Genomic DNA, 113,038 nt, shown 5'->3' on the forward strand with positions numbered 1-113,038 from the left:
AAGAATACATTCTTGGCAAGTGATTGGGACAAAATATATATATATTTTTTTTATGAGTAAATATTTTTCAAGTAAAATAACATTAACCTTACTTTTTTGAACACATCTCGTATGTACACTTCCAAAATTTTATGATTTATTATTGAATCACTGAGTGAGTTGCAATCTACAATATTTGTACTGTTAAGATGTTACTGTTCAAGACTTCTGTGTGTTACTTACCCGTATAAATTTTAGGTAAAATTAGAATCTTATCTTTGTGATATCCTCGATATCCTCGCTCAATGAATAATTTAATTTGATTCAAGTCGATTTGAAAAACTTGGCGGCAAAAAGTCATCTAAAATCATTTCCAGTGTTCACCACCAGGGTGCAAAAATGTGCCAACTCGGCTGACCAAAATTCCATACCGTATCGATACTCTATCATTTGTTGCTAAAATTAATGAAACGCGAAAATGCAGCTTTTGGCTCATAAATTGAATTTTCTTTTTAGTCATTTTTCCGAGTATATTTCCGTGGAATTTTTCTACATAATTCTAGAGTTTTATTTATTAGAAAAATTGAGTTTTTACCTTGATTTTAAATTAAAAATTCTTTGGAGAAGTGCTTACGCATGTTATGTCGCAGTAGCAGTTTGCTTAGCATGACACGAAGTCAGCTGGGATTTTCCTCAGTCGCCATATTTGAAAGAGTGTGGATAAATCATACAAGGTAATATCATCAAATTTCTCTGATTTCACCTACTATTTCCTTGAATTAAGAGTTAAAATATTCCTCAATCCCTTCCCATTGAGTCAATTGATGGTTTTGCGTAGGAATCTGGTGGGTGGAGGTGTTTTCTGGAGGGTTTTTTGGGTGAAAACTTGTGGGTTCATGGGGTGCGTTCGGTCTTTCATTTCTCACGGAAATTCTGGGAAAGTCGTCACGGAGGGCTGTTTAGGGGCTTCTGGGGGATGCTTTCCTGTGGGTTTTTGCACTTCCGGACAGGGAAATGTTGATGCTTTGTCTGGTTGGTCACTTTGTTGGGAAATTGGGGTTCCACGGGGGCACAAAAAGAGGCACCACAATGCACAATTTGCATCTCTTTCGGCAGCCATTGATGGCGTGTGAGTGCAAGTGAGAGGCATATCTGTCAGCAGTGGCGTAGGCAAAGTTCGAAGCTTCAATTTGAAGTGGTGAAATATTTGAAAAAAAAAAATTGGGATTCATTAACCGTTACTCGAGTCACATTTTTCCGCTTCTTGCAAAGTGATTTTTTTTAAGAAAAAGCTTGCGAAAATTTATTTTAGAGATATTTTTGGGAAGAAAGGAAAGATACTAATATTTTTCCTTTATTTGCAGGTTAAAAAAATAAATGAGAATTGAAAAGTGATTAAGAAAAATCTGCGCTAATTTGAAAGACAAAAGCCAGAGGATTGCAAAAAGTAATTTACAATTTTTTAGGAGAGAACACATGAGCGAAAATTTGTGAAGAAGAAAAACTTTTACATACTAAAGAAAAAAGAGAAAAAATGTGTAGAATTTTTGGGTGAAAATCACTGAAAAAACAAAAAAAAAATTGCACAGTAATCACAGAAAAAAAGGTATTAAAAGTGATTTTATCTCCCTTTAAAAAGAATTATTAAAAATAAAGAAAGTAGGACTTAGGATAAACTCTTTAGTAAAAAAAAAGAAAAAAAAAACGGTGCAAGAGAAAGGACGCTAGAGAAAATTGTGTCTCCCATAAAATAAGTTTTACAGAAAATATTTTATAAGAGACAAGTGCTTAAAAGAGACTTGATTAAAAGAAAAAAAAAGAAATAAATCTTAAAAGATTACCAAAGACAAAGTGAAAAAAAAAATTACGAGTTTAAGAGACAATTTGCAAGTTTTCATTATTTCTCTCAAAACAAAGAAAAAGAAAAAAAGTTAAAAGTGAAAAAAGTGAATGAGATTTTGTGAAGGTTTAAAAAACAATTTAGAATTTATTTTTAAGTATACAGAAAACCAACCCAGAAGACACTAAAAAATTGCAAAAAAAAAGTGTAAAGAAAGCTGAAAGAAGTATTGTGATTTTTTAAAAGAAAGAAAAAACAAAAAAGGAAATTAAGGAAGAAGCAGTAATCAGGAGGTATCCTGAATTGTTTTTTTGGAGAGAAAAAATGATGACTGAAAACTTGAGTATGGCCAACAATCATCTCAACAATCATGGCTCTCAAAAGAGGTAGTTGTGTTATTACAGTAGACTCTCACTCAATCGGCTCTTTCTCAATCGGGCGACAAATTTTGTTGACAATTTTCACGTTCAATTATGAAGCTAATTCGTTCAAATTCGCTGTAGTTCTTCCTATTTGATCGTGATTCTTTATAATTGAGCTCCTTTTCTGGAATTTACAAAGGTTTTGACGCTCAATTCTATCGCTAAACCGGATGACATTTTGCCCCATATTCCCGATTGAGAGAGAGTCTACTGTATAGGCAAAAATTTTCTTTTTACAGCTTTGTTGTTTTTCTCTGTCCAGCCAAATATTTTTAGGAGAGTTCTCTTCAGTCGCTTTTGTTTCTGTGTCTTTTTTAAATTACATGCAAAATAACTCAAGACCTACTTTAATTTTTTTTCTTTCATGATTTGCAAAATCAGCGCTTACGGCAGTGAAAAAGCAACTGACGACTTGGGGTGGAAATCAAAGTTGAAAATTCCTCCAAAAGATAATCGAATTAAAACGAGTGTAAGTACTTTTATAATATCATTTTTTTTAATTAACATTTTCAGGTAGTGGCACTTCGTCGGTTCCGAAGAAGACTATTTTAAGTCTACTTACAGTAGTATAAAAAGGTGGTATCATTGGATGCAGAAACCTTAGATCTACATCCCCACAAAATTTTATGTTGATTAATTTCTTCCTGCAAAAGTTACTAAAAAAAAACTAAAAATAGTTCGGAGCATTTTTCGAACATATTCCAAACAATATTATTATAAAATGAGTAACAATTGTATTCACCGGAAAATATTTAATCATTAATTATGGTAAAATAACTTACAATACTCTAATCTGTAAAAAAAAATCAGTTGAGAAATTTTAGGTATTGTAACGCGTTTTACAATAGGAAAAATTAGGAAAATTTGCGACTTATAATAATTCTGCGCGGAAATTTTGATAAGTTTCATATTACAAAACGACTTACAATACTATAACTTGGAGTTTTATAGAGTAAAATCCGAACGTTTGCATGGTAATACTATTGTAAGTCATAATTTCATGTAAACAAGAGGTTATAAATTTAACGCGAAGTCAATAGTCAAAGTGGCTTCAAATTTCAGGAAACTTGAGGGGCTAGGTTTTAAACCATAGTTAACAAGAAATTTATCAATCATTCGTATTGCTGCTACAAGATTTAAACTAAATTGTTGAAACTACACTCTATTTATATTTTTAAAAAATCGGTATATCAAATTCAATATAAATAATATTTCTATTGTAAATCCGTTTTAAATTACCGAGTTCTGGGGTGAAATGATAACTCTGTCTAATTGTCCCATCGCTAGTGTCGAGTGATCGAGATGATAACTTGCAACTTTTGTCGCTAGTGTCGATAATTCTCGACACTAATTTATCGACACCTCTAGAGCTGTCGATTTGTATAGTCGAAGTGAAATTTAAGGAACATTTTACATTTTTTTTATAAGTAAATACCCTTTTTTACTCATTTAATTTATCTTTATTAAATTTTTTAATAATAAGTATAATTCTTGTGAAATTTTATTTCCGGGCCCATTTTAAAATGCAAAATTTCACGGAATAATAGTTTCTTCTGGTAGTCCGGGAAAGGCTTATCAGAGAGTGATCTTATACTCGGTGATTAAGTTTGAGACACTGGCCAGGAAGTTGATGGTGATGTTTCTCATGGATTAGTTCTCGTGAAAATTTCATAGAGTAGAAAGTGGTCACTCATGCGTCTGTTTCGTTCAGATCTTTTGTTTCTCCTTGCCAAATGTAAAACACACTACAAGCCACCAAAAATCACCGCACTGATGAGATGAAAAATAATTCCTGAATTTTCTGGAGCCATTCACTCAGCGACTGACGTGCAGCAAGTTTTTGAGGGTCAATTATTTTGTGAGAATCTAAGACAAAGTAAAGAGATCTGCGTAAATAGGCAGAAATTATATCTAATATAGATGATTTTTTTACTTACATTTCTTCCGGAAGCTCCAGAATTGTTTTTATACTGCAAATTTCTCATCTTGGCTCCAAATGAAAAAGGGGCTTCCGGGGCTTCCTCAATAGCCCAATTTCCATAAAAATATCATTAATGGGTTGACTACTTTAACTTAAAATCACTGAAACGACGGAAACGACCATAATATCTCAGATTGCAAATTCAAAACAAGCGTTTTTGAGGTTATGTTTCACTGTCCCAAAGTGTCAAATTAACGAGTCGACAATGCGTGAAGAGCCGACACTCATTTCATCTCATCATTTGGATCTAACGATACTAGAGATTCGATGGTGTCGAATCGATACTAGCGAGAGTCAAAGTTATCATTTCACCCCTGATTTTTTTTTCCAAATTATAATATTGTATGTCGACTTATCACATGCATCTTGTTACAAATTCCGAGCTAGATTATGATAAGTCGAGATACATTACAGATTTTTCTTTGTTAAATTTTCCAAAAAACTCTAATAAATGCACATTTTTTTATATTTTCCACTAAAACTACAATCGTGGACCATGTTTCATGGGGAAAAACTTACATTTTTCTACGATATATTGCAAAAAGTATATGTAAACTAATTGCAGCAAAATTTTTATAGCTTAATATTGTATCTCAAACTTTAAACTTCTCTCCTGAAAAGTTGCATTTTAGACTTACAATAGTCTTCTTCGGAACCGACGACTTATAATTGGAATCACAACCTTTGGGATATTCTTAGTAACAAAAAGTAATGACTATATCAGTGTTATAATGCTCTTGATAAATTTACTCATAAGGCCTCTACACATTGGGAGCAGTTTTCGTCAAAAATTGATTTTTTGAAGAAAATCGTCTGCAATGTCAAAATTTTGTGAAAAATACAATGTTTGACGAAAATTGCTCCCAATGTGTAGAGATCTTTAGGAAAAACGTAAAGCAATTTCGTCAGTTGAATAAGCAACTGTGCTAACTGCATTTGCTTTGTGTCTGCATTCGTTGTAAATGATATATCGCTGGACGGCTTTAAAGTCTGTCAAAAAGATGAGCAACTGACGAGCGTTTGCTACTCTGAAAAAAATGTCTTGTCAAATTAACAAGAAAAGTTTGTCAAAAGGGTGTTTTTCCATATAAAATTTAAGGAAAAAAAATTGTCAAAAGATCTTTTAACAAAATTTGAACAAAATCCATTTGTCCATTTCACAAGATATTTTTTCAGAATACATTTGGCTCGACGCTATGCTTTATCCCCAAAATTTAACTCACAATCCAATTTGAACGTATTCACATCGAACAGACTTGGCTTTTTTACATGGTCATTGCATTTTTACACGTGGAAAAAATATTCAAAAAATTGCGGCATCAAACCAATTTTTGCATCAATTTGATCTTTTTCCGTCTCTTACAAAAAAATTCAATTTCTATTAAAAATATTACATTTCAAACTTGAGACTTTGGCGGTTGCATGCAACTATGCCGAAATTTGGCACACTTACCCTATATTCAATTTTTAAGTAATATCAAATAAATTTCAAAGAGAAATCATTTTAATTCCGGTGTCTTGTTTTCCTTGTTTTCTTTTGGCTGAAAAAAAAACAATAGGATGTCACAGACACACGAGGGAATGAATTTGAGGAATTTTGCCTTAAGCGTGAGCTGCTGATGGGGATCTTTGAGAAGGGATGGGAAAAGCCATCGCCAATTCAGGAGGCTGCCATTCCTATTGCTCTCGGCGGCAAAGATATCTTGGCACGTGCCAAGAATGGAACAGGAAAGACTGGAGCATACTCCATTCCTGTTCTCGAGCAAGTTGACACCAGTAAGGAGTGCATCCAAGCACTGATAATTGTGCCAACGCGCGAATTGGCCCTCCAGACCTCGCAGATCTGCATTGAGTTGGCCAAACACATGGACATCCGCGTTATGGTCACGACCGGCGGCACCAATCTCAAAGATGATATTATGCGAATTTACCAGAAAGGTAAGCTATTTTTCTTTGTCTTCTTTTTTTATTTTAATTTTTATTTAGCAATGTGCAAAAAAAGAAAATACTTTTGCACAAAGAGAGAGAGAGAGAGAGAGATGGAGAGAGAGAAATGTAGGAGAAACTTTCAATTTTTGGCTGAAATGTGATGTGAATTATTTTCAGTTTTTTATTATTTCTCTCGGTGTTAGAAAGTATTTCCTTGTTTTTGCTTACAAGAGAGACAGAGAGAGAAGGGTATATTTATTTCAGGGAGATTTCTCGAGAAATAAATCCCCCAAAGAGTAAAATGATCCCATAGGAAGCTTATCTTGTGTCACAAGTGTTGGCTGTTGAAAAGATATCGAAATATTTTAGTACCAAAAAAAATAATCAGCGGTTTGTGCAAAAATCATTGCGGTTTTTGTGAAAAAATAAAAAAAAGTGATTAATTTTTATTTAAAACTTCCTGTTCTCATAACAATAACTATCCCAAGGAGCATTTAACGCTCTAAATGAGTAGAGATGTCTGATATCTAAACGAAAATTTTGGCGGAGACTTTACAAATTTCTTCTATATAACCGCATAAAAGAGGTCCATATTTGAGTGAATGGGGGAATTTTTACATCCAAAATATAATGATTATTTATTTAAGATATAATCACGTCATCTTGTACGGTAAAATGTATCGATTATGACTAAATAAAATATAATCACTATACAAGATCAATTTTATGACTACTGATCGTAGAATTGTTATTTCTTTTCTATTTTCATTTAAGACTTGTTTAAACATTTTCCTTAAATGAATAATTATATCCTCAACGATTCAATCAGATTTCAACGACTGTTTTGCGTTAGGGGGCTCAATATTAGTGAACAAAATTTTCTTCCCGACCTGAAATTCTTAAGGGAAAGCTGGGAAATTAAAGAAAATAAAATTGAATAAATTTATTGCATTTTCCATCGTGTCATTGAAAAAACTTATGGATGTCAGATTTTTACTGCGTGTATTCATAGAACATCACTTTAAACACAATTGTGAACAAAAAAAGGAACACACTAATGTTTTTTGCATAATTTCTTCATTAAATTTGGTTTCGTGTCGCCAATTTTCTACGTCTATAATTTTCCACGCCATAATTTTCATTTTATTCCGATAAAATAAATTCAAGATATTATAACCTGAATAAATAAGAAATATAGAAGAAAACACGTTTTTACATATTTTTGTGATTACATTTACATTATGTCGTACAATATGTTTACATTACAGACTCCTTATATCAATAATACCACTTCACAATAAACAATGTCAAAACACTGAAATTTTATGCACCTGATAAACTTTTTCTGCACTCTGGACACTCCTTCTGCAATTTAGTTTCACGACAGAAGATCAGGAATCTGTTTTAATTCTTGTTCTTTCGCTATAATGCAATTAAAGAAACAAAATGTTAGCTTTCACGAATACAGTATTAATTCACTATTTTTCTATAAATTATCCTTACTTTGTCAAATTTGATCTCTTCGATGTGTGTACTCGACTTTACTGTATACGCTAGTGCACTTCAAGACTTTAATTTATAATAAATATCACTTTTTATCACTCAGAAATGAACCTCTGCTTAATAAACAAAGCAGAATTTGACAATCTGGGAGCGTCATACGAAAAGAAGACAAGTTGTATATAACTTGTGTCTTTTATGGAACAAATGTAACTAAAATATATCAGAACATAAATGATGTTCATACAATTTCACGACATTATGTGAACATAATGACATGAAAATGTAAGATAAATATACTTTAGAAATTTTTGACATAGTTTTATACATTTTCACTCAAAAATAGATTATATTATGACTTGTTTATAGATCTAAAAATGTTTAGTCGTAATTTTAAGGGAAAATAACAATATTTTAACTGGAATTTATCAAATGACATGTATTATTCATATTAATAGAAAATAATTGATATTTTCGACACATAATTTTCAGATAATATACCTCCATTATGTTCATACATTATATTTTGCAGAAATAGCTTGATTATGTTTAAAATATGTTGTATAAAGACTCTATAGAGAACACATTTATCAGGCTAATGGGATCATATTTGGGTGCGTTGCAAAGGTTTTGGAATTTTTAATAAAATTGAACCGGTTCCAATTGGTTATGGACCGGTAATAAACCGATTCATTAGAAAATCAATTGTATTACTCCTAAGGAATTATGGGCGATCTTTTGAGTTATTCAATCGGTACAATAAATCGGTTGAGAACCGGTAAACGGGGTAAATTGTGAGAAAGTTCTTCTGCGGTATAGCATCTAACACCGTCTTCAGACTAGAGGTTTAGCCCAGATTCCAAAGGTCTCACAGAATCCTAAATAGCAACCAATTTAATTAGTTTTTCAGATTCAAATAAATTATTTCCCCTTTATAAACCACTTCTATGTTAAAATTTTCCAAAAAAATTTCGACTGATTAGAAATTAGAAGCTAATTAGAGATTAGAAGCTTTTTGGCTAAGTCTTTATGGCTAGGTCTGAAGCCCGTATAAGTCACGTGTTCGAGTATTAAAAAAAATTCCTCAAAATGCCACTGAAATCGCGAAAGTGTGATAAATTCTTCATTGGTTTCATTTTACTCTACCTTACAAAATTTCAATCAGCAATTGCTTAATTTTATTCTTCTCAAACTCCCTCTATAAATGCATCGTATCTCTCTTTGGTAGCTTGAAATTTCAAAATGATGATAACTTGGATTCCCCTTCATTAGAATAAAAATTAATGAGAATCACAAAGTTCTGATTATTTATTGTCAAAGATGAAAAATATATTAATGTTTTAAAATTTGAGTTAATTGACAAAATCACATTTTTTGTGGTTTTTTTTTCGGAAAAAATCTTGCAGTACAAGTGATTATTGCAACGCCTGGTCGTATATTGGATTTGATGGACAAAGAAGTGGCAAATATGTCAAATTGCAAGATGTTAGTATTAGATGAAGCTGATAAGCTTCTATCGCAAGATTTTAAGGGCATGCTGGATCATGTCATAATGAAATTGCCGAAGGAACGTCAGATATTGCTATTTTCTGCAACATTCCCAGTCAGTGTGATGAATTTCATGGAGAGACATTTGCGTGAGCCATATGAGATCAATTTGATGGAAGAATTGACACTGAAGGGTGTTACGCAGTACTATGCATTTGTGCAGGAACGCCAGAAAGTTCACTGTCTCAATACACTCTTCTCCAAATTGCAAATAAATCAATCCATCATCTTCTGCAATTCCACTCAACGTGTGGAATTGCTGGCGAAGAAAATCACAGAATTGGGCTACTGTTGCTACTACATCCATGCTAAAATGGCTCAAGCGCACCGCAATCGGGTGTTTCATGACTTCAGGCAGGGTTTGTGCAGAAATTTGGTGTGCTCTGACCTCTTTACACGTGGTATCGATGTACAGGCTGTGAACGTTGTTATCAATTTTGATTTTCCCAAAATGGCCGAAACCTATCTCCACAGAATTGGACGATCTGGACGCTTTGGACATTTAGGTGAGTATCCTTTTGATTTTTTTTATTCCTTTTTCTCATTTTAATTTTACAGCAAATTTCTTTTAAGACCTCTATACATTGGGAGCAATTTTTGACAATCATCTTTTTGATGAAATTGTCGTCAAAAGAATGAAAGTCCTATTGGAACTTTCACAAAATCAGTTTTTTAACAGATTTTTTGTCAGAGTAACACTTTTGGCGGAATTCTCACCAAAAATGTCTTTCTAATGGAATTTTTGTCAAAAAACGTCTTTTGACAGTTCTTTTTTTTCTATAAAAACGGATTTTTAACAGACTTTTGGTCAAAATCTATCCTCAATGAAATTTTGCGTAAAAGAAAGGTCTGACGGAATTTTCGTCACAAAAAAACGTCTTTTTGACGGGATTCTTCGTCAAAAAACGTATTTTTATCGGAATTTTGATCTAAATTTCTTAATGGAATTTTCGTCAAAAAATGTCTGACGAAATTTTCGTCAAAAAACGTCTTTGACGGAATTTTCGTCATAAAATGTATTTTCGATGGCTTTTTCAACAGATTTTTCGTTAAAAAAATATCTGGCGGAATTTTCTTTAAAGACCTTTTAAAGAGAATTAATATTAAAAACGCATTTTTATTGGAGTTTTTGTAAAAAAAAGACGTCTGACGGAATTTTTGTCAAAAAAACGTCTTTGATGGAATTTTCGTCAAAAAACGTCTGACGGAATTTTCGTCATAAAATGTATTTTCGACGGCTTTTTCAACAGATTTTTCGTTAAAAAAATATCTGGCGGAATTTTCTTTAAAGACCTTTTAAAGAGAATTAATATTAAAAACGCATTTTTATTGGAGTTTTTGTAAAAAAAAGACGTCTGACGGAATTTTTGTCAAAAAAACGTCTTTGATGGAATTTTCGTCAAAAAACGTCTGACGGAATTTTCGTCAAAAAACGTCTGAAGGAATTTTCGTCAGAAAACATCTTTTCGATGGCTTTTTCAATAGAGTTTTCGTTAAAAAAAAATATCTGGCGGGATTTTCGTTAGACTTTTTGAAGGGCATTTTTATTAAAAACGCTTTTTTTTGGAGTTTTTGTAGAAAAAAACGCCTTCGACGGAATTTTCGTCAAAAAAACGTCTTTGATGGAATTTTCGTTAAAATCGTCTGACGGAATTTTTGTCAAAAAAACGTGATGGATTTTCTTCGGAAAACGTCTTTTCGATGGCTTTTTCAATAGTTTTCGTTAAAAAAATATCTGGCCGGATTTTCGTTAAAGACCCTTTGAAGGGAATTTTTATTAAAAACACCTTTTCATTGGAGTGTTTTGTAAAACAAAACGTCTGACGGAATTTTCGTCAAAAAATGTCTTTGACGGAATTTTTGTCAAAAAATGTCTGACGGAATTTTTGTCAAAACACGTCTGATGGGATTTTGATCCAAAAAAGTCTTTCATGGAATTTTCGTCAAAAAACGTCTGATTGGATTTTCATCCAAAAACGTCTTTTCAATGGCTTTTTTTCGTTAAAACAGATTTTCGTTAAAAAATATCTGGTGGAATTTTCGTCAAAGACCTTTTCAACGGAATTTCTTCAAAAGAAAAAGTCTTTTTGAAGGAATGTCCGTAAAGAAAAACCTCTTTACTTGTTCGACAAAAAACATAATTTCGCCTGAATTTTCCTCAAAGCAATTTTTGGCGAAAATTGCTCCCAATATCTAGTTATTTAAACTTGATTTTAATCATTGTAAATTTCAAATGCAAAGTGCAAAGTTAATTTTGAAAGTAGGATGCTTCATAGTGCCTGCAGTGCTGTGATTATTTTTCTTATCTTCAATTCCTTTTTATTAATCTTCAGATATATTTTCTGAGTTATTGACCTAAAAGCGAAATTCAATTTTGCAAATTGCAAAGTCAATTTACAAAGTGAGATGATTTGTAATTTGAATCTGTTATTATTTTTTAACTGCTCGAACTCCACGAGATTGTCAGAAAATGCGATCGGTATTGAAAATATCTCGTCAAAAACAAGCAACATCCACAATTTCAGTCCATAAACTGTAATTGAGACTAGTATCACAATTATTTTATATAAGGAATCATAAGATACACCAACTTTTATTTTTCGGTTTCATATATCGATCTCTACTTTTTATACACATACCATTCCTTCATAGTATTGCGAAATTCTATTAAAAAAAATGATTTTATGCGCTCCAGGGACTTATTTTGTGATATTCTTCTCAAATTTTATTAATAATGAAATAATATATTGAATATCACATGAAAATAATTTAAAACAGCTAAAAATAATATTTTGTATCACAGTTTGATCAACTTCATTGAAAATCAACTGCAATAATGCTAAATATGGCAAAAGGTTATCTCACTCGAGATAGCTTTTTGCTTCCGGAAGATTCCGAAAATTTAATTTGGAGTGTTTTTAAGCAAATAATATATGAAAAAAAACATGTAAGATCTCCTGTACATAGTGATTAAAACATTGATTTTAAAAGCAAATTTGAAATCGAATAATAATACTATAATAATTTTGAAAGGATGTGTTTCTGGTTTGAATTAAATATTGATAAAATATTCATCAATAACATTTCAGAAGAGGTTTAATAAATGATTGGAAAGGCAGATTCAAAATTTATCTTTAGATTTAGAAATTTAGATAAGGAAATACAAAGAATAGTAAGAACTCTCGAAGTTAACTGATGAAAATTACAGCCAGAAACCATATAAACTTCCTTTTCGGATATAAAATTATTACTTCAATATTTTTTTATTGTTTGCTTTTTTTGGAAATAAAATTTTAAAATATTTTACAGTCTTCTTGTTTCTTTAAACAATTTGTATTCAATTATTATACAATTAACTAATCCTTGTAAACATTTCTGTTCAGAATAGATTGACTACTTGGTCTGCCAGGGATATTTTATACATTTTCTTTTCACATGTGTTATGAAAGTTGTATTTTCAACTGTGGCGCCCCTAGCGTTGGCCGTATGAAGTTCAAATGTTCCAGAAAGTTGTTCGGCTTTACGAAACCTTTAATTTGCGCCCTCACTCGTCAAAATCGGTCGAATATAATCGGAGATATGGCGATTTAAATTTCGGGAACTTTGACCCTTTATATTTCCGGTGCTATTGTAACCACAGCGAGCCTACGCCACTTTTTGGAAACTTCATAGCCTAGGCTACAACACTCTAAAATTTGATCAAAATGCCCAATGGCGTTTTTGAGAAAAATGAGTTTAAATTTTGACGCTATCGCAGCGCCACCTGTGGTCACTTTTTTAAGAATCTCAACTACCATAAGCTTGTACTTTGCACTTTGCATTTTGAATTTGAAAAGCCAACTTTTGATGAAATTTAGCAAACTTTGCAATTGGTAGCACTGCTTACAGTTTGATGCACAGTCTTTTTTTGTGAATTGGCGCAAGGAAAAAAGTGATTGAGGGTATTTTGTTCGACAGGCATTGCAATCAATCTTATCACGTACGATGATCGCTACGATCTGCATCGCATTGAGAAGGAACTGGGAACGGAGATAAAGCCGATTCCCAAGGTGATTGATCCATCTCTGTATGTGGCTACATCGCTCAATGATGCAAATATGAGCCTAAACAACGACGAGAGCAATGTGAGCAAGTGAAAACAGTGATTAAGTTAACTCCCCAAAAAAAATATCAGACGAGAGAATCAATATCTCTCTAAGTTTCTATCTCATTCGAGTGGCAAATTATCTGGGTGAATTTGCGTGATAGTCGCTTTAAATTTTAAAAAGTTTTTTTTGTTTTTTTTTTTTTTGAGGGAGGGGAGAGAAATTCGTTTTTTTTTTTCAAAGACCCAGAAGAAAACATCAACAACAACTCAAGGAATTTCTTTTACAATTGCTGGTAATTTTTTTTTAAATTTGTTGTTGAAATTTGAGAAGATTATTATTTTTTGCATCAGATTTTTTTTGGAAAAGATAAAAGAGCAAATTATTGAAAGAACAGGGATCGAGGATAATAAAAAGAAAGTCGTGAAATTGATTGCATTGGAGGAAAATCAAAAGATATTTTTTTTTCAAAAAAAAAACCGGTTAATTTATCACATTTTTTTGTATTGATTACATTTTTTTGTGTCAAGCGATTTTTTTTATAAAGAAAAACAAGGGAAAATTTTGAAGTAACGTGAAGAACTTTTTTTGCAAAGGGAAATAATAGTGAATTTATTAGGAAAAAAAAACAGTGAAGGGGGAAGGGGAGAAATTTTGAAAAAAAGAGGGATCACAGGGGAACGAAAGAAAAATGAGAATTTGAATGGAATAATTTGTGAAGTAGAGGAAAATTTTGTGTGAAAGGTATTTAGCAGAAATCAAGCAAAAAGGAAAGATTGAAACCGAACGCAAAAGCATGTTAATGCGTGACAAAAAATTGTATTTAAAAAAAGAGAGTCATGTAAAAATATTTTTTTCTTTTTTGAGAAAATTTGTAATATTTCACTGATTTTTCCTCCAGTTTTTTTTTATTGGAACATGAAAAAAAAATATAAAATATTTGCAGAGAAAACATTAAATGTGAAATAGAGCTGAAAACATGATTAATTGGATTTTTTTTGTTGCAATTTTTTCGTTACTTTTTTTGTGTGAGTGCAAAAAAACATGGGAAAAATAAAAAGAGGGATCTATCCATCCAAGAAATGATTCATAAAAAAATAAATAAAACAAAGAAGAAAAAGAGAAAATAAATCAAGAAATCAAAGGAAGAGAAAAAAAACATATTAAGCAAATTTTAGTAAAATATTACTTGCGGGAAAAGAGAGGGATAGATGAAACAGGAAGAAAAAAAAGTGATGGAAAAGTTAGGAAAACGAAAAAAGCAAAAAAGTAATACTAGTGAATGATTCAAAGGAAAAACAAAAGAGAGAAATACGTTTCTTCAACTCAGTAAAATATTGAGGAAAGAAAACGTGAGATAAAAAATTGTGGCATAACTTTACGTGCCAATACAGCCTTGGATTATCTTTTACAGAATTTGACTAGAAAATGCTTCAGATTTTCAGTAAGCTCCGCCCAGAAATTTAATTCAATCACTGTGTCCTTCAGGAGCTATAAGTTAAATCGCTTTTTTGTTTTTCTTCTGTTTAATGAAGAAATTTGCAGGCGGAAAAATAGGCCACGCCCCTTTTTCAAAGTGATCTACATGGTACTTACGTCAAACATTGAATTTGAAAGGAAATTATGCTTGAAATATTTTTGTTCAATAGTTTTCTCTGAAAAATTCAAGCTCGAAAGGATTTAGGACGGAAAACAAATAGGCCACGCCCCCTTTTCAAAGTGACCTACGTGGTACTTCCGTCAAAAATTGAATTTGAAAGGAAATTATGCTCCAAAATATTTTTATTCAGTAGTTTTCTCCGATAGGTTCAAGTTCGAAAGGATTTAGGACGGAAAACAAATAGGTCACGCCCCTTTTTCAAAGTGATCTACGTGGTATTTCCGTGAAATACTGAATTTGAAAGGAAATTACGCTCCGAAATATTTTTGTTAAATAGTTGTCTCTAATAGGTTCAAGCTCGAAAGGATTTGGAACAATCATTTCCTCATGTAAAGTACTTCATAGCAAGAAAAATAGGCCACGCCTATTGCATCACTTATAGATTTGAACAATTCTACTCGGGAAATTTTAATTCTGCTTCGTATTTTGATGAACACTTGATAAAAATTCGAAGTTTAATTTTTTTGGCGAAAATAATAAAATTTGTCAATGTAAACGTGGGAAGAACTTCAGTAAAAAAATAGGCCACGCCCATTACATTACAAGTTTGTTTTTTAACGATTCTATTCAGAATACTTTACCTGTGCAGACAGTCGATAAAAATTCAGACAGTCTTTGGTCGAAATAATCAATTTTTGTTTGCAAAGTATTTCAGTAAATGAAAAGAGGACACGCCCATTAGATCACTTAGAGGTTTAAACAATTAAGTGAGGATATTTTAACTGCGCTCAGAGTATTTATGGACACAGCTGATAAAAATTCTGAGAATGTGGTCGAAATAATCAATTTATCAAGTAGCAGAATGTAAAGTACTTCATCGAAAGAAAGATAGACCACGCCCATTTTATCATTTTCAGTTGGAATAAAATACTTTAGCTGAACTCAGATATGAAGATTATCGCAGTGTCCAGTGGATACAAATTATTTTTTACCAATTTTGATTAAAGATGAGTAATGGCCTCTACACATTGGGAGCAATTTTTGTCAAAAATTGCTTTTTTGAAGGAAATTCCCTGCAGCGTTGTAGGGGGAAACGTCAAATTTCTGTCAAAAACGCAATTTTTGACGAAAATTGCTCCCAATATGTAGACACCTTAACTGAAAAATAGGCCCCTCCCCTTTCAAAATTTCTAAGTAAAATGATAAAAATTCAGTGGCTGGAGCGTTTAATGCGAGAGTAAACAGTTATCCAACATCTAAAAAGGGGACAAAAATTTCCGCAAGGGGGCGTTACTGAGCGCATGGGCGGGGCTTATTTAAAAGATTAGCTCTGCCCTGTCAAATCTGACAAGAATAGTCCAAGGACGTAGCGGCAAGTGAAGGAATACCCAAAAAACTTTGTACATTTTAAAGTAAAAAAAAATCACACAGACTATAAAATAAAAAATAAAATAATTATATAAGACTTGTAAATAACAAAAAAAAATATACAAAAGTAAATTTTAAGTGAAGAAAAATCTATGTAATAAGAAAAGTGACAGAGAAGAAAAAAGTCAGCAGATTGATTATGATCAAGAAGAACACAATTCCCATGAAAAGTTTGGAAACAAGAAAATGAGTAAGAGAAGATTTAATGGGAGTGACTGAGACTGAAGAAGGGGAATATCGGAAGTAGATCAAGGGAAAAAAGAGGATCAATGGGAAAGTAAATTGCGGATATCATAAAATGGTAATTTTTAGCAGAAGAAAAAAAATAGAAAGACTTAGAAAACAATTTATAATTCCGTATGAAAATTTTAAACTGATTTTTAGAAGCTGAGAAATTCCTCTTTTTCAGTTTTTCTGTGTCGCGAAGATGAAAGAAATTGATGAAATGGGTGAAAAGGGAAAAAAAACTGTACAGGTATTAGCGAAAAGATCCTTGCAAAAGGATTTTAAGAAAATGGGTGGGAAATAGACGGGAAAGGTGAAAATACACTTGTGTAAAACAGAGCAAAATAACAACCAGATTTACATTGCCAAGAAAAGTGTGAAGTGAATGAATGTGGAAGGTAAGAATGAGAGAACGTTTTTTTATTCTTAAGTTTCCTTTTATTTCAGTGTAAAATCCTCCCTTCCTCTTATCACTGTCCTCTCCACTGAGTTTTTTCCCTGTAAAAAAAATCTCCATGTTCTTTTTGTCCTAAGGTTATTGATAAATGAAATTCCTATAATTTAATGCTCGATTGTCAGTTGAAAAAATTCAAAACAAAATCGTATAGAGAAAAAAATAATTTATCCTATCAATAGTTCAACAGGTTTTCAGCAAAAAAAGATTTCAATTTTTGTTTATGATTTTTTTTCAAAAAGAAAACAGAAGAAATATTGAGTTGGTGCATTTAAAATGACGCGAAATGGACGCCATCTTTGCCGCCATCTTGAATTTTTGGGACATTTTTTGATGTCCCAAGATAGTGAAAATAGTCAGACTAAAATTGTATTCCCAATTTCACAAAATTTTTCCACTAGAAACCTATGAATTAAAAATTGAGAACAGTTGCCAGCGCCCCTTGCGGAAGAAAACAGTGCCCTCGAGCAGAGGAAAAAATAGCAAGTTTCAATTTTTTCAATTCGCAGTGAAAATATTTTACTGTGAAAATAATGCCCAACGCAGAATAACTTTTATTTTGTAAACATATTTTTGAAATTTCAGTGAGAGTGAGTGAGATCTACATATAGTCGTCTCGCTCACTCTCATAGGCAGTTCCGAAAACATGTTTACAAAACAAAAGTTAATGTGCACCGAGAAAAATGTGGATGGTAAAATTTACCATCCTCCATACAAAATTCTAATGGCCGGATAGTAAAAAAGTCACCCAGCAAACGCAATATTAAATCGGACTGTCAAAAATTGTAGAATCTATTGCATGGATAGTAAATTCTAATAGCCGGATGGTAAATTCTAATATCCCCGGATATTAGATTTTACTATCCGGATGGTAAATTTTACTGGCAGGATAGTAAATTTTACTAGCCGGATATTAGAATGAAAAATGTCGGAAAAATTTATTTTTCCTTATTTTCATTAATTTTTGGCCATTGTTTGAGGGCTTGGGGCCCTTCCTGGATGACATTCTCTGTATTTCAAGCCATTTTGATGCGTGAAAATCTTTTTCCAACATTGACGACTCAGCCGAGATTTGAACACGCGACCTTTGTGATGACAGTCCAGCATCTTCCAGCTGCGCCACGAATTGCTATAATGTATTCAAAGCATATCGGGAACCGTTGCATCAGCACCCACGATATTCCAAAATGACATTCTAACAGCAGGATGGCAAATTTTATTGGCTTGGATAGTAATTTCAATCCAAATTACTATCCTCCGTTAAAATTTACTGTCTTCCAGTTAAATTTTAACATAAAATATGCGGCCAGTAAAATTTACTTCCCGGATATTAGAATCTAAGAGAGGTCAATGTAAAATCTAAAGGAGGATAGTAGATTTTACCATCCGGCTGTTAGAATTTACTATCCATAGGATAGTAAATTTTAAAATGTCAAGATGGTAGATTCTAAAGGAAAGTATCTATGGAGGATGGTATTTTCTACTATCTTTTGAGGCAGTAGAATTTAAAGACACGATTTGTAGAAAATACCATCCAAATTTTTCTCGGTGTGCGTTGGGTATAAAGCAATTAAGTTTTTCAAGATAAAAATAGTGGAATTTACGGCGCGGTTTCTATCAATTGTTTTCCAATTACGGCTTCAGAAGAACATCAGTGAAATAAGGGTAAAATGGAGTCATTTGGAATCACTTTCAATTTAGAATTTAATAATAATATTAATAATAATTATGGTGGCACAACTAGGACTTCCCACAAGGGGAGTTCGTGACATCCATTATTATTATTTTTTTCTTATAAAAGGATGGGGTTGTCAGTCCCATGCCCGTGGAATCAAGTGCACTAAAGCTCACTGGATGCAATCCGAACACCTTTAACGCCAGAAAAATTTCTGGTGACCTAAAGGGATTCGAACCCGGGACACTTGCATCATAGAGCGAGTGTTCTATGGCGGAGAGAAAAAGAAGACCACGAAATTGGTCAGGAGATACTAGGATGGGTCAGTAGTAACCTTTCGAAGAAACAAAGCCACTCCAAAGTGGAGGAATTTTATTAATGGGGGTCTAGAAATCGTCTGAAGTGGAAAATTAGCATTGTAGCATTTTCCCTGAGTGATTTTCCAATTCCTACGATTTCAGGACCGCTATTGATAAAATTAGTTTCACATCGGTTTTTCTTTTTGAAGTACTACCGAAAGCCGAAAGTGCAAGTTCACGTATTCGCCGCTTTCGTGAGTATTCGGTATTCGTGAGACTTTAATCGTCAAGAACGTAAACGTTTGATGCAAAGTGATTTTTTGCGTAATTATGGAATTTTAGGACAGCAGAACGTTTGAATTGCAATTTCAGTAAAATAAAATGTACTTTTGATACTTACTTTTGTGTAACTCATCGGTTTAAACTTTCGAACTTCCAACGGGTTTTTAGGTAAATTCTCTCTGATATACCTTCGAATCGGTACAGAAAAGGCCTCAACCGGAGAGATCTCTCAAATCGGGAAGGTTATTACTGAACGAGAAGATTCTTACCAAGCACAGTTTGAAAAATTCGAAGATCATTTTGAAAAGCCAAAAAAGGGACATTCTTGATAATTCCGCAAGGTAGCTGAAGTGGTTAGTGCTTGAATTTAAAAGTGCTCAAGTGATAAAATGGTTCCGTTCAGTAATAACCTTTCGAAGAGCCAAAGCCAAGCCGAACCTATTCGAAAATCTACTGAAAGCCTAAAGTGTAAGTTCAAGTACTCGCCGCTTTAGCGCTGATTGTGTTCCACCATTTAGAATTTCGAGCTCGGACAGAGCTTCTTAAATTGGGACGGTTATTACTGAAAGAGGTGTCGGTCTTCACTTTTTTTTGTGAGTAAAATAACAAAGCAACGAAACTTTCTATATCTGTCCCGAAATTTTTCGTATATCATTCGAAGGTCTAAAATGAAGAACGATTGTGGCTAATCCTGCGTCAAGGTTGCATCAAAAGAGAAATTAATCAGTCTTAGAGAATATTGCATTTTTTCAGATTCCTTAAAAATAAAATTTCCAGAACATCATTTTTTGTTCGAAAGTAGACCACCTGTTCCTAAAATCGTCTTCAGACTAGAGGTTTAGCCCAGTTCCTGAGGGTCTCAAAACCTTAAACAGCAACCGATTTTATTGATTTTTCAAAATGTAATAGGCCATTTGCCCGTAATAATCCAATCCTAAGTCCAAATTTTCCAAAAAATCTTGACTGATAAGATATTAGAGAAGTTAACCCATATGGCTAAGCCTTAGGTTTGAAGACCGTATAATAGTTGATAGAAAAGAGTTTTGGCTTTGTGGAAAAGGAAAAAAAATGTAATATCCGGAGGCTGGATCATTCGCAGGTTGACCATTTTTCCCTATCGAAAAAAAAGAATAGATTTTCGAAACTTCGAACGTTTTGAACCAACAGGAAATAAAAATATTAAGCGGAGTAATGTTTCTTTTTTTTTAAAGGAATGTCAAAAATTTTTAGAAAGAACCAAGAAAATATGAAGAATCAGAAGTAAGCACACTTTATTGTTTTTCAGACATTTAGAAAGTTCGAATAGAAAGTACTGAGATTCGAATATGCGAACGATTTTCATTGGAATTTCGGTAAACAGCTGGAGTTTGATTCTCCTATAGTGTCTTGGATAAAAAGTAAATGGGACTCTATGTGCAAAAAACGTTATTGATGTTCGAAGGATTGAAACTTAATTTCGAATTTTCAAACTACATATTTCACAAAGTTGAGAAAATTTGTGAAATATCACACTAAGAAGCTGTTAAAAGTAATGACTCAGTAATTATGAGGGAAATTAAAATGCAACAAGAATACTACGAGCGTTATACCGGCTTCAGTCTGTGTCTATTTTCGGCATAAGGCTTAGCTATATGGCTTAATTGCTCTAATTTCCTATCAATCACAATTTTTTGAAAAAAACTAACTTAGTATTGGATTATTATAGATAAATGGCCTATTAGGCTCTCAAAAACCAATAAAATTGCTCGCTTTTTAGGATTGTGAGACGTTCGGGAACTAGGCTAAACCTCTAGTCTGAAGCCTGTATCATTGCTTTGTGTTTTCGCACAACAAAGTGAAGATTGACACACGATACGTTTCGAAATTCGAACAGGAAGCATCTTCAGTCACCACGCGGATGAAACGAGAAGTAAAATTGTCATTTCTTTGGCTTTCGAAATCGAACTTCGAATTTTTAGAACTCCATTCCGTTGGGTCGCCATCTTGATTATCTTTAAAACAAACTCATGTTTTCGTATTAAATTGAATGAAGTGATGTAGAATTTCATGATATCGGTGCAAATTACCAACATTTTCAGAGACAAATCATTGGAAAATTCAGTATTTCTCCAATTACCCAATAATTTTGATTGGAAATGGTTCAAAATTGAGATGGAATGATCAAGGATCTTACGTCCATTTTGTGGCAATTTAACTGCAGCAATGCTAAAGATGAAAATTTTCCATACTTTCAAACAGTGATTAAGTGAAAATGGCAAATGTGAAGAGCAAAGAGAATTTTAAGAAGAATATCCGCGAGAAATTTAAAAAAAATTATAGGAGAAATTTTTGGTCTCTTTCTGCGAGACTTTTAAATCGCCTTCTTTCCGTGCGTGTGAATGTTTTGAGAAAATATCTTTGTTTTTTTTTTTTCTTAATAAAATGAGAAAAATTCTAGTTATGTAAATTGTGAGAAGGAAGAATTTTTATGTGGTGTGAGAAATGATGAAAAAAAGTGTGTAAATTCTCTATTATATAAAATTCTTAAGACAAGGGATTAACTAAAAGAATTTCTTTTTTTCTTTGGATGTTCAAATCTATTTTCTGTGTGATTATTGTGTGTCAGGGATTTTTTTCGGGGATGGGAATGGGCTGAATGTGAGAGTGAATGGGTGATATTTTTGTTTATTTTTTTTAATGTATGCCGAAAGAAAGAAATTCTTATTTAAAGTGAAAGAAAACGATGATAAAACAACAAAATGACACATTGTAAGCAATGTTAAAGTGTAAAAAGCACTTTTTTTATTTTTTAAGAAGAAAGAATTGAAAAGACAACATCCAGAAATTATTTTCAAACTTTTTGTTTTTTACTCACAAAATTCAGAAGTTGGATTTAGCCAAACTTCCCCACTTTAGGCTAAAGGGAAAACTCACCAAGTTCTTATAGAAGTATTTTTGCTATTTGGGAAAGAAACAAGAACATGCAATGACTTTTTAAAAAGAAAAGCAGAAATCTCATTTCAGCCTCAAGCAAAGTACAAATTTTTCAGTTAAATTTCCTTCGTGAAAATCTCAATTATTCGTCGTTGAGATGAAATCCAAAAAAAAACACCAAGAAAAAGTAGAAAAATCTCCGTGAACTGAAATATTTGCAAATTGCTCATTTAGGGGATGAATAAAGAGTTCTTCTGCCTTCTAAAAATTCAATTCTAAAGTTTAAAAAAAAAGAAGTATTCCTTGAATTCCTTTTTGAAAAATATCTCTTGAAAAGTAAAATCAAAAATACGAAACATTTCAATGTATAACGTACTTAGACAAAAATGGAAAAAAAGAACAAAAATTGAATATTTTTAGCGAAAAGAGAGAAAGGGGAAAGCAGAAGAGGTTTGGTGTTATCTACAGTTACTGCAAAATTAATAAAATATCTTCAAAAAACTAAAGTTTAATAGGAAAAATCACGGATTGTGAATGAAAAGGACATATTGGAAGGTGCTAGAGGCACAAAATCAAGTACCTGTTTATTATTAATCCATAAGGAAGGGATAAAAGATAGAGAGAAAAAAGAGAAAATCATTAAACTGTGAAAAAAAACAGCACCAAACCTTAAAGAAAATAACAAAAAACCACGGAGATTCTCACATTTTAGAGTTTTTAGTTTTTCAAAATTTCACGCCATCTTGAAATTTTGGATTTCCAAAGAGCAAATTTCTCTCTAAAATTGTGAGTAAAAAAGACGACGAAAATTTGCTCACAGAAAGAACAATCAAAACTAACATCGATTGGTTGTAAAATTAAGTTTATTTATCAATTGCAAAAAAAAAACAGTCAAAAAAATTAAATTTCGGTGGAATTTTTAATTAAAAAAAAATGTCTCTGAAGGTGAAAAAAACAAAAATCTGTGACCAATTCAGAAACAAGAAAAAATAGTCCAACTGGAAAATGAAGACATCACTTTTGGAAGACTTTGGTTGAGAGGAAATCTCTCAATTTCTCTAAACTTTCAAGGTCACAGGAAAAAGGTCAAAAAAAAGATAAGAAAAAAATGCCGGACCATCATTTGGTTATAACCTCAATTTTAGTCAATAGAAATATTTGTCAGCAGGATTTTTTGTTCAATAGAACATTCAGAAACTTTGAAGAGAAACACAATTGAGATTTATGTTCAAACAATTTATTTGTAAAATTTCAAACATGTCAAACAAAAAGAATGAAAAAATAAATTAACATGGAATGGCAACAGTTTTTTTTTTTAAATTCTTGTCAGCGGATTTTATTGGAATCTTTTGGAATCAACTACACAGAACTCTCTGATATTCGGGTGACAGCTGTCAAACACATGTCTACTGTATTTCAGAAAAAAGGAAGGATTAAGTATGTCGCACAAGAGTCACTTGAGCTGCAATCTTGCGATTTATGTATAAAAATTGCTTAATCTGAAGATTTATTTTCTTGAAATCATGCGACTTTGCGATCAATCTCGAGGTTTTGCTGCTTTTTGCTGAGATAACGCGATTTTACCGATTTTTATACAAAAATTTCAATTTGACAATTGCGAATAAATTGCGCGATTTTGCAATTTTTCATTTTCCCTCAGAAGGTTTATAAAAATACCCATTCGATTATTCTTCATTTAAAAATTTTAAACCATCAACAAAAATTTAAAATAAAACTCTAAAAAGCATTACCAGAATATGTCATATTGTTTACTTAGGTTAGAAAGTTAGATATTAAAAAATAATATTTGAAAGAATTATGGCGTCAGTTTTCATTTTTAAGATGTCTACACGTTTTGAGAAGTCTCTGTCAAAAGAGACCTTCACGAAGTGTGCATCATAAAATTTTCCTGCACATTCGTAATGCATTTTTGACAAAACGTTGGGTTTTCTGAGAAAATTCGTCTTTCGAACATTTGTCAAAAATCATATGATTTTGCTATTTCTTTGCTGAGAAATCGCTATTTCGCGATCTCTGTGCAAAAATCGCTAAATCCAGCGATTTGTGTGCAATAAATTGTGCGACTTGGAGATTTTGCCACTCAACCTACTTGATCCTTCCTTAAGTAAAATTTGCAATTTTTAGTTTAAACTTAGACATTGAAAAAAATTATATGAAAAGATGATATTTTTCTTCCTTTGCGATGGTTATTACTAAATGACAAGAAAAAATGAAGATTGATGCTTCTGGGACACTTCTTAGATCGGGAAATCATGAAATCAAAATTCACGTCGATTTTCGTTTTCTCACCTCAAATTAGATTGAACTAAATTGAATTTGTTGTGATAATCAAAAGAGGAAGAATAGCAAATCAATGTGATAGACATATTCAAAAGAAGAAAGTTACGTGAATTTTGATTTCAAGAAATTTTATCAATCTAAAAGGTGTGGTAAGGGCTGAAGCCATGAAGAATTCAATTTCATCTATATGTAAAATTCGTTTATCAGATCTAAGTCAATTTCAAACAGTCAGACGTTATGGCTAATGATTTCGAAACACCTTTTAGATCAGGAAAATTTCATGAAATCAAAATTCGCATTTCTTTCTTTATGGCTTCGGCACACCTTTTAGATCGAGAAAATTTCATGGAATCAAAATTCGCATCCTTTTCTGTGATGTTTAAAGGAGAAGAATAGTGAGAAAAAATGAGATAGACATATGCGAGGCGTGTGAGAAAGAAAGGGATGTGAATTTCGACTTCATCAAATTTTCCTAATCTAATAGGTGTGCCGGAATCATTATCAAAGGTTTTGCATTACGTCTATCTCATTCTTTTGCACTTCAAATTCGAATGAGCTCAATTGAATTTAAAAAAGAAAGGTATTCGAATTTCGACTTCATGAAATTTTCCTGATCTCAAAGGAGTGTCGGAGTCATATGAAATTCGTTTAAAACCAGCCTGAAATTAAATTTTCTACACAAAATCGGTAAATTAGTCATTAAGGACCAGGAATTTGTATAATTTTTTTTCTCTTTTGCCTTCACTGTCTCACAATTTTTTGAATTTTTATTGCTTCCAGCATACTTTTCACATTAGGAAAATTTCGTGAAGTCCAATGGCTCCGACACAGCTTTTATTTTTTGATAATACCTTATTCTTTCTTCTCGAATTAAATTGTCAAATTCATTGTATTAAATTGCGCAAAGTAAATTGTCTAATTCCGTGAAATTAGTGATGATTTATGCTAAATTTCTTATGGGAATTTAGATTATGAGAGTTATGCATTCGGTACACCTTTTAGCTCGGTATAATTTCATGATATCAAAATTTTCGTCCCTTTCTCTCTCAAACAATTTGCATTAGTCTACCTCACTCTTACGGTCTCAAAATTCGACTGAACTAAATTCAATTTTGTGTAATGTTCAAAAGAAGAAGAAGAGTGTCAAAGAGTAGAATAGACACATGTAAAATTTTTGAAGAAGAAAAGGATGTGATTATAGATATCGTGAATTTTTTCTAATCTAAAAGACGTGCTTGAGCAAACACTTCAAATTTAATTTCTATTTGATCAAATTTAAACTTTTACCGCTCAATTTTTTTGTGAAATCATTCAAATCTAAATTTCTAATCCGGATTTAGATTATTACGACTCAAGCACACCTTTTAGATTAGAAAAATTTCGTGAAATCAAAATTCACATACCTTTCTTTGTCAAATGTATGGCATATGTCTTTCTAATTCTATCCCACTTGAAATTCAATTGAACTAAATTAATTTTGATCTGATGTTTAAAAGAAGAAGAAGAGTTCAGAAGAGTAGGATAGACATACAGTAGAGTCTCGCTATAGTCCATATTTGGTTTCAAATTTGACGATTTTTAGTATTGAAATTGCTCGACGGCTTCCACTTTCTTTGCGATTGTGATACTTGTCCTTGCTCTCTTCATTGTGGATCACAATTATCTCAACTACTTAATAAAGTTTGCCAAAAATATTAAAGTAATTGTGCATGTCGCATACTAAAAAACATAACCTAACTTAAAATCAGTGTTTTGAAATCAACGGTCGATAAATTGTGGACTATAGAGCGATGGCCTATAGCGAGACTCTACTGTATGCAAAACGTTTTAAAAAAGAACGAGGTATGATTTTCGATTACATGAAATTTTCCTGATCTAAAGGTGTACCTGATGGGCCTGATGTATTAAACTTACTGGATCTGGCACATCTTTTAGATCGGTAAAATTTCATAAAATCAAAATTCAAGTCCCCTTCTTTCTCAAAAGATTTGCATAAGTCCATCTGACTTTCGGTGTCAAATTTAGACTGGGCTAAATTGAATTTTGATGTGATGTCCAAACGAAGAAGAAGAGTTCGAAAGAGTAGGACAGACAAATGGCACATTTTTTCATTATGAAATTTTCCTGATCTAAAATGTGTGCCGGAGCCATAAAACTGAAATTTTCCTGTCAATTTTCATTTTTAGCATTTGACACACTGGAAATTAAGAAATTTTCTTGTAATCAAAATTCACATCCCTTCTCAAATGTGTTGCATATATCTATCTCAGTCTTTCGCAATCAAAATTGAATGAAAATTAAATCCGTTGTGACTTTTGAAAAGTGAGGAAGAGCACGAAAGCGTAAGATTGACGTGCAAAACGTTTTTGAGAAAGGGATGTGAATTTTGATTTCGTGAAATTTTCTTGATCTGAAAGGTAATGCAGACAATGCAGAGTAATTTTCCGAAATTCAGAAATTCCGAAAACTACATCTTTTAATTAAAAGATTTTTTTTAAGAATAAAATCAATTTTAAAAAATTAAAAAAGATTAAATTTATTTAGAATTGAAGCCAATCAATGAGAAAAACAATGTTTAACAAATGGTTAACGCAGAATAGTTTACTATTCCTCAGTCCAAAATCTCCTGTCCATCTTCCTCCTGAACTAGCCTCCGGTATTTCGCGGGAGGTCATTGGCATTGATACCACGATTCCTGAGATCCTCTGAAAATGGCTTAGAATGCAAAATAATCCAGGGAAGGAGATGGGAAGAAACGGAAGAAACTTACCAACGTCCCGAAACATTTCCGGAAGAGTCCGGATTCTCGGGGCTGATGGCACTGGAGCACTTGGAGCTGGCATAGTCTCATCTGTTGCTTGGGAACTAAGAAGGGGAGATCCAGAATCTGCTGACAGGGAAGAAAGCTGGGACAGAATATTTTCCCTTTCCAACTGAGACGCCGTCCGGACGTGCCTCATTTGTGCTGGTGTCTGTTGGTTGACAATTCTGTCCAGTGTATCATCCACCGAGGTGCGATTCCTCGCAGTCAGGACGCATTCTAAGCAAATGGGGCCATCCTGGAAGAAAATAGATCAATTTGTTATTGTTTTTCTTTTTTGGCGCCAAATTCTGAAACCTAACCTTATATCCAGGTACATTGTTTTTTAGTTGATTTCTCAGTGCTTCTCGTGGAGTCGACTGGACATCTTGGTTGCTGTCACAGACACTGCATCGAAGTTGTGCAGGACGACGACGAGGAGTTTTTGGCATTATTGAATTTCTCAGATACTTTTTTTTAAATAAAAACAGCGATACGGCTTCAAAAAGTGACACTTTTAGCTTTTAGTACAAAAATAAAAACAGAAATTTTTAGTACTCCGAACCAATTCCGAAAACTCCGGAGAAAAACGAAGAGTACCGATGAAAAAACATGGGAGGGGAAGTTGATCCCTCTCTATCGCAACAAAAATTCACGATCGCAGTTGTTTTCCGGACTCCACAGTGTAAAGGTGCATGTGCTCGAAGTTTCCAAAAGTTGTTTATTGTATTTTCCCATCAAAAAAGGAGTTAATTGAGTGATTAAACTCGCTAACACGGATCATGTGAGAGAATTTAGCGTTATCAGCTTAGTGTGAAATCTGTGGAAGTGAGAAGATCTTGAGAAAAAGTTGCCGGATTCAGTTCTTGGGAGACATTCCAGAAGCCCGGAGAAGTGAAATCATTACTGAGGAATTTATCACAGGTATTTTGGGGCATTCCTACAGTTTTCTTGCATTTTTACGTATCGGCAAATTCCTTCAAGTTTAGCATTAAAAAAAAATCAAGCAAAATCTTTGCAAATCTTGATTAAAATCTCCTAAAAGATCGGAAGATTCAAAATAGACGGAAGGCATTTACTTTGCTGATTGCTGGAATTACGCCTTTTGTGACATATTTATTAAAAATTAATGTAGAAAAATTTAAAGGAATCAAAAGTATAAACATATTCCGTTCCCGTGCACTATTTTGTTGAATTCAAAGGGGCTACGTTTACATGCGCAGATTGGATTAATCTAAACTGAACTAATTCCATACCCGGCTAAATTGTTAAGTACAGTAGAGCCTCGCTATAGTCCATATTTGGTTCCAGATTTGACACTTGGGTCGCACTAGTCCATGTAATTTTCTAAAATTATCAACAACTTTTAGTATTGAAATTGCTCGACGGTTTCAATTTTCTTTGCGATTGTGGTACTTGTCCTCGCTCTCTTCATTATGGATCACAATTATCACAACTATACTCAATAAAGTTTGCCAAAAATATTAAAATAATTATGAAAATGCATGTTGCGTACTAAAAAACGCGACGAAATCAACGATCGATAAATTGTGGACTATAGAGCGATAGCCTATAGCGGGGTTCTACTGTAATTATTAAGTAACTAATTCGTTCTTAATTCAATGATTTAGTCTTGAGGAGTGGTTCAGCCCAGCCTTAACAATAAGTAGAGGAGACTGGGGCAAAAAGTCACAAAATGGATATATTATTTTTTTACAAGCCACCCAAGTGGCCAGGAAATTTCTAATTAGGGTAAATGTCCTAATTCAAAACCATTTCCAGACGCTTTAACTTTGACAGAAGATTCAACACATTAAGTTCATATTTTTTATGAAGAGAATTGCATAAATTTACTCCTTGACTCTTCTAGAATCTTATTGTTTAGTGTAAATGCTTTAGGTATAATTTGAAAACTTCTTAAATACAAGAAAAATACGCGAGTGCAAAATGCTTCTATTGGAAACAAATTAATCCAAATGGAGACAAGGAAATTTTCTAATTGGAGACAAACAGTGTAAGTGAATTAAAATTTGTGAATATGAATGGATTTTCGCTTTATTTGGAGCAAAATTAACTAAATAATGAAACTGTGGTATAGAGAATATATAAATATAAAAGTTTAGTGCTGTATTTATCATGAAAACAGTGACGTTTCCATTTGGAGTAGTTAAAAATTTCCATTTGGAGCAGGTTTTGAATTAGCTTAATTTACCCTAGCGCAGTTTTATAGGAAATTTATCGCTCTACAACTTTGTGAAAGTTAAGTTTCAAGCTATTTTAGAAAAAAAAACAAGAGACTGCAAATCGTTTGATCAATGCAAACAACAAGCGGTGACACATGGCATTTACGTTTCTTTTCCGCATGAGACTTCAGAAACTGCTTCGGTTTATGATATTTTTTGCTTCATACCTTATGTTACTTTTTACCCCAAGTGGTCGTTTTTAATAAAAGGTTTTCTGGAGAAAAGAACCTTTATAAAATGCTAATACGGATAGCGACTTCGTATTCAAAAAATCCAAATTATTTAGAAAATATTCATCAGTGCATAAATTTTGGAAAATAAGTAGGTAATAATTGATATCTTCTGCAAGGAAAATATTTCAAATATAGGGCTAAAAATTTCTTTATTTTATTTTCTAAATTCCTTGTTCGAATTCTATTAAGGGAGGTCATCGATTCATCAAATTCAGATTGGTTTCATATTAAGAACATAGACTCGGATAGGCATCATAAGCTACGTATCATACGCAAAAAGCGCTATTTTTTTTCCCTTTACAATAAAGCACTTTTAATGATTTCATAAACGTCACAAGATAAAGGAGATGGTACAGTAGACTCTCGCTAATCCGTGGACTCTTTTTCCGGGTGACATAAAAAAAAATCCGTGAGACAGTTGAATTTTAAACATTTTGTTGACATATTGTTTCTGTTTTGGACTTTTTTGTTAAAGCAAATGTGCTCTATCTATTGAAATTCTTTCTCACTGTAACTTTTTTGGACAGTACGCACTTTTAGAGACAATGTCGATTCAGTCATGTCAGGATTCACTCCTCAAATTTTCAATGTAAACAAAAAATCGTTAGATTTCAAACAATTTGATGTGTATCAATCGCAAAATTCGTATGACATTTTGGTCTCACTATCACGGATAAGCGAGAGTCTACTGTACATAGCAGAAGCAGTGGTGACGCAGTGGGCTAGCGGGCGGTGTTTATAATGCAAACACTGAGAGAAATCCGAAAAAGTTAAAATAACATTCCGGAAATGTTTATTTTACCCTGCAGTATTGATCCAAAATCGGTGTAAATATTTCCCTTTTTAGGTGTATTGGGAGTTAAAGTTACCCTTTTTCATAGTTATTTTACCCTTAAAAACGTGTAAAATTAACATTAAAAAATGTTGATATATTTTTACACTAACGGCCAAACATTAAATACACCCTTCGTAAGCTTAAATACACGTGATTAGGACCGGGAAGACGCTGTAATATCCAGTTCTATTGACTGAAATAGTTTCATATATAAACTTAAGAACAGTTTTAAACAAGATTTGAGAAAATACATGAGCTACAAAATTTATAATTTGTGGATCAGTCAAAAATTAGCTTTTTGGAAAAAATGCAAAAGTATCCCCACATTCTAAAACTGATCTAATCTTTTAATAATCATTTAATATAAGCTAAATACTATTAGTAAATATTATTAAAAGTTAGAAAAACTGAAAATAATACCGAGGGAATATTTTTGGTACGGATTGTGGTCGGTTTCCGGTGTGATGTGTTCTGAAAGGGGTTTCTTCTTTGAATATTGAAATTTTCAGCCCAAATTCTACTTTTTCATATATTTTTTATTATTTTTCAAATTTCTTCTTATTATTGTTGCAATTTCATTTCTTTTACTTCATTATTTTATTTAAAAAAAAAATGAATAAAATCATCAAATTCAGTTTTCCTCGAAGAATTTTTCTTTAGCTTTGATAAGCGCCTCACAAATTTGGGGCATCCTGTTGATCAATTTCTATAAAATGTCTGAAGGAACTTTGGCCACACACCCTGAAGTGTTTCCACCAAGATTGGAACTGATGTCGCGCCTAATCTCAAACCTTGTGGTCGAGAAAATCCAAGAGAATTACAATGAGGCTACAATCGGGTGATTGGGGTGGTTAATGCATGCAGTTTAGGACCCTGCGTTTCTCTTTCTCAAGAAGGAAACCTCAACAAAGCTTTGAGGAATGCTTGGGATCGTTATCCTCTTGAAAAAAAAAAACCCACGCCCAATAAACCGAATGCATTGGCCACGCCAATCACCCGATTGTAGCCTCATTGTAATTCTCTTGGATTTTCTCGACCACAAGGTTTGAGATTAGGCGTGACATCAGTTCCAATCTTGGTGGAAACACTTCAGGGTGTGTGGCCAAAGTTCCTTCAGACATTTTATAGAAATTGATCAACAGGATGCCCCAAATTTGTGAGGCGCTTATCAAAGCTAAAGAAAAATTCTTCGAGGAAAACTGAATTTGATGATTTTATTCATTTTTTTTTAAATAAAATAATGAAGTAAAAGAAATGAAATTGCAACCATAATAAGAAGAAATTTGAAAAATAATAAAAAATATATGAAAAAGTAGAATTTGGGCTGAAAATTTCAATATTCAAAGAAGAAACCCCTTTCAGAACACATCACACCGGAAACCGACCACAATCCGTACCAAAAATATTCCCTCGGTATTATTTTCAGTTTTTCTGACTCTTAATAATATTTACTAATAGTATTTAGCTTATATTAAATGATTATTAAAAGATTAGATCAGTTTTAGAATGTGGGGATACTTTTGCATTTTTTTTTCCAAAAAGCTAATTTTTGACTGATCCTCAAATTATAAATTTTGTAGCTCATGTATTTTCTCAAATCTTGTTTAAAACTGTTCTTAAGTTTATATATGAAACTATTTCAGTCAATAGAACTGGATATTACAGCGTTTTCCCGGTCCAAATCACGTGTATTTAAGCTTACGAAGGGTGTATTTAATGTTTTGGCCGTTAGTGTACACCTAAAAAGTGTTAAAGTTATGAGGAAAAAAAGTTAATCGCACCCTCTTTTTTTCTCAGTGAAGGTCTCGGGTTCGATTCTTAATTTGGTCTTTTATTGTTTATTTTTTTAATCATGTCTTTTTTTAATTACTTTTTTTTTATCACGCTTTAATTTATCAGTGATCGTAACTATTCATCAATAAAACAATATTTGCTTTGTACTTTGTTTTTTTTTTCCAAAAATCGTTTTATCCGCTTTTTGGATACCTCTATTTCCTCTACGTTCCATGAACTGAGAAAAAAAGAGGGTGCGATTAAATTTTCTTCCTCATAACTTTAACACTTTTTAGGTGTAAAAATATATCAACATTTTTTAATGTTAATTTTACTCCTTTTTAAGGGTAAAATAACCATGGAAAAGGGTAACTTTAACCCCCAATACACCTAAAAAGCATAATATTTACACCCATTTCAGATCAATACTGCAGGGTAAAATAAACATTTCCGGAATATTATTTTAACTTTTTCGGATTTCTCTCAGTGTGTGAATATTAAATTTGATAGATAATTATTTTCAAGGTTATAGAAATTTTCAATCTCAAAAATCTTATATTTTACATGTAAACTCACAGCTTCAAATATCTCCAGTAATATTTGCCTACTGCGAGTTATTCGTTTCTTATTCTGAGTGGTCGATATCTATAGGGGAGACTGGGGCACATGTAAACATTTTCGATAGATGCGAATTTGAGGTGATTTTCCAAGGACACCGTGATTTTTTGGAAAATCTTTTTTAGCTCATGTTTTACCGTTGGGTATAGGCAATACATCGAGGGTAATGCGGATGCTGGAAAACAATTGAGTTTTCCATGAAAATAAAATTTGTGTCACTGTGCATTTTTCTCTTTTCACAAAATACCTGGGGTAGAAGTAAACACTTTCTGGGGAGGATGTAAACACCCTTTTTTCTACCCTTGAAATTAACTTTGCACCACTTTCGATTATTTTAATTACTTAAGAGATATATAAAGGCTGTATATTTTTCAAAAAATCACTACACTTTTTACAAAGAATAATTCCCCAAATGCTGTTTTCTCACCAATTATTAATTCTTTTAAAATAATGAGAATCTCAATTTCTCTAATAAATGCATTAATATAACCCTAAAGGTTGTAGGAAAGAACTGGTATTGCTACATTTCGATTATTTTACACAGTTCTCAATTTCTAGGTGGACATCCAAATGACCAAAATAATCGAAATATTAACATTTTCGAGAAAAATGATTTTTATTTTTAAAGAACTAGGATTTTATTGACCAATTAATCTGTGTGCATACATCCCCATGGTATCTATGAATGCTTATGGGTTTTATCCTCTGGAGTCTTAAAATTAATGAAAAAAAATCAGTGTTTACAACTACCCCTGTTTACTACTACCCCAGTTCCCCCTAACCGCTTGGCCTTTATTTCGGTAAAAGATTACAGGGTTTTTGCTTCACATTCGCAAAGTTATGCGGCTAAAATAACTGACTCCCCGGGGGTGGGTGACAGTAGTTGCTTATGGTATTAACAGTACAGGGTTATGTGTATTGCTTTCTCTTAAGATTTCGAGCAATCAATAAAAAAAAAGTTGAATAGGAAAAAATCAATCGTGCAATTGGAAGATTGGGTCTTTAAGATAACAAACGCGTCAGCAAGAGGATGAACGAAAGAAAAATAAATGGTTAAAGGTGAGACGGTGAGGTAAAAGGCAACAAAAAACCTGTTGAGACCATTTAGGTATTTAATAATAAGAGCAAGAAGAAATTATGGATGGGATTGATATAGAATTTCTGGGTGCACACAAGTGTGAAATTCATAATGCTTCCTAATGATTGAGGCCGTTAGAATTGCACATTAGAAATGGCATCAGCATCAAGGGAATACTCGAAATATTAAAAAAATGATCATCAAACACGCGGAAAGAACCAAAGAAGCAAAATAAGAAGAGTCTTTCACGTTGCCATGTGATGCTTTTTGCTCCATCGCCCGTGGCAGTCTCCATCAGAACATTACCATTAAATCGATTAAATCCATTGAGAGAGGCTTAACAGTTAACCCAATTAATTTTCCGTCTCTAAACTCCAGCCAATCTCTTCCTCCAGCATTCACCAGAAGAAATCTCACACAATTTTTACGAGACACAACATACGAAAAATTTCCGCTAATTCTTTAAACAACTGAGCACACAGAAGAAAAATATCACAGATTCTTTAACTTAGTTCTCGCAGCTACTGTTCTCACCTCAATTTCCCTCATTATATTTCTATTTTAAAAATTACCAATGCCACATGGAATTTCTCTGGATATTCCCTGACTCTATTGCGTGCTTCAAACTTAATTGAAACCAAGAAATGTCTTACTGAATTACTCAAAATTCAAAAGATTTTGCCACAAAATGCCAAAGTGCGATTTTTATCAGGTGCACTCAATGGTTTTTGTGCAAAAGATGCCAAAAACATAAATATTCAAGCAAGTGATCAGTGTTTCAAAATTATCATTAAACAATCATTATTGTGCAATGATCGGGTGAGTTATTGCATAATGTGCAGAAACTGGCAAGACAAGATTTAAGAGGGTTGACGATATTTGGACTCTGACACATCGTACAGTAACAAAAATTTAATTAAGAACACCTGCAATGATTCTCCTTTTTTTTAAATTTACAATTGAAGTTGCTCAGGTACGTTGGATCAAATGAAAATGTTAATATTCATGTACTTTGCAGAGGTCCAATTGAATAAACTTGCACTGCAGAATGTGCATTTGTGCAAATATTGCAATACGTGATGGAAAAAAGCATAATGTTGACGTGTGGCTGTATTTTTCGCATCGCAAACAATCTGAATTTTATTTAAAGTTTCTGTTTCTGTGGTAAACTTTTAGCTATTGTATTATCCTAATTTCAGGGATTATAAATTTTTCGCTTATTTTGCCATTTTTCTATACTAAGAAAGCAATTGGGTTAAGATTTTGAGGTAACGATTATCAAACAGATAAAAGATTTTTAATAATTGTAACATCAAAAGCAATCGGGGAATTACTTTTTTAATTTTTATAAATAATAGCCTTATGCCCTAGACACATTTACGACTTAAGCTGAAAGGCCCGTCTAACACAGGGCAAGGTGGAGATGGAGGCATTATTTTAGGCCTTATCGGTAAGATCTGAATGGTAGGCCTAAGTAAGGACTGAACTTTGCTACGTACATTAATGGCGGACGAATGAAACTTCCGATTCTAGCCACTACGAGCATCGGAACATTACTGCATATGATCTTATAATTTAATCTAAATGCTACATATTTCTAGATGTACCATATCTAGCAATAAGCATTTCAGTTCAGGGACTATTTCAGGTCATAAATTTTTGTTTGCGTTTCCTATACTCACGATTACGGCCTAATCCTATTTTATATGGCGAAAATTTGAAAAAAAATCATCAGAAAAATAAAGATATTGGTCAAAACTGACGTCTGTGGAAAATTTTGAAATCTTAGTTCTTAGCTGAGATATTAGATTCCGTAAATTGCACCGAATCAGAATTTGAAATGAAGATCTTGGAAATATTTGACAGCTTGAAATTTTGATTTTGATCTTGGTCTCAGGGGTCTCGGTAGCTAATAGACAATCCTTCGGTTCGATCCGTGATCGAAGAGCGCCCGGTAAATAATTGGAAAATATTATAGTTTTTCATCGTCCTTAAAAGCTACAAGATAAGGGAGTAAAAAAGGATTTGTGATGGAGCGAAGAGAAAAAGAAATACAGGGAGAAATGAAGGGATCAAACATATGGGAATAAAGAAAAGAGATGGAACTCGTATGTGAATAAGAGTGAGCGAAACGGCTATATGTACCTGATTGAGCCCGACAGTCAAAACGTTAAAACGAAGAACAAGAAGAAGAAGATCTTACGTGGTGAGGGGATCACCGAAAATTGGAAGTGGTTGTCTCTTACCGTTTGTGCTTCAGGCCGGTGACAAGTTCGAGTTCGTGCGAAGTAAAATAGTATAGTACTATGAGTAAAATAGTATAGATGTACTGGGCTCTTGTCATTTTTTACATAATTCAGTTTATAGTTTTATTATTCAATTAACAATCTTGGCAAATGTCTCTTCAAACGCTTTAGTCTTTTGCACCGCGCAAAACTCGAACTCAACTGTGACACACGACCCAGAGCTCTCGTAGTCCAAGAACCGAACGCTTTTACCAGTTGCACCAGTAACCAGTCACAACTAGTTACTGTCTATTTCGTTGGTTGATTGCCTGGTTAATCGGAAATTTAGCCATAGCCAAAATCAATTATCTCATGCAACACTCCATTTTAATCCGAGACACTTTCCAAACAGTGAGGCAAAAGTCTTTACAAAATAAATTAAACAGTAACCAGTCAAAAACTATTTGGTTACGCTTGAAAATTACCTCTCAAATAAGTTTTTGACTGGTTTTCCTCCTTGCTTAAAAGAACGGAAAGTGTCTCGGATGAATACAAAATGGAGTGTTGCACAAGATATTTGGTTTTGGTTATGGCTACATTTACGACCAACCAGGCAATCGTCCTACGAAATAGAGTAATCAGTTATCAGAGATTTTGTTGTCAGGTTTATACGAAAATTCTATACAATGTATTTTTTTTTTTAATTATAACGACGAATAAGTTTTAAGTTTTAAGACGCAAAAGTTTTAAGGGTCTTTTTGTAACTATTTACTGTTTTTTTTTTAAATTATGATTTTTTAGTTTTAAAATTGAAAATTGAGACTGATCCTCTTTAAACTTCAGTGGTCTTCAGACTAGAGGTTTAGTCCAGTTCACGAATGTCTCAAAATCTTAAATACCGAACAATTTTATTGCTTTTTGACAGCCTAATAGATAATTTATCTTTAATAATCCAGTTCTAAGTAAAATGTTTCAAAGACTCGTGATTGATTGATAAGAAATTAGAGGAGTTAAGCCATATGGCTAAGTCCGTATTAGGACTGTTTAGACTTAGACTAATTTAGAGTTCGGATAACTCGGATTGGTTTTTTTTCCGGAAATCGGAGAACATTCGGACAGTAACTGACGGATGCGTCAGTGGTGCTTTTCTTTTCAGGGAGAAGTATAAACACGAGATTCTTTGCCAAGGCTTTCGGTGCTTCAGAGCGCCTTCCTTAGTGGTCAAATTGTCCTCTATAGCCTCTCACCAATCAATGTCCAGTGCAATACTCCCGCAAAAAAATCCCAAAATTCTTTTTGTACCCTTACTAGGAATAGTGGATGTAATTGAGACATTTTTCACAGGCAGTATCACAATTTGACCACGGAAGAAGGTGCACTGCGGGTCCCGGTCAAAATCCCGAAAGCCAAAATCCTGAATTCTTAAAAGTATCATAGCTATTCCCACGATTGCACTAGCGCTTGCTGGAGGCAAAGGGAAATTATTCTAAACATTTTCCCCCATATAATTTCATCCCTTCCAGGATTTTAAAAATTCGGGATTTTGGCTTTCGGAATTTTGGCTTTCGGGATTTTAGCGTTCGGGATTTTGGCGTTCGGGATTTTGGCTATCGGGATTTTGGCTTTCGGGATTTTGGCTGCCACCGATGCACTGCAGTGCCGAAAGCTTCGGCAAAGAATCTTTGTGTTTGAACTTGTCTCTGAAAAGAGAAACACCACTGACTGACGCATTTGAAAGGAGGTCTTTTCCCTGATTTGTAATTCAGATTGGTTTACCTTTAAACTTTTTAAATGTATTATCTAAAGATAATCCATATGATGACGTCGGAGAAGTTAGGACAGTAAGTAAATATCGGGTAGTTTCTTAATGATTAAACTTTATGGGGCGATCTCATTTAGGGTAGAGTATTGAAAGCAAGTTTAGGATTTTGAAGCATTCCGGAAGTTGACTAATCCTCTAGTCTGAAGACCGCTTCAAAGCGCTTTTAAATATTAGCGGTCTTTAATGATTTGATGCTTTATAGTGGCCTAAGCTTGTCATAATTGAAGATTATTTAAAAAACAATTTACTGGAATTAATAAATTCATCTTAAGGTTTTCAAAAGTTTACTTTAGCCCCACTAAAAATACTTAAAAGCTAGAAAAAATTGTTTTCTTGTTTTGTTTCTATTTTAAAAAAATCCAACAGGTGTTCTTGGTCAAATTTGAGTCACTGTCTGTTCCAAATATTCAATCGGGTTTTTTTTTCACATTTTACGTGAAGATTCAGACCTGATTACCAATCTACAGGTGATTGCTAATTGGACGTACTTTTTAACTTGCAATGAATGCGTCATCTACTTAATCAGTTCCCCAATCTTTCTGACTCATGTGACTTCGCACGAAAAAAAATGCAATAACAGAAATTTTGAAATTATTTCAAGTGTTAAATGCATTTTTTTTTCTGCTGAATAAAGCATATCAGTCGTTTTGTAATCCACGCAGTTTCTAAGCCAAGTTTAAAGAATTTAATATTCTTTTGATCTTGAATTGTTGTAACTCGTGGGATTATTTTTTCTAAAAGCCCTTCTGTTTCAGGTTGTTCAATCTTTTTTTTTGCTTTAAATTTCAAATAACTTGTTCAAAAGCTAAAATAAAAGCACTTCTGGGTAAAATAGTAAATCGAGAGACTAAATGGAGATTTTGCTCAATGAACAAATATTATTTACAATAGTCGTGGTTGTATTTCCTAAGAGTTTCATGCATTATTTATCATTCTCACGAATTGCGGCAGATTTTTTCCCAATGAAACGCCCCTCATCATTAGAGGTACTTTTTTTTTGAAGAGAGGTAGAATATTTTTTGATAAATATTCATAAACGTCTTTTACCATTTTGTCAGAGATATTGAAAAGATAATTGCTCACAGAGAACTTTTCATTTTTTTTTCTTATTTGTTCTTTAAGATATTCACTGATTTGACGTTCTTTTTTGCGTGAATAATTAACAAATGGTGTTAATTAAAAGAAAAGAAGTCTCCGAAAGTCGCATAAACAAATATTGGAAGTTCCAAAATATCATTATTAATGGATATTTGAAATGAGCAAGTATTTTTTAAGTACACTTCAATCGAATTGGAGACAAATAGAGGATTATTTGCAGATTTTTTTTTAAATTCTTTTAACTGATAAATTCTTCTTCCCACTTAATGTCAGAAATCTTTTGGCGCATGTTTATGCCTTATTCAGGGGACAAATTTATTAATATCTGTCAAAGGCGGATACAAAACAATGCTGCGCCTTGTGAATCATCTTCTAAGTATGTCTTTCTTGACGCTTTTTTTTCTTTAAAGAGTTTTATCTTCTTGCAAATGTTTCCAAGAGAGTGTCACAGAGAGATTTCTAATGAAAATCGCGTCATAGAAATTGTGCGAGAGTCTTGTGGTCGAGATTGTCTGAGAAATTGCAGAGAGTTTCTTATGGGGTTTAAAATGGAATGTTTATTAATTTAATGGCTAGGAGGTTCGGAAACGGAATTCCGCGGTTTTTTTTGCCCTGGCTTCCACAAAGGGTATTTCACCTATGAAAAGTCATGAAAGAATATTAGAAATTCCATAAACAGGAAAAGGGAATTTCTTATCTAAAGAGGTTTCCTTGAACCTGCAATTGGGGCTTAACCCTTAAGCTGCCTACACTTTGGATAAGTTTTCGAAAGTAAAATATTGAAAAGAATCGATTTGTCGGATTTGTCATTCCAAATATGTCTAGTTGTCAAAATCAAATAGGGTTTCACAGTTTGGAGCTCTTTAAAGCTAATTTAACATTCACAGATTTTATAGAAAACCATGTTTGAGTATACCGTCCACCGCCGTCTTAGAGTTAGTGACTCACTTCTAGAGTAAAATCAGTTCAGTCTCCATGAAAAAATAAAAAAGAGAAAAGTCAAACTTACGTAGATATGTCAAATATCAAATACTCCCAATATTTAGACGCCTTTAAACATAAAATTATGGGGGACAAAACGTAAAATTCTAAAATCAAAGTTTAAGTGAAGAACAGGGGACTCAGTGGATTAGTGGATCGATAGAATAGTGTCTCAATATGAGGCTATTTATCGTTGTTTTAGAATGAGATTTATTCTAATTGTTTTGATGTAAACGGAAAGTTCAGTACGACCACTCGTATCGAATTGAATTGAATTTAACTATAGTCAAAGTCGTCCAAAAAATTTTCGGAACGCGCGAAAACTAATTCGGCGTAACATTTGACGTTCAATCTAACCTCATTTCATGGTTTTAAGTGGCAAAGTGACAGAAATAAATTATTTTTGTTAGTGTTTACAGCGTTCTTCAAGCTGAAAAGATAAAAAAATAGCAAGGAAGAAGCCTTTGCCCTTTTTTTTAATTTTAAAAGAAAATGAGATAATTTAGATGACTGATTAAGACTGATTGAGGTAATAAGAAACAGTCAGAAAGCATGTTTTTTTTAACGATAACGACCAATATTTTTATCATTTCTAACCTCAAAAAAAACGTCATCCCGCTAAAAATCTGCTCAAATTTCCACTTTATGATGTAAAATAAGATTAGATTTGGCTTTTAGGACGATTCAATCTCAGTCTAATACGACGGTGTAAATCGTCTCTATGAGTGAGTCGAAAGCCTTTAGACCAGAGGCGTGCAAGAAGCGTATGAAACCGAATTAACGTCAAATGAAACATGTGCAACAACAAAAATGCTTTAAATGTTCAACAAAAATGCATCATATTTGATACTTTGAAAGGTTCACTTGAATATTTTGAAATTTTGTATGCATATTTATCACGATAGATTATGTTTTATCGTAAATTTATTACTCTTATCATATTTCTCTCAGCGAACAACAAAGATGACTTTTTCATTGTTTTTATTCGTTTATTCCGGAGATAAATAGGTGTCAAAACAGCAACCCTTTCAAAGGATCAGCGTTGACCCTTTCATTTTTACCAGTGCACAGTTTTCACAATCCAATTTTTTTAATCAAATTCTTACCATTTTGTCTGCTAAACGGTAAGAGATATTGACTTCCAGTCTTCGGTGACCCCCCACAAGTCAATATTCTCTAGCGAACTAACTTACCCGAATCTCCCCCACTCCTTTCATTTTTGTTTTTAGCATTTTACTGCTCACAAGTGCACCTATTTTATCAACTTTTTTGTGTTGGTTCCTGCCTCGACTGTTTTCTCCAGTTCTCACCGTGTTCTAAAGTCACCATTAGTCGTAACCGAAATCAATACAAAAAAGTTGATTATTTACAAGCACTTAAGAACAGTAAAATGCTAAAACACATGGTCGGTGATTTTTTATTGGAATATCACAATAAATCGGGCAGATAAGCGATTTCCAATTGATTGATTTATTTTTATTTGTGTTTTCCCCATCACTGTGCGGCAATCGCCGTCTTAGCGTTGATTCCAACCCCCGGGAGGAAACTATGGAAAATCCTTTCATTGGTTGTATGTTTAATCATGCTAAAGGCTCCGAATTTTGAGTGTGAAAGAAATAGCCATATGCAAAACGTGTGAGAAAGAAAGTGATGTGAATTTTGATTTCGTGAAATTTTCTTGATCTAAAAGGTGTGCCAGGGCCATAATTACTGGCCTGATTATTAAAATAGATTGCACTTTTGTTTCTAAAGTTTGGAAGCTTCAGCCTACGTTTTAGATCGGGAAAAATTGGGAAAATTTCGAACTAAAATCCAGATTGAATGTTGTGATTCTCATAAGAAGAAGAAGACTGCGTAAGAGTGACATAGAGATATACAATACATTTGAGAAAGAAAGGGATTATTGCAGATTCGAATTTGAATTTAGTACTAAATGTGTGGGTCAGCCATTTTTCTAGTTTAGTGTTGCCATAGAAGAAATGTAATGTGATTTTGTGAAAAAGATTCCGAAATCTAGCAAAATAGGGATTATGAGAAACTTAAAGATTGTTCTATTTATAGGGAAATTTATATTGAAAGGGAAGCGAGAATTTACTGAGATTTAAAGAGGGTAAGTTGACTGCTCAGGTATATAAGGTTAGGCTTAGATAAAATAGACAATCATGGCTGACTTTGTTTTTTTAGATCTTTAATCACAAAAATTTGACAAGAACCAGGGATGTTTATTTTGTATATCACATGAAATTTTCCAGATGTGAAAAGTATAACACAGGAGCCGGCGGTAAAAAGTTAAAATTGGGAACAGTTAACAGCGCCACTAGTGTGAGAATGAAACTTCATTCAAATATAATAGTATTAGCTTTCTTAAATGTTTTAAAAATTGAGAAATATGAACATTAGAATTTTGTCTCCTCATGAAAATACACGAATTATTCTTTTGAAAAAAATTAATTTATTTTACTAAAGATGTCATGCTTGACCGCTTGAGGGTTAAGAAGAAAATACACTGCAATGTGACTCAAATTGGATTAACAAGAGAAAAACAGGAAAGAGATTATTTCTTTTATATTTAAAGTGCGATTTATCACAGAAATAATATAAAAAAGAATTCACTGAAATTGATATAAACTTTAGTTTTTTGGAATTTGTCCTTCTTGGAATTTTGCGTGGATGGGATTTTGATACAAAATTTCACAATTTATGGTGATTTTTATTGCTATTGCAATTCACAAAGTCGTACAAATTCTGTCTGCGTATTTTTTTTTTTTCAAGTTTAATGGTATAGAGTCGATAAAATATTGATAACACTGCTGACCTCGAAAAAATCCGCTTTGCGCTTTATTATTGAGAAGAGAAAGAGGATTTTTGCAAGAAAGAGTCTAAAGCTCAGCTCAAAGATGTTTCAACAAGGCATTTTAAATAACATTTGATTGACAATTTTATGATAGTCGCTTGTCAATTATTTTCCCATAAAATTATGATAAAAATTGATGGTTCTTGCTTGAGTGAATTTTCTCTGGCATAGCTTCTCTTTCTTATTTTATTTTTTTTACTAATTTGACATAAAAGAAAATATTCTTTTCTAGTACATTGACATTTGCACACTAACGGGGATTTAAATATGTAATTATTGTAATTGAAAAGAAGTTGGACTCTTAAAGCCAATTTGGTAGAAGTTTCTCGTTGAATGCCTAACTTAAGTTATTAGTATTTTATTGTTTAGTTTATTCTTTTTTTTCATTCTCGTTTCTTGTAACAACACAAGAAAGAAGAAAAAACTATTCAAGGTATTTCTCATTTTATATTGGAAGGCACCAAAAGAATTCAGGTACAGTCAACCATACTTTTATGATGGCAAAACATTCGCGCAATTTTATCACTTTATTTTTGCTTAAAGTCAATGCAAGACAACTGTGCTTATTAATCGTCTTCTTTTTTAAGTTTTCTTTTGGTTTCTTGTGTGATGGAATGTTATATGGGGATTATCCATTTTTTTGTATTTATTTTGAGTAATTCATTTGTTTTTTTTTTGAACCACCAGTGTTTATTTTATTTTAGCCAAAGCAAGTCATAGTGTACTCGTTTATACGCTTAAGTAAATAATCTGAATTCCAGATTAAAAGTAGATCAATTATTCATGAATAAAAAACTGCCATCCAAACTTGAAAGTATATGAAAGAATTAAACATTTATTTATTTTTTGAATAGTTTTATTGACAGAAATTTGTACATTAAAATAAACATAATGAGGTTAGAAACAGTTTGAAGGTAAATCGTTATACTGCCATTGTCAAAGCTCCTCGCCGTACTTCCTAAATTTTCGCATTTTTGCGGAAATAAAAAGAAAATTGCAAATAATGAACTTAACTATTACATGTTTTGATATAAAAGAGGTGTAAATATAGCATAAAAAAGGGTGGCAAAGTATCTCAGGCTTTGCGAAATGCTCAAACCCGTAACTTAGGAGCAATACTTGTCAAAATGGAAATTACAATTTTGCACCAGTTTTACAAATCAGAAGATCACTTTCCTGTATCTCTAAAGGAAATTTGCTTTTCGATTTATTTTCTAAAAGTCGATTTTCCGGAAATTCACAAAACTATTGGGGCAAATTTTGTCAGGCTTGGGGTAATTTGTGACGTCTTGCTTACATAAATGAAAAAAAAATATCATTTTGACATATTTTTATAGGAGATCTCTTCCCCTATAATTTTGTCGAAGATCATTTTTCACTGTCTTAATGAGAAATGCGCTTTAATTAAGCTGGTCAATATTGATACTTCCTGTAAAGCCCAAAATAGACACAGGGATCGGCTTAAGGATCAGCCAGAAAAATGAGATCAAGCTGATCTAAATTCACGAGGTCTAGTGTAATTTACAAGGATTAGCGACATCAGCGCCAGTGGCCGGAATATAAAACTTCACTTTGGGTGTTTTTGGGTAGGTACTTTTCGATATGTCAATTGGGTGAAAAAACATGGAGCGCTATGGTACGCAACGCAATGTCGCAAAATTTTAAAATGCATTCAAATTGGAGTAATGAGAAGGTCAGAGTACTTATATCTGTATGAAAAAATGAATTGATATTGCACTTAAGAAGTCTTTCAGCAATAAAAGTGTACACATTTAATAAAACTGCGCAAGAAACGCTAATCATTGATCCTAAATCCTCAGTGTATGATAGTTTGGGCTAATTCTTTCGTCAAATTTTTCAAGCTGAGTATTCTCCTGGATCAGCCTGTGTCTATTTTCGACATGAGGCATATATTCTAAAAACAGGATCGAATATACTAAAACTGTACGACTGACTAAACTAAACAATTAAACATGAAAACTGTCTTTTGTAAAAATTTGATGCCTCGGTTTCTTTTATATCGCAAGATATCGATTTTGAAGTTTTCGCTTTGTTAAATTGTGTCCCAGTCTCCCCTATATACCTTGAACCGATTTGATTGAACCGATTTATAAATCACTCAGAAAAGGCCGAAAATAGTTTGGGTGTAATATAATTAAACTTCTGATAAAAAATAGTTATCGGATATGAACCGGTTTATAATGGATTGGCATTATTGGTTTAAGCTGGTCCGGAATTCCAAGGCTTTTCCAACAATTACAACAAAGCAAAATTGCGGTGATGACAGAATTACCTGCGTGGCCTGGTCGCAATTTTTGATTTCTAAATGATTCCGGAAACCAAAAAAATGTCAATTATTTCCAATTTTGAGGCTTTTAGAAATTATTTTATGACAAAAAGTGAAGTTTTGTGCAAGGAGGCCATATGAACAAATGTTAGTACAGGAAGAACAGCTGAAAATGATGTTCATTTGAGTTTTTTTGCTTAGGTTAATCATAAAATAGTATTTTCTAAAACCCTATCGTATTAGGCGAAAATTTTAGAAGATGTAGAATACACCCTTTTCTCAGATTTATACGAAATACTTAAGTACATTAGTAGCGGAAAGTACTCTCCCTTCGCACGTTCATGCCTTCGAATAATGTCAATTTTCTTTTAGTTTTTTTTTAAGAGACTTACTGTGTTATCACACTTGCACATTAAAATTTTAATATGATTCACATTAATTGCCGCTGGTGAGAGCCCAAATGTGTAATTTGTGTGTTTGAATCATTTTATATTCAAAATTTGATCTATTTGTTGATAAAAAGGTAGACTTGGCCCGCAAAATTTAATATAAATTGATTTATAGGAATAATGCGAAAAATTAATGCGATTTTCTCTTTAATTTTTTAATGTGAAAAATATTTATGCTTTAGGTAAATTTAAACTTATTTTTGCAGGCCAAGTCCACTTCTTTATCAATAAATAGAAAAACCTCAAATATTAAGTTACTCAAAGACACAAATAACATATTTGGACGCTTACAAGCGACAATTAATGTGAATCACATTAAAATTTTAATGTGAAAGTGTGATAACGCCGTTACACATTTTTATTAAATATTAGTTAGCTTATCATCAATTGTTGATAATTCCGTGATAATTTTGTGTAAATCTCTAAGAAAAACAAAAGAAATTCACAATATTCGAAGGCATGAATAACCTGGCATGAATAACTACAGGTCTTTGCTAACCTGTAGTTAGCAAAGACCTGTATCCAAGGGCTTCTCGACATTCGTTTTTCCATACGTTTAAGCATATAGACACTGAAACCTAATGGCCAGTTTTTTTCCTAAAGAGAATTGACTTATCAGTCTGATATATTTCGAAATTGTGTGTTAAAAACCATATAAAAACGTATATTTCAAATTGTTCGCCGGAATAATACAAGAACTATGAAAAAATTTGTTGAAGTCGCGGTGCAATATCTGCAAAATTTTTTACAAGGAAAAGTGAAAAGTAGCTTCATTTTTTATTAAGCTTGATGGAACCCTGCTTGTATTAGGATTAGAATGTAGTGATAAGTATAAGTGTATAAGGGACATTTTTCAGATCGCCGTGTTACCGCCCTGTGTTTTTTTAACAGAACACTTATTTGAGTACAGTCTCTGCGAAATTGGGAACAGTCGCGGCGAAATTGGAAACACTTGCGGCGAAAATGAGAACAGTGTCAGCGAGTAAGGAAAAGTTAGATAAATCTTCAATTCTTAGTAATTTGGATAGGACTTTCTTATTTTCGTCTGTCCTTTGAAAATTATCTAAAATCTTTAACCCGTATAAACGAATTCATTGGGACTTCTTTTATCCATAAGCTGAAGAATAAACATTTTTAATTGTACGACTTGAAGAGCATGAGAATGCCTTTTTTGGTGGATTTCTAACAAAATAATTAATCTCTGTTGAACTTGGTTCTTTTCTTTCTTAAATTAAGTGATTAATGTTGTCTAAAAAAGAGCTGTGAGAAAAATAAAAATCAATTTGTAAATCTAATATTTACAATAAACATATTTTAGATGAGAATTAACGCCATTAACGCACTTTATGAAATGAAATTTGGTATGAAAAAAAATAACCACGGGAATGTGCAATTTTTATTTGACTTCATCCATGAAAATACCCCACAATTTCTTTTCAATGAAAATTTTCTTTTTCACCTACAAAAGAGACAATTATAAGGGGTTACATAAGCCACGAAAAAAGAAGTCTTTTGTTGAGAGTGAAAATGCAGTATTATGATTTTTATTGTTGGGTTTATGGGTGTTTGTGTGCAATGAATGAAATAATTAATTAATTAAAAAGTAAAGAAAAAAGACACTGTTAAATAATTCCGCCATGAGAGATGCTGACGAAATATCTTGAAGTGGCTGGGAATTTTTAGGGAGCTCCCTGACAAAAAGGCAATGCTGGCAAATTAATGTCGCGGTGTTTTTTTCGCTCAAAAAAGTATCGACTGAAGCAGAAAAAAAGAGCTTAACAAGTGTCGTATTAAAATATGCTTGAGGGGAATTTTACCTTGGGATATCATTTGCTAAGAAAGTGCGAAGAAAAATGGAAAGTAGTAGCAATTGTGGTTTAAGTCGCCAAACACCTCAAATCACCTATATATAAAATTTATGTATGGATAGAGAATCACGTAAGATCGTAGCAAAATTGAAAGTCTATGCGGTTTTTTGTGATGAAGCAAAATTAATGCAGTTGCAGGATTAATGTGATGGTAGAGACATAAAAAAATATGCAGATCTTGCAGAAAATGGTCTTTTCTCATGGAGATCGTAAAATATCCGTTATCTATGTAATTTTTATCGAGTAATAAAATATAATAAAGTGTAATTAAGCAATGATTGGATAATCAGATAGTTGTAGAATTTAAAAATGTTCTTAATTCATCCCAGAATAAAACAAAAGAATCGTGAAATAATGAAAATTGACGAATAAGAATTTTGAGGTTATGTTCAAAGTACTTTAGCAAGCAATAGTTTGGGTATTTGGAGCACTAGAAATTTGTTGAAATTCAAGGTATTGAAACTAGCAAACTAGTAGTACTCTATTCCGATGCAAAATCACGGAAAAGAATAAAAGAGTACGGAAGTTCCTTAAGTTTAAAAGCTTTAAGGTTATGTTCCAAACAAAGTAACAACGTCAGAGCCCTCTTGGAGTGCTTCGATAAAGCCTAAAGCCTACAAGCTAAATTTAAGAAGTATTTCAGAACAATCTCAAGATTTTTTAGGTTAAAACACTCAACGTAACATAACACTTAAGGGGATGAATTTTAATTTCTTATCAAGTTCTGTTTTTATACAAGTTAGATTTACATTTTATAAAGAGAATTCACTGGGCTTTATTTTTCTATTAAAAAAAGATAAAATAACTCTTTATTTAAACGTGAAATAGTGAAATAATAAAAAGAAAACGATATTTCTGTCAGTCCTAAAACTGATTATAAGTTATATAAAGATAAAAGGTCTTTTGTGATTTTTTTAGGTTATGTTCAAAATATTGTAGCAACTGTGGCAAAACTCCACTACCAGCTCCAGATCTACTTTTCATAAATTTAACATTAATTAGGAGTTACAAAATTTAACGTGAGAATGCATTTGGGTACTAAATGAGCGAGATTTTACAGAGGAAATTGTATTTCTACATTTTAAGAATTTTGAGGTTATAGAAGACTTTCGGTCTGATAGAATGTAACAGGAAATAAACGGAAAAACTGAACCTTGAGATCGTTTCGAAGATGGATATCTTCTTCATCAGGTTATATTGTAGACCGGATTAAGAGAATTGCTTGAATACTTTGAACATAACCTCAAGGATTCTCTTGAATCTATGTAAGTAAATAAATTTACCAATATCTTCCCGATTTATCAGAAAAACTTAGTAACATTCCTTTATTCTACAAATCAGTCAATAGTACAATCTTCAATAGTAATAGGAACGCAGAATTCACTAAAATATTTTAACTATAACCTCAAACAGGAAATGGATGGAAAGTTCCGATGATGGATGTCCTTTTCATTAGGTCTACCATACAACCTGATGGAGAGAGTATACATCCTCGGAACATCGTAGAAAATAAAATTGTGAATATTAAAAGAAGTTCAGTGTTTCCGTCCATTTCCTGTTTGAGGTTATAGTGAAAATATTTTAGTGACTTCAGCGTTCTACTATTAAAGTCCCTGAATTGTAGATTAAGAGAACGTTGCTCAGTCTTTCTAGCAAATCGGGAAGACAATCGTAAATTTATTTAAAAACATAGCTTCACCAGGAAAGAGGTTATGTTCAAAATATTCAAGCAACGTTATATCCTCTAGAATTACTGTGATAAAGTTCAAAATTGATAGACTGCGCAGAATAATTGCTTGAAGATAAAATAGACTTATAAAAGATCTGGAGCTAGCAGTAAGAATAAATTCGTGATTGATGTTTTTAGGTTATGTTCAAGACAATACGGCAATACTGGCAATCAATAGCCATAGAAAGGTAAAGTTGATATAGTTTCGATCTTATAAAAAATATCAGAAATTTATGTGGAACTTTATTAGACAATGCAAGTAATACGTATATGAAAATACAAAATTCGAGGTTATCTTTTAAATATTTTTGCGATGCAAGGTTACAACCTGTTGAATTATTTTGATGAAATTTTAAGGAAACAGATTGACAGAATTTAATACATGTTTTTATTTGAAACAAAACTGGAATAAGATTATCTCTTATAGCAAAATAAGATCTCAATAACGATCAAAGAGGTTATGTTCTAAGGCAGAGGCGTGCAAGAACCGTTCCGATTTTTTGGTGGACTCTATGCAATTGGACATCAATTTGATAACGAGCTATTGTTTAAAAAAAAAGCGTGAAGTGATTCTATTCGTTATAAAAGTACGTGATCATCCGAGAATCCAGTGTCAATTACACTTTATTCGAATTCAAGAAAATTATTTCAAACGAAAAGTCATACTGATTGTTCGAACGTCCTCTCCGTTGTATTACTCTAGGGTAATAATCCGGATCTAATCGGTTATGAACCGGTAATGAATGGGTTCATAACAGATAACCAATTTTTATCTGAAATTCAATTATATACTACTCGTAATGTGTTTTATTGCATATTTTGAGTGATTTATAAATCGGTTATGTTCCGGTAATGAACGGATTGTGAACCGATAAATAATTTTTGTCCGAAAATCAATTTTATTACTCTTACTTTGGGAAATCTTTTGTGTGATTTATGAATCGGTTCAAATCGGTTTTCATGTCATTTCATTTTATTAACTCTTCAAAGACGAGAGGGTCAAAAATTGGAGGTCAGACAAAAAATCACTTTTTCTAACCGCTTAGGGTTTAACGAAACTTTAGATGCTCGTATGAAAAATTTTGTTTTTGGGGCACCGGTAACGTGGTGACCAAATCGTCCTTGAAGTGTAAAGCGTTTTTTTCGTCATTACGATTCTCCTTATTCAAATCGGTTAAGAACCGGTGAACGGTAAAATTATGCGAAAATATTTTTAAGGTATAGCATCTCAATAACAATTTCGAACATTTCACAAAGTTTTCATGATATGAATACTTGTGGTTAGATTCAAGATAAAATCCTCTAGCGCCACGTAGCGGTATGATACGAAGTTTCAAAATTCTATGACTATTGTTAGATAAATCTAGGGTAAGTGTACCAAATTTCGGCATAGTTGCATGCAAGCGCCAAAGTCTTATGTTTGAAATGTAATATTTTTAATACAAATTGAATTTATTTGTTACTTTTTTATAAGGAGTGTTCCTTGGAACCTTGTAGGCAGTCTATCGTCTTTATTTTCTCTAAATTCACTCTTAATACATTCTAAAATACATAAAAATGTAGACATTACATTTGTGGCCTATTTCGGCCACCTTCATTTTCATAGTTCCTTGCTTTTCTGGAATTCTTCCAATGCCTTTTTCATGTCATCTCGTTTGTCGAAGCTACATTTTTGTCATTCTTTTGCATTGTATAATCTCTAGAGTATGTAAAAACTAAAAAATCGTGGAAATTCGAGGAACAAAAAAGGTGGCCGAAATTACAAGCTGGCCGGAATTTGGCACACTTACCCTATCACATTTTAATTAGTATTACGCACTCTAAATTTTACAAATATAAGCTGAATTATTAAATAACAGTTCACATTTATAACCACAGATAATTTATTAATTCACGTGACTAATGCATTAATTTAAAAATGCGATAATTCGCTATCGGTGTATAGAAATGATATTGGCAAAAACATGATGAAACATCGTCACTTTTAGTTGCAGGATCAATTAAAAAGTGGAATAATTTAGAAAATGTCTCAAGTTGACATTTACGACGAAATACAGATTGTGCTTAGTGCATGAGAAATTAACATCATTAAAATTATTTGCAGATCACTTAATGCTTGACACACGCGGTGAATGTATTTCATGTCCCAGATTTCAATTTTTAAACTATCTACATATCTATTTTTCAATTGGAATTTTATATGAAGTTTACTGTGGAACGTGTTGACGGTTTTTTTTGTTGTTGTCCACAAGCCTCCTCAAAAAACAATTATAAATACGAAATTGAATGATCGACTTTTGAGACAGATTGAAAATGAAAGTTAACGTTTTTTTCGCAGATCAATGACTCTCTTATTAATTGAATATTCAATTTGAAAAGTAGTTTGCAATGTTAGTTGAAGAGCAAGAAGAAAAAAAAACTAAAGTAGCACAACAATCATTCCTTTTTTCGATCTTCATTTCTTCAATGCACTAATTTTCTGCCTCTTGTGCAAAAAGAAGTGAGAAAATTATTGATCGTGTGTTGTTTAAAAAAAAAAAAGAATTTGCGTGAAAAAAAGTGGAGAGAGATCGTGTTACTAAAGACAGACGGATTAAAAGCAGTTGACCACTCTGTCGATCATGTCACTCTATCCTGACCAAATGGAAGTAATTTTGCTGAAAAAAGGCTCTCAATTGCCAACTGTTGAAGCAGTTTTTTTTTGTTCCTTGTTCTTTGGAAGAAGATCGCATGATCTGTTGGAGGTTGAAGGAGAGATGAAAGAAGAAATTTCAAGACCGGAAATTCTGACTTGTTTTAGCGTTCTTTTCTTTTGCTACATGCTTTTATGTTTCTTTTTATGCTACTAAAATGTGATAGTTAAGAAAATATATTCAGAGGTTTTTACGACAATTATTTCTGGTTAGGAATATGTTCTACTTCTTTTTTTATTTTTTGCTGAAAAGAATTTAAATTAAATTGGCACAAGGCTTAGAAATATTTTGACAGTGAATACTTCCATGATTTGGGTAAAATAATCGTGTAGAAAATTCAAGATGGATTAAATCAAATTGCGAAAAGTTGATTTATTGCCAAGTTTCGGTAATTTTGTGATCAAGTTTCAATTCCTAATTTAATACTGAAAGTCTGTCGAAGATAAATCATTCTAATTTCATTATTTTTCGTTCATGTGAAAGAGTTTACTTAATTTTGATACTTTATAAAGCTGTTAATTATTGTCGAGGAAGGGGCGGATAAATCCGATAATTTGACATTTAATAAATTGAACTTCAGCTAACTTCAGTCCATAGTCGGAACTTTAATAAAGGATTATAAAGGATTACGGTAGATGGCGGTATAAGAGTTTAAACTTAAACTAAAAATAATATAGTTTCGAAGTTGTCTGTCTATATGGTCCGTTCGTATCTCTATCATTATAATCCCTTCTGAAGTGAAAACGGTGAGAGATGTCAACTTTAGGTTTCGGGAAAAGGTGAAATGTCGATGGACAACTAAAATTGCATTAAAATTTTCCTGTTTTTGGAAAAGAATTCGTTTTGAAGGAAGTATAAAGTGAAATTTTGCAATCAGGACAACGCAGAATTCTGGCGTTAAAACAATTTAGAATACGACCTACTCTTTTAGAATTAAAAAAAAGCGTAATAAAATTGATTTGCACGGAAATCCATGTTTAGAATTCCAAATTTTACCCAATAATATTATCGGTCGGTTTAGCGAAAATCCCGAATGCTAGAATACTGAAAAGGCCTAAATCTAAAAGGCTTTTAAATCTTGAAAAACCAAACTCCCGAATGGGCCAAAATCCAGAATGGTTCGAAATCCTGAATGGGTGAGAATTCTAAAAAACTAAAGTCCTGAAAATTTAAAATTCCGAACGCCAAAATCCTCAAAGAGAATCCAAAGAGCCAAAGTTCTGGAAGAACCCAAATCCCGAAAGACCAAGATACCAGAAGCTAAAATTCCAAACAATAAAATCTAGAAAGGAACAAAATTTAGCTTTATTGTGATATAATTTATAGCTGCAGAAAGAGATTGAGAAGCTAAATTACATTATTGGATTATATGATATGATTATTATATGATTCGAAGGTATATCAGAGAGAATTTACCTAAATCCCCGTTGGAAGTTCGAACGTTTAAATCGATGAGTTACAAAAAAGTGAGCAAGTTCATGAAAAGGAAAATTAGAATGCAAACGTTCTGCCATCCTGGAATTCCACGAAATGTCAAGATAAATTCAAAAATTCGAAATGGCAGAACAATCAGCGCTAAATCGGCAAGTACGTGAACTTGCACTTTAGGCTTCCGGTGATTTTCGAATGGATTTGGCTCGACTTTGAAGTGGCTTTGTCTTTTCGAAAACTTATTACTGAACAGAACCAATCTCTCCGTACAGAAGTAGATCTTGAAAAATTCGAAAATCTATTTGAAGATCCAAAAAAGAGATTTTCTTACTTCTTAATACTTCTGCAAGGTGGCGAAAGTTACATTCTGTTCGAATTTCGAAGTGCTCAAGTGTCAAAATGTGGTGGTCTTCACATTGTTGTAAGGAAAACAACAGAACAACGACGTTTACTGTTCTTGCCCCAGTATTTAATCACTCCATAATCACTGAGTAACTCTTTTGCCAGCTTTTTAGTGTGATATTTGATAAATTTTCCCCACCTTGTTCGAAAATTTAGTACAAAAATTCGAAATTGAATTTGAATTATTCGAACTTTAACGACTTTTTGTGCAAATAGAGTTCCATTTACCTTTTATCCAAGACACTATTGGAGAATCAAAATCTACTTCTGTTTGGGCTCAGTCCGTTTTTGGACAAATCTTTTTTAATTTTTACACCTCGATACAATTAAATAATTTATTAAATACAATTTGAGTTTTTTGTTCTTTTTTTAAGGAGTGTATCTTGGAACCTGAAGTATGAAATGTAGTATTTTTAATACAAATCGAATTTTTTATTCCTTCTTCTTTAAAATTAATAAAAATGTAGACATAGCTTTGATGGTACATTTCGGCCACCTTCATTTTCATAGTTCCTTGTCCTTTGGGAATTCTTCAAATGTCTTTTTCACAGCATCTCGTATGTCGAAGCTGATTTTTTTTGGTTATTTTTTGCATTGTATAATCTCTATAGTATTCATATACTAGAAATTCATGGAAATTCGAGGAACAAAAAAGGTGGCCGGAATTACAAGCTGGCCGAAATTTGGTACACTTACCTTGTTTATCAATAAATTGAATTGAATTAATGCTTTTAAAAATAAGTAAAATATATAGAAAATGTTTTGTGTGCTGTTCTGGACTCTGCTTAAATTTTTGGAACATTCTTAAGATTCTTAGATTCAAAGTCTTAATTATTTTAGTACTTATTATGCTTCCTGTCACACAAATTAGATCAGAAAAATTTAATGAAATTTCGTTCAATCCTTTTTGTTGCACTCAAATCCAAGTTGAATTTATTATGATGCTCAGAAGAAGAAGAAGAGTGATAAAGAAAATGTGTTTACCCTTTCCTTTGGAGCTCAAATCTAAATTGAATTTGGTCTGACGCTAACAAGAGGAATAAGAGTGCTAAAGAAAACATATTCGATCTTTTCTTTCACATTTAATTCAAAATTGATTTTTTATGATATTTCCAGAAATAAAAATGTTATAAAGAAGACGTAGTCATCCCTTATTAACCTATTTAAATCTAGATTGAATTTGTTATGACATTCAGAAGAAGAAGAGTGCTAAATTAACATGTTCATTCCTTTACTTCGTATCTTTTTTTCGGCTCTTTTTCAATCGGGCGAAAAATTTTGTTGACAATTCCCACGTTTAATTATGAAGCTAATTTGCTCAAATTCGCTGTAGTTCTTCCAATTTTATCGTGATTCTTTATAATTGAGCGTTTTTGTGAAATTTACAGAGGTTTTGACGGCCAAATTTATCGATATACCGGATGACATTTTGCCCCAAATGCCCAATACAGAGAGAGTCTACTATAAATCTAAATTGAATTTGCCTTGATGCTCACAAGAAAAATAAGAATGCTAAAGAAAACATGTTCCTCTCTTTCTTTCGCACTTAAATCTAAATTGAATTTGCTGTGACAATCATAATAAGGACAATAAGAAAAGTGCAAAAGAAAATATGTTCAACCCTTTTTGTCTCATTTAAATCCAAATTGAATTTGCATTTCCAACTCAAACCTAAATTGAATTTGTTGTGGCGTTCACAAGTTCACAAAAGGAAGAACAGTGTCAAAGAAAACATCTTCATCTCTTTCTTACGCATTTAAATCCAAACTGAATTTGTTATGACGCCCAGAAGAAGAACAAGAAGACTGCAAAAGAAGAAAAAGATGAATTTTGATTTGATCTCTTTCTTTTAAATTAAAAGCTAATTTTTAAGTTAAAAGGTAACGACTGGAAGGGTTAATTTCTGTTGATGTTGGTTGATCTTGAGATATATCTATCTGAATATAGCACGTTTTCTCGGAAAAAAAATTTAGGTGTGATCGTGTGAGTCAGAATTTGGCAAAAAGAGGTGCGAGGAAAAAAAAAACCATCGCATAGTTCAATGGATTTTAGCGTAAATTACAACTCCCTGTGGCTATTGTAGAGTCTGCAAAAGTTGCTAATGTGAGCAATAGTTACAAGTTAATAAAAGTGAGATTACCAGGGAAAAAGAAGATGCGGTATAAAAATATAATAGAAAATACACTTTCGCTTTTTTTTCCTCATACAATTTTTTTTCTCATTTTTATTACAAAAAAAAAAAATGCCAAAGAGATGATCATTTTAATGTTGCGCACGAAAGAGAAAGAAATTGAATTAAATGTTATGCTCATGTGAGTCATAATTCGCATAATTCTTGATGTGAAGTGACCCTGAAAAAAGATTATTCCCAAAATTGCACGAGAGATCATTGTTACTTACGCGGAGTTTTTTTTTTGTACACTTTTGCTTCCAGGGAAGGTGTCTGGGAGAATTTGTACTTCTTCTTTTTTTTATGTTGATCTTAAGAGACAATGAGATGGTTTAAGAAATCCACAAGTGAATCCCCACGTTTGTTGAGTTTGTCACCATTGAGGAATAGAGATCATGCAGGAAGTTCAGTTGCAAATGAAAGTGAGGGAATTGAGACGACAAAAATCAAACGACTAACCTCATCAACTGAATGTTGTCCAGCAACAAATGATCATCATCCAGTGATTGGTGATGGCACAAGGAAGTCACGAATCGGTGAGTCTTCTTAACTAATAAGTCTCATATTTATCATTTTATTGGTGATGGTGCGCAAAAGCCTGAAGATCAAGTTTTTTTTTCTTGCTGGTGCTCTGGTGCTTCAATAACAAGAAATCTTTTGTTGATCTCTCAACCTGGAAGATGATGGTGTTTTTCCATCAGTATTTTCACTCTTTAAAAAGCTAACAGCAACTTTCCTTGCTTACTAAATACCTCCGCATATTTATTGTCTCATGATCCTCATCTCTGATCACGTACTTTGGTGGCTTTTTTTTTGCTTCTTCTTTTTTTCTGTATTTAATGCGATGTATTGAGTGGTATGTGACTTACTAATTCCTGTTTCACTATAATTGGCACAATTACAAACTCCCCATATTCGTTGATGGCGCGAGAGGGAAAAGTTGCGTTTTGAGGTGTAATTGCAGTGAAGAAACCATCCTTCGATTTCACCTAATCACAAAATCATTTTATTGCTCATACTCTGAAAAAGAGAAATATTTATAATCTCTCGATTAGGAAAAAAGACAGATAGACCTATTTTGCCTTATTCATTTTTAATAAGAGATGGCGTTACTTAAGAATTTACATAAGGCACAATATGAAAGTTCCTTTTACAGGTTTACTCTTAAGCCAAACTTAATTGAAATTATTTGAATTTTAATAAGAGTTTCTAATCAGGAAGCTCAGAGCTGGAGTTTCCTCAAGAATAGAGACATTCGAAAATCTGGGAAGAAAGTCAAAGATATATTTTCTGTTCGAAATTCTTTCAGAATTTCAAAATTTCGTACCAAGAAAGTATAAAGTCAATGATAAGCCTAGATCAGCTTATAGAAATCTTTGAAATCGATTATATCAGAAATTAGCAGAGATTGGGGGCTCATACTTTACATCCGTTTAGAGCCTCCTCTAGGCTTGGTATGTGCAAAATTTCACTTGAAAATTAGGAAAATGGGATGAGAAATGCATAAAAGTGTCTGAAAATCTTTAAAGTCGATTTTCTCGGAAACTATGAGAGATAGAGGCCTCAAACTTTACATCTGTTTAGAGCCTCTGTCAGCGACCCGCAAGAATTCGCGAAGATATTCATTGCTCCGCGAAAATCCGTGAGAAAATTCGCGGCCCGCGAAAATCTACGAAAAATTCGCTGATAGCGAAAATTCGTGTCCCGCGAAAATCCGCGAAAAAATCGCGCTCCACGAAAATCCGCGAAAAAATACGCGCTCCGCGAAAATCCGCGAAAAAATTCGCCCCACGAAAAAATTCGCGGCTCGCGAAAATCCACGAAAAATTTGCGAGTAGCAAAAATTCGTGTCCCGCGAAAATCCGCAAAAAAATACGCGCTTTGCGAAATCATTTGATTTCTCATAGTTAAACTCATTTCTAAAAAAAAAATCACTTAGACAGTGGATGAAGAGTATCCTTGAGATGATATTTACGTAATAATTTTTTGCATCTGAGGGAAATTATTTTCACGGTGGCGGAAAATTCGCAAGTACTACACTGTGTGTGGTTTCAAACACTGAATGTGTGAGCGTTCGCACATCCATCAGACAACTTCATCTTGAAAATCATAACCTCACTAAAGCCTCATAAGCCATAGTGAGACATGCGTGGTCATTTCCTCTTCGACAGGCATATAGTCTCCTTCCCATCTCCATGAGACGACGGTTATTGGCAGTGTGAACCGTGTGATCATATTCATAGTCGATTATTCGATATTCATTTGGAGGAAAAACACTGCTCCAGAAAATGTGAAAAAAGGTGTTTTAAAGATCTTCTTTTAGTGCAGTGATAGTTTCCGCGGGTTCACGGGGTACAGTATAACAATCGGAAAATAATTTTTAATTGTAGATAAAATTTATTTCCAGAAAAAAAGCAATGACTAACCCAAACCCCCATCGTGTGAACGCTGCCCCCGGGGGCAAGAATCGCACAAATCCTCTTATATTTTTCTTTTTCCTGTCCAGGAAAAACCAACAATTTTGTGATAGTGAACTAGGCATGCATAGAAACCTAAAAGATCAGAGAACTTTTTGGTGTAGTGCAATTCACTGCCCATTTTACAGATTAGTCAAAAAAAAGTCCTGAATATGAAGCACGAAAAAATGTTCTAAGGTTGCCTACATTCCCCTACATTTATTTGAGCATGAATTATGAATTGAATAAAAATTATAGATTTTGAGAATGGCAATGTCATATTAATTTGTACACATATCAAACTTTTTACTTTAAAAAAAATAATTGACGTTTACAACCTTTTTCTCCGCGTGAGGGCACTGTTTTCATCCACCAGTGGCGCTGAAAACTGTTCTCAATTTTTAATTCCCAATGAAATCCAATTCAATTCTTTCGTTTATGAATACATTTTCAATTGTATATCTTTCATGTGATTACCAATATCAATAAATGTATATTTATCGCAAATCTGAATTCTTAGCAGTTTTATGAACAGTCAGGTTTGTTTTTTCTGGAGTTTATTTAATTTAACCATGGCAAAATTTTTTTTTTAATTTTCACATTACTTATCAGAATTATCAGACAAATTTGCAATGACAGACTTTTAGATTTCTGTTTGCAATAATAATAAAAAAATAAAAAAATAAATGATAAACAAAGTTTGTGTCTCGGCTAAACTGTGTAGAACTTGGCTAACAAACTCTAGAAACTTATCAACTGCATTGGTCTTATTCTGAATTTAAACATTAAGTGATTTACTTTCACAAGTTCGAATATTCTGCAAAACGTTTTTCATTTTACCACAATTTTTATCGATCGTCATTCTCTTTTGATATTTTTTCATTTCCACAAAAAAAAGGTACAAAAAATTGGATATTTATGAGACGATTGAGTCAATTTTTATGGTGTTGGCGGCGCATTAAATAACAATCGAGTGAAATATTTCTCAAAAAATCAAACATATTGATTTGAAAATTAGAAAAAAGGCGTGTGAGCGGAAAATGAGAAAAAAAATATCAATCAGTCAATAATTTTCTCTGACTGAGAAATTCGATGTCTGTAACTTAAAGTGGAGACAAAAATAGAGTGAAGAAATATTGAGTAGATCACTGGCAGAAGGTATTTGGAATGATCGCAATTTAAAAGATGAAGATAATCAATCACTCCATGGTTCTCGCCTAAATAAATTTCTTTCCACACTTTTGTAGACAATTTGAGAAAAAAAAGCGAAACGTCTTTTTGCTTGAAATCCTGGAGTTCATAAAACAATTTCTAGACAATACTCTCATTTATAATCTTGCAAGAGATGAGAGTATAAAGATGAAAATGGGCGGGAAAATGAAAATTGCTCACGGTTGGGTCATTACTTTCAATTACAAATTGATACAATTAAACAAAAAAACAAAAAAAAACGAGGTGAAGAAGATGGTGAAATGCTTCAGTGAGATGGAAGTTGAGGGGTTTCCTTCATCTTTTCCATACCAACAACCATCACTATAAAGGTCGGGTAATTGTTTGTAATATTGAGTGTGAGTACAATGACACTTGCACGAAGAGATGAAGGAGAAAAATATGTGGTATTAACATGGAGGGCACTAATAAAAAAAAAGGTGGAAAAGAAGAAGAATTGTTGCTTTTATAAACATTGAAGGTGGTACTCAAACACAAGAGATAATATATCAATGGTGTGCAGGGCAAGAACTTGACAGTTACAGAGACAATTTTTCTAAATAATTCCTTCTCTTACAACTTTCTGTTGATTCCTGGCAGTTTTTTTTTGTGTTCTGGCTTCATTCTGGATCTTTTGAGTTCTTGCACTCCGCGATCGTGCAGTTGATCTCTGTGAGTGATCTTCATCTGACGATGCTGGAAGGGTGAAGATCACTGAATAAATATAAAACAGTGGCGATCGCAAGACAGATGACACCTCTGAAAACAAAGAAAAATAATAATTTAATGTTAAGTTTGACAGGAGCTATCTTTATTTCTCCGCGTGAGGGCGCTATTTTGGCCCGTGAGTGGCGCTGGCAACTGTTCTCAATGTCAAATTCTCAAGATTGAAGTTATTGCATTAGCAACGGAAATTCGCGGTTTGTACAGTATACACGCCATTGGGTACAGTAAATTTGTACAGTATATGCCTTAAGGAAATTTTACATTGAGTAGCCCTCAAGTTTCGCGAACTATGTTCAAGTTTCTTCACGTAGTTGAGTTGTGGAATTAGTATGGGGAATAAATATTTATAAACATAGTTAGAATGTTAAGAAAAGATCGAGAAAATATGGTGAATGGTACTGCAACGCCATCAAATTGGTGCCCACCACTATAACTAAAAAGAGCTTCCCATAGTGGCCACCGCGTTTTAAATGATTTACGAAGCCGCCACCATCACACTTCCAGAACCCTAAACTCTTTCGTTGCTATTTATATTGTTTCCACTTCACTAGGATGTGCAAACAATTTTTTTTGTGAGAATCTTCTCAGCTGACAACTCACTGGCACGCAAGTGTCAGAAGAAAACTCCACAGATGGCGTTATTAAACTGTTCTCAATTTTTATTTTTACACTTTCGTACGAAAAAGTTCAACTAAATCGAACCAAATTGAACTTTTTCGCGTAAAATCACTTTATCTTTAATGAGTTGAGAATTTTCCAAAAAAAATTATTAAGAATTTTTTTCCTGATTATCAAGAAATTATAAAAAAAAATTATCAAGAATTTTTTTTCTTAATTTTTTCTTGATTTCTTTAATCTGGAATTTTTCATATTTTTTTCAATGGTGTTTTTTATAGAGATTGACACTACTGCATGGCTACTATATTTTCGTTTCAATCAGTTACTCGTTTTTTTAAATGGTTCACGAACAAGAAAATGTATCTGAGGTGTAACAACCGACAAAAAAATTAAATTGGTAATAAGAAAGTGGAAAAACTGACGATTTATTGACGTCAATCTTACCTACTAGTATTATAATATACAATGAGGGAAATTCAAATAGGAATGATTCCGATTTTTTAAATAAAAATAAGAAACAAATCTGATAAAAAAATTAATGTCTTAGGCATATTTAAGACGAATTCATGAAGAGTTTTTTGTGCAATGCGTAGCTGATAGCATTCTTGAGCTCCTCTACGGCCCCTACGGTCTGATCCTGTTTAACTCCTGCGTTAATTTCTCTTGCAATGAGATTACGGTTTTTATTACTCCATAACGACTTGCGGATTCTTTTTTCTACACAAGTATATTTTATTAAATAAAATAATAAAATTATAACGGTGTTTTTGGGGCAAGGGGAAATTTTCTATGTTTTAGGAAGATTTTAGTTTCGTTCTTTGTGACCAAGGCAAATTTTTTGTTTTAAGAAGTTTTTAGTTTCGTCATTTTGGGCAAAAGGAAATTTTCTGTGTTTTGGGAAGTTTTTAGTTTTGTCATTTGGGGCAGAGGGAAATTTTCTGTGTTTTGGGAAGTTTTTAGTTTCGTCTTTTAGGGCAAAGGGAAATTTTCTGTTTTGGGAAGTTTTCAGTTTCGTCATTTGGGACAAAGAAAAATTTCTGTGTTTTGGGAAGTTTTTAGTTTCGTCTTTTAGGGGAAAGGGAAGTTTTTTTTTGTGTTTTGGGAGGAAGTTATCAGTATCGCCCATTAGGCTAAAGGGAAATTTTCTAAGAAAAGGGATATTTTTGGAAAGTTATAAAATATACTTGTACAAAATGTATGTAAGACAAGATTTCTAAACACAAAGTTTCTAAAAAACAAAAATTACTGAAGACAAAGATTCCAAAGACAAAGTGGGAAAAACAAAAGTGTTAGAAACAAAATGGAAAAAATAAAGATTCCCGATCCCCTCCATTGCAACTTCGATAGACTTTGAAAAATTGTACCAGTGCGTCTTCAACTTAAACGTTCAAAAGGCTCTAGAGAGCGTATTTCTCATCCGAATGGTATCATGTTTGCGTTTATTAGAAAGGTCTTGGAATTTTCAATAAAACCGATATCGGTTATTAACCCTTTAACGATGAGACACTTTTTACGGACTGAAAATAAACAATAAAAATTAAACTGAGAAACATAATCAATGATAAGTCTTACATCTAACCTTGGAAAGTCCAACAGAGTCTGATTCGGTGTATTTTGTGTTTCTATGAACGATAGGGATAAAAATAGCCCAAAAATTTAAGTATTTTTTCTGACAATACCAATGAATAATATTTCTCACTTTAATGAAAAATATTACGTATGATTATTGTAGTTTTTATTGCCAAAAGAATTTTACTTATAAAAAATTAGAAGTATAAAAAAAAATGAAATCAATTATGAATTTGAGAATTTAAAAATTCGCCATTTTTGAGCTCAAATATTGACTACATAGCAATTAGCTAGAGACTTGCAAAAAATATCCTAGATTCATTCAATCTTCTACTTTGCAAAAACGTGCAAACATAAGGAAAAAATAATTTTTAGGTAGTCAGGAAAAATTATTTTCTTTATGGGACACCGCTGTTCCAATCGTCCTTACAGGGTTAACCGGTAATAAACCGATTCGTAACCGGTAATTAATTTTTATTTGAAATTCAATTGTATTATTCTTGAGGTGTATTTTATGCAGTATTTCGAGCGATTTACAAATCGGTATAAATCGGTTGTGAACCGGTAAAGAACCGATTATGAACCGATGAGTGATTTTTGACCTTTTGAGTGATTTATGAATCGGTTTAAATCGGTTAAGAACTGGAATGCGAAAGTACTTTTGAGGTATAGTATCAGAATTGTAGAATGTTCTATGATTGCTGAACACCACTGTATACTTGCCTTTAGCAGTATTGGCGCGTAAAAGTTCAGGAGATCGATGGCGCAATCCTGTTTTCTTCCATCGATGCTAAAATATGTGATCTAAAACACCTGTTTAGCGATCGATGATGATCTCTTGGAGCCGTACTACCTGGATTGTTGTTCTTGCTTTTTTTTTATTAAGCTTCAACTTTGCTTCACTTCCTCTATGCCTCATTAAAAAATCTATCTTTTTTCTTGCTTTTTCTTTAGAAGGGAATTTGTGTGTGTATATATGTATGTTGTTTTTTCTGGATTTTGGTGCAATCATCATAAGTTCACAAGTAAGATTATATCACTTCTTTCATCACAATTTAATAATTTTCCCAAAATTGCATTATTAACAAAAATAAAATAGGAATTGGTGGATGATGAAGAAGGGAAGATTGAGTGATAGATGTATAATTTTGTCATGGGTTAGATCTCACATCGACCGGGAGTAAGTCCACATCGAATAATTATAGTGTGCAAGAGCAGAAAATAGTGGAGACAACGTCAAATGGGCGCCTCATGGGACGCTTTATATCGCCAAATAGACTGAAGAATAAGCATGTGCAGCAGGGGGGACAGGGATCGGGAAGGAGGATGGTTGGGCCATCCAAGAGGAATGAGATGACATTCAGGGAAAAGAGGAATCCATTGCCAAGTACAAGGTTATCGTGCTATACACCAGCAACAGCACAGAATCACTGCAAATCCATTGATGATTTCATCTTTCTCAATGTCGATGATTCAGTATCGACATCATCGGGCAGTGAGTATTCTGGGGAGATGAGTGCAATTATTGGATCATATCGGGCTGATGATGGTGATGACAAAAGCACCACAAATACCCATCATCAGCTAACAGTAGCCCGAAGATCGCAATTTGTGGCCAAGAATTTCAAATCAAAGTCCACGGAGAATGTTTTTGATGATCCGGCACCGGATGACGAGGTGCCGGATTGTTTGGGTGGGAAGAGAAGTGATCAGAATGGGGCACAGAAGGTATTTACGCGTTTCTATCCAAATAGACTGGAAGATGAGGTGGAAAATGCCTCAAATCGCAGAAGTCTCAGTTATGGTCATTTGCCGGAAATTGATGAATTCCTCTGCTACCAATCGCTCAATTCTGATGCTATCAGTGGCTTTGGGGAGCGCAAAAAGACCCCAATTGACCAGGATGATTGTGATTCGGGAATTCTGGTCAATGAGGGTCAATCGTCAATTGTCAGTGAGGTTGAAGAAAGTCCAGAACCGCCAAAACTTCCAGTTAGAATGCAATTGGAAGAGAAAAGGCATTTTAAATATGTCAAACTCGATGTTGATCCCTCAGCTGTTGCCCAGAGAAATGGCTTTGGTATTCTCATTTCACAAATCTCTCCGGAAACTCCCACAAATATCAATAGATACCGCATTAGGCATATTATGCGGGGGAGTGTAGCAGATTGTGATGGTAATCTTCGGGTTGGCGATGAACTAATCAATATTCTAGGCTACAGACTGCACAATTTGTCCTTCAATCAGGTGCAGGAACTCCTAGATTCACCCTTTAGGCGACCCAGTCGCAATACCCAAATTGATCTTGTGATTTGTCGCCAGGAGACAAGTGACAGAGATGCACAATTGAAGATGCGTGGGAGGAAGATTTCACTGGATTCCCAACTCGATGACAAAAGCAACACTGATGATTACACCTCAAGAGCCATCAGGTGAGTCTGATGAACAATTTCACTCTAAAGCTTTCCATTTTTTTTTTGGATACTCTCTGTCACCTTATCTTGTTGATTTTTCAGCTTATGAACATGACGTTTTAATTGCATATTAAATATCTCTCCATGTCTCGTAAATCAATTTGAATGGAAGTGACGCGCGTGTATAAATGCGATCTTTTATACGAAATACTTAGGTCAACACGTAATTTGAATTTGTTATTTTAAATAATTTTAAGAGATATTCTTCCTATGAAAAATCCCAAAGTTATACTTCCAGAAAACAACCGAAATAACAAAAAAAAAAAAAATCAAGAGCAAGTCAAGAAATATCGAAAAGTTTATCGTTTATATTGAAAATATCAATAAAATATCAATTTCCGGTTCATTACCGATTCGTGACCGATTAAAACCGATTCAGCCTTCTTCATAATTTCAAGACCTTTCATATGAATCCAAACTTGTCCCAATTGGTTAAGAAATACCCTTTTAATAGTCATTCTAAACTTTAATTTTGAAAAAATAGTTTTTAAATTGTCTGAAAACCTTTTACAGTCAAGTGTGCTAATCCGGGCGCTTCGCTATCTGGATCGTTTATGACTAATCCACTTAAAATAATATTTTTTATTTTTATTTTATTTATTATAGTGAATTAGCGAAAAGGCGACCCAGTTAGTGAATACTGACTTATTTCAGTATTATCATTATTTTATAAATTTTCTTTAATATTTTCGATAATTTTTTTTGGCTGCGACTTTTTGGTCAGTAAAAAATTAAATGTGGTCAGTAAAAAATAAAATACGGTCAGTAAAAAATTAAATATGGTAAAAAATCATAAAAAATCAGTAAAAAATTAAATTTGGTCAGTAAAAAGTCAAATGTAGTCAGTTAAAAATAAAATATGGTCAGTAAAAAATTAAATATGGTAGAAAAAAAACAAAAAAATCTGTAAAAATTAAATTTGGTCAGTAAAAAGTCAAATTTGATCAGTAAAAAATAAAATACAGTCAGTAAAAAATAAAATACGGTCAGTAAAAAATAAAATTTGGTCAGTAAAAAATAAACAATCTGGTCAGTAAAAAATCAAATTTTATCAGCAAATATTTTGGTCACTAAAAAATAAAATTTGGTCAGTAATGGCTCCGGCAAACCTTTTAGATTAGGAATATTTGATTAAATCAAAATTCACATGCCTTTCTTTCTCACGCGTTTTGCATATGTCTATCTCATTCTTTCGCACCCCAAATACGGCTGTGCTAAATTGAATTTATTATGATGCATAAAAGAAGAAGAGTGCGAGAGAATGAAATGGACATATGCAAAGTGAGTGAGAACGAAAGGAATTAGAAATTCAATTTCATGAAATTTTCCTGATCTAAAAGGTGTGCCGGAGCCATAAAAAATCAAATTCGGTCGGATAAAAGTCAGATTTAGTCGGTAAAAAAAATTAAATTTGGTCAGTAGAAAACCACATTTGATCAGTGAAAAATCAAAATTGATCAGTAGAAAATTGATCGGTAAAATATAAAAAAATGGTCAGTAAAAAATAAAGAATCTTGTCAGTAAAAAATCAAATTTTATCAGCAAATATTTTGGTCAGTAAATTTTCAAGGTCAATTTTTAAGGCTTAAAGCTCTAAATTGACTTTTAAAGATTGATTTGCTATATCCTATTATAGTTTGATAAGAGAAAATTTCAAAAAGAATTCACACAAGCGTAAAATGAGGTAATTTGGAACCATTTACAATTTGGGACACTTGAGATTTTCTCACTGTTTTTGAGAGATTCAAAAGGAAGGAAAGCTCTTCCTGATCTTTTTAAGTGTGTTTTTTCTTGAATTTCGCAGTCTTTGTTCACCTGAAACAGTGAGAAAGTCTGAAATGTCCCAGATTATAAATGGTTCCAAATTACCTCATTTTACCCTACAGAGTTAAATTAACTGGACAGATATCGATGTGAAGTATTAATCTTCTTCTTTGTAAATTTTTAAATTTAAATATATACTTCAGTCGAGATGTATTTAATTCGGCAAAATTCATTTGGAACATTAAATATAAGTGTTTCATACAGACATGAGAGTCATATGTGACTCTCTTGCTGCAGAAGAATTTTCAGTTTGTGAATACATCAGAAGAATGCTTTTTTTAAAAAAGAATTAAAAATAAATAAAAATAAACAAAAAACTTAAAATTAACTCTAATAAAGAGTTGATTCGGGTTCACTTTCTCGAGTTGATTTATCAATGATTCATTAAAAAATCGAATAAAAGATCTTTTCCTTGTTTTACAGAAATAAATAAATAAATAAATAAATAAATTAGAATAATATTTTCTTATAATATGCCAGGAAATTCCTATTTTATATTTCTTTTTGTGCTTTTTGGAGTTTCTTTATTTTTCTTTTTAAATGTAAAATATTAAATACCTTCTGAAAATTTCCAGAAAATTTCAATTCTGTTCGGGGAAAAATTTTCATGATACAACTCTGATTACTTTTCTGTCAGACCTCCTGAACCTCCTGAACATTATCTTGAAATATGCCATTGGATTTCTTTTTCTATAAAAAGAACACTCGTGGTGAATTTTTATCAACATTGATCTTGTTTGCTTTTCATGTGATCTTGATCATGGAAAAATGTAAAACAAAAATATTTTGAAAAAAATGTCATCGATCCAGTATCATTTAATAAGTTTTGAAAGTGATATTTTAGAGCTGAATAGTTTCATGTTGACCTTCGATCAAAGTTGAAGATTGTTTTGATATAAATGTTAAATTGATCACCTCAAAAATGGCAAATGCAGCTCTGTGGAAAAAGAAGAAGAAAAAAAAGAAGAAACCTGCTGTTTTGCGCAATAATTAAAAATTCTATCGCGTGTGATCTCGAAGCAATTGATGATCTTCCCAGATTCTCTTTGGTTTAGCGGAAGATGCAGAAATGGCACGAAAATGTTTTTTTTTAATTGCTCGAACTTGAAAGAGAGAGCAATGTAATCCATCGATATTGATTGTTTTTCTTTCCTTTGAATTTTGAAAGGGGAGATAACGTCATTTGCTATTTATTTCTTATGTCTGATACCGGTTTATAGGCCAAATGGTAAGAAATATCGACTTTCTGTTTTCGATGACCCTCCTCCAGGTTTTTATGAAAACGGATTCAACGACTTTTTCATATGTTTTAGAAGTAAGCTGGGAGGGATTTTAGCCCATATTGTCCCATGACCAGAAATTCCTCCATTTTGATTTTTAGAAAATAAAAGTTAAATCATTATATCGGCTTTATTTATAATCCGACTTGGTCAAGATTGAATTTATTCAAAAGGTCTTCAAATTTTAAACAAGTCTGAATGGCTTTTACCGGTAATTAATCAGTTTTGATTCAGGTAAATGATATTTTATTGATGATTAAATTTATATGAAAGGTGGTCAGCTTTGGAATAAAATAGAATAGGATTAATAGGAAAGAAAAAGGTTATTAGTATTTTAGTATTTTACTGTTCTCAAGTGCTTATGCATTATCGACTTTCCTGCACTGAGAAAAATCCGAAAAAGTTAAAATAACATTCCGAAAATATTAATTTTACCCTGCAGTATTAATCCAAAATCGGTGTAAATATTACCCTTTTTAGGTGTATTAGGGGTTAAAGTTACCCTTTTTCATGTTAATTTTATCCTTAAAAAAGGTGTAAAATTAACATTAAAAAATTTTGATATATTTTTACACCTAAAAAGTGTTAATGTTATGAGGAAAAAAGTTAATCGCACCCTCTTTTTTTTCTCAGCGTATAGACACCTTTGACTGAAAAACATTTCCGTCTAACCACTTTGAAGAGCCTATTCCTCAGCCGAGTTCCTTAAATTTTGTTTATTTAATTAATAATTCAGTTCATGTTACTTCAAAGGATGGTTCTTTCATTTCAGACAATTTATAACCACATTTTTCAAAATTAAATCTTTAAAAGACCCTCAAGAGAGTATTTCGTAACCGATTGCGATGAATTTGGATTTATTTGAAAGGTCTTGAAATTCTGAACAAGACTGAATGGGTTTCAATCGGTAATGAATCGGTAAAGAACCGGTAATTGAATTTTTATCGAATTCGAGCACTCTACAAATTTCCCATTGCCTTTTTGCATTTTTTCAGGAAGAATCTGGCAATGAAGAAATTTAATGTGTTGGAATTCTCTGTATTTTCTTTGCAGAATTGATGGTTTGGCACATTTGCATGTGAACAAGAGTGCGCCGATGAAGAGACGTGCTCAGCAATTTCAGAAGAATGTGACACCGTATTCGAGTATGTCGTCAAATCGGGTCATCAGAAGATCGCTGAGTGGTTCAAATCAGGGAAGTCAGGTGGTGTCTGAGCCACAGGTGTCACCGGAAGCTGTCCCGAAGGCCCAGGTGAATGTCCAGAGGAGTTCTCTGGCAAAAAGTGCCATGAATCTTTGCGATGATTTGGATGATTCGAAGGATAAAATTGGCAGTGAGAGTTCAACCCTTCCTGCATCCGGGAATAACTTCTGCACCCTCCCTCGAAGGCCTCGATCGGGTGTTTTGTCCTTTCATACGGTGTCCTTTGTCAAGGGGCCAGGAAAGAAATCCCTGGGCTTCACAATTGTCGGCGGATCGGATAGTCCGAAGGGGAAATTGGGTATCTTCATCAAGAGTATCCTTCCGAGTGGTCAGGCGGCAGATTGTGGATCCCTCAAGGCTGGGGATGAGATTCTAATGGTCAATGGCCAAGTCTGTCACGATCTGTCGCACGAGGAGGCCGTGAAGATGTTCAAGTCCGTCAAACAGGGTGCAATTGTCCTGAATATCTGTAGGCGCAATAAACTTACCAAAGATCAGAGTTGATGGCGATCCAGTGCGATCGCGAGTGTTTCAAATACTTTGGGAACTGTGAAATGTAGGGGAAATTTTACCTTAATGAAATACACAAAATACCGAATTACAAAACTGAATTTATTTTCTTCTGTGAGTGGGCAAGGTAGCTGGAATGCGTGAGAGTGTGAAATTGAGACACTTGCAGCACCTGAAGAAATTCTGGCTCGTGATGATGAATTTCATGAAAATTAAATGGGGAAATTAAGGGGAATTTGCATGATGAAATTTTCAGGCAAAAAAATACCCAATCAATAAAATTGCCAAAGATTTTTTCTAATAAGAATCTTCAGTTGAAAATTACTTAAGAACTTAACTGCGATTTTGGGAGGAACCGGGACAACTTTCTACTCAAAATTGTGTGTCCAATTTTGCGGAAAATTGATATAATGGTGCTATTATATCGGAATTATTTAAGAAAAAATGCTTTAGAGAAAACAAAAAATTAAGAGGTTTAAGTTTAATCTTAAGTAAAGCATCACAGCTTTGCTGAACGCTTGAACTCGTGACTTTGATACTGTCGGATAATAACGAGTTCAAGACCTTTTTAAAGAATCTAAATTTATCTGAATCCGTTGAGAAATACGCTCTCTCTAGAGCCTTTTCAACTTTTAACCTAGAAGAAAATTTTTAAAAGGAATACTTCAAGGTCATACTGGCGAGTAGATTTAAATTTAAAAAGGCAGACACGAAAATGTTTAAATTTAAATGGTATTTAAAAGTAGAATTTACGAATTTACGCGGACGAAACGGACGAAAGCAGCTTGGAAAGACCGACAAGATGAATAACGGCAAAATTTATCATAAATTAAGAGTATATTTAAAAATTCTTTAAATAATAATTTAATTAAAAGTAAATGCATTTTTCATTACCCTCTAATAATATTTTCTTTAATATGGAAAAAAAAGTTCTAAAACAATGTTTTCTAGGATAATTATGATCCAATAAAGTCGAAAATACCATCCATTCTTCATTATCTCTTTTAAGGCGTCTACACATTGGGAGCAATTTTCATCAAAAATTACGTTTTTGACAGAAATTTGACGTTTCCCCCTACAACGTTGCAGGGAATTTCCTTCAAAAAAGCAATTTTTGACAAAAATTGCTCCCAATGTGTAGAGGCCATTAGTTTAGGCGCTAGGTGAGAAAATATAAAAATTTTTTGAAACTCTTTTTGCCTCTAAAATTCACATTTTCAGTTTTTTCAAATTTTTTAAATAAAATATACAAAGTAGAATGACATATCTTTTAGTAGAAAATAAATTTATTTTAGTCAGATAACTTTAAATCGGTATTTTTATGGAAATTGGAAATGAATTTTTTTGCACTAATATTTTTTGTTGCTTTTTCTCTGACCTGTCACACAAAACTGGGAATAGCAACAAAACGAAGAGTCAAAATGAGTTCAAACTTTCGAAAAATGTTTATAAGACTATTACCGAGGACACTATAGCACTTTTAAATAAATAAAACCTTTATTGTCGCTGTAAATGTGATTTTTTGTGAAGACCGCCTGGAGGTGGTTTGAGGGTTAAAAGTTAAAAGATTCGAATCATCGAAAGTCTACTGTATTAACAAAATTGAAGTTCGGATGTTCTGCTATCCTAAAGTTTCACAAAACTACACAAAAATTTCTATTTTTCCAGCAAACGTTCACGCATTGTTGTTATCGTTGAAGTGTAAAGAATACCGAAAATTCGAAATGGAAAAACAGCCAGCGCTAAAGCGGCAAAGATGTGGACTTGCATTTTAAACTTTCGCTTGATTTTTGAATGGGTTTCTCTTGGCTTTGTCTCTTCGACAAATTATTACTAAGCAGAGTCAATCTTCCCATTCACATCTGTGACTTGATTTTCTAATAGTGTCTTGGATAAAAGATAAATGAAACATTATTTGCACAAAAAGTCGTTGATGTTCGAAGGATTCAAACGCTGTTTCGAATTTTCAAACTAAATTTTAGCAAAAAGCAGGAAAAATATATGAAATATCACACTAAAAGACGCTGTTATACGAAATACCCAGTGATTTATGAGCGGAATTATAATAAAGTGAGCCTTATTCCTTTGATTTTTCTTCCAAAAAAAAAAAAATAAAACAAAAGGAGATGCATTTTAACACTCGCGATACTTCGAAATTCGAACAAGAAAAATTTCGACCACCATGCGGACGAAACGAGAATGAATATTTTCATTTCATCTGGAAATGAATATAATTCCTTCGATTTTCACTGCGTGCTTACAAATAATCCACAAATTGGGCTGAAAAGATGAGTAAAATACTTCTCACGAACTTCCTGTACGTTTAGTAAAGTTAAATGTGGAAAGGCGAACATTTAAGTAACCTAAGTAACAGCTCAACTTCATATGCATTTGTGTGACGAAGTCCCATTTCATAGTTTGTCTTTCAGTTTGTCCAACTTTCAGTGCTGTTCGACTTTTGGTAAATATATTTTTGGCCTTATATTTTTTACTTCTAACATAGTCACAAAATCTGAATTAAAACATTGTTAATGAAAAATTAAAATTTTTAATTAATATTTTGCCCAGTTTTAAGAGAGTTGTTCTTTTTCTCCACCTTGTTCGAAAATTTAGTATGAAAATTCGAAATTGAATTTGAATTCTTTCAACATCAACGACTTTTTGTGCAAATAGAGTTCCATTTACTTTTTATCCAAGACACTATTGGAGAATAAAAATCTACTTGTGTTCAGAGGTTCAAAGTTTAAAATTTTGAAATATTCATATTTGCGTAATATTTATTTTCTAATCCTGAATTTTAAAACCTAAACGAAATGCTTCAGTAACGATTAAAATTGGTTGAGGCTTTTATTTTATAAATTTATTTACTCTTACATAATTTAAAAAAGAAAAACGAAAAATGCATTTATTTATTTATTTTTTTTTAGTTGTTCATCTTTGCATAAACAGCTTTTTAGATCCTCAAATAATGTGCTGTTATAAACAAAAACATTAATATTCTATTTGGTTGTTCGTTAGATCTCATCTTCTAACGATAGCGCTGCCTCTTTTGTAATGGTTTCGATAAAAGAAGCTCCCTGTAGTTATGTATTCATGAAAATGTCAAAATTTTGAACTTGGAGCTCCTATATCCTGGCAATCACTTGACCTAGGTCGGATTTTATATATGTTCTGAAAAGGCCTTGACATCAGCTACAACATACTAAAATTTCAGTTCAATCGGATGAGATTTTTGTTTTGACAGTTATTCAAAATAGCGGACAGAAACGTCAAATCAAGATGGCGACCATACCATCTTGTAGATCTCGGTCATTTTATCTTAAGTTTCCACAAAATTGGATAATTTTAGCCAAATACTTCTATAATAAAGCTTTAGAAAGACCATTATATGCAATTTTATAACATAAATCATGCGTTCTTAGGAAGACTATAGTGAAAAAAAGGAATTTACTAAAAATAATGAACAAAATCGAAGTGGATTATTCTAGCCAGATAAATTTAGATTGGATTTGGGCAATTTACTACTCTGAAATCGATTTTGGAATTGCACCTTCAGATAACTTTTTCACGGAGCCGTTTTTTGACAAAATACATATAGGGGAAACTGGGGCACCACCAAACACGGGGTAGCACCAAACACTAATTTTTATTTTTAAACTACTTGAACTATCTCGACCATTTCTTAAGTGGACAATCATCCCTATAATGCCTATAAATTTCTGTAAGTCTTGTCCTCTGAAGTCGAATATCTGATTAAAAAATCGCAGTGTTTGGTGCTACCCCGTGTTTGGTGGTGCCCCAGTTTCCCCTATTAGCATTTCATTGACTATTACTAAAACTACAAGAATCCTTTTGAGGATCATTTTACCTTACTTAGTACGTAACATATCCCTATATTATTTTGACATGGTAGACCGGATCGGCGAAGACTATCAATTAAGTGCTAGAATTAATGAAATTCTCACGAACTGCAGAGTGCAAAGTCACCCGCAACGACGGTACCCTAGAAATCTGTATTTTCCGAAATAATGCATGCATGAAATTACTTGGGTTAGTTCTAGAGGCCAAACTGTTTGAGATAGCGACTTTGGGTTTTCAGTAGACCTCCCATAAATCTAAGAAATAAATGAATCACCATGAAAATTTCATCAGGAATAAATGTAAACCTTATTCTGCAGCAATATCTACGTAGAATGCTTCGAGTGATTTATTGAATAATTTACTCAGCAGAATGCACTTAAAGCGTAGTTAATTGAAAAATTACACAAATGATAAGGCAATTTTTGTGATCTTGAGAGAAGGAAACTGTGAATTGAAGAAGAAAAAAAAGAGCAAAGACGTAGGTGAGAATTATTATTTATAATTCACATTGTGATATCAAGATCACACAAACGCGATCCTCGGATGATGAAAAACTTTTTTTTTGGCAAAAGAAACTCTCTTCATTTGTTTTATCATTTGGTGGAGAGAGCTTGGGGAAAAAGTATTCCGGGAGGTTGTCATAAATATTGCCTTTTTTAGACAAACAATCTCGAGGTTTGGATTATATTTCGTGTAATCCTAGTGGAGATTTTTTTGGTGTTGTACTCTCTTGCTCATTGGATTCCATTCACTGGATGCCTGGAGGCAATTTAGTCGCGTGGAGTCTGTGAGTGAGGAGAGTTTTGTGTGGTCAGAAGTATTTCCAGAAAATTGGTGGAAAAAATGGGGGAATATTCCACGGAGATGAGTTTCCTGGAGAGTGTGACTGAGAGGCATGGAGTGGTTTTTGGTGAGGAGAGTACCTTGAGGTTTGGAATTTGGGATTATGGGCTGTTTATTGCTATGCTGGGACTTTCTGCACTCATTGGGATCTACTTTGGTTTTCTCAACAAGAAGAAGCAGGACAATACGGAAGAGTATCTTCTGGGTGGGAAGAAAATGAGTATTTTTCCAGTTTCTTGTTCCCTGATTGCTAGTCACATTTCCGGATCGACAATATTGGGAGTTCCTACACAAATCTATGCCTACGGGAGTCAGTATTCGATGTTTATTGTCTGTGCTTTAGCTACTCAACTCTCCATCATCTATATCTTCCTGCCTGTTTTTCATGAGCTCCAGATGACTTCCTGTTTCTCTTATCTGGAGAGGAGATTCGATCGGAAAGTTCGGCTTGTGGCTAGTTTTATGTTTGCTCTCAATGTCATGCTATTTGTCCCGGCTGTTATCTATGTCCCAGCTCTGGCCTTCAATCAGGTTACAGGGATCAATCTTCATCTGGTAACTCCCATTATCTGCTCAATTTGCATCTTCTACACAACTGTCGGAGGTTTAAAAGCTGTGGTCTACACAGATGCCCTACAGTTCATCCTGATGGTCGGTGCTACTCTTGTGGTGATGTTTCTGGGAGTGGGATTGACAGGAGGATTTTCTGGGGTGTGGGAATCTGCTGAACGAGGCGGAAGACTCATATTCTTCAATATGGATCCAAATCCAAGGCTCGGCATTTCCTTCTGGACAGTCACCATGGGAATGACTGTGGCTTGGGTTTCTCTTCTGGGAGTCACTCAGAGCAGTATCCAGAGATTCCTATCAGTACCTGACATGAAGAGAGCCACAAAATCCGTGTGGATCTTCACAGGTGGCATGATCTTCATCAAAACTTGCTGCATCTTTGTGGGATTGATCATCTATGCCAAATACGAGACCTGTGATCCCTATTCCATGGGCGTTGTTTCGAAATTAGATCAAATTCTTCCGTACTTTATCATGGATGTTGGAAAATCCATTCCTGGACTTCCTGGACTCTTCATAGCTGGCATCTTTTCAGCTGCTCTCTCCTCAATGTCCAGCTCACTCAATACACTGGCTGGGACAATTTATGAAGATTTTCTGCGACACAGATTCCCAAAGGCCTCAGAGAAACAAGCCAGTTCCACAATGAAGATCATCGTGGTGATTTTAGGCGCAATTCAGCTGGCGTGCGTCTTTGTCGTGGAACGAATGGGAACGGTTTTCTACCTTACTTTGGCTCTCAATGGCGTAACTTCAGGCGCTTTGCTGGGCATCTTTTCCATGGGAATGTTGCTAAGGAAAGCTAATACTAAGGTGATACTTTCTGCAGTTCTCTCTTTGATAAAACCCAATTCTTTTAGGGAATGCCAGAACTTTTCGAAATTCCTTATTTCGCAAGAAGTTAGTATTGGATTTTTCAAAACGTTCTCAATTTATTTCTCTGCTCTCTATCAAAGGAAAATATCAAGTTTTTAAGCTCCATAACCGCTAAAGTATTTAATATAAATGTTGGTCCTCTTTTCCATTTAGGGCATTCAGAACAATCATTTTAACATTAGGGAAGACTTGGGCAAAAAGTCACAAAACGGATATTTTATTTTTTTACAAGTTACTCGAGCGTTTCAGAAATTTCTAATTAGCGCAGTTTTATAGGAAAGTTACCGCTCTACAACTTTGTGAAAGTAATATTCCTCTATTTTGTAAGAAAATACGTCTATCGAGCCAATTTCTAAAAGGTAATTTTGTGACTATTCTCAAAAATACTGGGGCAAATAGTACCAGACATTGGATATTATCATATTTTGATTCTCTTCATTACGGGCTTCCGTAAATTTGAAAAAAATACCTAGAGGACATATTTTCATAGAAAATTTATTCATCTACACCTTTGTAAAACACCGTTTTCTCTATCTGAACGAGAAAAGCGCTTTTCAAGCTATTTCAGAAAAAAAAAACACAAAAGACTGCAAATCGTTTGACCAATGCAAACAACAAGTGGCGAGACAATTTCTGCCCCATACCTTTTGTTACTTTTTACCCCAAGTGGTCATTTTTAATAAAAGGATTTCTGGAGAAAAGAACTTTTGTGAAATTCTAAAATAGATACCGAATTCGTATTCAAAAAATCCAAATTATTTAGAAAATATTCACCAGTAGTGCATCAATTTTGGAAAATAAGTACGTAATAATTGTTATCTTCTGCAAGGAAAATATTTCGAAAATAGGACTAAAAATTTCAATATTTTTTTATTTTCTAAATTCCTTGTTCGAATTCTAAGAAACTTACGACATTGGAGAAGGTCTATAGAGGCTATCTATAGAAAAAAATTCGAGCTACTATTTATCTTTTTTACATTGGAAGATATTGAATTTTGAATTTTTCGATTTGTGACTTTTTGCCCCAGTCTCCCCTACGTAAAATAATGCTAAAGCATTACAGTTTGCCGAGTTGCTCGTTCTTGACTAGCTTGGGATTTTTTTGGGGTTGATTAGTTCATTACTTTACAAACAATTAGAATAGGCTCAAGTTCCTGTGGAATTCTGAGACCTTTCCAGTGAATACAAATTTGACCAAATCGAAAGCAATATCTATTCATCAATATATAGATATCGCCGAAATTCAGGCAAGTGCTCAAGATTCAAGTTTTTTCTCTCTCCAATTTTCATTTACTTATACAGAGTTTTTCCTTTTTCGAGGTATTATTTGAGAGTCTTTGCGGCTTCTGGGGACCACGGAAACTCTCACTCTCTGTGGGCCTACAATTCTGTGGTTTCTTAGCCTGATAAAGTGAACTGAAATTTCTTGGCGGACGTTCCGTGTGGCTGTCAGCTGCACTGTGGCCTATTGTGTTGATCGCTGCATTGGATATTGCTGAGACTACGTGTCCTGTGACCTATCTTCAGTGATCTGTGCTGGTGCCCCTTTGCTCTGTTGCATACTCATTGATAAGCTTTTTCGCCCACAGTGAGTGCATTAGAGCGGGTGCTCCGTTGGTGGCTTCCAACTATATTTACATTTTTGGTGCCTCCATAATCAATTATTCTTGGCGCAGCGCCATCTGTCTGTTGGGATTGTGACCTCTGCGGTGTGTCTTGGGTGTTGTGTTTGGGACACCTTGTTCTTACACCGTGAAAAACGGAAGCCTGTTTGACATTTTTGTGACTAAAATAAAATGACTGTGCATCGTTGTGGTTCATGCACCATTGTGATCAATCATCGACGCAATCCGGGTTTACCTTGTAATGGACCTTGCAATTCATGGTACCATATATCTTGTTGTGAGACCCCGGTTGATGAGGCATTAATCAATGATATATTGATTGGGAGCGTAACATGGCTGTGTGATGCCTGCGGGCTGTCAAATCGCAGTAAAAGTACAAATGCGTCTATTGTGTCCGGTCCCCGGGGCGATCGTGATGATCGGAATGACTTATTCGGTAGAACTGCGGCTGATGGCGAGACCGAGGAGCTATCATGGGGAGCAGTTTTTGCTAGGCTGGACAAGTTGGAGGGCAAGATCCAGGCTCTCTGGGAGGAAAATGCGAGTCTTAGAACGGAGCTTGCTCAATGCCAGACATTGCGATCTGATGTAAAAGCCCTGGAGTATCGCCTGGATGCGATGACTTTCTGGGGAGTAACTCCCGGCCGACCATCTGATTTTGGCCAATCTAAACCCCTGGCGGGTGGATCTCTCATGACATATGGCCTGGGTGATCTCTCTGGACCTTACAGCGCCTCTTCTCCAGTAGTATCAAAGCGAGTAAGTGCTGCATCTGGGATCCTTTATAGAGATATTTTGAGTGGAGGCCTTGGCTCGCCACGTCTTGGTCGTCCAATGCCTGGTGTGTCTGCTGTGTCGTCCGTGGGGGGGACGCTTCCTGGCTCTGGTGGCTCTGTTATGGTGGCTTCGGCTACTGGGACTAGAGTCTCGACGACTATTGTGTCCGGTCCTTCGGGACTCGGTCTCGGCTCTTCGGGTTCGGATCTTGTGCTGGCACCGGTTCCGTTCGTATCGCCTCCTAACCTCGAGACTATTGCTGAGGTTTCTGGTTCAGCTCCTGTTCCTGGACCCTCAGCGGTTGCGGATCGGAGTGTGACTTCTGCTGCTGATGGACTCGGGACTGTGCCTAATGTGCGTGACGTTGCGAGGAGTGAGGGTGGTCCTGATCATATTGTTCGTGGGGATCGTGAGGAGGGTCGACGTGTTCATAGATCTGAAAATAAAAAAAGGCCTCTCATTGTCGGCTCTTCCGCCTCATGTCCATTTTCTGCTGTCCCCATCAGAGGGGCCATTGCTGATGGGAGGTCCGATCCAGCCCTTGCTCAAGTATTTGTGACAAGATTAGCACTGGATGTTACGCCAGAGCGTATACGTAATTATTTGTTATCGCTTGGCTACAGTTCCACGGTGATTAAACTGAAGCCTCCTCAAAGGATTACTACTGTAACCTACAGCTCATTCAAGGTTGCCATTCCGCGGGAGACTCTCAAGAACCTGCTGAGCCCTGATATTTGGCCTCCTGGAGCTGGAGTGAAGGAATGGTTTTTTCGGGCCCCAAATGCGTCGAGGAACTGAGGATCCTGCACCGCTGGCCTCCTGTTATTCATATGACTTCTCTTCATCTCGTGCAATCTCTGTGCGTCCTATACTCAGTGAGCTGCCCATTGATGTGGTTGCGGATGACGCCCCATCGAGTGACTCCTTTGCTTCTTCGTGTGATTCATCGGCTGTGACGAGCCCTGCTATCTATTACAATTCTTCTAATGTTCCCTCAGATATCAATCTGTCAATTTTTCCCGGTAATTGTCAAAATACCTCTATTTGCATATCATCACAGAACTGTAACCCGGACTTCTCGTACTTGAGTGGTGAGACCAGTGGAGTCGGTCGGGCGGTTATTGATGTCAGTCTGAACTCGATTATTGCTGACTCTGGATACTCGGTCATTGTTGCGCACATTAATGCTCGTAGTCTTAAATGTCATATTGATGAGGTTCGTTGGTTGCTTCGCACTAAAGTGGTTGCGGTTCTGTGCGTCTCTGAGACCTGGCTGCGTTCCTCTGATGCTGCGGCTGCGGCTAGTGTTGCGGGTTATTCCTTTTATAGGAGTGACCGTGGAGTTGGCCGTGGTGGGGGCGTTGGAATATATGTCAGGTCCGACCTTAAGTCTCGGGCGTTGGATCTTTCTGTTTGTCTTAGCTCTTTTCCGATTGGCCGCCTGGAGTTTCTGGGTGTTAAGGTACTCATGGGGCAAATTGCATTGTCGGTATTTTCAGTTTATAATCCTCCTCCTGTGCAGAGCGTCTGTGAGGTGGAGTCGATTTTAAATCTTGCACTGAGCTTTGATAATCCACTGATCCTAGGAGATTTCAATATTGATCTCTGCTCCGATGTTTCCATCGCAAGAAATTACAGAGATCTACTCTTTCGGCATAATTTTTCTTTCGTCGATTTTGGAGCAACCAGAGGTGCTTCTTTTCTTGATCATATGCTGGTGCCCACAAATGACTTTCCACGGATTTTACGCGCACTTACTCATCCCATTCCGGGGATCTCTGATCATGATCTCATTCTAGGGGCTTATAATTATAAAATACCAAAACCTCCAGTTACTATTGTTTCTTTACCAAATTTTCGTGCTGTGACTCCTGAAAGTCTTTTTCGTGGAGCCTGTGCAGTACCTTGGAGGGATCTTGATCTTCATTCCTGTCCCTCTGTAAGGTCTGAGGTGCTATCCCATTTCCTTGATTGTCTGATCAGGGAGGTGGTTCCCACTCGAAGGGTTGTGCTTCGCAATCCAGTCAATCCTTGGTTCAACCTGAAAATTCTTAACATGTTAAAATGCAGAGATCGGGCCTATTCTAGATGGCGTAGAACAGGCTGCGAGATGTCTCGCGCTAATTTTTTGAGACTTCGGAGGCAAGCTAAGTATCTCATCAGGAGGGAGAAAAAACAATACTTTTTCAAACACTTGGACCCTAATCTGCCACCGAGAACCCTGTGGAGGAACATTAGGCAATTGGGTGTGAGCCCCACGGTCACTTCTAATCCTGGTCACCTGTTTTCGCCTGAAGAGCTTAATCTTCATTTCGCGTCCATTAGCAGTGTGTCCCAAGATGACACGGGTACATTCCTTCCTGCGCTTTTCTGCAATGGGTTCTTCTTCCGTCACCTAACTGTGACAGAGGTCACGGCTGCATTCTCTAGACTTGGTTCTAATGCCCCTGGAATAGATGGCGTTCCGGCATCTTTTCTTAAACAACTCCTTCCCTTAATTCAGGAGCTTATCACTGATCTTTTCAATCAGATTATTACCACGTCAATTTATCCCGAAAACTGGAAAACTGCTCTGGTAATCCCAATAGGAAAAGTTGCTAATCCTCTTACTGGCTCGGACTTTCGTCCGATATCTTTATTACCTGTGCTCTCTAAGGTCTTTGAATCCCTCCTGTCTGCTCAGATCACGGAATACTTTAATTCTCGGAGTCTTTTCTGTGAGTTTCAGTCCGGGTTCCGTAGGGGACATGGCACTGTGAGCGCCCTTCTTCGGGTTGTCCATGATATTTCTCAGGCCTTGGACAACTCACAGTTTGCAGTCCTAGTTCTTTTGGACTTCAGCAAAGCATTCGACAGCTTACCTCATGGTCGATTGTTATGGAAGTTGTCAAACCATTACGGATTTTGCTCATCTGCCATCTCTTTGGTATGTTCATACTTTCATGAGCGTAAGCAGAGAGTTAAGTTCAATGGGCAAACCTCCTCTATTAAGACTCTTGCTCGAGGTATTGGTCAAGGTTCGATTCTAGGACCTTTACTATTCTCAATCTTTATTAATGACTTGCCTGAAGTTCTTGTTTCTTCTCATTACCACCTTTATGCAGATGATTTACAAATATATGACTACGGCAAATTTTCTACTCCTCATTCTGTTTTTCTTCGTCTGAATTCTGAGCTTGATAGAATTTGGGCTTGGTCTGCAGAGAATGGCTTGGCACTTAACCCTGGCAAATCCCAGGCCATTGTTATTTCGAAGAGAGACATTGGGATTCCGCTGCCAGTATTGAGTATTGGAGGCACTCCCATTCCATATAGCCAATCGGTCAGGGACCTGGGTGTGATCATAAATGGGGATCTGACTTGGTCGGATCACGTGTCTCAAGTATGCCATAGAGTTGGCTTTTCTTTGTACTCCCTGCGGCGGCATAGGGATCTTATTCCTACCGACACTCGGCTTTTGCTTGTCCGGTCTCTCATTATGCCGCATTTCACTTATGGCTGTGAGTTATTTTTTCAATCTGATGCTGAGTCTATTCGTAAGCTTAAAGTCTCCTACAATGACTGCCTACGATTTATTTACAATCTGAAGCGGGGTGACCATGTCTCCCCTGTATCTCGGTCTGTTGTGGGGTGTGACCTGCCTCAGTATCTTGAATTTAGAGCTATGCTCTTTATCCTACGCCTTTCTCTGACCTCGACTCCGTCCTACCTCTTCTGTCTGCTAAGTTGGGGGGCATCTGCCAGGTGTCGGTGTTTCATGGTGCCAAGATCGCGAAGTGCCAGTTTTCAACGAACTCTTTTTGTGCACGGGATTTACATTTATAACTCGATTCCACCTGCTTCCAGAACGTCTGAACTCTCTCTGCGGTCTTTTTACTTGGGTCGGGAAGTCTAAGATTTTTTTTTATCTCTTCTATTCTTGTTGTAACTTTTCTTTCTCTTTTGTTTTTTTTTTTTCTCTTTTTGTTCTTGTTTGTAACTGTACGTGAGGGACTTAGAAGTCTATTGTATGGTTTCTTTAATAAATAAATAAAAATAAAAAATAAAATATTCCTAAGATCTTAAATAACTTTTAATAATAAGAAATCGTAAGAAAGTCGGTGGTACACCTGTTTCGACTGACTAAAATAAATTTATTTTTTACTGAAAGATATGTCATTCTACTTTGTATATTTTATTTAAAACATTTGAAAACACTAAAAATGTGAATTTTAGAAGCAAAAAGAGTTTCAAAAATTTTTTATATTTTCTCACCTAGCGCCTAAACTAAATGAGATAATGAAGAATGGATGGTTTTTTCGACTTTATTGGACCATAATTATCCTAGAAAACATTGTTTTAGAACTCTTTTCGCATATTAAAAAAACACCGTTAGAGGGTTAAGAGTAAATCGTACTCTTTTTGTTCTGAAATTTAAATGGAAAAAGAGGTTAAAATAATTCTTTTTAAGGGTTAAAATAATCCTTTTTTAGAGTTGAAATAACTCTTTTTAAAATCGGAAAACTCGAGATTCCCATGTTGCGGGATACTCGCATCTGAATCATTGCACATATCTTCACGAAGTTTCAGAGACATTCTTGTATTTGATGTTCCATATGAATTTTGTTAAACAGAAATCATCTTGACTGAAGTATATTATTATTAAATTGAAAACACTTAAGCATATACAGTGAGTGTCAATAGTTTGTTGCCTAATACATGTTTGAGAAAACAAGTGAAAAAAAGTGATAGAAAAAATTACTTTTTCAAATTTTGCTTTTTGAAGATGAGTTCCCTGTAATCCGTAGATATTATTTATATTTTTCAAAAATAATTATTTCATATCAAAAATAATTGTTTTTCAAAAGTTGGTCATTTTTGAGAAATCAAAAATTTGTTGCCTCATTAAAAAAAAAAAACTAATTTAAAATAATATAACCTCCATAAAATTTGGCAATTAAGCGACGTCGATTCGTTCTAGCAGTATCTCTTGACGATTTCCAACCTTTCAACTTTTTGTAATTTGCAATTTTAAACCTAAATTATAAATTATCAAAAAACAGATTATTTCTTATTATTTGTCATAATTTTTATATGCATATATTTACCATTGACAAACTTTAAAAATGTACAAATCCACTATTTGCCTCTCAAATGATATAAACTCAAAATGTAACCGGTTTAAATTAAGTTGGTTGCTTTTTTGACCATTTTGAATTAGTTTTTTAAATGAGGCAACAAACTTTTGATTTTTCAAAAATGACCAACTTTTGGAAAACAATTATTTTTCATGTGAAATAAACTTAATTTTTTTTTTTGAAAAAATATAAATAATATCTACGGATTACAGGGAACTCATCTGTAAAAAGAAAAATTTGAAAAATTCAATTTTTTCTATCATTTTTTTCACGTGATTTCTCAAACATGCATAAGGCAACAAACTATTGACACCCACTGTACTTCAGTCGAGATGAAATTTTACATCGAAAAAGTGTAATGAGTAACATTGATATCCTTTCGAGTTAATTCAAATCGGTGATAGTTATAAAAATTAATTATTGGTTCGGGATCAGTTTAAATTCGTCAATGATAATTCAAAAATAGTTATAATAAGACTAAACTCATCACAATCGGTCTAGAAATATGTTTTCTAGAACTGTTTAGGACCACTACGTATAGGAAGACAAGTGAAAAAAACGATGTAGGGGAAAGTACTCTCCCTTCGAACGTTCATGCCTTCGAATAATGTAAATTTTCTTTTATTTTTCCTAAGAGACTTTACATATTTCTGTTAAATATTAGTTAGCTTATCATGAATTATTGATAATTACGTGATATGCGTAGTTTCTTAAGAAAAATAAAAGAAAATTCACATTATTCGAATCCATGAACGTTCGAAGGGAGTGTACATTCCCCTAGTAATGCTAATCATGCACCGGTCAGAAAGGGTTCTTCGGTGACTCCAAGCCTAACCGTTTGGCCTCTATTAGTCGATAAGGGAAAGTGACCTGCCTTTGAATGCGGCAGCCTTTGAATGCTTAAGTTTTTCTTTTATTTCCAATCCAAAAGCTAAAATTTCATTTTGATATTCGAACTTAATTAAAAATAGTTAATTGTATTAACTATAGTTCACATAATAGAATTTTTCTTTGAGAAATAAGAGAAAAATTTAAACATTCAAAGGCAGACCACTTTCCCCTACTACAAAGCAGTAAATACTTTTATTTTTCGATTTATTTATTTTATTTTATTATTACTACCCTCCCTCTCGAATTCTAAGATATAAGAATCTTAGGGATTTCAGTTAAATATTTGATATTCAAGTTAAAATTTTCAAATTCAATTTAAGTTTAAAAAGGTCTTCCTTACTAGTATATTTGCGTTTTTAAAACTAACGGCGCTGACACACCTTTTCAATTGAGTGAAATTCATTCGATTGAAATTTTACCTCTCACTCTTTCAAACTGAAATCAGATACAGCTGTCTCTTTCTGTCACATGAAATTTCAAAATGAAATTGAAAATGAAATAGAAATTTCAAATTTCATTTGACAGAAAGAGACAAACATATCTTATTTCAGTTTGAAAGAGTAAGATGCAAAATTTCAACCGATTGAATTTCACTCAATTGAAAAGGTGTGCCAGCGCCATAAAGATCTTTATCCGAGAATACGAATCAGGCTTTAAAAATCGATTTAAAGATCAACGCTTTAAGATTTCTCTCAAAATTAGGAGTATGTTATATATTTTTAATTATTGTAAATTCGAATTGTGTTTTTTGTTTATTTTTATTTAACTCTGTTAATTTTAAGTTGAAGTTTGTTAGAAGCGCTAGGAAAAATATTATAAGATAGTTACAATAGTTTCGGTATTTTTCGCTATAAGTTTGCCTCCTTGGGGGCGTGGCTTATTTTTTTGTGGAAGAAATTCACCGGGTTTCGTTTAGAATGTAAGTCGTGGTAGTGGTATTTCTTGTAGTTTCAATTTCGTTCTTTCAATCAATTTAACTACGATTAGCCATAAAAATAAAGGGGCGTGTCCTATATGTGTCCTAAAATATTTTTGGGCGGAGTTTAATCAATAAGTCCAATACTACTGATAAGGGATTTTCCAGAGGTTACGGCATTCTCTTTGCTTACCATCAATTAAGGAAACTTACGGGGAATCACTTGTGTTTCAGGGAGTTATTGCAGGAACTCTTTTGTCCATTTCTATTGTATCAACAATTATGATTGGGGCTCAATTTGCCCAGAGACCTGCCCCACTTCCATTGAGAGTAGACGGATGTGCTGGGTTAAATTCAACAATTCCCGCTACTGAGACACCAATTGTGGTAGAAGATGATCTTCCTGGAATATTCCTGATAAGCCCCATGTACTATCCACTACTTGGCTTTGTCATAATCATTGTTGTGGGCTACACTATTAGCATACTTTCGGGTGGGTGTGATCTCATGGATGAGCGACTTTTGTGCCAATTTGCGCGAAGCCGGGAATTCCGGGAGAGACAGAAGAGGAAGGCAGAGGAAGCACAGTACGCAAAAATTGGCCAAGCACTAAAAGATCTCGAGGCAAATGGAAAAATCTAATTAATCCCATATTGTTCAATTTGGCTCAAAAAAAAATCGCGACACAAAAGCCCATCTCAATGAGGGTGATAACAGAGGCCGCAGAAAAAAAAGAATATCAGACGTTTTGTCGCACTATTTGCTTTTTAGCTGAGAAGTGCGCGAATTTCAGAAGCGTGATATCATTTTATCAGTATTTCTACCATACATCTCGCAATCATTGCTAAAGCACCTTCTTTCCTGGAAAAAAAAAATCCTAAGACATTTTTAGTACAATTAATGATGTAGATGAACAGCATAGTGGACTGTTGTTGAGCTATAGAACATGTTTTAAAATAAAATGATGACGAAAGTGCGAATAGAATTTTAATATAACATCATCAACATGACACATCCCATCCCATGTCTCCCAATGTATTTGTAGATGAATTTGCCTATATTTACATATTTGTTTATTATAGCATTTTTATTATTTTCAAGTGATGAGGGTCATCGCAAATTTAATATGCTTCTCTTTGACTATGACACCATATCGGAGGCTTTTTGGATTACGCATACATGCGTTCCATTGTGTCGTCCGAAAGCAAGGTTGAACAACTCATTCGACATTTGTACCCTGAGTGCTTATTTCAGCTGAGGGTATTTCGAAATGTACCTACCACTACGCTTTTGAGATAAAATACCCTTACTATCTGTTGTAATCCTTATTAAGTGTATCTCTGCTTAAACATTAAGGCAACTGTTTTGTAGGCAGAATTAAACCAGGAGTGAAATGATAACTTTTAGATACTATCGAATCGATAGTATCGATAAATCTGTATCGTGTAGATTTAACGATTGATAGATTTTTAAATATTATTGGCCCATTTATTGTACCATTCTTAAAAGAATGTGACTGGTAATAATATTTATATTACCTGCAAAAGGAGCAGCTATTATTTCAATTTTTTATAATCGACAGTCGATACTATCGAAAAGAAGCGATCATGTCACCCCAGTTTTTGCAAATTTTTAGTGTTTTTGTGTGAAAAAGACGGATCTTCCAAAATATTACAAATATAAAGCCTTTTGGATTCAGAGGTTTTTACAGCCTTTTAAAACGTTTCAATGCGCCGAAAGGAGGCTTAGGCCAAAACTCCGAACCCCAAACCCCCAAAAACCAAAATCCTGAAAGCCAAAATCCCAAAAAGGCTCAAATACTGAATGCTGAAGTCCCGAATGCCAAAATCACAAATGGACTAAAATTCCGAACACCAAAATCCCGAAAGTCAAAATTTCGAGTTCCAAAATCCCAAAAAGGCTAAAATCCACCAAATCACCAAATAAATCCTGAAAGCCAAAATCCTGTTAGTTAAAATCCCGAAAAAGCTAAAATTTCGAATGTCAAAGTCTCGAAAGCCAAAGTCTCAAAAGCCAAAATCTCGAAAGACAAAATCCCATATCCTTAAATTGATTTTGACTTTTGATATTTTGCAATCCGGAATTTTGACTCATTTGCGATTTCGATCCATTCGGGATTTTGTGTTTTCAGATATTGGCAATTGAGGATTTTAGCGTTGGGGATTTTGGCCAGGACCAACAGAAAGATATCTTAAGTTTTTTGGTGTCCTTAGACTGTTTTTTTTCTTTCTTTTTGTTACTCTAGAAGTTTGTCATTAACGCTACGACGATGGTGGCCGTTTATAACGGTCACTTTTCATTCAAATTAACATTTTCTAATAATTCGGAATGATTCGGAATTTGCGGCGAATTTCGAGACGGATGCCACTTGTGTGCGTTATGTATTTCCTACCACCTTCCTCCTATCAATCTTTTCCCATTAAAATCACTGAGTGTTTGGCCTCGAGACCAAGTAGTTGCTTTGTAAGTTGAGTGAGGTGATAGGACTTTCTTCTATCTGGAAGAGCTTCGGAAGAGCTAGAGAGGATCTTTGGCTACTGTCAGAGGACTCCAATCACCGTGTACTGGGATAAATTGCTCTCAGGAACCGCAGTAGCTCAGACTTCTAAGCCGTGAGAAAGATCACCGAGGATCACCGTAACTGAGGTAATTCAGCAATGGGTCCCACCGGTAAACGATTCTTCGCCACCGAGGGAGGTGTCCTGCCCCTCAGGGGGATTCGGCGTGGGATCTTATCAACAGTTCTCTGGAATAATCATCTACAGGAGATTTTGTCTTGGAATTTCCCGATCATCACCCTGGAAGGACTATTTCACTCTGGAAAGAAGCTCCAGGAAAGTCACGCAGATTAGGATGAGCCTCACTCCATTTGTATGTAGAATACCCTTCCTTTTTCCTCCCGATTTCAGACAGTTACAAACTCGTTTAAAGTCAATTCGCATTAAAAGTGATTAACACAGAATCAGTCGGATTTTGCACATTAGTTCTTTGGTTCTTTAAATAAAATTTCTTAAAGTAATTCTAAATGTTTGAATTAAATAAAGATTAAAGTTTCTAGGAAAATAAATCATTGTTTCACGTTATTATTCAAACATGAAATTCTTTAATACTTGTGTTTCTGAAACATATTTTGAAAAGTACTATCCTAACGGAGTTATCACACTAGAAAATTTCACATTAAAGTTAAAGTGAAAAGTTGCTCATTAAAACTTCTAGAATCATTCGAAATCGCAGATTTAGTCAGGACACATTACTCGAATTGCTCAATGTCACGATGGCACGGGGTTGTCAAATGAATGTATTTTTTTAAGAATTTTAGTCGTTTGAGTGAAAATGAGCAATTTCAGTGAAGAAGAGGAAGTTTTCCTGTACGCTACTTTTAAGTCGTGCAAAAGGACCCGTCAAGCGAGAAGAAGGAGAATTTGGGCGACAGTCATCTCATTGTGTTTTTCATTGGGAAACATTGTCGTTCGATGAAAAATTCAATGGTGACTAGGTACACTTATAATTTTTCTTAGAAATTAACAAATTAAAATTTGTCAATATGAATGGATTTTCACTTTATTTGGAGCAAAATTAACTAAATAATGAAACTGAGATACAGAAAATATATAAATATAATAATTTAGTACTGTATTTATCACGAAAACAATGACGTTTCCATTTGGAGTAGGGAAAAATTTCCATTTGGAGCAGGTTTTGAATTAACTTAATTTACCCTACTTTTCATTCGTTTAATGGACTAATTTAATACGGCTACTGAAAAATCTTAGGCTGACGAGTTTCGCACCCGAAACCTTACTTTCATAGAGACAATACACTACCAACTGATCCACTGAGGCTCCAAGATTGGTTCCTCCTTAACTTGAACTGAAAATTCTGAATAGCAATAGCCTGTTTTGATGATTTTCCCAAAGTTCTTGTGATGTACATGCATCCTGATTGATCTTACCTTGGGAAAGAAAACTCACACAATCCCCATAAAATGCTCTTCCACCTCAAACTCTGTCCCGGAGCCATTAGTGTGAGTTCTTGATCTAACAGGGTGTTGAGTTTCACCTGTCCTCAGTGCATAAAAGGTGCAATTGAGTTGAGAACTGTGAGTGCATTCTTATGGCGTCAGTTTAACCAATATTTATTACACTTTTGGCGGGACATTTTCCCCACTCTGCTTGTGCATTGATGATGAAAAACTTATGAATCATCTTGTATTGGGTGCTATAATACCAATCTCCCTATACTTACGGTGTATTTCTATATTTCCATCACTCTTCATATTGTGTTTCACATGTAAAGAAGTGCCTTTGAAGCGCGGTTCTTGGGGGACTTTAGTGAATGTGACGTCAGTCTTTGGCCAAAAGTGAAAGAGTAAAGACGGATTTTTTCCAAGTTCTCGCAACAGTTTTTTTTGATTGAGCGCACCGTATTGCAATTAAATTGGCATTTTATCAACAAATATATTAATCAATTGAATTTCTTTGGGAAGTAGAGAGGAATAATCGTTATCAGTGAAAATGGGTTTTAATCGTATATCGTTGATTAAATTGCTGGAATTGGTAACTATATGGCTTGGGTTATTAGAAATTTCCTCGATTTCTCACCATTTATTGCTTTGTGTGACTTTGGTGTGTGAAAATTTTTTGGCGGAAATGTATAAATTGTGTTTAGAGAATTTTATTGAGTTCTATCGGCTAAAGTTTCATTTGAAGGTCTAGGAGGAATTTCAATGAAGAGGTTATATACATAAAATGTATATAAAATAGGAGTGAATTGTGTCATCAAACAAAAGGAACGACGCCGAAAAGAAGGAAGATGTTCAGAAGAAAAGGGGGAAAAGAATGAAATTGCGTTGTAAAAGAAGAGAGTCTGAAATCTTAAAAGTGTCTCTGCATAATTCAAATTTTTACCATATTTTATTTAGTCAATTCACTAATTTTATTTACTCAAATGCTTTCCATTCACTTTCATCCTTTGGATTGTATTTTAGAGAATTATAGAGTATCTTTTGCAAATTAATGCGTGCCTAAACAAGAAGCGGGAGAAAATGCCACGCCTGATGGAGTTTTCTGTGTTGTATTAAAGAACACGATTCACAAAGAAAAGAATATATTGTGTAAGAACGCAACAGGGGAAGAATGTCGTGGGTTAGTCTTTGAAGAATACACACTATAAAGATACAAAATTTATGATTGTTTTTCCTCAACACTGTCGCTTTTTATTTACTGAACTAACTCGTTCAATAGTTTACAATCCTGTATTTGAGTTGATTTGGAGCGAAAATACATTCAATATTTGAAAAAAAAAAGGTTTAGCCAAGACATACACCAGATAGCTGAGACATAGACCAGATTAAAAAATTTATATTAAGTAGGATTTTATTTTCTTGTTTTCTTCTTTAGATTCTGAAATTTCACGAATTTTAAGGCTTAAAGACAATGATCGTTGAAAGATGAATTCAGTTAGTCAAGACACATTTTCGGTAAAGCCGAAACATTTTCTAGATTACAACATTTATAATTGTTTTCTCTACAATAAATATTGTCTTCTTTTTTTTTCAATTCAAACTTGTGCAATTCTTTAAAATGTGGCACTTTTTAATCAATGTTAAGATTTAAAATAGAATGATCGTGAAAAAAGAAGTTTAATAGCTAAGACATACACCAGGTATGCAGATAATTATTGCAGATAACATAATTTATTATTGCTCTTTCTTAAAATAAACTACATTTGATTTATTGAGTCAATTTGGAGCGAAAATATATTCAATATGGAAAGGAGAAATTGTTTATCCAAGACATACACCAGATAGCCGGGACTTGAACCAGATTATAAAATTTATTTTAAATGCAACTTTTTTCTGATTTTGTTCTTCAGTTTAGATTCTGATAGTTTAGATTTTTTGAGTTTAAGGTTCTTAAACATAATGATCGTTGAAAGAGGATTTCAGTTAGCCGAGACACATTATTCGAAGCCGAAACAATCGCTGAATCACAAAAATTGTTTTTTTCCTAAACAAATGTCTTTCATTTTGAATACAAACTCGTACGATTCCTTAAAATGTTGCATTTGTTTACCAATTCAGAGTTATAATAGAATAATCATGAAAAAGACAGTATAATAGCCAAGACATGCACCAGATAAAGCGAAATATTGCAGATAACATAATTTATTACTCCTCTAATCGATTTCGAGTTAAGACAATATCAATATCGTTAGAAATATAATTCATTTAGCCAAGACACGCATCTGATACAACTGAAATATATGACAAATATTTTTATTATCGTTCTTCTTCAGTAGATGCCAAATTTTATTTGTTAAACTGACTTATTCTTTAATTTATTATCTGCTTCGGTTATTGAATTTGTGGCTATAACACTTTTATCATTAAGAAAAAGGAAATTGTTTAGCTGAGACACAGGATAGGTTGCAAAATTTGTAAATGTTTTTTTGTTTGTTTTAAACGTGTTGTTTTCGGGTTATTTGCTCGTTCTATAATTTGCAATCGAGCATTTCAATCGTTTCCCTGATAAAATGTAGTGACGACTAAAAAAGAATTCAGATAGCTAAGACACACACCAGATAAAACTTAGATATACAAAAGGTAACACAATTTATATCAGTTTTCCTTCAACAAGTGTTGCATTTCTCGTGCCAATACGTTCAGTGTTTTAAACTCCGGCATTTTAGTCGCTCTATGGATAAACAATAAATATCCTTAAAATAATAAATTTGGATAGCCGAGACACACAATAGGGGGAAGTACGGTACCTTTGAAAGTGGGGCACCTTTGAAATTGTGATTTTGCTCCTAAGAGTAAGTTGAACTGAGCCATATCGTAATGTGATTTAGCTTCTCAAATTGTTTGTGCAGCTAAATTATATCACGATATGGCTCAATTTTGTTTAAAAATAGGTGAACAATCCCAATTTCAAAAGTGCCCCACTTCCCCCTATGTAGTAAAATTGTAATTGATTTTTTTTAAGAAGTGTTGTATTCCGTAATTTGCTTGTTCCAAAGCTTGCAATCTAGCATTTCAATTGTTTCCGTGATAAAATGTAGTGATGACTGAAAAAGAATTCAAATAGCCGAGACACACTTTAGATAAAGTTTACACATACAACAGATAATACAATTTATACCAATTTTTCTTTGAAAAGTGTTGCATTTCTTGTGCCAAAGTGTTATGTTTTATGTTTTGAATTTCATTGTTTCAATGGTTTTTGGAATAAATCCCAATTATCCTTAAAAGGAAAAAAATGGATAGCAGGGACACACATTAGATAAAATTTGATATTTGATAATTTTTTGGTTACCTATCCCTATTAATCGAATTATTATTGTGCAACTTTTCAATGATTCATAGAAAGAAAGACTATTTATCTAAATAGTATTATCCAAATAGGCTTTATGGTTTGTGTCTCAGCTTATACGTAAATATTTCAATTTTAGTCTTTTCACTTAAATACTTTAACTCTGACTATTAAAAAGCGAACGAGTAAAAACTATGAGAAAATCTCGATAGACTTTTCTTCAGCAAGAAAAACACAATAAAGATCGTGATACAGATGGATTTATGGGATTAAGGTCAAGATTTTAATGTGTAAGTGTGTAACAAATAAATCTCTCAAGACATAAATATGTTTCTCCTCCAAATTGACCTCATAGGATGATCTCAGATATTCACTGTCGTCAATTAACATTTTTCTCGACAAATTCTATCTCAAAATATTTACCAGACTCACCCATTTATTCTTGGAAATTTGCGATCCACTGAGTAATCGAGTTCGCGTTATCACAGAGCCTGCGAAATATTTAATCAATGCACTCTCTGAACAAGAATGTTTGCTAAATAGGCCTTTTGCACTCTTTCGATTGCGTGCCGATTTTGCCAATATTAATTTATTCAAATTGATAGACGATGTAAATATTTCAGTGATGATTATCTGGTCGTGAAAGGTGAACAACTAATTAATTTTCAGCAATGATTTTCCACATTTGAATTATCTAAATAAACAAAATTCCAATGGGGATATTCCTTGGAAGCAGAGGCTTTGCACTTGAAAATAAATAGATTAGCGAATATTGCACAATGCAGTCGCTGTTTGGACTTTGCAAAGATTAAATAAGTGATAACTTGCGAACAGATTTTGTAGTAATTTTCTATATCCAGTAATAGTGAGTTTTTAGAAAAAATTTACAACTAACATATACTTCAGTCGAGATAGTTTTGTCAGCGGAAAATTAATTAAAAACAATCAAAGTGTCGTTTAGATTAGTTCTAATATAATAGGAATTTTCAGTTTGCAAAAGAATATAAAGCCATGTTGCAGAATACGCCCCAATTCACAGAGAAGTAATTCAGAAACTCATCAGGTTCATCCAATTTCGCGATGTAAATATTTTCTTTTGCCAATAATAGTGGAATTACACTGAAGTTTTATTAGTTGTTCTCCTCTAGTTTGTTGATTTAAACGAAGCAAAATCATCGCGAAAAAAATTGGCTCGAAATGGGAACGGCAACCGTGAGAAGATCACAATTCCATTCACGATGTTGCCCTTGGGGGCCAAGAGACTCAATGAAATTCATGTTTCCTGTGCCGAAAGTCTTGACATACACAAAGTGAAAGATGGAGAAATCAAAAGGGCATTTCACTGGCGATTGTCTTCGAGAATATTCCCAAAATGGAAGTACTAAATATTCCGAATATTCAGAATTGCCTTACGTAGGGCTTTTGCAAATATTCCGAATGTTCTACAAATGTTTAGTGAATATTCAAAACGTGGAAAAGACTTGAAAATATTACAACATTCTGAATATTCTTTAACAAATCTCAAGCAAATATCCAGAATGGAAGTTTTAAGAGAATATTCCGAATATTACGATAAATTCCGTATATTCTAAATATCTTTTTGCACGGTATTGCGGAAATCCAGGATGTCCTTCACAAATGATTCCTTCACAAATGTTTTTAGAATATTCAGAATGTTTAGGAAGTTTCAAGAAAATATCCTGAACATGTATAAATTACAAATATATTGCAAATATTACGAATATCTTGAATATTCGTTTCAAGCGGTTTACGAATATCCAGGATATTCTGCATATGATTTTAATCCTTTCACATCTTTCGCAAATATTCTGAATGATCTTCGAGTTTCAAATGAATATTCTGAATATGGAAAATTGCAATTATTGTGAATATTCGGAATGTCCTTTCGCAGAAATTTTGCGGAAATTTAGGATGTTCTACAAATGTTTAACGAATATTCTGTTTATCCAAAAGATTTCAAAATGTTGCGGATATTCTGAATATTCTTTTATAAATCCTTTGAGAATATCCTGAATGATGCGCAAGTTTCAAGTGAATATTCCGAATATGGAAATATCCATTCTAGGAAGTTTGCGAATATTCAGGATTCTCTGCAAATGCTTAACGAATATTTCGCTTATCCAAAAAAAAATTGCGAATATGCTGAATAAACTTTCACAAATCTTTTGCGAAGATCATGAATGTTTTGGAAGTTTCAAGAGAATATTCTGAATATGCAAAAAGATTGCAAATATTGCGAATATTCTAAACATTCCCTCGCAGTGAGTTCGCGAAAATCCAGTATTTTATATTCTGAATATTTTTTTTCAGAGAATTTGCAAAAATCTAGGATGTTTTACAAATGATTAACGATTATTCCGAATATTCAAGAAATTTGCATTTTGCAAATATCAGGAATATCCTTTGACAAATCTTTGGCGACTGACATGAATATTCTGCAAGTTTGAAGCGAATATTTTAAATAAGCAAAATATTACGGATTTAAATTATTAAAATATTACGAGTTTGTAAAAATGCAGCGTGTTCTGCAATTGATTAAGGAATATTTCGTTTATCCAAAATGTTCAAAAAATATTGTGAATAATACTGAAAATTCTTTTACAAATCCTTTGCAAATATCCTGCAAGATCTGCAAGTTTCAAATGAATATTCTGAATATCCAGAAAAATTGGAAATATTGTTAATATTCTGAATATCCGTTTCAAGGAGTTTGCGTGTCTCCAAGATGTTCTGCAAAGGATTAGGAAAAATTCCGTTTATCCAAAAAGAATATCGCGAATATTCTGAATATTTATTTTCGCGACAGTTTTTTTTGCGAATACCCTAGGTGTTCTGTAGATATTTATCGAATATTCCGAATATTCAAGTAATTTACAAATATCAGGAGTGCTCTTTTGACTCTTTTACAAATCTTTTCCGATTATTGTGCAATTTCAAAGTGAATATTCCGAATGTGCAAAAAAATTGAAAATATTCTGAATATCCTTTTGCAGAGTGTTTGCAAAAAAAAATTCAGGATGTTCTGCAAATGTTTAAGGCATATTCCGTTTATCCAAAAGATTTCTAAATATTGCGATTAATCTGAATATTCGTTTACAAGTATTTTGCGAATATTCTGAAAGATCTGGAAGTTTCAAGCGAATATTCCGAATATACAAAAGGATTGCAAATAATACGAATATTTTGAATATCTTATCCAATGAATTTGCGAATATCCAGGATGTTCTGCAAATGATTAAGAAATATTTCGTTTATCTAAAAATTTGAAAATTCTGTGAATATTCTGAATGTCCATTTTCGCAGTTTGACAGTTTTTTTTGCGAATACCCTGGATGTTCTGCAAATATTTAACGAATATTCCGAATATGCAAGTAATTTGCAAGTTATCAGGAATATTTTGTTCATCCAAAAAATCGAGAATGTTCTCCAAATATTTAACAATTAGGGGAATGTTGGCATGGTTCGCACAGAGTGAACCTTCAAACAACGCAAATTTTCTCTTTGTTTACAAAGTGCTAGTTCGTCATTTCTTAGCCATAAGAGAGATAATTTAAGCTCATGCGACGAGATGAGAAATGGTAAGTCAGCTCTTTGCAAACAAAGAGAAAATTTGCGTTGTTTGAAGGTTCACTCTGTGCGAACCATGCCAACATTCCACTATTGCGGTTATACAAGATTTAAATAAGGATATTTACAAATCCTTTGCGAATATCCTGAATGATCTGCAAGTTTCAAGCAAATATTTCGATTATGTAAATCATTGTATATATAGCGAATATTCTGAATATCCCTTTTCAGAGAATTTGCCAAAAATACAGTATGTTCTGCAAATGTTTAACAAATATTTCGTTTATCCTAAAGATTTAAAAATATTGTGAATATTCTGAATATTCTTTTGAAAATATTATGAATATCAGTTCTCAGGGTATTTGCAAAAATCTTGGATGTTCTGTATTTTTTTTATGCATATATTCCGAATATGCAGTAATTTGCGAATATTACGAAAATTCTTTTATAAGTCTTTTGCAAATATCCCGGATGTTCTGAAAATATTTAGCGATTATCCCAAATATGTAAAAAAAATTTACAAGACTACGAATATTTCGAATATTCTTGCAAGGTTTTTTTTTGTAAATATTCCGAATATTATTCTGATTGTTTGCGAATAATTGCATAAGTCATTAATTTCTTTCGAATATAGCGAATATTTTTCAAATATTCCATAAATGCGAATACAAAAGAACGAAGTGAAATGCCCTTTGGGAGAAATTTTCCGAGGAAATTTCGATAGAATTCGCGCAGCAATTTTGAGTGGAATACTTTTGTTCTTTAGGTTCTTTCAGTAACATGCGTTATTCTGCACTACAACAGTTTGGGTGAAACTGAGCCCATCACGATCATGCTAACATCTGGCACTTTTATCGGCTTCAGCATCATTCTCATTGGACTGTTTGTCTGTGAGTATTTATTTTTAGAAGTGATGCCCAGAGTTAAGTGGTGATTTTTGTGTTGAACTCTCTACTTATCCCTCCTTTTAGGTTACTTGATAAACTCTCCAATTCACAAGAGGCACGACATTTTCTACAGTCTTGTCGGCTGTATTCTCTTCATTGCGGCTGGTGCCTTGATCATTCAAGAGTGGGAAAATGCTTTTAAGTCAGACCGAAGGAAAATAGCCCTCTCCAAGGCAGGTCTCTCCATCATAAATGGAGCTATCTTCCTTTTTGACATCTTCTTCGTGTTCAAGAGTTAAAAAGCTTCCCTACCACAGTAAACATCTCTCAAGATGTTTCTTACCAAAAAAAAAAAGAAAAACAGAAAAGGAAAGCACCCAAGAATTACCAGAAAGACATCTTCTGAGATTATTTTTTTTAACACTCTATTTGCTAAGCTGTTTATTCGTATATGACAAGGGGGAAAGCAAAATACGAACCCTGCACTTTTTCTCTGGAGTTGTCGTCAATCTTTAATCATTCCTCCTGAGCTTTTGCTGTAAATGTCATGTTAAAGTGTCTTAAGAAGCTTCTTCCTCTTTGTTTCAATTTTTTTTTTAAATAATTTTTTCTCTGACATTGTGCAGAGACTTTTTCTTGCAGAGGAAGTCAATTGTTTATGTTAATATTAGCTCGATATAAGAAATTCTTTTACTAAGCAATTAAGTGCTCCTTCCATTCTAAACATCACGCAAAATTTTACATGAGATTTCTATTTCTCACCTGTTTATTATTATAAATTGGTCTTCAAGGTCTAGAATGAGCTAATGCTCTAGAATGAGTTTAATTTATTCTAAAGTATCGTAAAATTTAATTAATACGTCTCACAGACTTGGAGGAAGTTGCCTTTTCTGTTACATTTCAATTTTGAATTATTTGAATTTTAATCTATTTGGCATCCGCTCGGTACGCCATCTAGGCGTCAAATCATTACAGCAACAAAGGTTAAAGAAAAACATTCCTCTCGTTCAGTAATAACCTTCCCGATTTGAGAGCTCTCTCCGGTAGAGGTTTTTCCTTTACCGATTCGAAGGTATATCAAAGAGAACTTACCTAAAAACCCGTTGGAAGTTCGAACGTTTAAACCGACGAGTTACACAAAAATGAGCAAATTCCTAAAAAGGACATCTCTTTGAGTGAAAGTGCAATTAAGATATTCTGCCATCCTGAATTTCCACAAAACTACACAAAAATTCACTTTTTGTAGCAAACTTTGCACACTGTTGTTGACATTGTTGACGATTGAAGTGTCAAGAATATCGAAATTCGAAATGGCAGAACAATCAGCGCTAAAGCGGCGAGTACGTGAACTTTCACTTTCGACTTCCGGTAGATTTTCGAATGGGTTTGGCATGGCTTTGGAGTGACTTTGTCTCTTCGAAAGGTTATTACTGATCGGAGCCATTAATGGATTAATTTGCAGCTGATGTTTAAAAAAGCCAAAAATCGGTTTCGAAAACCAAAAAAGACATTTTTACTTCTCTTTTCGCCCGCATGATGACGGAAACTCTTCCTTTTCAACAACAACAAAGGTTCAGGAAAAGCGTTAATTGCTTAATTTGTAGCTGGAATTTAAAACAGTCGAAGATCGGTTTCGAAAACCAAAAAGACATTTTTACTTCTCGTTTCGCCCGCATGATGGCTGAAATGCTTCCTTTTCGAATTCGAAAGTGTATTGAGTCTTGTCATTCGCAAGAAGATCTTGAAAAATTCGAAGATCTATTTGAAAAGCCTAAAGAGACATTCTCGCTTCTTGATAATTCCGCAAGTTGGCTGAAGTACATCCTGTTTGAATTTCGAAGTGCTGAAGTGTCAAAATGTGTCGGTCTTCACTTTGTTGTGAGGGAAAAAACAAAGCAACGACGTTTATTGCTTCTGTCGCATTATTTAATCACTCCATAATCACTGAGTAACTCTTTTGTGAGCTTTTTAGTACAATATTTCGAAAATTCGAAATTGAATTTGAATTCTTCGAACTTCAACGACTTTTTGTGCAAATAGAGTTCCATTTACCTTTCATCCAAGACACTATTGGAGAATCAAAATCTACTTGGGATCGGGCTCGCTTTGTCTCGTACGTTTATGCACTGTTATTGACACTTTTGATGTTTGAAGTGTCATGAAATGAATATCGAAAATTCGAAATGGAAGAACAGACAGCGATAATGCGGCGAATATGAGAACTTGTACTTTAAACTTCCGGACGATTTCCGAACAGATTTGACTTGGCTTTGTCTCTTACGTTTATGCACTGTTATTGACGCTTTTGACATTTGAATTGTCATGAATATCGAAAATTCGAAATGGAATAACAGCCAGCGTTAAAGCGGCGAATACGTTAACTTGCACTGTAGGCTTCCGGTATATTTTCGAATAGATTTGGCTTGGCTTTAGAGTGGCTTTGTCTCTCCGAAAGGTTTATAACTAAATAAAGGCAACTAAATTTGTTTACTCCGCGCTCACTTTACAAAATTGGTACTTTACATTCGTAATTTCCTGTCTATTTTTGCAGAAAATGTCAAAAAATATTTGATGTGAATTCTATAAGTTTTTCCCATACATTTTTTCGATCTGATTGACCCATTTGGTATAAAATTTTCAATGGAATGTAACAGGAAGTTCTAAGAGAAATTTCCAGTTTGAAATTCCTCAAGTCTGTGTGACCTATAAAAGACAAAAATGCTCTCTGAAAAATACAAAAATTTGGAAATGGTTGAAAGGAGCAACCTGTTTTTATCATGTTAAGGAAGTGAGAAACATGAATTAATTAGCAGCTGAATATTTAATTTTATCACACATTTATAAATATTTATAAATGGAAGGTAATATTTGCTATTTCTGTCCTCCAACTTCATCTCGAGCTTACGCCAAATCGATAATTTATTCTTGATGGTGAATCAAGAATGTCACAGAGTGGCCAAAAACTCCAAAAAAATGTAATAGAACAAAGAAAAATAAACTTATATCCAAAATGTCCCAAGAGGCAAAAAGTAACAGAGTTCAAAAGCATATCTTTTTCTCTAGAATCCACAGAATAAACCAATAAAACTATTTTTGTATGACAGAATGTTTGATAAAAATATATATTTATAAGATATTTACAATAATGTTTTATCTATAAAGAAATTTTCTATTTTGTAATATTTCTTCCTCAATAATGAGAATTGATGTTTAATATGAATCTTTTTAACAAGAGTATTTTGATTGTTAGAAGTAATAAAAGCCCAGGCAATTGCTAAACGAGCTATTTTAATTCAATCCATGGATTTACGAGTAGTATGGGAATTAATGTGATTTGGACGGTTTGTTTGTCGAATTCACCGGCAGGATAAATGGCCTACGGGGGTGGAACTGAGAGAAGGGTGATGGTAAAAATAAATGAAAGATGAAATCTCATGATGAGGGAATCGTCATTGATCCACCCCATGAGCTTTTGGATATCTAAATCACTGGCATGTCTCCATTCGATCCTCTGTCGCTTTTTTCCATCAAACCATAAATTACGTCCTGGGAGTTTGACGGAAGCAAAACACACCTTGTTTCACCCAAACATTCACTGAATGTTGTTTGGGGTGGGAAATGATATTAACAGGGTGCTTTGAAAATGTCTAATGATGCTATCACAATGAAAAATGAAAAAGGAGAAACTTTTCTCTTGAATATTTTTTTTAGTACAGACCTGTTCTAATGTTTTTACATAATCGACTCTTTGTATTGGTTCCTGTCGCGACTGTTTAGTGCCTTTACAACACGGCGAGGACTAGAGAAAATAGTCGAGACAGTTATCGATATAAAGAAAAACAGATATTGCAGAAGAACTCAAGAAGAGTTATGTACTAAAAAATATTTACGGAGACATAGTTCTCCTTTCATTTTTTCATAGGAGTAGCGCTATTATAGCGACTGTATTCCCTAATCCTAGTTGTGTTCTAAAGCCACCAAACAGTCGATACAGACACTAATAAAGAAAAGTCGGTAATGCAGAGACACTTGGGAATAGTTACATATGTACTAAAAAAAAGTGTTCATAGTACCATTATGGCGACTGTTTTTACTAGCCCTCGCCGTGTTCCAATACCAACAAACAGTCGTCACATGAACCAACAAAAAATGTTGTCGTTAACACAGAAGCACATGAGACCAGGCATGTGCTAAAAAGTGTTCAGGAGAAAGACTTCCCCTTTTCTATTCGTCATTGGAATAGAACAGTTATGGCGATGGTTTTCCCCAGAAAACCGCCAAATAATCGTAACATGAATCAACTCAAAGAACAGTCGATAACGCAGGAGCACTTGAGAACAGACATGTACTAAAAACAGTGTTCAGGTGGAAAATTTTATTATGTGTGACTGGAATGGTACCATTATGGAGACTACTTTACTCTGTCTTTGGCGTTTTTTAAAACCACCAAATAGTCGTGACATGAACCAACATAAGGAAAAGTCGATAATGTAGAAGTACCTAAGAACACTAAAGTACTTAAAACTATTCGGGAGAAATATTTCCTTTTCTATTTGTCATTGGAATAGCACCATTATGGAGACAGTTTTCCTCAGTCCTCGCCGCGTTCTAAAACCACCAAACAGTCGTGACATAAACCAACTCTAAGAAAAGTTGATAATATAGTAGCACTTGAGAACAGACATGTACTAAAAAATATTCTGGAGAAATATTTCCATTTTTTATTTGTTACTGGAATAGTACCATTATGGAGACTACTTTACTCTGTCTTTGGCGCTTTTCAAAATCACCAAATAGTCGTGACATGAGCCAACATAAGGAAAAGTCGATAATGCAGAAGCACCTGAGAACAGTAAAGTACTAAAAATTATTCGGGAGAAATATTTCCTTTTTTATTTGTCATTGGAATAGTATCATTATGTTGACTGTTTTCTCGAGCCTTCGCCGTGTTCCTAAACCGACAAACAGTCGTGATTTGAACCAAAAAAATGTCGTTAACACAGATAGTTAACAGACATGTACTAAAAAATGATCAGGTGAGAGATTTTCCCTTTTTCATTTTTTATTGCAATAGCATCATTATGTCAACTGATCTACCCAGTCCTTATCGTCTTCCAAAACCACCAAACAGTATTTACAGGAACCAATGCAAAGAATAGTCGATAATACAGAAATACTTGAGAACAGACATGTACTAAAAAATATTCTGGAGAAATATTTCCATTTTTTTTATTTGTCGTTGGAATAGTACCATTATGGCAACCATTTTCCCCAGTCCTCGCCGTGTTCTAAAACTACCAAACAGTCGTAGCATGAACATATGACCAACTCAAAAAAAAGTCGGTAATGCAGAAGCACTTGAGAACAGTAAAGTACTAAAAAACGCATGTTCATTTTCCATAATGCAAAAAACTCAGTTTGAAATTTAGTGTACAAATAATTTTTTCGCTCAGAATTATCACCCACAATTCTATTTGTTCATTTGTTCATTCTTCAATTAACAATAGGCTCAAAGTCTTTGAAATGTCACAAAGTACGAATTTGATCGTTAATCATTCCCAGTTTTGAATGCCGTTCATCTTTTTTGAGCTATTCACTAATGAGACGTGGGAAGCGGAAGTGTTGCTCTTTTCGGAATATTGGAAAGACTATGGGATATCAAATAACCAATTTCATAATTTACATTGAATTATGTTCAAATGGAATGCTGTTAAGTGTTGGTTTTTATTAATGATTGTTTTTGGAAACCTTGGTGTTGCACTGAAATTCTCAATTTTATTGTCTTTGAAACTCAAAATTGACCTAAAAAGAAAATATTCAATTCAAAATATGAATTTTTATGCCTATAGGAAATTGACTAAGTACCCAAGTAGCAATATTTTACTGTAGTGTAGAAATTAGGTCAAGAAAATATTATTCCCACGTGATTTATATGACTAAAAATGTTCGTATTATTATTTAAAATTCGTAAATATTTAAAATGTTCGTAAAGTTTCGTCGTTTGTTTGTAAACTTTTGTCAGATTAACGGACAAATGTTTGTTTGTAAAAGTATTAGATTACTTATTTACTTAGTTAGTTTAATTTAAATTCTAAATTTAGATTTAGAATATTAGTATTTTAAAAAGATGGTATTTTAAAAAATCATAAATATTTTAAATTTTTATTTGACCATTTGACCAAATCGAGTGGAAATTAGGCCATTTTACCCTTAAGTAATTCAGGATCGTGATTTAATCAATGAAAGGTGTTTAGACGAAATGTTCAGTTGGACTAACAACAAAATACAGTGGCGGCCATAACAATAGAATCAACTCCGCAAAGACCACTATTTTACTATGAGCATTTTTGTTTATTACAATTCGTTGAAATAATTTTGATATGGAAATGTTCAAATAATTACCTTACGTCAAATAAGTGTTGTTTTGGCCGCTAGAGGTCTCTATTTTTCACAGGATACATCAATAGTGAAATTTGGTTTGAACAACACAATAGACCACTTTTAATTAAATTATAGAATATGGTCTATAAATCAAGTTTAAATAAAGCCATATTTGATTTGGAAACCAAAAATGACAGATTTCCAGTTTTTTTTGGCCGAACTGAATTTCACTATTGGCGTATTCTGTGTAAAATAGAGACCTCTAGCGGGCAAAACAACCGTTAATCTACTATTCTAATAATTTGAAGATTTATACTTCAGAATTATATCAACAAATTGGGAAAAAAATGCAAAAGTAAAAAAATATAAGCTTTGCAAAATGATTCTATTATTTTGGCCGCCACTGTATATCCGAAAATCACTAAAAATATTTAGGGCAATTCTAGGAAAAGTTAGAAAACGAATGAAGGGGTGAGGGGGAAAGAAAGAGATTAGCTTCGATATTATGTCATTTTAGGAAGATCATCGAAGACCATAAGTCGATATTTTATCATTCCAATTTTTTATGAATCAAAAGAGTGAAAAAATTCGAAAAACAGTATTTTAAAAATGGAGCTATTACCGTATGGGCTTCAGACTTAAGGCTTAGCCATATGGCTTACCTTCTCTAATTTCTTATCAATCAAGATTTTATGGAAAATTATCACTTAAGATTGGATACTATGATCAAGTGATCCATTGAGTTTTGAAAAAATCAATAAAATTGGTTGCTATTTCGAATTTTGAAACCCTCGGGAACTGGGCTAAACCTTAGGTCTGAAGCCGGCCTTACTTTACTGTGTTCAATAATCAAAAATTGTCTATTCCCATTTGGAACAGGTTCTGAAATAGGCTATTCTACACTAGTTCTTTCTCCTAAACCTTATTTGTGTACAACGGTGCACAAAACCATCAAAATAAGTCTAAATTGTGGTTAAAATGACCACAAGTAGTGAACTTGATATGGCCAAATGTTCAGAAAAATAGTAATGTTTTTTTTACATATTTATTTTTTTAACCTTTTTCTTTATTCATTGTGTTTATTTCCATATAGATCCCACATCTCCGTAGTAACTGCTTTTGATTAAGTATTTAAAAATATTGGCCAGGTTATTGCATCAACTTTGATAAGTGTTTAATGTGCCAAATCAGAAAGAGAAATCTTAATTTGATTTTGCCTGAGTGTACAGAAGAGGTATTGTCTTACAGTAGGTGTTATCTGAGGACTATATTCACTCTGTATGCTACCCTGTAATATTATCGAGGGGTGGTTCTGACGTTATTAACGTGACATCGCGATGGAAGGGTGAGGTGCGTGTGAGGTGAGGGTGTATGGATTTTGTGCGTAAATGAGAGACAATAAAAATTGGAACGCACACAATGATTCGACACTGTCTACCATAGAAACATAAACAATTTGAGGGGTTTGCTGTGCCAAGTCGAAATCGGCATACACGAAGCATAGGAAGAACCAAGCACCTGAAGGGGATGAAAGGGGTTGAGATGGGCGGATGACTGTAAATTTATGGCAAATGCACTCCGGGGTGGAACTGACTATATAAAATTGTGGTTTTCTATTATAGCACATTGAGAGCAAAGAGAGAATTGTATAGAGAAAATATGTGTATAGAAAACCCAGGAAGCTCAAATGGGTCGTTTTTTCTTGCGGCCAAATGCCTGGGCGGTCGAAGGAATCCCGAGATCCGAAAAGGAGGAAGCATAAGAGTCTTCGCCGGGAGGGCAAGATGGGGAGACAGGGAAGCCCAAAAACCCAGGAGCTTGATTCTCCTCTGCGCGTTCTCTATTCAAGTGGTATATGGCTTTGGTACCCAACCCCGTTTTCTGGGTATAGTCAACTCAATACAATGGCGATGGAAAATTCGCAGAGTGCTCGAACCCTCGACAATTTGAACAATTGGCTTGATACTTAACTTAATTCTTAACCTAGAAATAATAGTGTTGAATTTTTTAGATTAAAAAATCAATCACCGATTTAGATTTTTTTTAAAAACATTTTTAGCTCTTCCTGTCAAATATGTCAAATATTAATCAAAGAGATTGGTTAAGGACTCTAATATGAATTGTTCTCATTGGCCTGTATCCTGTAGGATTTTTGACTATTGCCTAATTCTTAAATTTCTATAAATTCTTCTATTTATTTAAGATTTCGAAAACTATGTTTCTTTCTTTAAATTAGTGTACAATATTTTTTTTTATTTCAAATTTTATAAATGAATGATTTTCATATTTATTTGAAAAGACTCTAAGTAGATATTTGGAGCAGGTTCCTATGTTTTTGAGTAATATAATTAATTTTTTACATTTTTTGCTATTTTGTAAAAAAAAATTATGTATTTTTCAACATTTTTCGATAAGAATCTTATTCTGGATAGCATTAAGGAACATAAATATTTGTATCAACAAAGAAAAAAATAATTTGAGAAGTCGTTAAGCTGTTTGTAACTTAAAAATGCTAAAAAAATGTCCCGAAATACCACACGTTACCCTATAACATTTTTTTATTTTATATATTATAACAGCATTACATACGGTAAAATGTATAGATAGATTATAACTAAATAAAATATAATCACTCTGTAACGTCAATATTATGATTATCGGCTGGAGAGCTAACATTTCTTTTGAATTATTCTTTAAAATTTGCTAAAATATTTTCTTCGAATTAATAAATTATTTTTCTTCTACAATTCAGTCACATTTTTTGTGCCTCGTGCACTTTTATCGTGTATGAAACTTTAATGCAATGACTGTTTTCCTTTAGAGGATACAATTTTAGTGAACAATATTTCATTACCGACTTAAAATTCTCAATAAGCTGGGAAATTAAAGAAAATAAAATTGTGTGGTTTTATTGTTTTTATATCATATCATTGAAAAAATTTATGTATTTCAGGTTTTCATTGAATGTATTGATAGGATACACCACTTTAAATGCAATTATGGACAAATATCGGTACTCGACAATGTTTTTTTTGCATATTTTTCACATTAAATTGAGCTTGGCGTCACCTATTTTCTATAATTTTCCGCGCCATAATCCTCTTTTAGTTCCGATAAAATTAAATCAAGACATTATAACCTGATAATGTAAAAAATGCAGAAGAAAATATATCTTTACATATTTTTGTTATTTTATTTACATTATGTCGTGCATTATGTTTACAATACATATTCTTTATAGCAATATTATAACTACACAATATCAAGTGTCAAAACAGTGCAAATTTATGATTTTGGTAAAATTTTTCGGCATTTCTGGGCACTCTTTCTGCAATTCAGTTTTACAACAAATGATCAGAAAAGTATTTTGACGCTTTCACTTCCGCTATACACTGCAATTAAAGAAAGAAATGTTTAACAAACAGACACAAGTATTAATTGACTATTTATACATGAATTTTTCTTGTTAAATTTTATCACTTCTTAACTCAGCACTCCACTCTATTGCTGATATTGATGCATTTTCAGACTCTAATTTTGTGTATGACATCACTTTTTTTCACAAATTTTAACTCAGAGATGTATCTCTGATTAGTAAATAAAGCAGAATTTGAACTTCTGGCAGCTTTATACAAAAAGAAGACAAGTTGGATATAGCTTGTATCCTTTACGGAACTTACGGAACAAAAATGTAACTAAAATATATCAAAACATGATATTCATACAGTTTCACGACAACATGTCAACATAACAGCAAGAATATCGTCGGTTGCCTCAGCAACTGTGCTAACTGCATCTGCTTTGTGTCTGCATTCATTGCAAACGCCGCGCAGCATGCGTTGCTTACAACGAATGCTGACACAAAGCAAATGCAGTTAGCACAGTTGCTGAGGCAACCGACGATATGTAAGATAAATTTACTTTCGATATTTTCGACACAACTTTACACATTTTCTCTCAAAAATGGATTATATTATGACTTTAAAACATTTAATCGTAATTTTAAGAGGAAATACCAATATATATTAACTGGAATTTATCAAATAAAATGTGTTATTCCTATTAACTGATATTTTCTATACATTTTTAGTTATTTTCCTGGCATACAACGCACATAATTTTCAGATAATATCCATTATGTTCATAAATTATATCTTTTTGAAATAGATTGATTACTTTGAAAATATGTTGGTTACATTTGAGACATAGGGTGAAAGGAACGTCTATTGACACTTTAAGAACTCGTGTCAGCACCTATTGACACCCTACTCTGTACCATTTGGGATATGAAATTTGAACATCTCTATTTATAGTAAAAGATATATTACAGAAAAAACTTTATTAGGGGAAAGTGGCCTGCCTTTGAATGCGGCAGCCTTTGAACGCTTCAATTTTTCTCCTTTTTTCCAAAGCTAAAATTCCTTTATACAAAATAGTTAATTGTATAACTATACAAGCTTTTGGATATAGCTTGACCACTTTCCCCTACTTATATACCTTTCAGGCTTACTGGGAACTTTATTATCTGGAACGTGTGTAAAAATGATCAGAGTCATTAAAGGAATATGTGAAAAATATGAAGTGTTCAAAGCCAGTTTGTGTACGAAGCCTATCCCCTAATTTCTTAATACTTGGATAATATTTGTAGCTTATATCAACGCTTCCATTCATACTAGCTATCTCAGAATCACAGGAGACATTTGAAACTATGCTGCATGTGTAAACGAAAAAATGGAATATACCCGGACGTCGGAGCAGTTGTAGAAGAATAACATATCGTCGGTTGCCTCAGCAACTGTGCTAACTGCATTTTGACAACTTTTCAGGAGACCATTTTTTTACTTTAATCACATTTTAATAAAAATCAAACCCCGAATGAGTTATTTTATATTACAAATATAGAAAGAACAACAAGTAATCTGTCTATTAATGCAAAGAAATTGGAAAAAAGTAGATTTTGCACACTAAAAATTAAGCATTTCCTAAAAGAATACACAATATGCAATTGTGCTAACTAACATCGTTGTTCAAAAGTCTATCTGCAATGTATGGAATTTTTGCAGATAGCACAATTGTTTATCACAGTCAAAACCTAACAAGGAAAGAATTTTCTTTTTTTTTATTCTATTGACTCCGTGTAGAGCAACATTTTATTGTTATTTAAAATTTACTCCAAAATTTATCTTCCGAGTGTGTTTTCTTTTTATCAACACTATTTTGCTCTCATGGATCTCTGCAAAGTCTACAAACGGTTCCTCCTAAAAGTGTTACGTTAATCTAAAAGTGAAATATTTGGGAAATAAACGATCTCTGTTATATAAAGAAGAAAGGGGATACTTCCACAAAGCTTAAGGATCACATGAGAATAGGGGAAACTGGGGTACCACCAAACACTTTTGAAAGATGCGATTTTGACTGAATTTCCTAAGAAAACTGTGAATTTTAGAAAAATGTTGCTTACCCCATGTTATAGTCTTAGGTATAGGCTGCATATTAATGTATACAAGGATGATGTGAAGCATTTCAATTTTCCGTAAAAAGGAAAATTGTATCACGATGCATTTTTCGCTTTTTTCCAACCACCCGGGGTACCAATAAACACGTTCTGGGGCACCAAAAAACACCTGTTTTTCTCACCCATTGAAGTTATTTTAGGCATTCACCACAACTCTTAATTATAAAGAAGGTATTGAAAATGTAAATAATTCTCAAAAAAGCACTGCAAAATTTAGAATGACTGACCAAAATAGCAAAAAACTAAAGCACTGCACACCGAACATATTATTCAGTGAAATTTTCATCATTTTGACAACATTCGACTTCAGACTGGAAAGCAGCGCCACTAAATTCGTGGCAAACACTATACCTAAAGTTCAAATTTTGCGCGCTCTTCTGATTATTTGCAATAAAATCGAGAAATCATTCGTCAATCCTTGATTAAAATCATTTAAGAATCATTAAGAATCATTTAATGCAAAATTGGGTTCTTGAAACTATATTTCTCCTGAGTCTTGAATGAAAATCCCATGAATGGATATAAATTTCTGAAATCGAACAAAGAGGGAGATGAAGAGTAAGAAAGATAAGAGAAAAAATTTTGCCATTCAAGCTACGCTCGCGACATCTGCAATTGTGAGAAATTTGCCTGTTTGTTGGTGCCCCAAACTCTGTTTTGTGATGAATTTTATATTCTTTTAAGAAAATGTGAACATTAATTTCATTAGTAAATACATAAATATTATCCCAAAGCATGTAGGAAAGTACTGGTGTAGTGAAGTTTGATGTAACTTATTTCAGTTTTATTTTCCAGGTAGATATATGAATGACTAAAATTATCAAAATCTCACAATTTTGCGAAAAAAGATTCTTATTTCTAAACTACTTTAACTATGTGGATCATTCTTTCTCTGGACAAGCATCCCTATAGTATCTATGATTTCATGTAAGTTTCATTCTCTGAAATCTTATACCTATTTAAAAAATCGCAGTGTTTGGTGGTACCCCTGTTTGGTGGTGCCCCAGTTTCCCCTAAGCATGGAAAAAGGAAATTGGCACCAGATATGTGACAGGAATTTATAAAATTGTTCTGGCCATATTGAAAAAAAAATATGGCAATTAAAAGTTCTAAATGATTATATTAAAAGAATATTTGATTATGAGATATCAATTTTATTTCTGACTTTTCATTTTGTTTAGATTTTTATCCATTTTCAATTTCTGCACAAAGTCTCATCATCTTTTTTCTTTTGAAAGTTCATACACACAGAAAAATGGAAAATTCTTAAACAGAAACACCCAGGAATTTAATTTCAAATCCCATCCAATGAATGCCAATGCCCTAATTCTAAATCCTTGATCATTTAGTTTTAGTTGCAATTTGCAAATCTGTAGACATTTTTCATTTTCCAGCTAATGCTGAACATAAGTTCCCGGTCTCTCAGAGCTAGGGATTCTAGCCCATTTCTCTCACTCAAGAGCTTCTAAACTTAAACGTCTCGCGGATTCACGTCCAATTTAAGTTCCCAGGATATATTCTTAAATTTAGAGTCAAAATTTTTCTGTGTATGAAAATTTTATTTTCCTTCTCCGTTAGCTGTTTTAATATTACATTCCAGCTTTCCTGTACTTTATGCGTCGATTTTGGACCCATGATTCGGGACGAGATCTCTTTTTTACACGCTGTCAAAATTTTCTAAAATAAAAATACTGAAAAAGATCAGAAACAACAGAATGTGATTAGAAATTTAAAAAAAACGCCTGTTTTATTGAAAATTTAATAATAAAAAATCATAGTCATATTCTTACCTTCGGTTAATAAAACATCTGCTGTGAAAATTTCTGCTCCAGGGTGACCATTCAGAGAATCTTGTTCAGGTGAACCCTGTTCACTCGTGAACATCTCTTGCGAATTATCGACTACATGAATGAGAGTATGAGGAGATGAATCCGGGTCATCCTGACTATTATTATTATTAATCGTATCGGGATATGTTTATTACAATTCAGCCAGGTTATCGTATACCCCGTGTTGGAAGAATCTGCCGATCGTAGATCGCCCAAGAACGCCTTTCCCACAATGTGGATACTTCTTCCATCCCTTCTTGCATTCTTTTGGACGTGGATCAGCTGTTTTATGATTTTTCTTCCTGCGTAACATTTTTCCTGTTTTTTTTCTCACAAAATTTTAATTTAGTAAATAAATTAATAAGCATATTTACAAAGAAACGAATGAAACGAAAACTTACAATTCCGAAATCACTAATTTGCTTTCACCTGCACAACAATCGCGAAAAATTCTATCACAAATCGCAAACGTTTACCTTGTTTTGATGGAGAGTCGTGCTGGATAGAAATGACAAACTGCAAATAGAACAGTTGCTGACAAAAAAAATTGCGCCTTTTTTCAGTGTATTTTTATGCTAACTGCAGAAAAATTGGTAGATAGCGCAGTTGCAGAGAAATTTTTGTGACTATAGTACAGTTAGAACATTTTCACGGAAAAATATCTCTGTATGGAGAAAATTCCAAACTTTTTAAATAACGTAGTTTAATAGAGGAAATTCAATAATATCAGAATATGCAAAAACCTGAAAATCGCAAAAATGCAGTTAGCACAGTTGCTGAGGCAACCGACGATATCTCTCGGAGTAATAAAAGGCTAAGTCGACTTAGCATAGTATGGAATGGAGCCGTCGATATATTTAGTAAAGAGAGGTAATCCCGATGCTTTTTATAGAGTGCGACTTTAACGCTTGTTTTTCGACTGATGAAATACTTTTGATAGAAAAAGAATTTTAGCAATAATATTGAAGAAAATTAATAAAATTACGATAATATTAATATATTATATTTATAACGCAACTTGGTTACTGCGATGCTTTAAATAAAATGCTCATAATAAAAATATAAATTTATATTTTAAGTAGATTTATCGGAGTTGAATCGGTCGCGGCATCCGAGTTTTGCAATCGTCGCAGTTACATGGCCTGACTATATTCTACGTGAAATCAAGAGTGTTTGTAAAAATGTTTCAACATAATTCTGACATTTTATAAAACTTTCTTCTGTTTATAAAACTTTTGTTATATAAACAGAATAGTAGTAATAGTTTTTGTTTTAATAAGTTTTTTTTTTTTGAAAGTGGTGATTATGAATGATTACGTATGCAATTATTGAAGTAATGTGGGTCATACCTTTTATCGTTGAAATATATCCATTTGAATATTTTGCTAAACTTTGATCTCCCTGAGGGGATGCAATGCAAAGACCAGGAGGGCGACATTAGCTCTGAAAAATGCGACCACTTTTAGTATAAAATTTTCCCTGTTTTCGTACACATTTCACAAGATATCTCCGAAACTACGTAGGTTGCCAATTTGGGGTTTTCGGTTGCCCATTCCATATTAAATTGCCTTTTATTTTGTATTTATATTTTTTGATAATTCATTCCACAATGATAGAAAACATTGAATAAACTCCAAAGTTTTTTCGGCACGCTAGAAACATATGGGAAACATAGGGAACTTCATGCCCCTGGCAAAGACATAGAAAAGAATGGTAAAGTGGGTAAAATTGAGGAATTATATATCTTACTGCCGCGGAAGAGTTCGAGCAATAATATACAAATAGTACGAAGGGTGGACGCATGCGTGGCATTGTTTTTCCGAACGCCTCGGAAAATCGATGACTCCCTTCTTGTGCGCTCTGGTTCTCTGTGCACAACAAACTAACCACCTCTTCCAACCCAGTGAGAGACCCAGTGTATTCCAGTGCTAGACAAGTTGATTTTCGTCTGTTGTGCATCATCATTTTTAGTTTTGCAATAATTTCTTACTAATTTTCCAAAGTGAAGATAATAAATAAAAGAAGTCAATACAGCCTGAAGTGTTGAACACCGCGTTAGCTGATGATATTCTCGTGAAGAAAAAAAAGGGAGAGGAATTTTTTTGGAG

At 33.6% G+C, this 113,038-nt stretch overlaps 5 protein-coding genes and 1 long non-coding RNA gene across 10 annotated transcripts; 4 read left to right on the forward strand and 2 right to left on the reverse strand.

The window, feature by feature from the left end:
* The first annotated feature begins 406 nt into the window (after nt 1-406).
* Nucleotides 407-14,267, forward strand: LOC129806167 (ATP-dependent RNA helicase me31b). 4 transcript variants are annotated; one of them, XM_055854554.1, is made up of 6 exons: nt 407-713; nt 1,344-2,208; nt 2,623-2,710; nt 5,782-6,160; nt 9,058-9,705; nt 13,157-14,267. In XM_055854554.1, exons 2-6 carry the CDS (start codon nt 2,144-2,146, stop codon nt 13,333-13,335), a joined length of 1,359 nt encoding a protein of 452 aa, XP_055710529.1. In that variant the 5' UTR covers nt 407-713; nt 1,344-2,143; the 3' UTR covers nt 13,336-14,267. The 4 variants fall into 4 exon arrangements, with proteins under 4 accessions (XP_055710529.1, XP_055710531.1, XP_055710530.1 ...); XM_055854556.1 differs by having other exon boundaries at nt 1,344-2,205; XM_055854555.1 differs by having other exon boundaries at nt 711-824.
* A 12,704-nt stretch (nt 14,268-26,971) lies between these two features.
* LOC129806175 (uncharacterized) lies at nt 26,972-27,890 on the reverse strand. Of its 2 annotated transcripts, none has more exons than XM_055854572.1 (3): nt 27,585-27,890; nt 27,232-27,520; nt 26,972-27,166 (listed from the first exon to the last, which is right to left on the reverse strand). In XM_055854572.1, exons 1-3 carry the CDS (start codon nt 27,711-27,713, stop codon nt 27,108-27,110), a joined length of 477 nt encoding a protein of 158 aa, XP_055710547.1. In that variant the 5' UTR covers nt 27,714-27,890; the 3' UTR covers nt 26,972-27,107. The 2 variants fall into 2 exon arrangements, with proteins under 2 accessions (XP_055710547.1, XP_055710548.1); XM_055854573.1 differs by having other exon boundaries at nt 26,972-27,176; nt 27,585-27,729.
* A 229-nt stretch (nt 27,891-28,119) lies between these two features.
* LOC129806162 (tyrosine-protein phosphatase non-receptor type 13-like) lies at nt 28,120-70,016 on the forward strand. The gene is made up of 4 exons (XM_055854547.1): nt 28,120-28,185; nt 56,315-56,586; nt 63,791-65,060; nt 69,260-70,016. The coding sequence occupies exons 2-4, from the start codon at nt 56,373-56,375 to the stop codon at nt 69,912-69,914; spliced, it is 2,139 nt and encodes a 712-aa protein (XP_055710522.1). The 5' UTR covers nt 28,120-28,185; nt 56,315-56,372; the 3' UTR covers nt 69,915-70,016.
* Nucleotides 56,131-60,472, reverse strand: LOC129806177 (uncharacterized). The gene is made up of 3 exons (XR_008752152.1): nt 60,293-60,472; nt 56,281-57,070; nt 56,131-56,231 (listed from the first exon to the last, which is right to left on the reverse strand). It is a non-coding gene; the product is annotated as an uncharacterized LOC129806177 (long non-coding RNA).
* Nucleotides 70,017-74,527: 4,511 nt separating the features above from the next.
* LOC129806163 (sodium-coupled monocarboxylate transporter 2-like) lies at nt 74,528-86,372 on the forward strand. The gene is made up of 2 exons (XM_055854548.1): nt 74,528-76,007; nt 85,631-86,372. Exons 1-2 carry the CDS (start codon nt 74,625-74,627, stop codon nt 86,036-86,038), a joined length of 1,791 nt encoding a protein of 596 aa, XP_055710523.1. The 5' UTR covers nt 74,528-74,624; the 3' UTR covers nt 86,039-86,372.
* Nucleotides 86,373-89,453: 3,081 nt separating this feature from the next.
* Nucleotides 89,454-100,484, forward strand: LOC129806176 (protein snakeskin-like). Its single transcript, XM_055854574.1, has 3 exons — nt 89,454-89,973; nt 97,085-97,208; nt 97,290-100,484. Exons 1-3 carry the CDS (start codon nt 89,932-89,934, stop codon nt 97,502-97,504), a joined length of 381 nt encoding a protein of 126 aa, XP_055710549.1. The 5' UTR covers nt 89,454-89,931; the 3' UTR covers nt 97,505-100,484.
* The last annotated feature ends 12,554 nt before the right edge of the window (nt 100,485-113,038 follow it).

The sequence above is a fragment of the Phlebotomus papatasi genome, chromosome 3, assembly GCF_024763615.1.
Source record: "Phlebotomus papatasi isolate M1 chromosome 3, Ppap_2.1, whole genome shotgun sequence".
Classification (NCBI taxonomy): Eukaryota; Metazoa; Arthropoda; class Insecta; order Diptera; family Psychodidae; genus Phlebotomus; species Phlebotomus papatasi.

What these genes read in the sequence shown, in the direction of transcription:
- LOC129806167 (XM_055854554.1), top strand. Translation starts at nt 2,144, where the DNA reads ATGATGACTGAAAACTTGAGTATGGCCAACAATCATCTCAACAATCAT. An exon ending in CATGGCTCTCAAAAGAGGTA is followed by an intron (nt 2,209 to 2,622) that starts GTTGTGTTATTA and finishes TTGCAAAATCAG; the next exon opens with CGCTTACGGCAGTGAAAAAG. An exon ending in TGGACGCTTTGGACATTTAG is followed by an intron (nt 9,706 to 13,156) that starts GTGAGTATCCTT and finishes TTTGTTCGACAG; the next exon opens with GCATTGCAATCAATCTTATC.
- LOC129806175 (XM_055854572.1), bottom strand. Translation starts at nt 27,713, where the DNA reads ATGCCAAAAACTCCTCGTCGTCGTCCTGCACAACTTCGATGCAGTGTC. An exon ending in ACAATGTACCTGGATATAAG is followed by an intron (nt 27,521 to 27,584) that starts GTTAGGTTTCAG and finishes ATTTTCTTCCAG; the next exon opens with GATGGCCCCATTTGCTTAGA. An exon ending in GGAAATGTTTCGGGACGTTG is followed by an intron (nt 27,167 to 27,231) that starts GTAAGTTTCTTC and finishes AGCCATTTTCAG; the next exon opens with AGGATCTCAGGAATCGTGGT.
- LOC129806162 (XM_055854547.1), top strand. Translation starts at nt 56,373, where the DNA reads ATGAGATGGTTTAAGAAATCCACAAGTGAATCCCCACGTTTGTTGAGT. An exon ending in CACAAGGAAGTCACGAATCG is followed by an intron (nt 56,587 to 63,790) that starts GTGAGTCTTCTT and finishes GTCATGGGTTAG; the next exon opens with ATCTCACATCGACCGGGAGT. An exon ending in TACACCTCAAGAGCCATCAG is followed by an intron (nt 65,061 to 69,259) that starts GTGAGTCTGATG and finishes TTTTCTTTGCAG; the next exon opens with AATTGATGGTTTGGCACATT.
- LOC129806163 (XM_055854548.1), top strand. Translation starts at nt 74,625, where the DNA reads ATGGGGGAATATTCCACGGAGATGAGTTTCCTGGAGAGTGTGACTGAG. An exon ending in TAAGGAAAGCTAATACTAAG is followed by an intron (nt 76,008 to 85,630) that starts GTGATACTTTCT and finishes CTTGTGTTTCAG; the next exon opens with GGAGTTATTGCAGGAACTCT.
- LOC129806176 (XM_055854574.1), top strand. Translation starts at nt 89,932, where the DNA reads ATGGGTTTTAATCGTATATCGTTGATTAAATTGCTGGAATTG. An exon ending in TGATTAAATTGCTGGAATTG is followed by an intron (nt 89,974 to 97,084) that starts GTAACTATATGG and finishes TTTGTTCTTTAG; the next exon opens with GTTCTTTCAGTAACATGCGT. An exon ending in TCTCATTGGACTGTTTGTCT is followed by an intron (nt 97,209 to 97,289) that starts GTGAGTATTTAT and finishes CCCTCCTTTTAG; the next exon opens with GTTACTTGATAAACTCTCCA.